At 34.0% G+C, this 144179-nt stretch overlaps 8 protein-coding genes across 15 annotated transcripts in view; 4 read left to right on the top strand and 4 right to left on the bottom strand.

The window, feature by feature from the left end:
- Positions 1-13026: 13026 nt before the first annotated feature.
- LOC110463523 (cell growth regulator with RING finger domain protein 1-like) lies at positions 13027-21216 on the bottom strand. The gene is made up of 6 exons (XM_021518166.1): positions 21074-21216; positions 19212-19351; positions 18718-18892; positions 17988-18138; positions 17057-17164; positions 13027-15630 (listed from the first exon to the last, which is right to left on the bottom strand). Exons 1-6 carry the CDS (start codon positions 21181-21183, stop codon positions 14875-14877), a joined length of 1440 nt encoding a protein of 479 aa, XP_021373841.1. The 5' UTR covers positions 21184-21216; the 3' UTR covers positions 13027-14874.
- A 7819-nt stretch (positions 21217-29035) lies between these two features.
- LOC110463508 (D-tyrosyl-tRNA(Tyr) deacylase 1-like) lies at positions 29036-34798 on the bottom strand. Its single transcript, XM_021518147.1, has 6 exons — positions 34680-34798; positions 33611-33701; positions 33121-33223; positions 32476-32608; positions 32007-32092; positions 29036-30682 (listed from the first exon to the last, which is right to left on the bottom strand). Exons 1-6 carry the CDS (start codon positions 34723-34725, stop codon positions 30497-30499), a joined length of 645 nt encoding a protein of 214 aa, XP_021373822.1. The 5' UTR covers positions 34726-34798; the 3' UTR covers positions 29036-30496.
- A 35-nt stretch (positions 34799-34833) lies between these two features.
- Positions 34834-64973, top strand: LOC110463526 (cilia- and flagella-associated protein 70-like). 4 transcript variants are annotated; one of them, XM_021518167.1, is made up of 31 exons: positions 34878-35017; positions 35965-36070; positions 36333-36519; positions 36914-37012; positions 37201-37283; positions 37632-37808; positions 38108-38235; positions 38901-39050; positions 39424-39508; positions 40025-40036; positions 43650-43719; positions 44148-44209; positions 44524-44661; positions 47117-47173; positions 50762-50803; positions 53526-53689; positions 54031-54091; positions 54415-54476; positions 54728-54790; positions 55404-55542; positions 56186-56371; positions 56832-57081; positions 57288-57443; positions 58404-58583; positions 60220-60252; positions 61776-61966; positions 62328-62480; positions 62783-62944; positions 63457-63546; positions 63962-64111; positions 64419-64973. In XM_021518167.1, exons 2-31 carry the CDS (start codon positions 35999-36001, stop codon positions 64497-64499), a joined length of 3483 nt encoding a protein of 1160 aa, XP_021373842.1. In that variant the 5' UTR covers positions 34878-35017; positions 35965-35998; the 3' UTR covers positions 64500-64973. The 4 variants fall into 4 exon arrangements, with proteins under 4 accessions (XP_021373844.1, XP_021373843.1, XP_021373845.1 ...); XM_021518169.1 differs by lacking the exons at positions 34878-35017; positions 50762-50803 and adding an exon at positions 34834-34871; XM_021518168.1 differs by lacking the exons at positions 34878-35017; positions 60220-60252 and adding an exon at positions 34834-34871.
- A 93-nt stretch (positions 64974-65066) lies between these two features.
- Positions 65067-75281, bottom strand: LOC110463527 (tyrosyl-DNA phosphodiesterase 1-like). Of its 2 annotated transcripts, XM_021518173.1 has the most exons (15): positions 75223-75281; positions 73555-74239; positions 72795-73001; positions 72198-72241; positions 71115-71170; positions 70828-70924; positions 70355-70389; positions 69761-69853; positions 68950-69117; positions 68041-68302; positions 67571-67686; positions 67085-67192; positions 66664-66766; positions 66130-66232; positions 65067-65602 (listed from the first exon to the last, which is right to left on the bottom strand). In XM_021518173.1, exons 1-15 carry the CDS (start codon positions 75271-75273, stop codon positions 65523-65525), a joined length of 2208 nt encoding a protein of 735 aa, XP_021373848.1. In that variant the 5' UTR covers positions 75274-75281; the 3' UTR covers positions 65067-65522. The 2 variants fall into 2 exon arrangements, with proteins under 2 accessions (XP_021373848.1, XP_021373847.1); XM_021518172.1 differs by lacking the exon at positions 75223-75281 and having other exon boundaries at positions 73555-74330.
- A 181-nt stretch (positions 75282-75462) lies between these two features.
- On the top strand, positions 75463-80099 carry LOC110463528 (B9 domain-containing protein 2-like). The gene is made up of 4 exons (XM_021518174.1): positions 75463-75604; positions 75928-76015; positions 76964-77089; positions 77686-80099. Exons 2-4 carry the CDS (start codon positions 75928-75930, stop codon positions 77997-77999), a joined length of 528 nt encoding a protein of 175 aa, XP_021373849.1. The 5' UTR covers positions 75463-75604; the 3' UTR covers positions 78000-80099.
- Positions 80100-83892: 3793 nt separating this feature from the next.
- On the bottom strand, positions 83893-94760 carry LOC110463517 (protein arginine methyltransferase NDUFAF7, mitochondrial-like). Of its 2 annotated transcripts, none has more exons than XM_021518158.1 (10): positions 94619-94760; positions 92005-92156; positions 91142-91222; positions 90024-90134; positions 89432-89707; positions 88427-88573; positions 86577-86729; positions 85635-85740; positions 84944-85011; positions 83893-84159 (listed from the first exon to the last, which is right to left on the bottom strand). In XM_021518158.1, exons 1-10 carry the CDS (start codon positions 94641-94643, stop codon positions 83965-83967), a joined length of 1314 nt encoding a protein of 437 aa, XP_021373833.1. In that variant the 5' UTR covers positions 94644-94760; the 3' UTR covers positions 83893-83964. The 2 variants fall into 2 exon arrangements, with proteins under 2 accessions (XP_021373833.1, XP_021373834.1); XM_021518159.1 differs by lacking the exon at positions 94619-94760 and adding an exon at positions 94394-94475.
- Positions 94761-94942: 182 nt separating this feature from the next.
- LOC110463502 (ERO1-like protein alpha) lies at positions 94943-121635 on the top strand. 3 transcript variants are annotated; one of them, XM_021518131.1, is made up of 16 exons: positions 94943-95122; positions 96602-96721; positions 101423-101506; positions 101915-101953; positions 104064-104137; positions 104396-104469; positions 105018-105138; positions 105845-105888; positions 109340-109354; positions 112330-112422; positions 113698-113864; positions 114767-114843; positions 115569-115638; positions 116160-116246; positions 116669-116808; positions 117555-121635. In XM_021518131.1, exons 1-16 carry the CDS (start codon positions 94997-94999, stop codon positions 117604-117606), a joined length of 1383 nt encoding a protein of 460 aa, XP_021373806.1. In that variant the 5' UTR covers positions 94943-94996; the 3' UTR covers positions 117607-121635. The 3 variants fall into 3 exon arrangements, with proteins under 3 accessions (XP_021373806.1, XP_021373807.1, XP_021373808.1); XM_021518132.1 differs by lacking the exon at positions 109340-109354 and adding an exon at positions 106629-106640; XM_021518133.1 differs by lacking the exon at positions 109340-109354.
- An 8722-nt stretch (positions 121636-130357) lies between these two features.
- LOC110463518 (tyrosine-protein kinase SRK2-like) overlaps positions 130358-144179 on the top strand; it is a 15629-nt gene continuing 1807 nt past the window's right edge. The window contains exons 1-14 of the mRNA XM_021518160.1: positions 130358-131057; positions 135760-135943; positions 136367-136576; positions 137135-137251; positions 137515-137574; positions 137834-137935; positions 138437-138533; positions 138988-139089; positions 139451-139554; positions 140498-140656; positions 141950-142114; positions 142613-142872; positions 143604-143769; positions 144016-144147. Of these exons, the coding sequence (XP_021373835.1) occupies positions 135784-135943; positions 136367-136576; positions 137135-137251; positions 137515-137574; positions 137834-137935; positions 138437-138533; positions 138988-139089; positions 139451-139554; positions 140498-140656; positions 141950-142114; positions 142613-142872; positions 143604-143769; positions 144016-144147 (1834 nt within the window). The 5' untranslated portion in view covers positions 130358-131057; positions 135760-135783. The remainder of the gene's footprint in view (positions 131058-135759; positions 135944-136366; positions 136577-137134; positions 137252-137514; positions 137575-137833; positions 137936-138436; positions 138534-138987; positions 139090-139450; positions 139555-140497; positions 140657-141949; positions 142115-142612; positions 142873-143603; positions 143770-144015; positions 144148-144179) is intronic.

The following is a 144179-nucleotide window of genomic DNA, read 5'->3' as shown; positions in this document are numbered from 1 at the left end:
GAAGCCAACCTGTTTCAGTATACAGTTTAATTCTACTTGTGAGTCTAGTGCCGCCAGTGACTATGCGTGCTGCTTCTAATTGAAGATTTTCTAATAATTCAGATTGAGCTTTAGTAAGGCAGTCCCATAAGATATCGCCATAGTCTAATATAGGTCGAATAAGAGTGTAGTACATAGTTTGGAGACTATACCTGTCCAAAGAGAATTTAAATTTACGTAAGATATTTATTTTAGGTGAAATCTTAGATATCAAATAACTGATGTGTTCATTCCAATGACCATTTCCAGAGAGAAAAATACCTAAATGCTTGTGTGTAGCAACTTCAGAGATGTTAGTATTGTTCATATTTAAGGGAGGATGAAACGGTTTAATGGGTTTTCTACTAATGAGCAGGGTTTCTGTTTTGGATGGGTTAAAATTTACTAACCATCTTTGCGACCAGTTATGAAACTTATTAAGGTCACTATTAAGAATATCTGCGCTGACTCTAGGAATATCAACGGTAACGTCGGTTAAACTAACTATTTAAAACTAGAACAAAGTAATTGATGCAAGTGTTTCAGGCAGCATATAATTTGGACCAATCGATGCCCAGGCAAATGATTTTGTTGTTGTCGATTATTTTTTTAATGTCGGATTTCATTGTTGAACTGCCACGATCAAGGGGAATGCTGTTTACAATGCAAACTTTCAAAATTGTGCCGATTTTTTTAATTTAATTTTATTCTAGTTTTTTGCTATAGCTTCGGGTTTCATTTTTATCCAATTGTTTTTATTTAAGATAAATTCTCTTAATACAATACTATTGATCGATTCAAATGCAATACATTAATTACCAGGTCATTCAAAGCATTTACTAAAGACACAAATCGAAATGGGAATATTGAATCATAATGAATCTTTGTACAGTAATATGGTGGACATCGGCAGTGTGTATGAGATTATATCATCCTGTAAAAGACGTCCAAAAGGATGAACAACATATGCGGGATTTTGTTTGGAGATATCGACATTACAAAATTAAAAACATTGCAAAGGTCAAGAAATGTGTACTACGTAACGTAATCAGATAATATTCGCAAAAAAAGTATTGAATCATAAAGATTTCCATAAAATATATGAAACTTACAAGCAGCCACATGTTTAACACACTTACCGGGACACTCTTTACTTACTGATTGTCCGATAAAGCTCTTAGCCGACGAAGAATTACGTCATTGCATTCACTAAATATAGCAAGTGTAGCTCGGCCAATGGTCAACTAATGGGCCTTTCATATGTGACTGATTTTTTTATGGGAAAATTCCCGTATTTGTCTGAGGAGCCATTTTGGCAATTAACAGTTTACGTTGCTTTCGTTCACTGTCGCTCCAGTGCGACCAACTTTCAAGACATTTTTTTTTTTTTGCCATGAACACAGCATAATTGTAGGTTAAAGTTTCTTTTATAACGATCATGTGATGTATTGAGAAGCCTTTTAGCGAGGTTTAAATTCAGTTCCCCAGCCCAAATCGGGTTTTTTTTAATCTAGACTAAAGTTTCGTCCGTGATGCTCTCTTTAGATATGTTTGAAAAATATTTTCATATATTCTTCTTATATTAAGTTCATAATCAATGATGCATAAGCGTTTTGCCGTTTGCTGGGACCAAGAAAATTTTCAAAATAAATTAGTGTACAATCTTAGAAGCGTGATATTGATTTGTAAAAGAGTTCCATCGAAATCAGTCAAATGAAAATAAAATAAAAATAAACCATTCTCAAGTTAAAGATATCACGGTGGTACATCTTGGACATGCACAATATTATTTTCTACATTAATTAGCTCGAGCGCTCGCAGTTCGGTAAGACTGCATTAAAATAGGTACCCAGTTAACTTATTTTTATATCGATGGTATATTCGGTTTAAAGATTAAAACATCGATACGAGACGTATATTTAACTGGTTTTAAAATTCTCTCCACGGATTAATTTATCAGTTTGCAATGATATAAGTATCATTTCATTACTGTTACTTTTTTTTTTTTATTCAAAACATTATTTTATTTATCGTAACATTTATTAAACACATTCACACTGTAGCTATAATTGAAATTATATGGATAGATGTGAATATCTAAAGGCACAAAAAGAACATATACATATTTCATACAATAAGGTGAAAAAAGGAAACATAGTTGCTTTTATTTTATTTATTTGTCTTTTACAATTACTTGGATCTAGATGTGATTTATTTCACTTAAAAATAAAAGTTTAAAAAAAACACCAGAAAAGTAAAATTTTCAGAATTGCAATTGCCTTCCTTTAGAACTAAAAGAAATTATGAAATTCAATTGAAATAATGAGGTCAAAATTTGTCCCATCATTTCTGTTATTTATATTTGTGGAGTATAATCAGCATATCAGCATTGTTACAGGTGCATTCAATCAGATCGAAATTTAAGTGAAGGTAAAGTTGAACTAGAAACACCCGAATGTATCCCCGAAAATCCACAGAAATTCGGAAAGTCTGTACTGATGTCCCGCCTTCAGTCTCGAGACGTATTTATTCGTAGACATGATCGTTTTCCAAACTAACCTGTACATTGAATATGTAACACAATTCACAACCAGTCTTAGCGTCATTATAGTGAAAGAAAATATATATGTATATATATAAACAAACCATCCTTTAAATGTTTTCACCCAATTAAAAAAACTAATGAATTAGTATAGAAAAACCAATAAAACAACAACTGCATAGATCCGTTCTCGAACAGCACGTGCTGTAGACTTAGATAGCCGATAATCTAATTACGTGGTATTACATGTTCTAAATTTACCATACGCTTTGGCTAGTTCCGGAGGGAGTTCTAGTAAGTACTTTTCTAAACAAAGTTCGTACTTAAAGATTCTATAGTTAATTCATTTCGGGGAAGTATACATTTCATTTCAGACCAAAGAATCGAAATGGATTGTTACCTAACTAGGTAAACGAACAGTGACCAGGTAATACCAGGGACATTATATATACGTCCCTGGTAATACACAGCCCAATAGACAACTTAATTACTGCACGGTATCTTGGGACCCCATGATCTCGAAAAACGTGTCGCCCGATAAACAAGGGAGGAGAGTTTAGTCTCACCTAGCATACATTTCTAAAATACCTAGTCTCACCTTGCATACATTTCAATTTTCACACCTGATCACAATTTGGTTATAGTCTGTTTCAAAATGATGTAGATGGTATTGTAATACATATTAAAACTAAGAACTTATTACTACTTTAATCAGAGAAATATTACATTTTCTTTGTAAAGAATTATAATGACACGTGGTAGTAGATGAAATGTGAATATTAAAAAAAAATGGATACATTTATTTAACCTGAATATAATAACGATGTTACAGAAATGATAACAGTTACAGTACTAGCCGCCTACATGTTATTACAATCTTAAATTATTGTTGATTGAGTAAAGCCTCATTAACTAATCTTAATATCAAAGATTATTTAAAATTCTGTAATGCATTGTCTATAAATTTCAACTGATACAATAACAGTTGACTGAATGTTGTTTTTATATTTCCTTTATTTTATAGTTATGTCTGCAAAATTTCAATCTCAAGCTGATTTTGTGTGGACATACACTGTAGATAGGAAAAATAATTATAATTTTCACTTATCATAATATCACAAATGTCAATATTGTCAACATTTATTCAAAGCCAGGGCTATTGGCCCTTATATATGGTACATGATGTACAAAAAACGATGTATAGAGAATGTATAGAGATGATGTACATAATACACAATATAATCAACTAAGAGGTTCTGATAGTTTTAAAGATAAACTTCTTTAATATACATAGCTGTGTACTATTTTTGACACTTAACAACTGAATAGTCGGAAAACCGCACTCTTCGATTTTGAAATTTACTACAAATTAACAGAAGCAAAATTCATCTTTTATGTCTGTGGAGGTAGTCCCCGTACATTCCTTACAATGTCTTTGTTCTGAAGGAACATTTCTTTTTCTTCCAGTATCAATGAATGCAAAGAAGTATTTAATCTACTGAGACATACATGTATTCTTTACTTTACAGGAATATACTTCGTAAGATAAAATTGAAGAAAACAATTCGTACCATATACCGCCATAAAGTTTTGGTTAGTAGCACCGTAGGCCTGTGGTATAGACGGAATACTAATATTTTAATGAAACTTCTTTGAATATGTGTTTACTATTACACTGCATAAATAATGGAGTAATGTGTACAATATGATGTACAGCTAACGTGAAATGACCCTTCGTTGTCAATTTAAATGATTATTATATTAATGAAATACTAGTAACTCGGGCTGAACATATATATTTTTGAAACATTCATTGAAAACATGCTTACATGACCAATTTATTTAACAATGGTATAAGGATGTTACAACCTTGACCAGAGAAATAATAATAAAGCGTGCCGCTACTTCTTCGATACCGGAAGAAATGCGGCAAATGTCGCCACAAGTGGCGATCTTGGTTGGAGTTCCTGTGACGTGGAACAGAAAGTGGAGGTCTGTAGGCTCTGGTTAAGGATTAATGGAACCGCTCACGATATACTAGTCTATAAAATACATTAGTAGTCAAAAGGAAAACGGAGAAGTTGGGAATGTCGTGTAAACAAATTTAAGTTAAAAGTTGAAACCGGTCGGTATTCTCGTCCAGTTACACCTGTACAGGTCGACTTTAGCCGCTGCTTTATATCATTATGTATTGCTGGCGCCTATGTTTTAACTTTATATAATTATGTACAGTGCTAGTGATTTTACTTATTTTAAGGTGTGATAATGACTTTTAGTGTCTCATAAGCCAGATTTGGCTGGATGTCGATAACTGATCGATTTAAATTTTGAATACATGTAGCTTTTACTTTTTGTAAAATCTGCTGTAGTGTCAATCAGGGACAGTATATACGTCCCTGTTTCAATGTATATCGATATGTGACACTTAAATAAAACAAAATGTATTGTATTGTAATAATATGTAAAGTTAGGACATTTCATCTGATATTCCCTATTATTATGATGAAGACTATAATAGATGAGGTGGAAACAATTTTATAAATAAATAAAATTGTACACCAAAAATCAATCCTATGTATACGTACATATTCACATGACACTTTATAGTACAGACTATAGTTTACCTGTAATTAAATCCTATTGTTCTCAAACTGACACCAAATCTCACCTAGCATACATCCAACACCTTACCTGTATATAGGAAAATACCAAATGTATGCTACATGAGACGACACCGGGAGGAGCCGAGGGAGTTATCATTGCCGAAGCGCATCAGAAGACTCGCTCAACTCTCTGAGTTTGAGACGTTAAGGGGCCGGGGTAGAAGACCAGTACATAATAACAGGGACAGTATACGTCCCTGATAATAATAATGATAATATAATATATAATAATAATAACAAAATATTTTATTTAAGTGGAACACATATTTAACATAATACATCACTTACATAATAAAAATACACATATGCAAAATATGCCCAGCCATACTGACTTACGAGACACTACTTAAAATTTGTATATATTAAAACATAGAATCCATTAAAGATTCTCGATAAAAAGAACCATATATTATACTGTAGATAACATAAAAATTGAATGTATCTATGCTTCGGATCCGATGGTGGGAGAAGAGCGAGAGCGGTTGGGCCAATCCCTTCCGACAAGTCGCCCCTCCCCCACCATCGGGACCTCGATGATTGGCAATTACTAGCACATCAAATAATATAAAATACATAAATTAGATTTACTAAAATCATTAAAATGGAATTATAGTAAATGGTGAAAGTATCGTAATGTTGCCTACCAGAAGCAATAATATGAACCATATATTACGAGGTATATAGTCATAAAAAAATCTAAAAATGCATGTCAAGTTTTAAATACTACCATGTCTCCTTTTCATAAAAAGGAAAACTGATTCATTCATAAGAAAAATAAATTGTTCGTTATGGTCCATAGAAATAAATGATTGATCTAAATTACTTGCTCTTTCAAATAGAGGGACTCGAAGGTCGAAATATAGGTTACATTCACATAAAAGGTGGATTTCATTCTCAATTTTATTATCGCAGGAATTTCACAGCCTGTCATTTAATGGAGTGACTGGACGTGTATATCTACCCGTCTCCAAAGAAGCGGACTCAGCTGCCACTTCTTAACTTGGCTAATACACTGCGGTGTGGTCTCGGCATTAAAGTGGTGATGTAATGTTCCGGTTGTAAATCTTTTTTGAATAAACGGTATGTTCGTAATTTATTGCCGTTAATATTATCTTTATCACACCAAAGACTGGAGAACCACGTCTCTTCATCATTGATGAAAATTTTCTGTTTGATTTTTGACATAACGGATTTAGTTGAATTTAGAGCGTCATTAATAATATTGGCGATACCAAACTTACTTGCTAATTTTTTTAGCTTTTACATCCCATGATTTACCTTTCCTGGCGGACCATGAATATCCACCAATTTTAACTTACAACACAACCTAAAAACTTCAATTCGTTATTTGGATACACAAGACATCCAACCCATATCGATTTTTTTACCAAGATTGGAAGAATTTCTTCCAACACCTAGAAATAACTTCGTCGCTCTATTTTGTACATTATTTAAAATACGGTGTTCGGATTGCCCCCAAATGGTACTACAGTAAAATAATACTGGCTCCACCAGATTCATATAATTTATTAAAAACGGGAAACGACATACCACCCAGAGAAATGAACTTAGCTGTCAAGGCCCCCAATATATTTTTTTGCTCATTTTAGTTACATAATAACTTGAAGACAAATAACAAAACAACAAACATTTAAACAAACTTCAGAATTTTGAACATATTTCATAAACTTACACAGAAGACAGTCCCATTCTTCTCAATTCCTGTTTAATTAATAAGCAAGAGTCAAATAAGTTGAATATTGTCAGTAGATAAAATATATATTAAAGTATTTGTGTTTAGCATAGAATCGTATTGAATAAATTTGTTTAAGTAGTCGTATCTCAGTTGTGCATTATAGCTAAACCTGAAGACGACATGCTCCTCATCTTCTAGAACAAGACATTTTCACATACTCCTTGCTCTCTGGGGGTTTTCCTTAATCTTCATTTTGCTTAGTTTAAACAGTATTTTATTTAATATATGGCAGTGACAAAATAATACAAAAAGTCAACAAATAGGATTCGAAAACAAGCACATAAGTACTTATATCAATTTGTCTCCTTATTAATAAACCTGGCAGTAGGACGGCACTGTTACATATATTTTGATAGTATAACAGACAAAGAGAAGAAGAAGAAAACAGGGAGGTGAGGGTGGAAGGGGTGCATCAGGAAATGAAAGGAAGTGGTTATGAAGAGAATAACGAGAAGAACTGCATTACATGATTGAATCTGGTTGGAATGTGATTCATGAAAAGGTAGCCCTAATGAGCTCTATATAAGGATGCATTAAATACATTGGAAATCTCTCAATTGCCTTACGTTGATTCCAATCAAAAAGGATACTGATATCTTGTAAAATGCAAGTCTAATTATCATACTGACGTGTCACAAGTGTTGTCGAACAACATAGGTTTCAAAGTTAATGTACATTGTTTAAACAAACGCAATAATTACATAAATTGTTGGACACAGTCAAAAGGATTTAAGTTATATTGATCTGGCATATCAGGATTTCCATTTCCATTTCCATTTCCTTTTGCTTGACCAAGGTTATGCTCACACAATTTGAATTTTGTATATAATATTTTATTAGTAATTAATAGTTATTTTTCTATTCTAGAGAATATTTTTCTGTGCTTTATATAAGAATAATTGATCTCTATTCGTCATAGATTGTAGTTTCATTAAAAATACAAGTTTTAATTCCCCGTTTCAAATCTTTTATTGTAGATGGGGTTCGGAACATTCATTAAGTTATGCAACCCATTTGTCTTCATCACATCTTTAATGTAAAGCTATAACATGATTGTACACTCGTCTAATGTTGTATTGAGTGTAAATGCTTCTGTAACCGGTGGGTTAATACTGTTATTTAGTAAATTTCTGCTTTATTCCGTCTTTGCGTATTGCAGAGTTATCTTCTCTTGGGAGCAGGTATTGATTGTTACGTCATTGGTCTGTGTTAGAAAATTACGTCTTCTTCTCAAAAAATGATGACGTTACTCTAACAAACAAGTGACGTAACAATCAATACCTGCTCCCAAGAGAAGATAACTCTGCAATACGCAAAGACGGAATAGATATGTGTATTCTCTGATGTAATTCACTTCTAACCATGCTATCATACACATATATCTAGTGGCTGTCATATCATAATGGCCACTGATAGTATCTCGAATAGGTGTGACAGTGAAAATACTTCGTGTGGAAGATTATTAGTGAAGATTATTATCTATACACTATATTTACAAACATTTTCTGTAAGTGTAACTTATGCTTCCAAATTGATGTCGAGAATATCTCAAGTGTAAGAAAATTAACGATTACATGAAAAATAATATTTTAAACTTTAAATAGCAACATTTTCACTTCAACATGTTTTGGTTTTGGAAATTAGGTGTAGACGCCATCCTACAAACACCTCTTCCGAATAAACCTGTACATTGAGGCTATATGATCATGATTTATAACAAGAGGCCCATGGGCCTTAACGGTCACCTGAGTCCTATAGTATTTATTTTTGTTGTTGAAATATGTACCAATTTGATTAAAAAATAGTTAAGTATAATGTTAACTTAACTTTGTCAGGACCATGAGCTGATCATTCCTAGACCGATTTTCAATGAGATCGGCCTATTAGAACTTGTTTTTAAGTCTGAAATAGGTATTTACATAAAAGCGGCCATGGCAGCCAAATTGTATTTCTGATTGACCCGAAAAATAACAAAACATTGTCAGGACCATGAGGCGATCATTCCTACAAAGTTTCAGTTCAATCAGCCAAGTAGAACTTTTCTTTAAGTTTAAAATAGTTTTTCAAAATGCCCGCCACGGCGGCCATATTGGATTGCCGATTGACCTGAAAAAGAACACTTTGTCAGGACCATGATTCGATCATTCCTATCAAAGTTTCAGTTCAATCGGCCTAGCAGAACTTGACTTTAAGTTTGAAATAGTTTTTCAAAATGCCGGCCACGGCGGCCATATTGGATTTCCGATTGACCTGAAAAATAACAACACATTGTCAGGACCATGAGTCGATCATTCCTACCAACTTTCAGTTTAATCTGCCCAGCAGAACTTGACTTTAAGTTTGAAATAGTTTTTCAAAATGGCGGCCGTGGCGGCCATATTGGATTTCTGATTGACCTGAAAAATAACAACAGTTTGTCAGGACCATGAGTAGATCATTTCTACCAACTTTCAGTTCAATCGGCACAGCAGAACTTGACTTTAAGTTTGAAATGTAAAATGTTAACGGACGACGACGGACGAAAACGGATAGCAATAGGTCACTTGAGCTAAAGCTCATGTGACCTTAAAATGGTGTACATATTTGTTGCCGCAAGACATAATGGTACGAACCGAAAACAAACGTCATTTGACATCAAACCTTCGTGTTTAATGTGACGGATTTTTTAAACCCAACCCCACCCTGCCATTAAGTTGTGGAAATTTAATAATATATGTAAAAGATATCGAATGTTCAGCCAATGTTTGATGCTGTGTGGCCTAAAATCGTTTAGAATCAACCCATCATGAGTAAACATGCTATCAGTGTCCATTTCTATGTCACTACCGTAGAAATGTCACTCCCATTGATTCATTTATGAAATGACACAGAATAGGTGTCAATTTCAATTTTCCAAAAATTGTTACGGGCATGGGACAGTCTAGCAGAGATACATATTGGACAGACCCTGAAACAAATAATCTGTTGAAAAACGCATGTTTACTTCACAAAAGAATAAGTATATAACAGCATTAGACTTTACACGGTATTTCGGCAAGCCTTCATATGGCAGATACATATCATAAACTGGGCTTAAGTCGAACAAATTCCTCATAATTGTAAACGGAGAGTTTAATTCAGATTATGACAACATAATTACAACGTTGAAATAAAGCAACGGTATCAAATTTATCTTTCAAAAGTTTAAAAAACCAAAAAAACTGAAAACTTCTGGCAAAATGTTCCCATCAAACGAAATGTAATAGAAGCTTTAGACTAATCTCAACAGCCTAATTTGTATTACTAATTATAAATAAACTGTATACGTTTAAAGTACATTACTCTAACTCTCTTACGTCCTCCTCAGTTTATTTCAAGTTTTCGAATTTCGGTTTAACAATACTTTTTACAATGGTCGTCGGTTTCTTCCTTCAAGCAGACGAACTTGCAAACAATTGCGCAGGCGTGTTTCAGTTTTGTGGGCGGCCTTTAAGCACGTGGGTCGTGCTTTGATTGGTTGTCAATGTGAATATGAAATTTTGATTGGCAGAACCTGCATTAACGTATCTGATTATACTTTATTTAATTGAACGACCGGTTTTGAAAAGTAAATTATACGAGGTAAGAATAATTTTTATTAGAACGTAAAGTGTCTGTGGAACATACACGCATGACACAGAAATATATTTTTAAAGAATTGTTAGAAAGACATTTATCTTGTTTTTACTTATTTCTAGCAAGGCCTGTTCAATGTAAAGTAAGGTAGAAAAGTTGTTACAAACTTTTACCTGTTGAAAATCCCGACATTTGTTGATCGTGATGGACAGAGAACTATAAATATAACTCTGCTGAAATTAGCTGCCAATCGTACTGTCATACACATATTAAGTGTCGTTTAATGATAACAAATCGTGGAAGAGGACTGGGGAAATATACTTCATTTGGGAAATTACTGGCGGATTTTTTTATTTTTTTTTTTATATATATTTACAAAACCAAGAAGTGTTTCTAAATGCTTCCTTCGTCACGTTGATAAAGTACCCAAAGTTATGGATCCTTACACAACTATATGTAACAGTACTTTAAATTCAAACTGTAGCTTTCTACTGCATCATTGATACATCAATTTTGTTTGGGAGTATAGATTTAAACACATAACTCTTCTTTCGAATAACTGTTACCATATTTGATCATTATTTAGAGAAATTGACAGAATAGCCACGTCTCAGTATTGTGTTGGTCTCGCGCGCCATAAAGGGTCTAGACCGAACAATTCAGTCAATAAAAAAACATATGATATGAAACTAATGATGACATTATAACATCAAAACGGATTGTAACACAAACTGAAGAATAATTTGTGACAGTACTAATAATAGTTAATGCACTAGCCAATATATGTCTACTGCATTGTTACACTTACCTTCGTTCTCCTCCATTTGTTTTAGTTTTGAATTTCAGTTTAACAAAACTGTTTTTTCTTCTTCTTCTTCTTCTTATATTGCGGGACAGAGGAGGCCGGGTATCAATATTAGTACTCGTGTGTATAATGATCAAAGTAGGTATGACGGAGTTTAATTAATGCTTTTTGGACTTATTTTGATACATGAATTGAGCAAAGCAGTTTTAGTTGCGTTTCACACACTTTCTCCCTCATTGGAAATGTGGAATGAGGGAGATCTCCTTCATTGGAGGTTACAGAGGCTGACACCTTTTGGTAGAGAGAAACAGAAATTTAGAATATCTTTTTCAGTTTTAGTCTGAAACCACAATACAAGTGATGATCTTATTAACCGTATGAGCGAAGCAAAGTTTTTGGGTGTAATTCTCAACGCTGAGCAGAGCGGATTTTTCTGAGGTTCCTAATTTTTTTTCCCCATTCAATATAATAATGCTTAGAAACCTGAATCATCGCACAGGGACCTGAAAATTTGTTACAGCTATATTTGGACCTAAAAATGACACCTCTAATATTCATGTATTCGAGAACTCGTATATATGATCATTGGGGGTGTCATTTTTACCAAAAGTCGATCAAAACCACTTACACATGTAAAATTACTCTGAACACCTTAGTTTAGGTCCAAATATAGCTGCAACAAATTCTCAGGTCCCTGTGGTTAATCGTTATAAACAAGAACTTTCCTTGGTGATATAAGAATTTACATTTGTGATTTTATAAAGGTTATAAGATTTCCACAAGGATAATTTTGATCCAGTTACACAATCTGTTTACGTAAAGGTGCCTTTAGGTGTATGCTAGTCCACTACTTCCGCATCTTAGTTTTTATTTACAGTATACAAATCTGGCGTTTACACGCGTTTCGTTATTAAGGTGTTTTTTTTGTAATGGTAATAATTCATTTCATTTAAATATTACCGAAGCAAGTACCTGATATTTATGTTTCATTTATTTTATTCTTGCAGTCTCCATATCAAACAATTTTGTTTGAAGCGAAAACAAAAGGCCTTTGAGGCCTGGTCAATCTCTTATTTTTAGTTACATGTCTTTTCACAAACTTCCTATCACAATTCAGCAAGTTATTTTCCAACATATCATGACTTAAGGTGTTTTAATTCTTCAGAAGAAGTTGGTTGAGCGATTTAAAAAAACTTGAACCTCGTAACCTTTAATACAGGTGAAGGAAATTTCCATTCGCAAACTTTGACACCTCATACATGCAAGATAATCCTTTATATGTTCTGCAGAACAGAAGTCCTTTGTACATTTTGATAAATTAGAGTTATTGGAGCATTAAAATAAAAAAAATTGCTGACACTTTTGAACTTGAACGCAAGTCAGGTTTTGAATTTCATATACTTGGTCACCACGAATATAGGTTAAAGTCATTTATGTTCATAAATATTGTAGCATGTCATGTCAGTAAGCTACTAAAGGACCCCAATCCCCTCTCAGGGTCCATCATGGATTGCCCCAAATAAGCAAGTTAATAGACATACCATGCAAGGTCTAAAATGGAGCTTTTGATATATTTTATTTGGTTGATTTTATTTTTACATTCATAAACATTTAACAAAGATTGCTTTAAATAAAATAAATACACCTTACAACACATATACAAATATTTAACATTTCATTAGGTAATCTACACAACAGGAAATTTATAAACACTTTCCACAACAAGCACCTGAAACAGAAATATCACAAACAAAGATACATGTACTTTTCTGTACTGGTAATATAACACCAATAAATTAAAAACAAATTATTTAAAACAGCAGAACAAAAAATAATATTGCTATAATTTTGTTCTGAATCTCTCTTTATCAAACAAATCTACATAATTTGTTTATATGATAATCTCAGAATCCTTGTGATGAAAAATTGGTCAAAGCTGACAGTATTACCCAGGTATGTTAATTTGATTTAAAAAAAAATAATGAATGTCCAGATTCCTAAATCTTAAACACTCTGACTAATATATTTAGTACATTATATGATTTTTGCAAAATGCTTAAAATTGTCATTTAATTATAGTACATTTAAAATTCAACTGTTATAAACGGTTTGCTTTTCTTGTCATTAAATGTGCATCTGGAATTCTGATATATGTAATTATAGTTAATATTAATTTATGAACTAGTCATTTAGCTGACCAGGTTTTAAGCAACGAACCTCAGTTTCACAAATATTTACGTAATTATTATTTTGATTTTTTTCCCAGAAGTGACAGTATCAGAGATAATGCAAAACTAAGTAAAGGAAATTTTCCTTCAGTAATATTGTCTCGTGAATAATCATCAAGAAAATGCTTGTGGAACAGGGGCCCGGGTCCATAGATTTAGGCATGTTTCCTCAGCTTATTGTATTTTATGATACAGACATTTCGTAAGAGATCGTAGGAACAGTTTTAATACTGAAATAATTTAAATGACTTATACCTGTACCAATGAAGTGTGTGTTTACATGTACTGAAAATGAAGTTGAATCTGTATTTATTGTCTCTCAGTCTCAATCGCCACCTCACTTACTAATGCATCATCCAACCTCTTTATAGTGCCAATATGTTGCTGGATGAAACGGTGACAGTGACCACAGTGTAACAGGGATTCAATGTATAATGCTTCACAAGTAACTAAGTTGTTTACAGACAGGCAAGGATGTTTGTTTTTTTAAACATTGAAATTGCTTATATATATTTTATAAAAGTCTGAATACGAAACTTCAAATTATAATCAATACAATTGATTTAGTCACCACTGCCGATTCCTTGGCAAGGGGGTAACCGTAAGACAGATATCTGGTTTGCTGTCATCCCTACAGCAACTTGGTGAAATCTGTCTGATCTGACGACCTGTGAAATCCAAAAAATTGGTCAGATTGGACAGGTTGTCAGAACACAAAGATTTTATTTGTTCGTTTTTAAAAGTACTGGGATAACAGCTGTATACCAGATATCACAGTGTATTAGGATACTCATGTGTCCGATTGTTCAGGTTTCACAGAACAAATACCAGGTAAGCAGGATGAACCAGTTATAGCTGTGTCTGATGTCCGATAGGATAGTCATGAAGAGAGGTATTTAAGCCAAGCACACTGTAATCCTGTAATCTTGCTATCACAACCACCAGGATCAGTGACAATGGTTATATCTACAAGGAGCATTGACAAACTGGTTAAGCAAAGTTAAAACTGGTTTTGCTTTCAATTTCTAGGCAGTACTGTCTTCTCACAACATAATCTTCAGGTTAGAACAGGGTTGTGATGGAGTCTTAAATATAGCTCTTCCATGTTCAGGCAAGAAAACAACTCTATGCTCACCAAACTGACTAGCCTAATGGCTCTAGATACAAGTAAATTGGAAGGACTTTCTTCTCAACTCACTTTAAATAAGCACTTTGACTTTTTACTGAACATTAACTTAACATTGAAGGATTTTAATCATATACCAGGATCATGAAAACCCTAAGAATGTGTTGAGTCTACTATTAAGTCTTTCCCACATACTGCCGTGGGCGGTAGAGATGAGGGAATCAGGGGGAGTGTCCTCCCCTGTCACCGCATTCTCCTCCTCACTATTTCGTCGGACACGGAAATATGACTCTATGTAGCCCCTGCACATGGGACATCTATCTAGCTGGGTAAAACATGAACTACACACACAGGTGTGACGACACGGGAGCAATGCTAAAGCTACAAGTTCTGCCTGGCACACGATACATTCTTCTTGTTGATCATCTTGTAAGTTGAAATCACGATCACTTTCTTGAACCAAAGGAGTGTCCAGACACACTGAGCTATCTGCTTCTCCCCAGTTTTCCTGACTACCTTGCAGCTCCTCTACAGATTCTGTGGAAAACAACGGATCCGTGCAAGAACTTGCCTCCCTGTTACATTCTACACACAAACATTTACGTATGTTTGTTGTTTTTCCACAATTTGAACATATACCGGTACTTGGATCTGGAAAGTTTACATCCTTGGAAGGTCCAAGGGAATGAACACAAGCTTCACTTTCACCACTTTCATCAGATAATACTTGGCTTTGTTGTACAGAGTCTTGATCCTGTGATTCACCTCTTTGTTCATTTTCACGGGAATAATGAGGATCTGGTGATGAAGATGGTGTAGATGTGTTGTTGGCTTGAGTCACAGGTTGTGACGATGTTCGACTTGTCTCAGACTCTGGTGAGGTGGATATGTACAGGGGCTACAAAAACAACAGTACATGTAGTTCAGTAATTGGCAGATTGTAAGAATACATGTATAATCCGATTGTATCATAACATAGCAAAGCAATGGCAATAAAGCCACATTTTCAACCAATGTTTTACATCAAGTCCATCAAGCAAAAGTGAGGAAATGCCAATTCTTAAACCAATCATAATCATTTTTACAGGTTTCAGCCTGTACATGTAACCTTTTGACTGATATAATGGGAAATTGGCAATAAAAAGGATAACAGCAAAAGAGGAATTTTATGTTAAATGGCATGAATTGAAAATAGCAGGAAAACTAGTTTTAGAGAAACACTATATTAACCAAATTATTATGATACATGTATTAAGCAATGTGACATTAAATTTCATAATTCATTGTATGAACCTGATGAGAATTGTTTTACCAGTAATGTAAACACTCCTTGGTTGGAGGTTTTCAGGTACAGGATGTGAGAATCTTACCTGTAATGTAAACACCCATTGGTTGGAGGTTTTCAGGTACAGGATGTGAGAATCTTAACTGTAATGTAAACACCCCTTGGTTGGAGGTTTTCAGGTACTGGTTCAGGATGTGTGAATCTTACCTGTAATGTAAACGCCCCTTGGTTGGAGGTTTTCATGTACTGGTTCAGGGTGTGTGAATCTTACCTGTAATGTAAACACCCCTGGGTTGGAGGTTTTCATGTACTGGTTCAGGATGTGAGAATCTTACCTGTAATGTAAACACCCCTTGGTTGGAGGTTTCCATGTACTGGTTCAGGATGTGTGAATCTTACCTGCAATGTAAACACCCCTTGGTTGGAGGTTTTCATGTACTGGTTCAGGATGTGAGAATCTTACCTGTAATGTAAACACCCCTTGGTTGGAGGTTTCCATGTACTGGTTCAGGATGTGTGAATCTTACCTGCAATGTAAACACCCCTTGGTTGGAGGTTTTCATTTACTGGTTCAGGATGTGTGAATCTTACCTGTAATGGAAACACCCCTTGGTTGGAGGTTTTCATGTACTGGTTCAGGGTGTGTGAATCTTACCTGTAATGTAAACACCCCTTCGTTGGAGGTTTTCATGTACTGGTTCAGGATGTGCGAATCTTACCTGTAATGTAAACACCCCTTGGTTGGGGGTTTTCATGTACTGGTTCAGGATGTGTGAATCTTACCTGTAATGGAAACACCCCTTGGTTGGAGGTTTTCATGTACTGGTTCAGGGTGTGTGAATCTTACCTGTAATGTAAACACCCCTTGGTTGGGGGTTTTCATGTACTGGTTCAGGATGTGTGAATATTACCTGCAATGTAAACACCCCTTGGTTGGAGGTTTTCAGGTACTGGTTCAGGATGTGTTAATCTTACCTGTAATGTAAACACCCCTTGGTTGGGGGTTTTCATGTACTGGTTCAGGATGTGTGAATCTTTCCTGTAATGTAAACACCCCTTGGTTGGAGGTTTTCATGTACTGGTTCAGGATGTGAGAATCCTGCTGACAAGTGTTGTCCTTCAGGTGGATCACGCTGAACACAGCCACCTAACACAGCATGGAAAAAGGTAAAATAGAAAAGTAAGCAGAACTTGACAATAAACTTCAATCTGCATCATTGTACAACCAGACGATGATGTACAGAACAAGGATGCAACTCCAACAGCTGCAGGTAAATATACATTGTCTATACACAGTGATATACAGAGATTAGTCCTTTTATCCTCTAGTTCCAGGCAAAGATATTTCAGCAAGAACTATCAAATTACTTGACCCAACAGGACTTTTGGATTTGAAAAGATTATGTTAAATATTTTGATATCATTTGACCGATTATTCATAAAAGAAGAGTATTCCATCCCAAATATAGAAATATTTCATGTTAGTTATAACGTGTCTATAGGACTTCATCATGTTTGTATTGCCATAGGAGATTTTTGTGTCTCCTACATTAAATTAAATTATCTATTTCATGCTTAAAATTTTACCATCAAGAAGGACAAGCTATCAATAAATCACTAAATCTGGCACACTGGAGTTACTTCCCCTTGTCCTTGAAGTATGAGTCTGAGGGTGAATTTCTTTGAAATGACTTTTGTTTGTTGAGGTTTTAGCGTTGTTTTACAACACATTATTCCAAAAGGAACATTCAACATGAAAATGCATATATCTGGAATACATGTTAAAATACCGTTCATTCATTAATCTGACTCTAAATACCTGCCGTGTTATGTACACACAATACCAAATGCAGGTACAAACATTTCAAATGAGACGCAGGAAAAAAAGAATAGCAATATGGTGGTAGATTCTGGAAGAAAATTCACTGTGCATTGACAATTTGGCATTCCATTTTTTTATTTTCACTTACAATTGTTGGATCTGTGGAATTTTCCTCCTCTTGAGATCCTGGTAGATAAGTGATGACCATGGCTGGGTATTTCTTCCTTGGAGGCTCCCCTAGGGCAACTATTTCCCCAGGGCACTGTAGGTGTTCATGTCGTGAGTCACAGGGATTCAATCTTAAATACAGGAAAAAAATATTTAAATGGATTCATTAGAGCTTCAAGGCAGTAATTATAATCTACATATAGTATTGATACAATTCATAACTGTATAATTGTGGGAGAAGACAATTTAGTATCCAAGTTGAAATAACTGACCAGACATTTATCTAACCTCAGTACATGTACATGAATTACTTATTCTGCTGATTTTTTTTCTTTTCATATCAATAAATCACTTCAAAGTGGAAAATAAAAAGTGATTATCAGGAAAATATAAATATTATTCACTAAATGTACTAGTAGGCTCAGCAATTTGATAACCATAACCTTAACAGACTAAAGAAGGTTAGGTAACCATAACAACAGAGCTAAATTAGAGCTTGCATGGAAGTACCTCAGCTTCAAAATCAGCAAGTTGCATAATCTTTGTGGTTAATGTTATAGTATTTCAAAGGAATCCCCTAAACCTTGGAGCGGTCAAACTACACTACGCAGATGGACTTTCAAAATTTGATTACTTTGCAGAGAAACACTTGGAGGAATTTATAAATCTTGGACTTATATATGTTATGGTACTAAAAGAAAATGCCTTACTCTTTTTTTTCATTACGGAACAATGTATATCCTTCCAGCCAGGACTTGGTGTGTAGATTATGCAAGATGTGTTGCCATGGCGCCTGCATGGCCTTGTGGAACTCCTCTAGATCTATCCCCCAATACACTTGTAAAATACACTTCTTCAGTAGAGACAGCTGGATGTGCAGTCCATCTGAGTAGTAAAAAGTTTTCAAATCAATTCAGGATGCAGACTAATAGTTCAAATCTCAATTATTTAAGCTTCACAGTGATATTGAATTTGAAACTTGATAAGTATAGTGAAACAGGCTAATGAACATATCTCAAACTATGTTTCTTTAAAAGTTATTGCAATATTATAATATTCAGTAAATCAAAGAAAGGTAACCAATAATTAAAGATGAAATAAACTAATCATTCTATTGAAATTGCATTCAACTTGGTATCAACGAAAAGGAAGTGGGGAGTGGATGAGTCTGGGAAATCCTGCAGAAACATTCGGCAAATCTCACCTTTGAGACTGCTTAATTCATTTGGCCTCATTTTTACAGAAAAAGGATTAACCATGTCTGTAACACATCGTTCCACGGCGAGATTGACTTGCTGCACAGATGTTGAATTGAGATTCATGAATATATTTTCATTGTTCAACCTGGGAAAATACATGAAAAAAAACATTATCAAATTTCAAGCACATTATTCACTAAGTGATATTCTTTTTTGTCTTCAAAATAATTCTTGATTCCATTAATTTCTCATTTTTCTTTATCACCATATTCAGCTTCAGCTTCGACCCTTATGTGTAGTAAGACAGCGTAATTCAAATGGTGAAATCGGTCTATTTTCTTTTGAATATTGCCTTTTGAATACATATATCTTAAGAACTGTAACATTGGCTTGATTTATATTAAAAACCATAGATTCAAGATATCAAATTGATCGGACTATACAAAATCATTTATAAGCCTGAACTTATACACCATGTATATAAAGCCTTGGTGTTACTGTTCGCTCAATACACTGTCGTGATATTTCGGTTAAACCCGTCTCCGACCCATCGATGTAAAATGATCTTTTTTTTGCAGGATTCTTATAACAATTTGTATACAAGAAATAAAAAGTTAATCTATCCATTCTTGCTGAAAAATATATTCCACATTTTAGCAAATCCAAAAATTTGATAACATGAAATTTTACCATATTTTTACAAATACGTCTAATCCATCATGACGACATATACTCTCACTGTTTTTAAAAAGTTGAAAACTACTAGATAAAACCTGTCCTATCCAACCAACATCTAGTGACGTCCCAAAGGCTAGACAGGTTTCCTCAAGTATGTAATCATACATCATGACATGTTAGTGTAATATTTTTTTCTCACAGTTTAATAATACTGTTCATAACTTATCCTGGATTTCTTGTGACAAACTACATTTAGATGCCAGCATGCGCAGCTGCCTACTACAATCAAACAAATTCAAATGTTATCTTATGTTAAAATTTATTACCAACACATTCGGCATAAAGATGTTATCTTTCCTGCTAAAACCAGGGACAGACTTATGGGGTCAATCAGGGTTGGATTGTACCATTTATCATTACACATTTTTAATATGATTTAGCATGATACATTATGGACGCAGGCTACAAGCCTCTATATCCATATCAGTACATACGACAAAATTTACATTATAATTAATATACTTCAAATGTCAATTGAACAAAATCTAAAAATAAAAAATAGAAGTTATATTTTCACGTTTACAGAACTCATCTAAACCAATTTCGAACTGTATAACATTAGATGAATCAATGACATCCTGTGGAAGACTGTTCCATATATATGTCAACCACACGGATAGTAAAGATTTTTTTCCATATATCAAGGTGACAGTATTTTTTTTAAAGTATGCAAGAATGCCAAATTTATATTTTGTGTTATTTAATCAATAAGTATTGAATCTATTGTATTTCGTATGTACATGTATCTTTATCAAATGAGTAAGACCAATAATAATCGCGTTGATGAAATTATAACCCCTATACTATTAATACACACACTCCAAATCATTTAGTAAATGGGCATTTTTCATCTAGACCAGAGACGTAATCTGTCTACTACAGTCTAGACTATTATCTGATTATATAAAAAAAAAATGCTACATCATAATATTACTTCTTGGTACTTTTTTTCTTGAGTGTCAAGCATACTAACCGAGATCGGTTACAATGTATCAACGCAAAAAAAAATTGCTTGAACTTGAACTTGTAACGAGTCACGAGATGTCAGAAGTTTGCCATCAGAAATCGAAACAACGTGCCTGTTTTAATAATACACATTGCATCTTGAACGAATTTCTATTGCTCTTACCTTAAAATGAACACGACCATAACAATGAAACAGACAATTATTGTCAGGACTGAGTAGAAACTTGAACAATCTGCAAACCAGAAGAGCATTACCGACAATTCGTCTGCCATGTTGGTATTATTTCTCACCTCTTTGTTTGAAGAGTTCCACGCACCTGTTAAGCATAAAGTGTATTTATTGGTCGATTCCGAGTTAAATAAATGCTGATCTTTATTATGTTCATGGGCATATTACATTTGATTTCCATTTATTCATCCTCCAATATATATATGGATACTACCTGTCTATAAACATGTACTTAAAGCTCTAATTTCGATAAAATCTCGTCATTTTAAAGGGATGTATCAAGACTTTCCATGATTGGTCAATAGTATCGACCTTTTACCTACCGTATACGTGTTCTATTTTTTGATTGGCTGGATTATTAATCACTCAAATCGTGATTGGTTGTTTATTGGAGTAGACAGTCATGCAATGTAGGCCCATCGAATAACAAAGGACCGTCGCGAACGAGGAGAAGGTGAATATAGGCGAATGGTTCTAAATTATAAATAGGGAAACATGGCTCCGAAGATCAACTCATATATCGTCCAGAAACTGAACGATATGAGAGTAAATGGAGTGATGTGTGATCTTGAACTGGTAGCTGAAGATGGAACGTGTGTGTTGGTCCATAGTGCCGTGTGGGTTGCAGCATTCGAAGACCCTTCGTGCTTGAGAGAAATGGGTAAAGAGTACACATTATCATCAAATCAATTGGATATTTTTGGTGTTGGCGGAAGTGTATTGACAACTGTTGTAGAATTCATATACGGAAATAAAGTGGAACTCAGTGACGAATTAAAAGGAGCACTTGAAAAATTTGGGATGAAGAATTGGTTGACATATTTAAACTTACCTGTTTCTAAAAAGTATCAAAACGAAACAAAATATGGAGTAGACAAATATGAAACAAAGGACAACCTTAAATATCACACCAATTCAAATATTACCACATGTGGTACACAAGATGGTGCTACATCTGCTATTTCAGTTACTGTCAAAGTTGAAAAGGACACTGACATTTTGGAAGAACAAGAACTAAGAGACAGAACGTTTAATTCAAGTGCAATTGATGAACCAGTACAAACATTTTCAGAATGTGAAAACAAGGAAATAGGATTTGACCTCACCAGAGTCAAAAGTGAACCGTTATCGCCAAGTGCCAAGCAATGCTCCTCTGGATCTTTAAATTTCACCTTTTCATCAGATGTTGATTCAGAACAACATGAAATGGAAAGAACTGGTGAACAAACCAGTACCAGAAAAACAGTTTTGAAGAAAGTTGAGACTTCCAATGATACCCCATCACCTGAAAACCGAATTTCGTATGCTAGTGTATCAACATTTGATACTAGTGGTATTACCTCCCAAGAACTTAACAAAGAAAGTCCTGAAACATATTCTCAAGCAGGTCCTGTTGTTTTGAATGTGATCAGTCTGGCAGATTCTCAAAACTACAAAAACATTACTCAATGGAAAAAGGGGAAAGGTGTGAGTTCTTCAAGAAAAACCAGTAAAGCACCAACATCTTCTCCAAGACGACTGCAAACATTGCTTCCCAAACAAACTGAGGTATTAGATAGCCAGTCGTGTGAAAAACTTCCATCTGCTGAAACAAAAGACAAGTCATGTTATGCTGATGAAACCTCAACAACAAAAAGTAATCCAAGTGAGGAAAACATGGTTTTGACCAATAAAGCCAATTTTAAAATTGGAAGCAAGCTATCAAAACCGCTGAAGACAACAAATGGTCGTCCACTTGGCCCAGAGCCTGTTAAACTGTTTTTAAATAATTCGAACTTAAAATCGTTACAAGTAGGAACTCCTTGGAACATCGTTGGTAACTCCAATACAGCAAATACCTCAAATCATTCTTCTTCTACCATGTTCTTTCCCTCAGGAACATCTAATATGGTCACAACAACAACAACCCCAGTATGTTCATCTATAGGAACTCCAATTGCTGTAACTTCTATGAATCCAGGTCAAAATACTGTTTCCAACAATTCACAGGTAGTCCGCAGTTCATACAATTCAATCACTGTACCTCTTGGGTCTTTTCCAAATATGCAAGGTCTTGGAGTAAATCAAAATCCAAATGTGATTGGGAATGCTGGATCAGGATTTGTAAAGCCGATAGCTATTGGATCTCCAGTAGTTGGACCATTGCAACTCACAAACTCTCTGACCACTGGACCAATCATTGGCAATTTTGGATGCCAAGTTTTACAGAACACTGCCCAAGTTTCTGTTTCACAGACAACGCCGACTGGAGTAAATACAGCCAGTACTGCTTCAATAAACAATGCAACATTACAAAATTCTGGGGGAATCCAACTTGTAAATAACCAGCTAGGACAACTTGTTTTTGTAAATTCCAATGGTACAAATAACCAGCGGCTCCGTGGACCTACTGGACCACAATTCAGATTCGTTGAACCGCCTCATTCTAGGTCGGTGTTGTCAACAAATGTTTTACAAAATTCAAAACCAGTTGGAATCACACCTACTAGATTTAGCAGTGTGCAAAATGTTATTGGATCTCCTCTTGTTAACACTGGTATCATCTCGGGAACAACGGTTATGCTTAAAGGAGCTGCAGTTGTGTCTCCACAAACTACTTGCACAACAAGTCCTGGACACACAGTGCCTTCTTCAACGACAACAGCTTTGTCAGCATCAAACAAGTTCCAATTCTCTGACAGAAAACTGTTGAGCACTGGTTCAAACAGTGAGGAAAAGTCAATTTCCATTGGCAAACCTCCGGAAATGCAGGGTACTTCATCCGTCACTGAATCTGAAGTTGCCCAGGACAATGCTTGGAAAAACATAAAACACGACAAAGAAAAAGAATTTGAAACTTCTGATGTTGATCCAACAGATAGTGATAAGTCTTTTGTGATTGACCTGGAGAATGAAGATGATGACGACACGAACCCGCTTGAAATTCCCATTGCAAAGAATACTATAAGAAACATAAGAATGAAGAAATTTCCTGATACTTTAAAGAAGACAACACTACAGTTCCAGGATATTAATCCAGTAACTAAATCTGCAATGTACGCACCAATAGCAGTGACAAAGAAAAACCTTGGTACAAAGAAGCACAATGTGTCAGGAAGAAAGAAAATTGTGATGAGAAGAAGAAGAGAACCATGTTTAAAGGTAAATGAACAAGTGAGAAATTCACCTGGAGAAGGTGCAGTTAATACCTCACAACATCCCGATATCTCACAACATCCCGATACCTCACAACATCCCGATATCTCGGAACATCCTGTGTCAGTTAGGAGAAGGGGACGTCCTCCCAAAATTCGATGTGGCGTGTTGTATTCACCGGCACCAGTACCCCAGATAACATCAAATACTGCTGGTACACCAAAGACGAGAAGAAACAAAAGAAAATCTGAGCCAACTACGGACTTGAGCAGTGATCTACTTACCAAATTCCGACCAATTGCACCAAAGTCCAATGTTCTAGCAACATTTCAAATGACTCCGCTTCAATAGAAACTTGTTTTACAACCTATTTATTAGCAAACAGAAGTTTGGTTTTCTTAAATGTTGGAAAGTTCATTCATCTCTGCTGCTTTTAATATCTAGTAGATTATCCAAAATCACATTTTGACAATGATGATTCTGCAATTTTATACATATATGTTCATAATTTATTCATAACTACCATGGCCAAAGATAGGATTTTAAAAGCTATCCAAATTTCATCTAAGGTTGTTTATCTAATCTCCCATTGATTAAACAATCAAAATTTTACATATATTAGCCATAAACCTTCATTATATTCTTTTGGCTATGAAGTGCCAAAACTAATTGAAAAAAAGACTATTTTATAAAACTGCATATTTTTTAATTGTTCCTGTCTACCCTGTGGATAGTCCGAATTATTCTGCAATTAAATCGACTTTTGACGACAGACCGATATGAAAAAAGTTGATAAAACGTCAGAATAATTCGGACTACCCTGTGGACAGTAGGTGCTGTGTTATATATATGCTACATGTTTACTATGTTGTTTACTATATTGTTTACTTGTTGTTGTTTGCACCAGATGTTGCAGTATAATATCCATTATCATGTAGATTGCTTTCATATATGTATGCAATATTTTGTATCATCTTTAGTGTCAAGAAATTGGAGCATAGACAAGCCAAGCCCTTGCCATGTCATAATTAAGTATCAGTCGAAACCCCAAACTCTAGTAGCAACATAGGGTAGGATTTTTTTTTTTCAAATTGAAAATTGTTTTATTGGTTTATGTAAGAACAATATGCCACATGATCAGTTTAACAAGTGCAAAATACAGGGGGACACTTTTCATTCATATTATTTCAACTCGGTTATTGTAGATGTATCTCTATTGTGGAAAATAATTTTTCAGTACTTTTCATGTCCACTCGAAGGCATTCTATTTCAAAAGCACCAGCAAACTTTCAAAAAATAAATTATCAAGGTCGCATTGAGGTCAACACAATTTCCGTGTTTTTTTTACTTCACAAATGGAAAAAAAATACTTGTACTACAGTGAAACCTGTCTAATCCAACCCATGAGTACTCAAATATGCTGGTCAGTTAAATCTGAGTATTCCGACATCCTCTACAATCTAACATAAGTATGCATGCAATACAATTTCTTGGCCTACTAAAACCTGTGTATTCTGGCATATTGTTTAGTATGACTTTTATGATGTGTCCCTCAGAGAGTCGAAGATAACATTCTTCTAGATTTTTGAGATTATAATAAAATGATTTCTGCTGTTGGTTTGGTATCCCACATACAGATGTATTTATTGAAACATTTCAAGATGAAACATCACAATAAGGTATGTTTAGGATATAGTAATCGTACAGTACAATGTAATTCATTTTGAAAATGTACAAAGTATGTACTGTATCAATATTGTTGAACATGTATAATTTTGATATAATGTCTCGATACAGACATTTAATATTAATATAGCATCAAGGCTACATTCGCGTATACTGGTTGAAACGGTGCCCTTCTCTCACACATCCACTGAATAACAGAACGTATCTTAAAAACTGTATGTGGCTTGACATTTATTTAGAAAGAAATAAAATAGCAAAAATGGCAATAGTCAGCATTTTAGTTTCGGTCATGTGAGGTACGTCTGAACCCCTCAATCTACGCGTGCCAAATTTTCCTGAGGTCAGCCTCTGTCTAGATCTGTACCTGTCGTTTTTTTAACCGGTTCAACTGTTTCAACCAGATACGCGAATGTACCCTAAGTAACATAAAATATCTTATGTATTTATTTATTTACTGTATCGTTTTTTAAAGTTGTTTGAAGCTCTGCTTTGAGGCAATCTAGTGCCATAACTACGTGCCATATCTACTGTTTCTTCCCCTCAAAATCAATAGAGGGGTTATACTGAAATCAGGTTCTGAACAACTGTCTGTAGAATGAATTTTGTTTGTAAGTTGATCTTAAACATGTACAATAAATTACTCTGAACACCTTAGTTTAGGTCCAAATATAGCTAACACATTCGCAGGTCCCTGTGACCTTAAATTGTTAACATGTATCAATATCCTCTTTCGGTGGATATTTTCATGGGAGTTAATGCCCCTTAGCTTGCACAAAATTACAAGTCAAAACTTGTCCAGAAAATTCCTAGAGTTTTCTTCTATGAATTTCGTGAAACCACATTGTTTAAGTCACCACGCTTTGTGCAGATTTCTATTTGTTTTTTATCTGGTTATATGAGCAGTATTTGTGTCCCTTTTAACAAAATTGTTAGCCATTTTTTCCTGGACAACCATTTTTCCTGGACAATACACCCAAATTTTGATATCTGGTTCCTCTGTAACTGTTTTTGTATGAATATAGGGGAAAACTTTACAAATTCTTACTAGTGATACAACTAATGCTGCGACTCATTGTCGATTTTTTCCTACCATTGTTATAAAACTTCACAACTGTGTATTTATCACTATTACATTTATTTCTGTTGAATTTTTCCAGGAATCAATTAGAAAAATCCAAAAACTTTGGAAGTTTTGGTACTAAACATGCATTGTGCTATTTATTTTATTGTTCAATGTTTCCTTGAACCTTTTTTATTTACATGGTTCTTATGTGTGATTAAAATATTTATCACTAATAGTTGGTGATTTGAAAGCGTTCACAAAGATTGTAAAATGGAATAAAAACTGTAGTTTTGAATACTGTGGATTCTGCATTATTATTTCAAACTTTTAAACTTCACTATAGAATGGTTTTTAAAATGCAATATGTCCTTTCAACTCTAAAACCAACAGCTGAAGTACAAATTGCAGTGCTATCGATTATTTTTTTATCTCCTTCCCACACAACTCGAATAATCTAAGTGAAGTATAAAATGGTCAGGTGTGGCTACAGTGTGTGTGCTGTGATCACATTCAAATGATATTAAACTATGAAAAAGGATACTATCAGAAACACAGGTCTAACACAAAACAATGCTATATAGTACTACTCTAGCACACCCACACACACAAACATGTGGAGGTATTTGGCCAGGTGCCATAGAACTAGTAGTTATCACCTGGTAAGACAGCTCGAGATATCCTCAATTGTAATGGCTTTTAAAACCTTAAATGCATTAAGTCCTTTAAACACTAAAACCAACAGCTGAAGAAAGAACTGCAGAACTAATAATCTAAGTGAAGTGGTCAGGTGCGGGTGATGCAGTGTGTGTGCTGTGACATTCAAATGAGGTAATACTATGAAAAAGGATGCCTATCACAACGATGCTTCTACTCCAGCATCTCACAGGCACAAACCTGTGGAGGTATCGGGCTAGGTGGCATAGGACTGGTATTTATCACCCTACAAGTCAGCTCCTGAGGAATCCTTAACTGTATTCAGTATCTTTGTATTGTATAACTTAGAGTGGCATTAACCAGTTAGATATGGTACTATATCAAAGTTGTATACCGGTAATAATATAGAATGTACTAGGTAATAATACACCCCCCCCCCCCCCCCCCCCCCCACACACACACACACACACATGAAGTTAGGGAGGTAAACTGGTGTCCGTCCATGGACGCAATGTAGTACTGTATACTCCTCCTTAACTACTGGATGGATTTAAATGAAATTTGCTGATAACGGCTTGGAGATGTGCACTAAGTGATTTTATTCAATTCCTTCCGAATTTGGTATGGTAATACTAGAAGCAATAATGTTTAACATATATAACAGGTTTTTTGTCAGGTTTCAACATTTCGCGTTACCAGAGTTATGGCCCTTGACTACTGTTATTGGTACATTACGTTAATGAAATGGCTAATTATCTCGAAAACGTTAGGTATTTTGTATACTCATATAGGGTATCCTGGCAAATTATGCAGGCTATATTGTGACAAACGTTTAAGGTCATGAGGTTAAAGGTCACAGATGCATTATGTTACTGAAATGGCTAATTATTGCAGAAATGGTAGGTATTTTGTATACACATACGTTTGAGTATATGTAGCATTGATGCCAGCTACATTGTGACAAAATTTTGAGGTCATTGGGTCAAAGGTCACAGTAGCGGTGTTTGTCTTTTCTATCGGTCTGTCGTTACGACATCTGAGGTTAGACCCTTGATCTTTCTAATATTTTTTTCCCCTTGTTTATTAGCAGCCGGAATGCAGAGAGTATTAGGTAGTCCATAGGCGACAGTTCTAGTTCGCTTTGTTTTGTGGGGCCGTGGTGGCCAAGTGGTTAAGGCATCTGACATTCTGCTACCACTAGCCCTCCACCTCTGAGTCGCGGGTTTGAGGCCTAAGTGGGGCAGTCACAAGGTATTTGGCCGTAGGTAGGTTGTTTTTTCTCTGGGAACTACAGCTTTCCTCCACCAACAAAACCTGGCACGTCCGTAAATGACCATAGCTGTTAATAGGATGTATAACACAAACAAACAAACAAATCTTCGTTTTGTCAAAAAAATTTAATACTTGCCTAATTGGAATAGCCAAACTTGGGTAATGAAATTCATAATTTTACTAAAGCATCTGAGGACATTTCCATCCATAAAAAAGGTGTTTGATTCTAGCATATTTGGTGCTGAAGAAAACATTTTTCAATGTTATATTTTATTTTACATCTTATGACCACACCCCTAAGGTTTGGGAGGGAGGGGGAACCACACTATTCAGTTTTGAAGTTTTTTGCAATTTTACTGAAATCAATTCAGCTGTTTTTGAGAACTTGGAAATGTGCATGTAAATGGATGGATGAGGTACAATGAGAGACAAAAGACGACTGCAGTAAGTCACACGAGATTTCAACACAGATTACCTAAAAAATAAAATTAGTACATGTAGTATAGTTGAAAAGAATACAAAACAACCCATTGTTTGTTTTAAGATAATTTCATCTGTATTGGAGAAAACATTTTGTCATTGGAATATGACTCATTCTTTATAAATGGTCATATCAAACACGATGAAATACTTTGCGCCAGATCCACAACAATATGTCTAAAATCATGTGTCCAACCTTTGATTTGGAAGAGTTCAAATGTATCTTCAGGGGTGAATGAGTTAAAATGGATTATGATGAAAACAGCAAATAATATGCCAAAGGACCAAAAAAAAACATGTTTTAAAGTCTTCAGTTCAACACTGTCATTGGTTACCGCAAAAAAAGCAGACATATCTTTGTAATGTATAACAAGAGTACTGCCGGGGTGAAACAATATACACCTGTCTGATATCATGCACAGATTTGGTTAAATTGTATGAATATTGTCAGTCTCATTAGAATCCATTTATCTGTCAAACTGCCAACCAATTAGAGCACATTTTACCAAATAATTATGCACACACATTCTCAACTTTGAACTTAGCCTTAGGTCATTTTGAATATCAAAAAACAAATCTTTAGAGAAATTTTACATGAATTCTCCCTGTTTGTGGTACTAGAAGTTTGTCCAATAATTAAGATGTTTGCTAGGGTGAAGCACTAGGCACAGATCCGACATAGTAATTGATAAATAAAATTTAAATTTAAAGTACAATGTTCTCTGTACATGGGAACCTTGTCAATATGGGTACAGGTATTTGGTCGAGAAATCCACTTTCAATCAGCATACAATTTCCAAAACTGTTACACTGCTGTTGTAGTCATCTGGAAAAGGCTCATAGAAATGTTTCCAGCAAGATAAACATGTCTTTAGTCACACGCAAACATCCCATGTCTAACATTTGGTGTATCATGACTATCATCATGATATGACTGTTCGTTCTTGGCCCTCCAGACTTCATACACTACATGTAGGTGATTACATGTATAGGGGCAATGTTCTATCACACACAGCATCTCCAGACAAACAAGATTCCACTTTGCAGTGTCTATATAACTCCTAGGGTCAGCTCTGGTCCTGCTGGGACTCTGTTCCACCCTGAGGTTCACTAGACATGGCTTCTGCTCCTTCACATGACACCTCTGGCCCTGATACAGGTACGCTACTTTGTTGTTGTACAGGTGTGCTTTTGGAAGCATTGGACGACTGGTTTTTCGGATTATTCCACTTCTTTTGCTTCTTTCCTTCTTCCTGTTAAAATTAAAATATAGACTTATAATTCACTAAAGACATGTTACTAATCTTATATGTTAATGTTATAAACCAGTTATAATGTATGAACTATTTTCAGGCAAAATAACAAATTCAGCAGGGCTCATATACATATGCTCCTCGTTCCCCAATACTATGCACACAAGGATTTTGTTTTAAAACTGTGTGACCCTTTGACTTGACAGATGACCACCAAACCCTAATCAGGTCTAGAACTTAATGCTATAATGTGGTGTAGAGAACTAATTTAGATATATCTTGTTTATTGATTTTTATTTCAGAAGTTGTTAAGTGTGACCTTTGTCCCTTTAACTCTGCCTGTTGACTGCCCAAATCTAATCAGTTTACCCTGGCGTTACCATGCTATGGTGCAATATAAACTTAATCAGGAGGTGCACCTACTTGGGATGAACAGGATTTTTCACCCCCTTTGATGTGAGATGGAAGATGTTCCCCAAAGGGTTGAGCCCCCCCCCCCCCCCCCCCCCCCCCCCCCCCCCCCCCCCCCCNGAGGGAGAGGGAGTGATTCTTTTTCTCAGACTTTGTTAGACTTGGCATATATGTGACTTTGACATTTGGTTAATTGAATGCATTGTTGATGTGACATTGCACACTTGTTATGATAGGGAAATCCTTTTGTCTCAACCCTAGGGCGATACAAGTATATTTCATACTAGAAAAATATATATTACACACTTCCACAAGGGTCGACACTAACACTAGTCCGTTAGTCCTGGACTAGTAGATTTCAGCAAGGACTAGTGAATCATCTAACCTAACTGGTCCTTTCGACTTGTGTAAAACATGATTCTTAAATAAGAATATTCCGTTTTAAAAAACTGCTTAAAATAGATAAATTGCATGATAATTGTCAAAACATTTCCAAAACCTTTACCATATTTTTATGGCAGTTGTTATTTTAAGTCCCCTACTTTTGATGTTTTGTGCTGTAGATCGTGATGTTTCCTTATCAGGAAATCTTGGACTAGTTACATTGACAAAGGACAAGTAAATAATATATTCAACTAGTCCAGTGGACTACCAAGCAAAAACAGTTAGTGTCTAACCCTGTTAGAAAAGTGTTGTCACACCTGATAATGGTAAGTATTATCTCAGATGGGTGTTCCCCATGGAACACATGTATCTTGTAGAGTGGAAGAAAATAAATAGTTTGTAACTTAAATCACCAGACAGATGTCTGAAACTTTCTGAAATACCCTAACAACACAATCAATTCCTTTAAGAGTAGATTTTTTTTTGTGTAAAATGTTGGACAGGTATCGCGAACTGTTGCTTGACTTACCTGGAGAGAGATAGGAGTTTCTAAGGGTATCGTTACTGGTCCATCATTCTGTATATGTACCTGCATATAGGCTCCAAATACTCCATCTACAATAAAGCAGACACTGTCATCAAGTAATAAACATCAATTATATCTAGCAGCAATGATCAATTTCTGCTGAACCTTTCTCAAGATCCTATCATTATTAATAATTCTAATATTCAAATTAATGTTGAGACTTTCTGACACAGTGTGCCATATGACAACTGACATAAAGAACAATTGAATAAAAGTAAAACAAAACTTATCCAAAAGAAACCAGGAATTAAATGGAAGACAAGGAATTGAAAGTACATATTGTAAATGTATACATATGTAAATGCTGAAAAAAAACTTATTGAAACTTAATGCTGTGGGTTATACAACTAAAATGATAATGAACATTTATTAATTTTGTTTAAACAAATTTCGACTTCCCAACAAAAACAACCTTTGATTTTTGATGGATCGTATGTTTCTCCCATTTGTTTGACAAATTCAGCGTAAAACTCCTGAGACTGTTCTGGAGCCATCGCAGCATGGAAGTCTGGCCTGTTTCCCTTCAATATCGTACATAGGGTGAACTGCAAAGAAATGACCATGGGTTATAATCATAAATAAAAATCAAGAGGGCCAGAGGGCCTGTAGCAATGGTATACTACATTTGGCTATTGGATGTTGATTTCAATAATTTCAAAGTTATGGCCCAGAAATTAAGTCCCAAGGGCTAGGTGGGATGCCAGACACAAGAGTTAATACTAATATCATGAATGTGTTCGTCTTTTAATGCCCAGCAATGTTTCTATGGTTATGGAGATGAGGATCTCAACTGTTTTAAAGTTATGACTCAGAAATCAATTCCCTAGAGGTGGGGCCAGACCCCAGGGTCAATTCTTTTATCATGATTGTGTTTGTCTCTTGATGCCCTGCAATTGTATACATGGCTATAGGTTTGGAATTTCGAGCAGGTGAGCTAAAAACCTAAAACTTCTCATTTATAATAGAATAATAATTCAAAACTGCAGAAACTGGCCAATGTTAAAAAGATACATTATCAACACAAATCAACAATTTTAAGCACCGAAGTATCACTTACCTGACTCACACATAGAACCTCAAAGTTTTTCTCCATAACATTTTTAGCCCATCTCTTTCCTTGATCATCATCAAATAATCTTAGATTGAGAATTTTTCTCACCCTGAAACACAAACACCTTTTAAAATGATTTTTCACTTACAGAGAACCATGTCACTAAAATCTGAAATTTTTGAAACTATTCAGGTCTATTTTATATTTCAAAATATCTGTAACATCTTTCATTATATCACTTTATATATTATGCGTCTTTTCTTTATTACTTTCATGATCAAAATTATTGAATAATTTTTTGTAATAAGTTCACAATTGATATTTTAAATATGAAATTTACATTTTTGCAATATATTTGCACTATCAGGTATTAAGACATATTCAAATGCATTTATACAACAAACAGCCGTGTATGCTTTTCAGATTTGTGAAGTTTAATTATCCTTTCCTCCTTTTTTCATTTGTTTATAATTTTGTTCACAATTAACATATTTACATGTATTCCATCTCCTTTGGCGAGTCTTTATGGGTGATTCCAATCAGCACACATAGTCCCTTCCCAATAGAACTTACAGTTTCTCCATCAACTGAAATGTAAAAATTGATAGCTATTGAATAAAATAAAACACTGCAATAGAAAAAAGTCTTCATTGCTTGATTTTCAGTAGCAGAATACAACCCATCTGCTTCATGTACATTAGGAGACACGGTAGTCTAGTGGTAGGACGCCGGGCTTGTGACCGAAGGGTTGCAAGTTCGAGTCAGACCTCAGAACTTCAGAGAGATGCTCTAACAAAATGAGCTTACTGGTCAAGTTGATCAATCCAGTCAAGTTTCACCACATTCCTCTCTCATTCAACAAAGTCTATAAGTACCCCAAAGACACACACGACCGTAGATACCATCTCTGCAGTGAGTGAGTGAATTGGCTCTCAATTAGGCTCTCAAATAAATATACCCGGTATATTTATTTGAGAGCCAAATGTAACAACTAACAAGAAAGGTAAAATGCCATACACAGACAAGGGTTTGAGCCCCAGACCTCCAAACTCTTAACAGATGCTCAAACCAACTGTGCTACAGCAATTGACTAAGTCACGTTCCACTACATACTCCCTAAGGATAATGACTGCTCCTGATAAAGGATTTTTAAAATTTAACTAGCACATTTAAACAGAGAGGTGTCATGTCAGGTGCTACCCGCATGATACAAAAAGTTTAATTTATTCCAGTTCACAACCACAAACATTTAATTTTATTTGTCACTGTTTCAAGACAAGAAATGACTCAAAAAAGACAGCAAAACACAATCATCATTATTTCATTTTAGAAATCCCATTCTGATATCTGACACTCACAGTAATGACATTAAGTATTTTTTAAATGTTGCTTTTTGTTATCCTGCCAAAAAATTACATTTGGTAAATGTAAAATGTAATTTTAAGGACATATAACCTGCTGACCTGTAGAACCAATGAAGTGAAAGTAGACGGTGTTGACAGTCTTAAAGACCTGTCAGAACAAAGTTTGTATTTTATACTTGAAACATTTGAACAATAACATACCTGTAACTTTAGCTTGCGTAACTCTTTGAATTAATGCTTTCATCATTGAAAAGGTTTAATCGACTTTATTTTTTGTAAACCTTTCACATCGGATCGACCTACATGTGTCACTACTCGCGTGTGTCACTACAAACCGGAAACGGAAGTCTCGCTTATCTGTCACTGTCACCAAGGGAACGGCGGGAAGCACAGGTACTGTCTACTGCAAATAGTTATCATTTGTTGTGGTTTATATATGGTTTATGGCTGCCGTGATGTGTATAATTTAACAATTGTTGTATAGAGGAAAGAACTAGCATCGATAAATACAATCAGCACTCGATTATACTGGTTTTATCGTGAGTATTGTAATAAGTTGCATTCGAGACTTGTTGACAGCCATCCCCCCCATCTCCTGGGAACAGGGTAATTATTTGTGAACGAGTTCGATATCGTAAAATGCAAATGATTACCACATTTTGTGAAATTTTTATTGATTCTCTCATGAAGTTATTACTTCGAAATAATGATAATCAGTGATAATGGTATGAAATGAATGTAGACTCTAACATGCCATTTGATCATCAATAATTATAATTAGTTTATGAACTTGTATCACATTCCTTAATTAATAATAATAATATTTATTCGGTAAAAGCATGATACAGGTACAAATATCACATATTATAATCACAGATTTCAATTGCATAATAATCACAGATTTATCACAGTATTAGTACTTTGACTCCTTGCCTTTTGGTAGAAAATTGTATGTTAATCCTGCTGACTGTCCTGCTGTCAGTGCTGACTGTCGCAAAGGTTGTATGTTGTGTTTACCTCTCAGTCCCATCATATCACAGAATGATGTCTGTAACCATCCATTATCACAAGTGCAGTATTGTACTGTTGATTTTAATTGATTAGGGTATAGAAGTTACCAGAGTACAGTTTATAGCTGGTGATCAAATAGCCTTTTTCTTATCATAATACATTCCTACCATATAAAAGAGAAAAAAATGATCAAAGTGTTAACCTAGTGTTAAATTGTAAATGAAATCACTATAAAGGGACTTCTGTTTTTTTTTTTTTTTCGTTTGCAGCAGCAGAGGTCATATCGTGACAAATTAAAAGGAGATCAGCTGTTGATCTGGTGGTCTTTTAAAGAACAGAATTGTTCAATGGGAATCAATATGCATTACTTCATTCTTTTAAAATCAATAGAGTGATCAAATCAGTTTCATTCAGTATCTAATTGAAATATATATACATGTAATGTATTCATGGGGAAAAAATATTTTCTTTGCAGGAATTTATTATTTTGAAAGTGAAAAACTAACAAAATGGACCAAGACAGTGTACAAACCCGGCCTCCAGAGCCGATTACTATCACTGTCCTGAGGGCCAGGAACATGGTAAGTAGAAAATAGTCTATATCCCTTTTGTATTTTTTAGTCAGTTAAAAAATCCATAAGCTTAGGTTTCTTTTGATACTCCAGCCTACTTTTATTTGCCTATTGTACCGTTTTTATTCAATGAAGCTATTACTTGTGCCATTATTCCTCTAAAATCAGTTTTGAATTCTTTAATCAGTCATGGAATCAAGTCTTGTTATTTACACTGCAGCACTTGTTTATAACTAGAAATTAGCAATGAAATCATCATTTTGCCTTATAGAAAGGAACAAAGGCTGACAGTGTACAAGTGATGGTAAAGGTAGAGTTTGGAGAGAAGACCCTTGGAGATTCTCCCAAAGTGGAGTGTTCTCCCGATGTCCCTGCCGAACTCAACTTCAGCACCACCATTAACTGTACCTACGATGATCCACTGGCCCTGGATGAAATTGCACACAAACCAGTTGTCTGTAAGTACAACCATCCTTTTTTCTGAAAATCTTAATTAAGTATAAAATTGAATAAACATGGTTTTTGAATATTAATATTAGTAATACAGAATAATTTCAGGACAAAATTTAATGCAGAGTACATTTTTTTCACAACACAATCTGTTGCTAGTGATTATTTAAGGTATAAAATCAAATTAACATGGTTATTATAGATCATTATTAGTTCCTTTTATTGTTAATTCAATCATAAATCTCAAAAACAGTATGACATATCGGTACATTGTATGTTGGTAAAGGATTCTTTGCAGATTTAAACATCTAATTTTTGGTGCAGATCTTCAGATTTTAAAATTTTTGGAATGAGGGTTCACCTTTTCAGTACAAACCATTAATCAAATAAATATCATTACAGTGACAGTTATTGAAGGATTGCCTAAAGAAAAGAAACAGAAGGAAGAAAAGACAGCTTTGTTGGGACAGTGTACTGTTGATCTACTGCCACTTGTCAAAGGTTTGTAAAAAAAATAAAAATAAAAAATCTCCTAGTTTTGAACTATTATTCTATGTTTCATTCTTAATTCTCAAATGAAAACACCTCAAATATATCTTTACTTCTTTTTTATAACTCTTAAAAGAAAGAATAAAACTGTAATAATTAGATGTATGTCATTAATTTATCATGACTTGATTTCGGAACAGGTGAAACAAAACACAAGTATACATTGGTGGTCAACCCCCTTCCGGGCTCACCTCTGGAAGGAATCCCTCCTGAACATGCCAAGGTCAGTCTCAGCCAGAATTACTGTTTATTGGATAGTACCATACAAATATCAAAAAGCTGATGAAAACTTCACAAAAAATTAATCAATTCTTTTGTTTTGTGTATTTAAGTTTCCTTAAGGATATTTGAATCACGCAAAATTGAGAAATAATTACCATGTATGTAGGTTTTCACTTTATGTTATGTCAAATTTACTGAATATTGTTACGCATTGTATCTATGTAGGGCAAAAAACATGGCATGTGGTAGGTAACGTTAAGGTGATATATGAGGGGAAAAAACTTTAATGATCATAATACGAATTGCTGTTCAACGCTTTGATAAAAAAAAATCTGTTTTTCTATTTTAGCCTGAGCTGGATGTTGTTGTCTCCGTCAACGAGCCACTGATGGACTCTCCCCAGGCAAGCACAGGGAACTTGATGACCATAACCATGGAGTCTCTGTTGTCCCCTCCTGAGTCCTGGACACTGGCTGGATCCCAGTACTGCTACGCTGCGGCACTGCCCATCCCAGTCACTGCTGAGGTCAGTTTGAAAGAAATTTATGTTCTTTAAAAAAAAAAATTGATCCAGTTGTGATTTTAATAAGAATGAATCTTGAAGAAATCCATGGATTTCAATTAATTACAGGTACTGTATACATGTATATTGATGTTGAATTGTATTTAAAATCTTCTTATCTTTAAATTATTATTGAATTATCTATATTATGAAAATTTAAAATAGCACTAAATGGATAAGTGTTCATTGATTGGTTATATAATCTAGAAGTGATAAAAAAAATATCATATCTGTGGTTCATATTTTTATGATATTTGTTGCAGAAAGAGGCACCAATAATCTTCGCCGGTGGAGCACTGAAGCCAGGTGCTGACAAGGAAATTCCAAACAAACAGAAGAAGTGGGCCATGCCAGGATCAGCCCAAGCCAATGCTGTTTATATTCCTGAATGGTAGGTAGAATGTCTGAAACTAATAACAAATTGCTATATTCAATAAGTTCAACAAATAAACTTTATTTTTTCTCAGACATGGTTATGCATTATGTTCAAAATTGATAGGATTTGAAAAGAAATGAAAAGTTCACACAGCTGAAAAAATCATTACCACTAACTATTACATGTGTATTACAGAACTGGGGTACAATGAAATAAGATAGGAAAATGTTCATACATACATCTGAGAGAAAGTAGTGAATAGTTTATAATTCTGCTGCTACATATCTACTAATAATTTGAATAGAGAACTAGTAGAATAATTTTCATTCAGCCACTTAATTTACAAATATCAAATTCTCTTATTAATCATCTGGGAAAAAAATGGTGAAGATGTCATTGAAATTAGCTTCTCACTCTTATTTTTCTTTTAAGTGAACTTACTTATAATAGTTAAATAATTCCGGAAAATAAGTTGCTTTCCTGCTTGTTTTTGGTTTGATTAATTTAAATGTCTACTGTTGAATGGTGTCAAGGCCTTTGGCATCACATAACATGAATTTTCATTCTATTTTCCTAAATCGTATGACATCTGTGTTCATTTAGCAAAGTTCTAATTGTTTTTGTCACTATTGCTTAAGGATTTTTATATTTGATAATATCAATCTATTGGTGTGTTACAGCTACATCGCCAGTGACAGTATTGAAGACGAGGACGGTGAACTCCGGGCCAAAGAGGACAGAGATCACAGGATGATTTCTGAGTCCGAGAAGCTCCGAGTTCCTTGGAACACAGAGAGGAGATGCTACATGGAAAACTCGGCTGTCAAGAGGTAAGCTTTGTTATGTTAAGCAAATGTTAAACATTTGGATAATTGTTTTCAACCTGAAGAGGTTTGTTTCAATTTATGAACTTACAACTCTACATATTCATCTTCTTTGGATACCCACGGCTGATTTCGTTTCGGTACTCACTCATCATGGTGAGTGAGTACCGAAGCGAAATCAGCCGTTGGTATCCGACAATGCATATTCATACCTGGTTCTTAAAAATATATAGAACACTGAAATTGACATAAACAAATGAGCAGTACGTAAATGGCTATACAAGGCTTAAGAATAGACATTTAATAAAAAAAAAATAATAATAAAAAAAATCATTACTTGTTGATATTTGATAACTATAAAAAAAAATGTTTCTTACAGTTTCCAAGACAAGATTGCCAAATGTCGTTACTGGCCAGTTGAGATAATGAGACTTCCACCTCCTGCAGCAAACAAGGGCAAAAAGGTAGGCAAGCAAAAGTAGTTACACTCCGATATACATTAATGCAGGATCATTTTTGTAAAACACCCAAAGAACTATATATTCCACTAGTTCAGGGAAGGCTGAATTAGAATAAGATTTTTGAAAGCTAGTATTTTTCTTTTTCAGTGGTAAAATTCTTTTTGATTGATAAAAAAAAGATCATTTTTTTTCAAAAAAACGTGACTACCAGGTATATAAATTCTACTCTGAGCAGATATTCGGTAGAAGACATCAAAGTATCTGTATTTGCTCTAAGCCATCACCTCATTAGTTTTGATACGTTTATTCTGATATATCTATTTAAAACATTAAACATCTTATGGTTAATGATTTCTTTATTGGGGAAAGAATAAGCAGGGATAGGGGGAATAATTGCTCATATGGGGAGATCATCAGTTTGAAATTAATTTGAAATTAATTATAATATGTCATATTTCAATATGAATTCTCTGTGAGAGCAATTTCAAACAGTTCTAAAGTTTGACATCAATTTCACAGCATGCTGCTAGTGTAAGTATATATATAGAATTGAAACAGTAGATACAGGATTGACTTTGTTAGATCTGGTCCTTCCTCATACCAATAACAGAGACCATTAATGGCACATGGATCCTTAATGCTGAATTAAGAAAAAAAAACTTGCTGCACTGTAGATAATCCTGACTGCACGACCTCGTTTTGTCAAAGCTTTGCTGGGAGGAAATCTGATTAAATCAAAATATGATTGTTTATATTCAGAGAAATTGATATGATAACAGAAAATTAATATTAATTTTTTCAGCCTGTTTGAGCACTAAGTTAGATAAAATCTTACTGCATAACTCATTTTAGAAGTTTAATAAGATGAGTTGTGTAGACTTCATTCACTCTAGGTAAATTGATTAAATGATAACAAAAGTAATTACCATGATTTGTCCAACTATTTGCATCACATAGTTAGAAATTTTAGATGCACAGCCTGTAATATGAAGTATATTAATGTGTGATATATGTGTCTCTATGTAAATTAATATTGCTAAGAATTGGACAGAAAAATTAAAATTTTAATCCTTAGAATGCATGAACATATCCTACTTACCAGGTACTTATGCCTTGCAGAAAAAAATATACTGTAATGCCAATATAAAACTTCTTGTAATAACTTCATAATCAATAGATTAAAACCAGTCTCTGTGTTTTAAACCAAGTGCTACTGCATTTTGTTGTCCAGTGTCCCAGTGATGTGTCAGCTAGGACAGGTTTGATTGTAATGAGCTGTCCACTGTCATACTCAGGTGTCGTTATAAACAGGTTTGACTATTAAGCTGTCTACTGTCACAGCAAAGTGTTAGATAAGGCAGGTTTTACCAAATTGAGCTGTCTACTGTCACAGTGAGATGTCGTTTAAGAGAGGTTTTGCTATATTGAGCTATGAATTGTTTAAAAAGCCACTTTGTATGTGATTTAATATACAAGCTTTTAACAGACCCCAAGTTTAGCAGCACATCCCGACAATTTAGAAGTAGATGTTTTCTTCACAGTCTAACTTAAACTTTTCAGAAAGTGAAGCAATTCATTAGACATGGTCTATATAACTATGAAGTATATTTTTATATCTTATAATGTATATATAGAAAGCATGCATGATGGTAAGCTTGTAACATTGTATGTTTAACTTTAATGTATACTATATATATATATATATTTAAATATCAACCCAGACCCTGGAACAACTCAATATGCCTCATCATATGTGCCTAGTTTTATGTCTATGAGCTATTTGAAATTCAACATTTGAATTGAAATTGGATCTGTACATTGTGTATTTTTTCCATTCTTTAGTGGAATTTCGTTGGTCTAAAAGAAATTATTTCGTAAAAAACCCAAAAGTAAAATAAATTCTTTTCAATTGCTTCCATATTATTTGGGAATCAATTTTTGAGCATTGATTATTATTTGAAAAAGTGTCCTTGGACAGTCTTAAAAGGGATTAACAAGATTCCACTTGACCCATTCACCCCTAAAGTCACATTTGAACCTTACAAAATTAGAGACTGGGCAATTCCAGTCTAAATATGTAGGGGTGAATGAGTTCATTGATGTTTTAAAATGACTGGTCGGTTCCATTTTGATGTTCCCCTCTAATGTGACAATGATTTGTACCTGTGTGTCCTTTGTTTTGTTAACTGGCTCAACCACAGCGCCAGGGAAATCCTGGTGCCACAGGGAAGTCTAAGGTTGGTAGGCAGTCACACATGCAGCTTGTGTACATGTGTAGCTGGTGTGCACACTTTAGATATATGTGCTGTATGTGTGTCAGAACTGTTATGACGTATGTCTGCAATTAGTTATTTTTTGTATCTCATTTTTAAAGTATTGTTAAAATTGTGGCACTATGGGGTTGGGGTGGGGGTAGGTGGGTGGGGGTAGGTGGNACTCTTTTTTTTTTTTTTAATTAATGTTAGTTTTTCAAATATTCCAAAATTCATTGTCTGAAATCTACATACATGGATATTGACTTTTTTTTTATACATTATTATAAAAAAAATACATAACAGTAATTTAAAGTTTTGTTTGATAAAATAGAATTTCCCAAAAAGTAAAGTTTTATTTTATTTTCATATTTAATGGACCTACATTTTCATTCACAAATACATTTTAGATATTGATATCCAGATATTTGATCATGCTGAAGAAATGAAAGTTAGAATATATACAGACTGCACATGTATATATCTGAAGTTATTAAACATAGGTTGAACAAATCAGATTTTAGTTATTTGCAAAGTTAACTATTTTTACAGAATTTTTGGATGTAATGAATATACTTTTATCCTTAAAAAATATTAACTCAAACTATGGCAGATTTAAGAGTAGATTTGTTTCAAAATATTTATTTGCTCTTTGGCTTTATTGATGCTATCTAAAGAAAACTTGTGGCGGATATTTACCTGTTAAAAAGTAACTCATTTTCAAGTGTAAACCCCAATAATTACACTTAGGTATAAGCAGTTTTAAACCAATGTGAGGCACAATTTCGCCAGTAGAATGCATTGTGACTGAATCCTGGCCTGATTTGAATCTACATTTATGTTGGTATATTTATTTTATACTCTTTTATATTTTATTTACAACCTGTGTGTGTTTTCTATCAAGCATGGTACTGTTCATGATTTTATTCATTTGCTTTAGTTCTAAATGTTCACCCAATTTTTTTTCCCATTTCAACAAACTCACTTTAGCATGTTTGCTTTAGAAACATCACAAGATTCAGAACTGCACAGAATGAAAAAAGAGTGACACTATTTTCAACTGTCCTTTTATTTTAAACTTTTAGTGTTTTTTTTCAATTTTTGATTTTATTTTTAATGACTTCTTCCAATTTTCTCTTAAAACTGTGGAATTTCTTCATTTTTTTAAAAAGAAAACAATTATTAAATTTGAATTAATACTTTTAAGCAATTACATTCTCCAATATATTTTTAGTTCATAATTTCCCAATCAGTTTATTTTAAATTATATTGTAATCCCTGTTTGTAATATGTTCCTCGTTATTCCATAATCTTTCTGATATAAACAAACATGACATGTACAAGTATACTGTCTTCTTCATATATTTCCCATGTTTCTTTATTTGCTGTAATATTTTGACATTTTATTTTATATGCATTTTTAAAAACTGAACAATTTGATTCAAATAAGAGCTTTCACTCCTGTTCAATATGTTAAGTATTGCAATCAAAAAGATCTCAAAATCGGATGCAAAATTTATTGAATAGCTTTCTCGATTTCAAGCACTCTTCAGACCATGACTATACCGGTAGTTTATATTTTTTTTCTTAAAAAGTTCCATTTTTTTTCTTGAAAATAAATTATACAATGTTTTTGTAAACATCAAAGTATATTTCATTGATAGGCTAGAAATCATGTTACCATCTGTCATAAGGTGTATTAAAAATGTTGATATACTTTTGATATTTTAGGAGTGATAGCTATAATTTGAATTAGATTGGTAACTGACCTCAAACCTTATGGAAATCAATTTCATTTACTAACAAAATATATTTTCTTACGCTACAAATTCGTCCATATTTTCCCGTTATTTTTTTAAATGATACTAAATATGTTTTTTGTGTGTGTACAGGATGAGGAAGGTTCCATCAGTTACCACGGTGTTGCCTACGTTAACCTCGCCCCTCTGCTGTACCCGGGAGGTGAGTCAATCTGTGATAAAGTATTAGATCTTATTTCGCCCATTACAAAAATAATCTAGTTTAATTTAATTTATATAATAATACATAACTGAAGTACATTTCAGGTTTTTATTGTTTAAAAAACAACAATAAGCAATATTTTTGCATAAATTAATTAAAATATTAAAAGCATTTAAAAAAGATATTAGGATCAAGTGAATATAATGTGTTTTCTAAAAATCTTCTGGCAGAAAGAAAAAATCCCTCGTTCTCTTTTCTCAGGTTTGGTAAAAATGTCAGTATTTTCTTTTTTAAAAGAATTGTTTAACAATTGTAACAGATCTATTTTGAGAAGGGAGAACAAAATGTTGAGAGAATCCATCATGCCTTCAAAGTTAAAATCACATTGAAATAACTATACAATATGTAATTCTGCTTGCCTCTTACAGTGAAGAGAATCCGTGGTGCTTACAGGGTCCACGCCTATACTGACCATGCTTTACATGAGAAGGTATACAATTTCTCAATACATTAAACAATTTGTAATGGTTCTTCTGTGTCATTTTATATTGCCTTATATTTTTTGTTGTTAAAAGTTTAACCAGAAGGGAAAAACTCTGCATTGATATCAACAAATGTACAATTGTTGATACAATGTATAATTAATTCTTTCAGAAACTATGAAAATAAAGTTCTAATTCGGAAAATTTTATTTTTCAGTTCAAATAAAAATGAGAAAATGTAGATTATTTCTATCATTATAACAATAAAATATTTGGCAACAATTTTAAGATTTTTTTAAAATTTGATCCTAAATATTTTCAGACGAAGAGGAAGACAGGTTACGGTGAGGAGGCTGGTAGAATAGCCTTCAACATCCTAAACCGTAACAGTGCCTCACCCTTCCCCAAGAAGGCAGGGAAGGAGAAGGATGAGAAGAAGGAGAAAGAAGTGAAGAAAGGGGTATGTACCTGTAGTTTTACCTGTGATTTTGTTTATTTTAATGTGATATGTTATATAACAACCTCATGCATCTATTAACAGGTGGTCATATTTCTTCTACTTAGGACACTGTCAGAAATTTCAGGATTTGAATTTGTATCAAATAGGTGTTTTTTGTGTAATTTCAACAATAAGCTAAATTTTGAGAAATTGGTTACTACCATCCTCAAAATTAAGGAAAAAATATTGATTGTGTATTTGAATGTATTTTATAACAAAATAATGAAAATGTTTTAACAGTTCATTATAGAATGCACGCTTTCACGAATTAGGTAAATGTCCGCTACACATCCACTGCACATGGACGTCAACACGGCTTGACAGAATTACTCTGTAAGCGGCTTATCATTGCGTTATAGATAGCTTGATAGAAAAATAGAAATAAACATTGGGCATACTGCGATACATAAATATATATATATAACATTTCTACAATAAAATGTTCGTTTTTGCGATCCTGCCTCTTTCTGACCTTCCCCCGCTCAATTTATTCAGTTAGGTAATTTCTTTCTCAAAATAAAAATAAGTTTGAACTCTTACACGTTCATTAAATTTAAAAAAATCGAAGCAGCAAAGTTGATCTTTCTATGGCCGGGCAGAAAATCTACAGACAAATATGACGAAACTATGTGCGTGGTGTTTCAGCGTTCCAGTAGTGTAGCCCATCATGAGGTTGGTACTGGTAGGCGTGATTTAGGCGTGATGGTCATGTGACCATCATGTGACAACAGTAGCAGTTGTCTATAAGGCATTTCCATGTGTTCAATGGATGGCCTGATAGATAATCTATAGAAAAAATATTAATTACTTTTCTTGTCTTCATTTTGTTTGGATTTTATTTTTTGTGAAATTGTTAGTATTTTATTAAGTTTTCTGTTATTATTTTAATTTGTTTTTTGCTTTTTATAACTTTAAATACTGAAAATCCCTTTCATATTCTAAGATTCAAATTGTTTTAATATCTGTGTAAACATCACTTCAGTTCTTATACTGGTACTTGTGTCTGTTTTTTGACATGGTTGTTATTTTCGATGGATAAGTGTATTCTTCCAGTCTTTATTTATTTATTTTTTTATTTACTTATTACATGTCATTTAAAGATTTTGAAAAGATAACCTTCTGTTCATTTTCCTATCAGGCATACACACACATACAGCCTTCCATGTTTCTTTTTTTTTTTTTTAAATTTGTCTTCATCTCTGATACATTTCCTTTGATTTTTTGATAGAATTCTGCCCTAGACATTCTGACTGTTTTTGGTTTTGTTTATCTCATAAAGCATAATTTAAATAGAGGTTGATTGTGTTTGGTGTCATGTAGATTTCAGTATTGTTTTGGACTTTATTTTTAAAAGCATGCATGTCTTGTGGGATTTGAGTGACAATCCCATGTGATTTCTTTTTGTTTTTTGTGGGTAGACATTTTATACATCAGTTAAAATTGACAAATCATGTTTTGCAAATATTGTATTTATTCTAATGATTACCAAGGTACCTTTGTAATATTTCTTTAAATTTATTCAAGTGCAGATAATTCATCTACATTTGTACATTGACGAAATGAATGTTATATTCATATATGACTTCAGTTGATAAAAAAATTGAAGAGATTTGTTTGTTTACTTTGAACAAGTTCAATGATTTGATTTATAATTTTAATCTTTTTGCTTACCCTACCCCTTCCTCAGAGCACTTTTCACCTTCCCAATAGTTATGAGAGCAATTCAATTTCATTTCTTAAGTCAAGCCGTAGACAGAGGATATTTATTAGAAAAAATACAGTATTAAATCTGCTAAAAATTCAACCGTTCTTTTGCAGGATTACTTATGATGTGAATGTTGATATTAAAACTGTTACACAAAGCGATATCGGATCCAGGAGGATTTTTAGGGGATTCCAGAATATCTAATCAATTTTTTAACAACAAAATCTGGCTAAAATAGTTATTAAAGAAGTCAAGAAAATACTTGATTTGCACTGAATATCAAAAATAATTGACATAAAATAATTGTTACTTTTTTTATTTATTTAAAGTAAAATATGTTATACAGACAAAATGTCCCTTTGCTAACAATTTATACTACCTTACACATCATACCTATGATGTTTGTGTAAGCAAATCTCCTGGAATTTTGAATTAGCATAATCAAATTATTCAAAATCAAAAGCTTGCATTCTTGTGTACCTCACAAATATTTTTGCATGAAATATTATTATTTATTAAAGAAATGTTATACATGTATGCTTTTAATTAGTATGGAGCTCTTTTAGAAAGTTGGTACATGTCCCCTCAAAGGTGGCATACATCCTTAAATCAAATTCTTTGAAACCCAGCTTCAAATTACTCACACCCTGGATCCGATATTGCAAATTACAAACATAACTTCGGCACTAGTCAGTATGTGTAATTTTCCAGCGCTCCATGAGCATTGCATCACAGCACCACGGAGGTCATACACTGAACCCCCCAGAGGTCTGTCTACCTAACCTTTAACCCCCACAATAGTTTGAAATGGTGTTCACATTTTCTCTCTGTAATAGACTGCTTTGTTAACGCTCGGTATAAGGCGTTTGTGTGATTCGTTTGAGTGGTTGTATTACGTACTACAAATGTTACTATATATACATGTATATATATAATGGTACTTTTATACCTACAACCTTAAGCTTTGTTCTTCTCTGCTTTCTAAAGAAAAAATGTATGTGATACAAAGTGAATGCAGACATACTGTAGATTGTTTAAATTTTGTGAGTACTTTATTTTTTTTAGTTCAATGTAAGATTTGATAAATATTTTAATTTGCAATTTATTTCAAACTAATTTGGCATAACTTCATTCTATGGTCGTCTGCGATTGAAGAAATTATGGAATCCACAAATTTTAAAGATTATTTATTACTAACTTTCTGAACGAATTTAGTGAATAATATGCTTACTACTAAATTACTCACAAAAAGTAAGTTAAGTACAGTACAGCTGATAATTTTATGCTTACTACTAAATTACTCACAAAATGTAAGTTAAATACAGTACTTGTACAACTGATTATTTTAGACCAATGTTTTCACTATCATACAAAAAACTGGAAAAATGATAACATTTGAATTATTCTCTATGTTTCCATATTATCACAGCACAATGCATTATAAGTATTTCACCTTGATTACAGAACATGTCGTAGTCTCTAGATTGCTTTGTTTTTTATTGACGAGAAACTAAAATATATTTTTGGTGATTTTGCACGAAGGGTGTGATAGTATCACTTGTTCGTATTTCTTTTGTTTCTTTTTGTTTGCAAAAATTATTAATCAAATTAATTTGCTATTATTAACATTGTCTAGGGCAGTAAATTATTCAAAGAAATAATATTAACATTATAAAATGGATCACAAAGAAATGAATGATGGGGTTTTAATGAAGGGCTTGAAAAAATAATATTGTAAATGTGATTTTTTTTTTGTGAAAATGTGTAAAATATTTGCTAGTTTCATCATTTAATCATATCATGATATCAGCAAAATTAAATTTATGTTTTCGGACATTGGCTGTCACACCAGTGGTATTGACTCAATTGTTTCCCTGTTTGGGCTTCACTTTCACACAATCATCCCTCGGACATAAATATGGTGAAAACAGAATGGACTGTATGGTAAAACTTCCACTAATTAATGAAGAGCTGGCTTGTAAATATTGGTATATGCTGAAAATTTGCATTCACGATATAAAAAAATAATATTTATGATTTCTGTTTCTGTTGAGAGTGACATTTTTCGGTTTTAAGTTTCAAATATGGTGCATTGCAATAGTGTCTGGTGTTGGTTTCTCTAATAGTCTTAGAACCAAGGGAGATAATTCAGCTTTTTGTTTGACAGGAGCTTACAGTTTGCTAGGCCCTTGCTTAGTTCAGAATGGGTTATGGATGCATGGTCGTGATGCCTATTAAATATCAGAGTAAAAAGAATAATAATAATAAAAAATGCTTTTCAATAGAAATAAAAAAGTATCTTTCTGTTGTTGCCATAGAAAAACACTATTAAAAGTAAAGTGCATGGTTATAATGTTGCATTAAGTATATAGTAGTAGTCAAAAACATATTATTACAAAAACTGATATAACAGAATTTATTAATCCAATATTAATTCAATAATAAAAATCTTCAATGTTTATTTTCCATCTTAAGAAATATAATGTACTTTTTATTGCTTTTTAAAACTTTTGAAGGAACTGTTGTCCGATTAATTTATTTGACCATGTTTAGAATAAGCCGTTGCACTAATAATAACAGAGGCAACTAAATCTGTAGTCTATGAGCAATTGATTGTGTAATAAAAAATTGTTAGAATATATATTGTACCAAATGATACGAAAATTGAATTTTGTGCAAGTTGACAAATTGATGGCGTTCATATGGCATATGGTATAATAAAGCACTGTTTCTAGGTTTGTGAGAAATGACAACATATTGATCCCTTGAATTTGATTTGAAATTGTGTCCCGATTTTCCAACAGGATTCCCCCCATACCCTCACGGTTCCAGTGCCCAAGGTAACAGAGTATTATAGCGACAATTTAGGTTTAACAACCAGCATTAAGTCACCAGAATGTTTATGTATCTCCTGAAGAACTATACAAGTGGACAGGGGGACCAGATGAACACTTTCTTTTTGATGTCAAAATAAAAAGCAGTTTGGAGATTCATGACATTTTTAGGTTATTACGAACGAGATTAAAACTACTAATAGTTTTGGAAAGATTTTGTGATTTCGTTCCCATTTTTCATTAAGTTGAACAATAGACATTTATCATAATATACTGCTAATCATACAAGATGGATACGTGGGGAATATTCTGGTGACTATTATTAAGTTGTATGGTTGGTAGCAATTCTATTATTATGCCCAAACTATCTCAATAATAGTCTATATAATGCATGGAAACTTCACAGAATAGGATCATGGAAAATTGAACTCTCCTGTCAAAATTGTCTTTTTTGATCCATGTCACTTGCTAGACATCTTTAGATCTGTTACAAAGCACACAAGAATATTGAGGATTTTTTATATACATGTACAAGCACTTCTCTATCCCCAAACCTTCTGTGTCTGGTACAGCAGCTGTATCCAGTTATTCTTCAAGACATAAGATACATCTTCCTTCTCTTTTATTTCTTAGTCATTTAGGACATTCCCAACTTGTTACATCATGTTAAAAAGATCAGGAAGTCTTTCTTGTTTTTAACTTTTTACTTCTATTATGTATTGTTAAAAAAATCGCAGTTAAGGATTGGAAACTCCTTGAAACAGCCTCCAATATCTTTGAATTTCATCAATCACTGCTTGAATTGAAATTTGAGGAAGATATTCACCTGTAAAATGGATTCTGATTTTGTTTTAGAAATAACCCTGCTCTGTTGTGAGATAGGTTTTTTCATGTATGGTACAACACATGGTCATTTTTAATAAGGTTTTACTGTAGTTCTCTATTAGATATTAAAACAAAGTTATTGGAGTTAATACAACAATATTGTTGATAAGAAGAGGTAAGTTTTGAATTTTAAAGTCTACCAGCTTGGAAAGCATTTTTACAAACAATTGATTACTTTTAGAAGTCTGAGACACCATACTTCAATTTGTATTCTCATTTCCCAATGTTTCCACATCTGTCTATGTCTCACGATTACAGGGTATCTCACTACAGGTTTAGACAACCTAAAAATTATTGAAAACAGCTTGATCGTTTGATAAAATATATCAGTTATGATTGTAATATTTTTCTCTGGCAAGTATATCACAATAAGCGGGTTCCTTTGTACCAAAATTTCGATATGTATATTTCCTTATTGTTCAAAGCTACCAAATAAAAATAAAAAATATATATATAAGGTATAAAAAAAAAATTGAATTTAGGAAATGAATCTGGATGTTAAATTTTAAAACTCATTCCCAATGTATACAAATGTATGCTATTTTCGTGATTTTCATAGTGTCCGACATAGGGTGTATCTATTACATTGTGGATCGATAATACATTGTTATATACATTAGGTTTGTCTTGCCCACAGGACCACAGTATAGGTGCTAAGTCAGAGATGGGATCTCACATGGTAAATAGATGTTCGGGCCCATGTTTTACAAATGTTTCCGAACTCAAGGAAACTCCTTCAGATTTCCCATAGGAAAGCATTTCTGAAGTTAGGGAAAATTTCCTAAGATCTTTCTGTAACTTAAATAATGCTTTTATATGGAAAAACTGAAGTCAGTGGTTTTCCTGAAGTTAAGGAAATTTTGTGAAACTGAGACCAGTTTGATTTCCTGTAAAGAATAGTCGGTTTGTCACCTCTCGTAGCCTAAAGAGGTCCTGTTCCCACGTTGATCTGCCGTGACTACACAGTATAGACTTCTAAAACTGTAGTTTTCGTAACTGGCTGCACCCAACACCCGCTTTAGGTTTGCACTTTAGTTGTAGATACATAGATAGATCCATGAAATACAGGTAAAAAAAATATCATATTTTGCATATGTATAGATATGTGAAACAGTTAATATTAGACTCTGTACATGAATTTTAGATTCTGTTCAAATGTGTTCGTTTTCAGGGATCTACATTGAAGTTTTAATTCAATTTTTAATTGATTTTTTTTCAAAATTTCATTAATATGAAAAAAAAAAATCTATGAAGAAAAAGCAATACAGATATTTCTTATAAACAAATATTTGGCTTATTTTGATATGCAAATCATTTACAACAAAAAAAAATTAAAAAAATGTTAGCAAAGTTTTAGTTTTTTGTGTTTTGTGTGATAGATAAGTAGAAAATAAATTGTAGATTTTTATTTGTGTGGATTCATTAGAATTTTCTCTTTTATTTGTTTCTCCTGAAAAGTTTGTTGCCTTAAAACTTCGGATGTTGATTAGTATTGTTGAACAATTTTAATAGAAATTTCATACACCTATAGGCATGCAAAAAAATAAAAATAAGAATAAAAAATAAAATATATAAATTACATATATCATTAATACTAACTATACCTCAAAATCACATGAATTTGCAATATTTGTGTTAAAAATAACTTAAATTACAAAAATGTGATATTTAAACACAAAAAAATGAAGAAGGTATTATCAAACTTATGCTGATTATATCTCGCAACACATGAACTTGACCAGTAGATATTGGTCTTTGGGGAATATATTTGAAAAATGACTGTTTTAACAGCCATACTTTTGTGTGCACTAATAAGACTCTGGACGGGTCAGATGTCCAGCCGGTAGATGTATGTGGCTTTTTGTACTGAAGTGGTAGACTGTGTGGTGTTATAGGTGGTCGGGGCTGTTACTGAAGACTGAACCTTGTGTGACTGTGGGGTCCAGTAGTTGTGGTTTGTGGGAGACGTTTTATAGAAAGAAAGAAAACTTGTCTATAAAGGCCACTTGTGAAATACTAAAATAAATGCTGGGTAAGGTTTTTTTATGGAGTAATTTTATTTTTTACCTTAATATTTCAAAATACATAATTTTTTCATATTTTTTGAAAATATAACAGATGATTTCAGTTATGAATATGCTAGACCGACATTGAACAACACGTCTGTTAATTTAAAAAAGAATAAATTTAAAACTACTCTATGTAATTATGGTGTTCTCATATAATTTTAAATGCATTTACATTTTTCTAACTCAAAAGTTTTAAGGAAATGATTTAATATTTCACAGAAAATCAAGATAGTGCTTTATATGAGAATATGGTACTGGTACCAGTGGCAATGAAAATAACATAAAATTATTTAGATTTCATTTGCTTCACAGATAATTCTCCCTTGTACTTTGAGATGTTAACAGTTTGTTTTCATTATTATTTCGGAGACTAAATTTCTTCTAAAAAACAGATATTATGTACATTTCGAATACAAAGACCAAAAACTACACGTTTTATGGGATATTCCTTTATAGACAAGTTTTTTAAAGGTTCACTTGCAGAGAATGCAGAAATTCTGCAGTGTTTTTATTTAAGAAATATTCGTACTGATGTTATCAACTATTTTAGCTATGATTTGAATATATGTATATAATTCACTTTTTGTGTTGAGAAATATCTGCTTCACAAATTATATCCAATCCCAAGCTTGTTTGAACAAGTATACAAAATAACATCATCATATTATGCACATATAAAAATCATAATTAAAATACAATGTTTATATTCGTCCTAGCAAAAGAAAATTTTGTATTGATAAATACTAGTAAATCGTTAATTGGTATGTCATAATTTGGTTCATAAATCACATTTCGTGTAATAAGTTCGTCCAAGGAGATAAGAATTTATGTTTGTCTGAGAAGAAAATTCCACACATCAACAGTAATACTATATTAATATAAGCTAAGTCATGATTACCTACTAAAAACCACACAAAAATAAATATAGTTGCACTTCAAGTATCAATGTTGTAAATTTTTGTACAGTGATAATTGTTTGCTTTTAATGATAAATGTGCTAGGTGTTGTTTATCAGGCTTTTAATGGTTGATCAAAGCTTTGTTAGCTAACAAATGCTAAATCGCAAAAAAAAAAATACTGTCCGAGAAAATTGTCATTAATTTTGTAATTCAAAACCAAAATTAATTTTGTTTGTAATCAAAATTAGACAGAAAAAACAAACAACATCAAAATATTCATAGTTTTGTAAACTGTCACATAAATGTCGTGTAATTTTTTTTTTTTTTTATTTAGCTTTAAACTAACAATGCTTTGAACAATTGATCCCTGGCTGCTCCAATACTGATTAGTATGTTTTGACCATCACTATACAGTGTTATCCGTTTGTTCCAGGCGTCTCAGACCATTAAGTCGGACACTGGATCCGAGGTGGACGGTCAAGCACCGGTCAATGTGGAGGGTCAGCAGTATGTGGACTCCAAGTCCTATGTCATGCTCGAGATCTCGCTGACCAGTCCTCTGATCCCAAAACGCCCTCCAGAGGAGCTCGCTAGAAGGTAAATAAAAACAACGAGGGATATTGTTATGCTTATGTACCTAAGTTTTTAAAGAATAGGAGTATTTCTTAGACAGATATTCCTGTAATAATTTCCCCAAAAAAGCTCAAAGCAACTTGTCTCACCTCTGAAATATTTATGACCAAATTGTAGATGAGAATTAAAGTATGTTCAGAAAAACAAGTTCTTTGCAAAATGAGTTAAGTTATGGCATTAACGACGTGTTTCACTAAAAAGGAACAAAATTTGTCATTTTGAGGTACTGATTGTTCATGTTTAAAGTTCCTCCGGTTGAATCTGTAGTATCCATACAGATGTTAATAACTGTCCTGGTTTTCCAGAGTGGCCGAGTACATTCCACCCAGACCACTGTTTCCTAAGCGCACTGACGGAGCACAGAGGGTAAGACCAGTATTCCTTACAATTTTGTTGAATTATGTTAAAAAAAAATATTCCAATTTCAAAAATCCTGTCTTCTTCTAAAAAAATTAGAGCTGATATTTTTTTTCTCAATAAAATTTCAATTATCAAAAAGTTGGCAATAAAAAATTTCTAAGACAACATCATCGTCAGTATAAATTATCTTAGTGCATCAATTAAGTGCCATAGACTACAAGATGCCTTAAAAATGAAAGAGTTTTATCCCAAGGACAGAAAATTGAAGTTAAACCCATATGGCTATAAATGAGTAAGTTTTTACATAATATGTAATTTGTATTTTGCAGTCTGTGGAAGACTTCCATAACCAAGTTGCTAGTGTAGCTAACCTGATATTGGATGAATTCAGGTAAGAATTGAGCCAAAAGAGCCAAAATAATAATATTTTCTATAAATTCTCCAAATGTCAGAGGAGATCTATTTTTTAATATTCATGCATTTTAAGTTTTTGTTTTTGGTTATTTCTTTCTTACATAGTTGAGATATTTTCATACTATTTCCATGTATTTATTGCTTATGCTGAATGTCATTTGAGTTTTATATGCCGGGAATGTTTGAAACATTTCGGGACTATACTAACAACAGCATTTCTTTATACAGGGATCAGTTTGGAGATGAACTGAAGCCAGAGGAACCCGAGTCTACTGAGAGTATGGAGACCAGGTACATATCACTTATCATTCTGCTAAATATGTAGTACATGTACCTGTTAAATATCTAGTACCTGTTAAATATGTAGTACCTGTTAAATATGTAGTACCTGTGTTAAATATGTAGTACCTGTTAAATATGTAGTACCTGTTAAATATGTAGTGTAGTACCTGTTAAATACGTAGTACCTGTTAAATATGTATTACCTGTTAAATATGTAGTACCTGTTAAATATGTAGTGTAGTACCTGTTAAATATGTAGTGTAGTACCTGTTAAATACGTAGTACCTGTTAAATATGTATTACCTGTTAAATACGTAGTACCTGTTAAATATGTAGTACCTATTAAATATGTAGTACCTATTAAATATCTGTTAAATATGTAATACCTGTTAAATATGAAGGTTTTTGATGTTATTATGAAGCCAATGTTCTGGTAGAGGTGATTTGTTTGCCTTCCTTTGCAATCTTGAAGTCTTAAAAATATATATTTTTCTAAACCACTGTTCAAATAGGCATGATGATTAAAGGGGAAAACTTCTTTCAAACATGTCATCTGAAATAATTACCAACACGAAATCAAGATTTGTAAGTTTTGTCATGGTCACTGCCTTGTATCCAACAGGAGACAAAAATTGATCTATGAGCTGAACTCATCCGGGAAGTACTTTGCCTTCAAGGAACAGTTGAAGCATGCCGTGGTGAAGATTGTCAGGGAAAAGTACCTGAAGACAACCACCTTTGACAACAGACAGGAGCTCCAGGTAAAGTTCTCCCTGTTTTATACTTACAGTACACATACAATCAGACCTTAGACCAAACCTCATCCTTAAGATGATGTCAGTAGTGTATTTTAGATATCTGTGAAAGTAGTTCGTTGTAACAAACTTGGCTCATTTGATTTCCATCAATATTGTTGAAATTAGGAAAAAGGCCTTATCGCTAACTGTCCTTTTACATCTGAAATCAACAAAATTCTGAACTTAAGTTACAATGAAGAACTTAAATTAGATCATATCTGCTGATTTGAAGACAAGAAACATACAAATTTTGAAAATTAAAAAGATATTACCAGTTTTAGTTTTGATAACAACTAATTAAGTTTTATGCTTAAATTGTATTAAATATTTGGAAGCATAATTTAAAAAACATATTGTTTTTTATGATAATTAGGTAAACTATTTGAATTACCAATGTTACAAATTTTGGTTAAAAAAACAAAATTAGAAACTCAAGGATTAATGTTGAATAATATTATATTTATTTCATATACAACTTTTACAAATCTTTGATTCAAATAAAAAATTATATTCTAAACTCAGGCACTTTTAAGATTATTTTTAACACAAAGATAATATTTATTGAATTTTATTTCTGATTTGTGTGTCTCTCTTTCTTCACTTGTAGACCTTCCTTAGTGAGCTGTATGTGTACCTGATCGACCAGATGCATGTTGCCCTGGGCAGAAGTTTGGCCCTCGAGGACCAACCACCAGTGCCCTCTCCACTCACGGACTCAGCCCAGCTCAAGCACTTCGCCCGCGAGGCAGAGGTCAATGAGAACTTCGAGCTGGCTACCAAGTACTACCAGGAGGTGAGTTGTCATAGCAACAGAGTCAGACATTGGTAGCCATCTTTTGGTCGACATGGCAACAAGGTTAAAAGTCTATAGACATAGCAACAGGATGAGGTCTTTGGTATCCATAGCAACATGTTGGTGTTTTTTTTGTAGGCATGGCAATAAGGTTTAAAGTTGATGTATAGGAACAGGGTAATGTCATAAGTAACCATAGCAACAAGGAAAGAATTTTATTAGACATAAAAACAGGGTAAGAGTAATAACCATGACAATAGGTAGATAGAAAATTTCAATGAGTCTCTGACTTTTTTTGCTTATCAAGCAATCATGTTTAGTTTGAGATTGGACCTTTTATATGATGTATCCAATATTTTATATTATACAATACATTTAGTATCCTCCTGTGGTCCAGAAATCAGAAGTTGGTAAAAACTGATTAATTTTCTGTCTAAAAGTAGTTTTTTTCTTCTTTCAGAGAATCGCTCGCAACAAGAATGATCCTACCAACTGGTTTGAGTATGGTACGTTCTGTCTGTACATCAATGACATCACAAAGGCTGAGGAATGCTTCAAGGAATGCATCGCCATCGACCAGAAACACCTGCAGGGACTGCTTCTGTATGGCGTAGTGTGTACCCTCCTGGAGAAACATGAGGCTGCCGAGACGTTCTTTGAAGCGGCTACATGTGTCGATCCGCGCAGTATCTTGGCCTGGACAATGTTAGGTAGGGCATTTTTGGAAAACAGGAAAAAACCCTTAAATAACTAGAATACCTTAAGAATTCTTACGAATTGATTATATCACACCCACTTCTCAATACTTTTAAGCAATGATCAAAATATATAATTTTTCTCCGAGTTCTTGAGAAACACAGGTGTTTAAAACTATAATCAAAATAGAAACAAAATTCATGTAAATTTTCTTTTGAAGGTTTGTTTTACGACACTGTCAACAACGAGATCGGAGCAGAAATGGCCTACATCGAAGCCAATAAGCTAAACCAGGCGGCTGCATGGTCATCTGTCCGTCAACAGAGAGATGATGAGATGGTGAAGGACAAGAAGGACATGGATGTGACTGGGGAAGGTATGTCCGGTCACAGGTTTTTGCTGTGTAGAATTGATAAATTACATTGGAACCTGCCTAATCTGAGCCCTCCTTCAGTGTTCGGACATTCTGTCAAATCCAACATGCATTTGTTATCCAATTTCTTATATAAACTTCCAAGGCCTCTTTCATTTATGTGTTGAAATAGTCCTAGTGGCACAGAAATATTCTGTGAATAAAGTTAAAGAAAGTACTTAGATGTGAACAGACCTAAAACAAACGGAGCTCAAAATTCAGTTTCTATAAAAAAAATCATATATGGGTGTCAGATTAGACAGATTTCATTGTAATTACCCAAGAAGATGTAAATCTGTCATCATTAAAATATTAATATTTCATATGATAGATGAATGACTAGGTTACCTCCCTTTGCATATAATTCAATTACATGTGAAGTGCTCTACAGGTTGTGGGGATTCCTTTATAGTTAGATATTGTGAATTCACTCTTAGTCTTTATGTTTCAGTTACTGTAATGAATGCTCACTAAATATCTGTATATTCACTGCTTTAAAAGTTGTAATTTTTGTGTAGTATTTCACATTTTTTTTATTTCATCACAAAAACAAGAAGTAATGGAATGGGAAACAAGGTGTTATTACAGTTAGTGTATCTATGACAAAAGAAGGAAGCAAGGACATATATTTCTGTGTTTTACAGTAACAGAAGAAAAGAAATCCTGACTTTCAAAAATTTGGAATATTCCACCATGCAATAGACGCAAAAATTATATATATTGGTGATATTGACCAAATTTGCTCTCTAAGTCTCTTGGTGGTTTATTCCTATGTCCGACATTACCTAAAATATATCAAATACTGAATGGCTTAGCTGAAAAGTTTTTTCAGAGCCCAAACAATTTTGACATGCTTAGATTCAATTGTGTATCGGGTTATAGAATGAACAAATCCTTTGGCATCGATTACTGGCCATTTTTCAGAGCTGGAGGGCCCACATCCCGGGGACCAAGGGGGTCTTGCACCTCCCCCAGCAGCAGCAGCAGCAGCGTCCGAGACCAAACAGCCGTCTCCGCCCTCGAGTGACAAGCCTCCGACCTCTGCCAGGTCAGGAGGCGGGCGGTCAATGTCTGACCGGAGACAATCTGCCACGCGGAGATCAGGTACGGTCATATCATTACGGTCAGTCCGTAGGAAAATTACTTACTCAGATCCACATACTCCTATATATATTAGTAGTAGAACTTATGGGCAAAGAAGAAATAACGATAGTGCAGACAAAGAAATATGTCAAATTTTCTGGATGATCTGCCCCTTTATCAAGACAGGAACATGAAAATTTACATATCACAACATAATACCGAGAAAAACATTCACCATGAGACGATAATACAATACAAAGTACATAAACAAACAGAAGTTACTTATATATAAAATATGCTGTTGTAATTGCATATCCCGTCAGTAAGCTTGTAAACTTGGAGATTATATCAAATATTATATAAATTTTACGATACAGTTCATCAAATTTGAATATATCTAAAATCCATTGTAAAAAATTTACTAAAATTTGAGTTATTTTCAATAATGGATAATCATTAAGTTTTGATAGTTACATAAATTGCCTTGACTTAAATTCAAAATGCTCCTCGAAATATCCTTTTAATTACCAGGGCTCAGGGGTATTATAAACAGAGCAAAGGCAGGACAACACTCACAGGACCTACTTTTTGATAATATGAACAATATTTTTGTTGCATGTCCGGATGCAATTTCAAGCAACATAACTGTATCATTTGTCATAATTTAATGACAAACCTTGAATGAATATTTCTGAACATATTTTTGATAGATACTCAATTCAGGAAAGCAGCTACTTATTTTGATAGGGGCGTCAAATCTAAATAAAAAATCAGTCTATATAATTATAGACCTGAGGCCTAATACCAAATCACAAAGCCTTTTATGATCCCATGTCGAGTAAATTTAACACCTTTTCTGGTTATAACTCCCAGTCAAACCCAAGAGTAAGTATAGAGAAATTGCACTATTTTTATTTATGATCAAGCAATTTCCTCACAGCAGAATGAAAACGGCAACCTTTCGCTTCTTCTGGATGTCAACTGCATGCTTTACTGGCACGCTGACCAACAGGCGTATCAAATAGTTTGATATTGTATATATTTGCACTTTGTTGTTTTTTTTCAGTTTTTTTTTAAAATTTGAACTCACAGGAATCAAGTAAATTCTGCTGAAGTTTGCTACATATTCTCCAGATTGTTGGAGAAAAGTTTTCTTCAACGTGGATAGGAAAAAAATAAAAAAAACAAGAGACACTTTTGAGGTATATGAGGGGTGCTGTAACTTACCATGGTATATAGCTACCTGAATTATAATAATCTTGTTGCATGAAAACAAAAGTAAAGCAATAATTGCACTACGTATAAGAGTTTACATTCTTGAAATTAATACAGAATTGAAAATATTTAAATTACACTGTAAAAACAATTTCACTGATGCTGATTTTCATTGAAATTGGTTTATTACAAGTAACGAGTTGTTTCATGTTTCAGAGATGTTATATTTTAATTACAATAAAAGAATGTTTGAGCTTGGTTTTTGAGAGACACAATATGATAAAAACTCTTTTTTAAGTTAAAAAAAATAATATAAGAAGACGAATTCTGTAAACATAATTTCTGATAGATGTTTAGTTATATGAAGTTTGAATATGTGTCATTAATTAGATTAAGTAGAAAAATGTTGTGTGTGACAACGTTTGACGTATGTTATCTGTAGAACCCCACCTGCACCCCGACACTTCCGGCACAGGTATAGTACACACGTGTGTGAGGCAGAGCTGCATGTACTGCCAACTACAGTGTTTGAAGTTTTGTGTGAGGCTGTCCGACTCTCATTCCGCCCTCCCCGTCTGTCTATAATCAAACACCTCCGCCATCAAAATACATTGCATGTCCATATATCGCCCCACTGTCTGTTACATTGATCCTCACTGTACATATGAAAGGATTTTGATGACATGTTTCATAAATAATATGTCAAAATTTTCCAATAATAAAACAAATGTATTTATGTTATTCCTTGTTCATCTATCCCAATGCTATTTCACACATTACTGTTAGGGTTGTTGAACCAAGTGTCACATCTAAAATAATTTTATTGAATTTTTGAAACAGCCAAAATTCAGTTACAAAACATTCCAGGTTTATTTGAACATATCGCTATGTGCTGATACATATATGTGCTGGAAATTCTTAAAATTAAAGAATTGTATTTCAACAGATTAAACATAATGCTATACATATGTTTAAGTTTTATTTCATAACCAATAAAACAAGATTTAAATTCAAAAAGAAAACATACAGGTAGAAAAAATAAACTGATAAATTTATCCTGCTTGACTTTAGACGATACTCGATGCTTCATTAAATTTATTGCGAGTACAACATTAAATATAGTAAAATATATTTCTGTATCCTTTGGAGAGACAACATTATCATACATCAGTTTCATTTGGGTATTGATCCAGGAATCCATATTAATGCTATTTTAATACATGTACCATACATATTGCATAAATACTTGGCTGACACTATGTTTCTATAATCACCTACTTATATATATAACCTGCTGTGGATTGGGCGTTTACTTACACCAGGTGAATCTGTTGTCATTGAACTTAACAATTTGTGAGGAAAGAAAACAATTGAGAAATCCCTATGGTAACCAACCAAGTCCCAACTGACTGAAGGGAAGTTTTGCTGTTGTTGTTGAAATAACCTTGTGTATTTATAGAAAATACAATATTAGTTATTTTCAAACAAGAGTTTGTGTTTGTGAAAATATAGATTGGTATGCCAGTTATTAGTAAATCTTAATAAGAACGGCATATTAGAGATTAAGCTGCTTTGTATATATTTTTAAACGGAGTACCTATATTTTGCAGAGAAATTTACCTGCACAGGTATTTGAAACTAATTTGCATATGTATGATACTCAAGTCAAGGGGCAGTTATAACATGTATATCTTCATCAGTCTTGTTAATTAACACGGTTTATATACATGTAACTATAATAATGCAAATGTATTCAGTATATCAAAAAGTAACTTAAAAGAAATTTTAAAAAATATCTTTATTTTCAAAGAGTTTTCTTTTTATTTGATTTTATAGAATCTAAAATACAGACAATTTTGATGAATTAAAACCTAATGAAGAAAAAGTACCGCTACAAGAAAACTCAAAAATAAAGATATTTTTCAAATCTACATTTCTTTTTAATTTAATTAAATAAACCTAGCTAAACATATTGTATGTCTATTTTACCTCTATTAGGAAGCAAGCTGAAGAGTGACAGCAGCATGTCCCGTCCTGGGAGTCAGCTGAAGCTCGGTAGTCAGAGGGGTACACCCCAGCCTGCTGACGACACACAGGAGGAACCACCTCCAAGGGAGCCCACTCCCATTCCAAAATCCAGCGTGTACATGCAGGCCATTGATTGGCTGCTTGAGGTCAAGGCTGTGCCTGTAAGTCACATGACATTGAGCTTTTGCATTAGCGTAACAAATAGATAGAAACATGGGGAAAATAACAAAACGGTTTATCTTGACCGCAGATTTATGTACAAAAGTGTAAATGTTGTGGTTAATTTAAATGACTGGCAAATGAATTTCATTCCTTTTTTTCTTAAGATAAAAATATACCATATGCATCATGGATATATGTTCAATGGTATGCTGTTTTAAAATTAGACAGGTTAAGAAATTAAGATAAAAATTTCAAGATTTTTTGCACAAATTGTTAAATGTTTGCCATTATATGACAATATAGGATGTCACTTTTAAACACGTAGCAAGAATGTTCACAGTATATTCTCATCCCTTACAGTTCACAGAGAGGGCGTTGGCCCACGAGCTGTTGACACCCACAGGTGGCCCAACCTCCAACTACCATATCTGTTATGCCCGCCTCAAACTGCAGAAGAAAGAGTTCAGCGATGCAGAAGAAAGTCTCACCGAGGCCCTTCAGTTTGATCATCAGGTCTGTGGGAGGGTCAAGGAATAACTAATTAAGTCCAACTTTACTTACTTTTGTAATCTGAAGTTCTTTAAATATGTTCTAATTTGAACCAAATGCATTAACTACCAGGTAAAGCACCTTTTTTCTTTCCACACATAAAGCTTTAGGTTAAAGTTTTTAAATCTTAGTTTTTCAATGAGACTGACTTTTTTGTATGTTCAATATTGCTATAGAATTTATTATAACAATACAGTAGTAATATGAAGAATTTTGTAAAGTTTGATAGAAAATGTAGGTTATTATAAAATACGTTTCTGTAACAGAATCCTGACGCCTGGGCATTGTTAGGTCACGTGAAATACATGACAGGAGATACTAGCAATGCTCGCGACTGCTATGAGCGCACCATATCCTTCGTGTCGGATGCTTCAGAGATGCACTCCATCTACCTGCGTCTGGCCTCCATATACTTACAGGACCGTAAGGTAAATATTTCTTTATTTTATATCTCACCAGATCTGGTCATACAAACTGCTTTGTCATCAACTGCTCAAGTCCGACGAGTTTTCATTTTATTCCTTTGTGTGGAAACTATCTCAATCTAATCTTAATGATAAATAACCAAAATTATTCACTGTAAACTACTGTCAGTGTAGGTAAATCAAGTATTTCCAAGCCCAACTGGAGCGTACTCTGGATTCAAGACTTCCTCAAGTTTATTGTACATTGTACTTCCCTGTATGCTTGGTGTCCATTTATGCAGTAGGGTAGACTGTAACATCAGCGGAAAGGGTCTTGTTCAAGGACAGATACATGTACTATTTGATCTACACTTAAGGAATCAAATTTCAAGCCTTCCAATCAGAAGCAAAACATATTACTGTGAAGATTAACTGTCCAGATCCTTTGTCTACATAGTTAGGATATTATCAAGTTCAAGGTGCTACTGCTTTATGTATTGATAATTTGACTCAACAAATATTAACTTGTATTTCAGTTTGAAGACGCCAAAAATACATTCCTGATGGCATGTAAGCGTTCCCCGTCCTGTGTATCCTGGTTAGGTGTTGGTATCGCCTGCTACAGGGTAAGTCACCTACAGAAAACACAAATTACTGGCCTTTCTGTGAATGTGTTTACTCCTAGATTCTTGGCTAAAAATGACTGCAATACTTCGGACAGGAAAAGGGAGAACTGGGTCCAAGATCATGAAAGATTGTAGACTGAAGTCAAAATTTGATTCAATGTTGTCTGATTTATTAGAAAAAATAGTTTTTATCAGCATTTGAATTTTGTTTACTTACATGTAATATTTTGATACCATTTCCTGATCCTGAACCAGTACTAGTACAACTTACAATTATTTAGGCAGAGAATGTAAAAAAGTAACCTTATTTTTCTCAACTTTTTAATACTTTGATGATCAGTACATTTCTACTTAGTTTAATTGATTCCTTGTTTAAACCTGTACATAATATGTCATTTGAACTCTGACCTTGCAGCTGGATGAATTATCAGAGGCTGAGGATGCTCTGTCCGAGGCGAACATCCTAAACAACACAGACCCAGAGGTGTGGGCGTACCTTTCCTTGGTTTGTCTTAAGACTGGACGCCAGCTCGAGGCTGAACAGGCCTACAAATATGCCCTCAAGGTAATTAGCAAAGTCAGGTTAAAGCTAACTGTACAAAAGTTGTCATCATGCATCGACATCGTGTGTCCACCAGCCTGCTACATTGCAGAAGAGATTCATAAGGCATACAAAGTCTTTTTTGAATAAATTGTGTATTGTTTAACTTAAAGGTTTATCACTAGAGCTTAAAAGCTAATATATATTACAGATTATGAAGTTATGATCCGACTTTAACAAAACTCGGTTTTCCATGATTCTTGAAATACTGATATTATGAATATCATCATTGTATTTATTTAGCCTCTAATGATCTGTGTTTTACCTCTAGGTAAATCTGCGAGATGAGGAACTACTGGCAGAGATACAGGAGGTACAACAGGCAGTGGGATTCGGGAACCCAGAATTTTAAAATCAATAGACTCTTTAATTGTATTTATAGGAACTGCCAATTCTTTATAATTTATTTACCGTGATTGTGCAAAAAAGAAGTCAACAACAACAACAACACATGGAGGACTGAAGAGGATTCTATATGGTGACGGTGATAACCTAAAACGTTAACTTTCAGGAAGGAAATTGGAAAGTGGAACTGTTAAATCATGTCGAACAGTTGGGATTAGAAAAACATTCTTTCTGGTGTTTTTGAGAGTTATCATCTGATTGATGTATACTCTGTACAATAATTTGAAACGCTCAAAAATATAAATAAAACAAAAATTTGATGAATAATTTAATAAAGTGAATTGATTTTGTACATGCTTAAAATAAATTAATAGCTCACTGTATATCTGATATGTTCAACTGTAAAACATATAAAGAAGATACTTTGTAACTCTCTGTACCTGCTATAGCCTATTAATTAAAACAAATCTTCTATCAAAGAGATATCTTTGTTGAGTTTTTCATCTGACTTTCCAAAACTGGAAACTTAACACTATTTCATATGTCTGGAAAATTAACATCACAAGCACAATCAAAGCACAACACACATCTCCGATTTGTCCTGGACTCTATTGAACTTAAGGCACCATAAATTGCATTGGTATCAGGCAGTTGCTTGTTGGCAATTCCCCATACCCAGGTTACAAGACATGGATCATCATGAATTGGGAAAGCACCACTGTACTAGTGTCTGACAGTTCCTTGAAGGTTTGTCTCAGATTCAGGTTGTCTGGGACATGGCTTATCATGAACCTGGCAGGCAGCACATATTTCCATCGGTAACTGGTGCCTATAGTTCCTTGTTGGCATATCCCAGATCCAGGTTGTTCGAGACATGGTTCATCATGAACCTGGACCTGTTGGACACCAGATATTCTTATTGACATTCAATAGACTTTGTAATACTGATCCAGACGTTTCCATTGGTATCTGGTACGTGAAGTTCCTTGCGGGAAGTATCCCTGATCCAGGTCGTCAAGGACATGGTTCCTCACGAACCTGGCGGACACCACATATTTCCGTTGGTATCTGGCAACTCCTTGTGGGCAATATCCCAGATCCAAGGTTTGTCTAATAAGGAAAAGTGGAAAATTATATGAAAGAATCCAATAACTTTATTCACAAATACAATATATAAAATCATGAATAAATCAGGCTAACAGAATATTGATCATGTAAACCCATCTCTCGAGAAATACAGACAATTATAATGGAGAAATGTTACTAGACATTGTTTCTTTCTAAATGGATATACAGTGTATTAGTGAGGGCCGAAAACACACTTTGCACAATATTCTGGTTGGTTCCAACTTCTAACACCGAAAGGAAAGTTCATATCTTCAAAAATGACAAAATTTTGTATAAAAAAAAGTCATATTCTGTGTCTATGTAAATGATGCAATATCCTTGTGACCCATTTTACTGGAATTATTTAAGAATATATAGACAAATAGAAACAAACATTGAATAGTCATATTTCTTCAAAACAAGTTGTAAGGATTTAAATCCTTATTCCATCCATTTTAACGAAAATCATTTTCTTTGATCACATCATATTTTATCAATCCCGACAGATATAACAGTAATGAGTTCCTTACCTCCTTTACTGTACCGTGTTACTGGTAGATCGTAGGGAAGTGGAAATACACCACCACCAATACTGTCCACGTCACTCGTAGTCCTAAAAGCCCCCTTCACTTCCTATAGTTACAAAAACAGTAATTTTTTCAGAGAATATAAAGTTCAGAAATCCATTTCAATCATATTTTTACAATCGAATTCAAAAACTGTATGGAATTTTAATTTTTAAAACAGTGATAACACTTATACATTGCACATTGATATCAAAAGTACAACCAGTTTATTTTATGTATGACTAAAATAGATATCATATTGTATACTGTACACACATTTAGGTAGAGAAATGTGATATTTGCATAGAGGTGTTTTTTCAAACTAGCATGTAGAAAATTTCTTGGCAATGTATAGCAGATATGAACACAATCTGCTTATACGGTTACACCAAACTCATAAACCTAGACATTTCATCAACAATATGATTTCATTTATTACATGTAAATGAAAATGGCTACTGTTAAACAGCTGCATGCATAAGAATGTAATCAACTTACAAAGAACTTTGGAAAGAAAAGGACTCCCAGCTCGTACGACCGTATCATCAGCTGGCTTCCCTTCTTCTCCATCGCTCCCCATGCTGCCTTTGACAAATTGGCACTGTGTAACAAACATTTGATACAAAACCAGTTGTCTCAAGACAAACAAGAGTAGTGACTTAGGTTTCAGTATCAGCGAATCAATTTCTACGTTGGAATATTTAGTTATGTATGATGTATTGCACTTACTCATGAGATGACTTTTAAATGAACATTCTACAATGTCGACAAATATCGATATAGAGTAAACTTTTAACAGTGAGGTTGGAATGTTAAATGATGTCAATATGTGGCAAAAGGTTACAATATCACACACGCTTCAGTGGTAATTCTATCATGAAACAATCACTATAAAACAACAAAACTTTCTCCGCATTACCTAGTTACAAGGAACCAGGCCAGCTCCTTGCCTGAGGGAGAAGGTCGTCCGTAAGTCTTAATGTGTGGCATGGCTCTACTTCTTCCCCGGCCTTCAGACCGCCACTGGCTGTGTATACAAGTTGAATGATAAACAGAAATGTTTATACAAGAAACATGTTCGGAGCATCTACATTATTTTTTAATTTTCCTCTTGGGAAATATATCAGTCAGTTCACATTGTAATTCAAAATTCACGCTTTAATAATAACAGTTGAAATTTCCTATTTAAATCAATAAAACATGTGTTCCGTTAGAATTTGAATAATAGAATATTAAGCAACTTGAGAACATTCAAGACATGTAGCAAGTTCAAAAATAATGCAACCAATTCAAGCATTCAATTAATGTGAATTTACATGAAAATAAATATCACAAACATTACAAGTAATTTTTCTATCGTAAAATTATCAAACCCAACAGCCAAGCAAAATCTACGTAGACTTACTGGAGGAATGTATGAAGATACGGCTGTTTACGAGCCACATGGATACTGTAGGGAATGGAACCTCCAGCCGGATATCCCTCCAAACTTGTCCGAACATCATCTTTTGTTGGAAATATCTAAAGAGAAGCAAAAATTGATACTTTGTATAGTTTTAATTTCACCTTTCAAAGAAAATATCAGTGGTATAAATTGAATTAATTTTGTTAATTGATAAAGCATAAAATTCTTGCCACCTCAAATACAGAAATTTTAATTTGAGACTGTTGTGAGAAAAAGTCATTTTATCTTTTTCCCAAAAGAATACTTTTGTAATTATGTAATTAAGATGAAAACACAACGAACTTTAGGATATTTTGAAGAAAACAGTGTGACTTTAAATGTTCAGCTCTGTATGGTTAGTATCAAAATGTAGACCAAAAAAAGATCTGATACTTTTTTAACAAACTCTTTTTCGAAAACACATATATTACCAGCTGTAGTGGAATTGTCATGAGTGGTACACAACTGGTTCCCTTGACCGTGGCCAGCGACTGCAGCCACTCCGTACACAGCCACGACTCCTTGGCCGGTCCCAACGTCCCTACACTGGAGTACTGACCAAGGACTGGCCAGGTCCTGACAAGCTCCTTCTCGGGACCATGGTCGTGGAGCAGACGGCGTAACCTCATGTGGCCAAAGTGGCTCTTCTTGTCCCCAGCATGTCTGCCTGGGCAGGAACCAACTATAAACACTCTGAAGGGAAAATATATTTGGAATATATCTGATTGTAAATCATTTATAAATTTCATAATAAATGAAAATATTAATCCTGAAACATTTAAACAAATGTCTATTATAATAATTGTTTTCTGTTTGGAAATTGAAATCCTTGCAATTAAGTACAGTCAATTCCAGTTAATGCCATTTATCAGCAAAAACAATGTTTTTAACCAGATTAACTGAAAACCTGATTATATTTAGGAAGTTCTAGATTAAAATGTGATCTTTGCTGCAAGACTCATTATTCAGGATTTCTTTACCAAGTACATTGCACTTATATGATATCACATTATTTCACCATTCAATCATAAAAGTATACAATTAATACAAATATATTTGCAGAGCAAGTTATAATTTAAATTCTGCTACACATACAAAAGTAACGTTCAGTAGAAAATCTTCATACAGACTCAAGGTTGTCTCCCCTTGACTGCAAAATGAATTTCTGAGGATTGTCAAAAGATTACGAGAGCTGTTGCACAGCAGAATAGCTCACAATTATAAGAACATTTGAAAGAATATTTAAGCCCAAAACAGAAAAGTGGTTTACTACATGGAACTTCATTACAACATTCCTGTATCTTATTTTCAGAAACAAGATGTTTTCATTCGTCACTGACCTAGCAGACGACATATCGTGGTGGAAGATGTGATCCTTCCAGTCCTTCAGCTGATAGGCCTGGTACGCACCGACGTACTCCAGCAGGTCACGTTTGAACCCTGTCGGAGATTCCCCCAGAGTACTGCTGGGTTTGGAGAGCTTGGGAAACAGCGGACTAATCCACATCCTTCATAGGACACACACAATAATACAAAAAGATATATTTACTGAGGCTGTCACAGGGTCAAACTGTACATACAGTGAAACCTGTGTTATCTGACACCTTGTTTTATACTGGTACTGCCCATTAATGGTCAGATTAATGAGGATGGCAGAATGCAAATGTCTCATTTTGTAGTTTCTCATGAGTACAACATTTAGACAGGATATTGGAATACTAAGGGGTCAGATTAGACAGGTTCATTGTAGTTATTATCAATGGAGACAGGACATACATGTAAGTCAGGCAGGACTTCATTTGATTCTAAAGGAGTTTGGTTTATAAACTGATAATACATAATTCTAATACCAATTGAAAAAAAAATCTTTCATGTGAACATTTTTTCTCTTAAACTGAAATAATTGTGGAGAAAAAACTTTTAACCATGTTTTATGTTCAAAGAATATTTGAAATATGGAATGAGCAGATTTTATTGACAAAGATGTTTTGATGTCAGAAAGGATTGAACAGCTTTACAAAATTGAATTAAAGAGCACTTTGTACAGGTACCATAAAAGAGAACATTTTTAAAAGCACTTTTCAGAAATGGAATACTTAATCATAATATTACATCTTTACAAAACATTTTCTAAAAGTGGTATGGACGTACCCTTGTGTTTTTTGGAACCAGTCATGCTCCATCATATTTGAGGTGTGTACTACGACTCGCATCCCGTTGTCATACAACAGGAACATCATCTTTCTACCAGGAAAAATAAATACAAAACATCAGGCTAAGGTTTGAAAGTTTGATTACATTCAGTAGCAATGATTACAAAGGTTTTCTTCTTTTTTTTTTAAGTAGATTTTCATTACAACAGATTTGTTGTTATTAACAAGTCAGAAGTATAAATGCTATAATCATACTCTTAAGTTCGGCCTTGTAGAGTAAATTAAATAGCTCAAAACATTTTCCCCATACACATGTACAACCAAACTATGAATGAAGTGAAAACTGGTTGTTTTATGCCCAAGGTATTTAAATTAAACTATTTTTCATACTTAGAGGACAACATACATGTATTTCAGCAAATAGCCAAAGCAAAACTTTCCATTTGAAAAACCCATACCATATTTTTGCTTTTACAATTACTGAATCAGTTACAATTTACTATCATTATTAAAGATGTGCATGTACGACCTTCTAAAATCTCAAAGACTTGAAGCAGGAAAATGTTACACTAGAAATAAAGTTAATACCCACGTGTGATGTGTTCCATAGGGCATATCCAGACGAGCCTAAAACAGACGAACATTAATTAATAAGCATTACATGATATGTGCTTTTAAACATATTCTAACCATTTTCATTCTACCTGAGAAAGGCCAATGCCAATTAAAAACTTTGCTGTTGATAAAACATGAAGAAAGAAAGAGAAACTCCAAACAAGAAAAAACAAGTTTAATCATGTACATATATTTCGAAGGAAATATGCTTCAAAGGAAATCAAAAAGAAAATCTTGAAAAACAAAATATTTTGTAAAAAAAATTACATGTATATCTATCAAATTTTGTATTCAAAACAGAGCTTGTTTTTTAACAAATACATATCTGTGTACTGTATTCATATTTTAACATACAGATGTACAAATATATTAATGTTTTTAAATATTTTAACATACAGATGTACAAATATATTAATGTTTTAACTACTATGTAGGTCCCAACATACGAACCTGACAGAAGCGTATGTTGGAGTAGGCGGCTCCATCAGCCTCCAGACTGGCCTTGTTGGCGCCTTTGAACCCGTGGACAAGCAGCAGAGGCTTAGATCTGTTAATGTTATCATCGCCACTCAACGGTTAACTGATGTTGTAGTGAACACATTATTTGCAGAAAATTATCAAAGTATTTGAACCAATGTTCAAAGTAGCTACTAGCACCAACATATATTTTCATGTTCTAAGAATCATTCTGTAATAACAATAAGTAAATAGTCTGATATGAACAACGTTCTACCTACCTGAACTGTTGTGGATACTGTTTCATCAGCCAGGGAACCTCAAACATGTAGTTGAACTGAAATGAAGTAATTAATATCGTATCACCCTAATTTCATTCATAAAAAAATAAAGTATACCATAATTGCATCAAATTATATTTCAATTTTTTTATTTGTAATTGCTTCTTTATTTAGATATTAATTTTGTAAGATCATGACACAGAAAAGAATTTCTAATTGATAATTGATTAATCAAAATGGAACAACAAGAGACTTATATGTGTGACGATGTAGGTATGTCAAAGCTTTAAAACTTTATTGATAAGCCTGACATTGGAACTTCTCCATCTCCAACTAACAATCATTAACAAATATTTTCTCTAATATCTTTTCATTTATAAAGCACAAGTCAAAATATTGAGTGAATGTAATGATTCTCGTGTCAAAAGTGAAATCATCAGGTTATTGTCTCACTGTGATGTTAGATTGACTATATTATGCAGCTTATGAAAGCCATGTAAGGTAGAAATTTCTTACACCTCCATGCGACAGCTTTAATATGCGAGATAGCTTTTTATCTCATTTCTCTTTGCGTAAGATAGAGCTGTCCAGGGTAAGAAAGGGGTGTAGGAAATTTCTATCTTACACCCCATTTCACGTGACGTGACGTGACAATGGGAACTTTCCGATGCTGCAATGTGGAGTGATGAAATTAAAACCTTTTATTATATATTTACTGTACGTGTTAGAGAGATGTGATTATTTTTTCTGCGTAAACATTGTTTGCAAGTATGGGGTATGCAAAATCTGGCTGGCTAATTTGCTTTCGTCTAAAAAGCTCGGGGGGAAAAATTGATATTTTCAAAAAGGTGGCCAGTCCAAACGCATTTTCATGGATTCTGAGCTTATTCTGGTAATTGTAATGAGAGAAAAATACTCTTTCATGCACAAGGGTGTAGGTTAGGGAAATTCCACCAGAGGGATTTTCAAATTTAGTAAAACCTGAGGCTTTGAAAAACCCTCGGGTGGAATTTCCCTATCCTACACCCCTGGGCATGAAAGAGTCTTATAATCTTACATTGGTAGGAAAGGAAACATCTTTACCTGACACGAGGCAGTCAGATTTCCCATTTCTGGAGACAGTATATCTGATGACAAAAATTTTAGAGTTAAGGTTTAGGCAGTCATTCTCTTACATCAGGGTCTGTTTATGTAGACAAATCTAATGGACTATTTTTAAATGTAATATTTCAGGGATAATTGAAAGTCTTCCCTATGGCTTGATCACCGGAAAGCATAAACAGACAACTCTGGTACAAACAGTCCAATCATTTGAAACACCACAAACAAAAGTGGCCCTATATTCATACACATGTACTTCTTTTAAGGGATCACAGAATTTTTGGAAATACTGAAATTCAACAAGACAGGACCAATTTTTTTAACAAAAAGTATAAAAAAAACTTATAAAAAATGAAAGATAGATTGATCACTGAAAATGTGCTATGAAAATGAGTTACTTTGCACATTTTTTTTTTATTCATAATCATACATATTTAAATTTGCCAGCTAAATTAATTTTCAAAAGCCCCTCTAACTTGCAAGATTAACAAGGGAAATGTGCTTTTGAAAATATATTTATAACAGATAAATCATCTATGGTATATGCAATACCCTACTGATTTTAGAAATGTCTTATACCTTTAACATCCATAGTACAAAACCTGTTGTACTTGTTTTCGATGCCATGCACTTTTGTAAGGAAGAAGCTAAGTGGTTGTCCAGCCTTATACACACCAGATGGTGTTACTGGACCTCTCGCTGCCAAAGATCCTCCAGCCTTGACCTTTTTGGCTGGAGGAGGAGTAGCTGAACTTGTAGAGGGTTTCTGTTTATCACGACTGTCGACTGAAATATAGAAATATGTATTAAACACCGTGTATATCATTATTAAACGATGGTGTTCATATATATATTGAACATTTAAATCTTCAAAGTTACTAGATAACTAGTTTAGATTATAAATTTTACAGAAATTAAAACTGAATATATTGAATTTTATAAAAACTTCTCTCTACATCAACTTTTCCCTTGCTTGAATAGGCAATCTGTAAGAATGCAATATACAACTGCTGCATAAAAACAGACTCAAAGTAATTGTTGATAGTAATTATCATATTTCAACTTAACTTCCATCAACATATGAACCTTCAGATCTAGCCTGGAGCCATCACCTTTTTATGGTTTAAATTACAAACTGGATAAACAGAGTACTATAACAGAATATCAATGTTATCTTGATAAGAATGATTAAGAAAAAAAAATATCAGTCGGACTTTAATACCATTAAATTCCTCTATAACATTATATTTAATACTTCAAAAAATATTCTAAACATTATATTTATTTACTTATGTTGGCAAAATTTCAAAATATCAAATACTATTTATAGCAGCCATACCTGGATGATGGAATTCCTCTCTGTGAGATGGATTTTTCCTGTAACATTTTGAACCATACTGACATATAGGTTTTTCTCTTTTGCTTGTAGATTGTTCTTCATCTAGAAGTAATGTACGCTTTCTTTTCAAACTTGACGGTGTAGAGGAGTCCTTTTCTTGATCCCTAGAATTTGCTTTTTTATGCGCAGAACTGTCTCTGTGTTGGAAACTATTGTTCTTCTCTGAAGATTTTTGCTGACTAGATGGAGTTTTCTCAACAGTTCTTTGATTATTTCCATCATGTACAGTTGTTTTAACAGATTCTTCTTCTTCCGAGTCAGAGACTTCATGTGTTTTACTACGCCGCCTCTGTAGTTGTTTTTCATTGTAATCATTTTTTCGACTAGATGACGGTGAATGTATTAATGCCTTTTTTGTATTTCTACTATTATTTGACATATTGTTAAACGGACTTTCCCTATCAAATAGGTCAGGAGAAAGTGTTACATCAGAATCAGAGTCTGAAAAGGAATGTGATTTTTTGGGTGTGGTTTTCTCTTTTATGTTAAAAGTCAAACGTTCCTGTTCTAGTTCTGGGTCTAGAGTAACATCAGAGTCACTGTCAGAAACAAAGTGTGAGGATGTGGTCCTGGTGGAAGTGCTCTTAAGATCAGCCTGTAATGATGAAGCAGATTCTGCATCAAACTGAAACAAAATCAATGTTTTCTTTAATTTTATCATCAGATAAATAAAATAACATTGAAAAGGATAATTCCCTACGTTCATCAAATATGCATAAAAGATAGATGACAAACAGAATATATAAAAGTTGACTAATAGAAAAAGAGAGAAACAAACCAACAACTATATATATAGAGATATTTAGCCAGAGTTTCCTCTGGCCCTTACACCAGACATAGACAATAAGAGCGTTTTGGATCAATAAATAATCCATTTATCGATATATGCTATGTATGCGTTGTGTCATAGTCGATTTTTGTTGTCAGCACCTCAAAACTCTACAACACCGTTTGGTGTCGGAGAATTCCACGTTTTCGTATAGCAGTGCACTCTGGTCCCATACCATACATGTACATCTATCTGTCAAAATGTCCAAGTCTGGTGTCGGGGTCAGAGGAAACTCGGGCTGCTATAGATATATCCAGTCTCATTAACACATGAAAATGACTAGAGTACTGCTTCTACAACATATTGAACTGCATGTATTAGTACTTTTGACTCCAAACACATTATTGATACGATACATATGTAACCTTTTAGGCTGCTATTACAAATAATCACGTGACACTTCTATAAATTGTAACTATGTAGGCCTATATCAAAAAATAACGGTTTCATTTTGGACAGAATACATCTTTCTCCCTCAGGCATCCATATTAAATGACAGCTCGGCTGCATTGGGGTGAACAGCTGGCGAATCATGATACATATAATTGAAGTGCCTATAAGTACATATATGTAACCGACACAACAGCTGCTGGTGTTCACGGTGTTGACAGATCATTTGAGATGGCGAGATGATACTGCTGGGTCAGCACATTGTGAATTTCGCGATTTAGGATAGGTGGACGAAGTTATGGGCGCTGTAGCAATTCAAATGTTAAATATATTTTGAATAAATATGGAAAGTCTTTTCTAAATGGCTTATTGATCATAAATTTATTTACTTGAGCTTGAAGTTGTCTTGCAAAATCTTCATCACTGAAATTTGCCGCCATATTGCCAAGTACTGCTTCCGGTTTAGTTTCGAAAATAAATAAATATCAGATATGTTAAATAATAAGAACAAATGATTAAATAGTGTTAAACAAATATCTAGTTTTATGCTTTTTATTGTTTTACAAAAGAACTGTGCAATAGTGCTAAATGAAAGTAAGTTCGAAAACACTGCCAGCTCTGATTCTGAATGTCAATGTCAACAAAGATGGAAGACATTCTTAGCCAGTAGAAACTTGTCGAGTGCATTTTGTCTGCAAACCGCGAGTTTATCATCAAATTATTGTCATCTTGTGAATTAAGACAAAGAAGTACTACACAAAGTTATAAAATGTAAGAAATCCAGTACACATGATTTGTGGTTAACGAAATATATACCATGTTATTGTGACAGTTGAGTCTAGCCATGTTGAGACTTGTGCTATTTAGGCGGCTATGTTTGAAATTATATAGCGTATAGTTGAAAAGTTGAATATTTTATTTCATCACCAAGAACTTCGATGTATAATGTGATTTATCATTAACAAAAAGAACAAACATATTTATGCATATGTGTTTGAAGACTACCATTTCATGAAAAAAAAATATATTCAAGAGATGACAGTTATTTTCATAACATGTTCACGTGATTGATAATATGAAATTGTTTATTCCAGATGGCAGAAGTACATGTCATAGGACAATTAGTAGGTGCTTCAGGATTCCCTGAACACAGTCTTTTCTGTAAATGGGGTATCCACATTGGTAAGTTGGCATATATAGCTGTTAATATACTGTAGCCAAAGGCATAATAATTCATATAGAGGTATAACAAAACCAAAATCAATGCAGTGGAAATAGACAGCATTCGAACCTATATAGTGTATTGACAGGTAAGGCTAGTGCTGGTGGTATATCATTAAGATGCAGATAGAATATCGTCCCCATAGTTGGTAAAAAATGTAAGGAGTTTTGAGGGTTAAATCAGTTCCATGTTGAAATGATAACCACATCCAATGCAGAGAAAGGAATTTCATAGAGGCCTGACTGTATTAGGCAATCATCATTAGTTTTGAAATATTTGAATGTGATAAATTCACTTTCATTAGATACTTCAAAAACATAGATCTATTCTTACAAAACATTGCAAGCAAGGTCAGAGTTGTTTAATTGTGAATAAGGAACAGAATGCCTAAACAAAAAAATGGAAAATTGAGGCATGCACATGTGGTTGAGCTCACTTTATCATGACTGGGTCACTTGGCAATGAACCAGGTTTTAAAACTGATCAGGTTAATTTCGTTTTCCATTTCTGTTACACTACATATTGTGTGTATATATGCATGTAAGACAATTTATACTGAACCCTATGAAACCTAAGAAATAAGTTCACTATATATAGGGGCAATTTGTTGCAGTTTTTGTCAGATAATTTCTTAGCAAGGGATACCTGTGATAAGGTAAAAAGGAATCCAAACCAAGAATGCATGCCTTACTGTTAATTTTTAATGTAAATGTCTTTCTCATCAGACCACAACAACCCTTGATATACCCAGCAATGTGTCATTTCAATTGCTACCTTGCTTACCTGTAACATATCTCCAATCTCCTTTCATTTTTTTCTTATTTTTACCTTGTCAAATAGTGGCATAATTAACTTTTAATTTCATAAATCTTCAAGTGACCTTTTTACCATTATTCCTACTTGACTAGGTGGTGCGTGGAAGGTCTTGTCAGGCTTACGTGAAGGTCAAACACAGGTGGACAATCCCCAGAACCAAGAGGCAGCTTACTGGTCACATCCCATCGATCTTCACTTAGCCACTAAAGGACTCCAAGGTGATGACAAAATAAATTGTTACCCCTCATGTTTCACCTGCTGGAATTTTCTTTCAACATGCATTCTAATAAAATGTAGTAGATGTACTGTAGTAGTTTTATGTGAACGTTATTACAGTTAAGCTTAATTACTTTATCTTGACTTCAAAAATCTAGTATTTTCTTGGGAAATTTGTGAAAACATCAATTACATTTTCATTGGTGAGTCATGTTTCGTCGTAAACTTACATTTAAAAGTGATGTGTGCAGTTATTTTATAAAATTCCCACCAATGCACTATAACAAAAAATAAATACTATCCGTTTTTGGGCCCTGCTGTTGAGTATTTGATAATAGCTCAGTATCATGGGCTATTGAAATATGCACACTTTATTCTGGTTTATGCAAAATGAAAATGGTAACAATTGAAAACAAATTGTCCAACTAGCAACTGTAAAATGAGAGTGAAATAGCTTGCTGTAGCAATTAGTAGTTCAATAGGATGTGTTTCTCAATACAGTTATTAAGCCAATTCTTTTAACATCTATTTCAATAATATATTTGTTTCAAAATTTTGAATTGAATATTCATTACCACTGTATTTTGTATCCTTGCAGGTTGGCCAAAGATACATTTTCAGGTGTGGCATCAAGATTCTTTTGGAAGAAATGAATTATATGGTTATGGTTTTTGTCATCTCCCAACCTCCCCTGGAATTCACGACATTGATTGTCCGACATGGCGGCCGGCTGGAGAGTTCCGAGAACAAGTGTCACAGCATTTCCTTGGAGGTGGTCCCCAGCTCAAAAACCCAGACTTAATATACAGTGGTGCAGATAGATACAGACTTCATACAGTGGCCATGGGCAAAGTTCACTTACAGCTCGGTGTGGTTCTAAGGAACTTTGATAGATATGGAATAGAATGCTGAAGTCCATCCAGGCTTTTTTATAAAATATTTTTACATACCGGTACACTGCAAACTGACTATTTTTCACTATTAATCAGACCCGTCTATAGCAACTGCTCAGGGGACAAGAAAAAAGTGGTCACAATAGACAGGTGGTCTCAAAGGCAGGTTTAGCTATACTTTTGAACAGGATCTGAACAGATGAAAAGGAAAATACAGATATTAATGTTTTCATATATTATATTTGAATAATGAAAAATCTCAAATATTGGAAAATATTAATATGCTGTCAATTTTTTTTATGAATTTATGATATCAGAAATAGTAATCTTTCTTTTGTAATCTTTGGTTAATTGTAATTTATTGGGATGTATTGTGTTAACTTTCATGATAACAATGACTTTGACACATAAAAGTTTGATCGAAATGAACACGATTTAGTAGAGTACAGGTTACCGTACATGTACACATGTATACAGGTTTCATCCTTCCCAGCCCATGGGTTACATTGCACTTGTAGTATGAAGTCAACAGATTTGGTAGAGAGTGAAAATAATTTTCCTTGTTATATCAGTTATGGGATAAACTCTGATATCCATCTAGCATAAATTGTTTATGATTTATTACCCATGTTGTGATTTTTTTTTTTTAAATATAATGTAATCGTTGAAGCTCTAAATTACACTTCAGAATAAAATCACTCAATGGGACATAAATTGTTATTAATCATAACATGCTGGATATCTTTATTATTATTATTTGTAAAATACAGTGACCATAAAATGCCAGTCTCATAACATGCATCAACGTTTCAAAGATCTACACAATATTGATATGAAATCTCATTTGTGCTATGCATTTTATAGCAGTACACGTACCATATTTGCCGTAATTAGGGCCCAGGGCATTTAAAAAAAAGAAGAGCTTAAATTGGGGCACTGATTAGAAGAAACAAAATTGGGGGGGGGGGGGGGGTTATGATAATGATAGAACAAGCTGTGCTACTTCAACCTTTGCTTCAGTATAACAGAAGGACAGTTTGTACATTCCAGTGTGGCTGGTGGTTTGGATATCAAATGTTTCATCTGCTTCATGGGAAGTTGAGTCACCAGACATAAATCTCTATTTTTAAATTATAAGTACTGTAAATCATTTAAATCAATAACTGTGCCTGGTAAGGGCTTGGATGGGGTATATAGAATTTCAATTCCTCTCATTAAAAGGGGAGGGGTGGTAATTACGACAAATACGGTAAGTTCATTAATAAATCATTCGTGTCACTAAAGGCGTTTTGTACTGGTAGTAATTGTACTAGTAGTGAATGTAACTTTTATATATTTTTTTCTATATTCAATTGGTAGTATTTATGTTTATCAAGTTGTTTATATAGAATCTCTTTAACCTGGTTTAATTGATACATGGTTAATAATTATGCTATTTCTTGTGAATTTCTATTAAATTAATTTTCTTTAAATCAGTTAATTAATGATTTTTTTTTAAATCAGTATAAAGCGATGTTTGAATCTAGAAATTATTAGATTTTTATACTTTTTATTTACCACAATCATATTCTCTGAAGATATTTTGCTTTTTATCAAAGTATATACCAAAGTGCAGTTGTTCAAAATGTGAATAGCTTATTCACTGTTTAATGTACATTTATTTTTGGTGTATCTTTAAAACACAACGGAATATTAAAGTAAATTACAAGCAAAATTACAAGATTTTACCTAGTATTCTGACAAAATTAGAGATTGAAAAATGTCATTAAACAGTGATTAAATTAATGAACAACTGGGCTCGGCAGTAAGAACGGATAGGGGCCATGTGGGTATTCAACAGAAGAAAGGCATGTCAGAATTTTGCAATTTTAGGAAATGTACGAGTCCATAAAATTTCAATTTTGCTGAAATTTGCCCACTAGCTTCTTAACCAGTAGTTTACTGTTCCTTCATCAAATAATTGTACATGATAGGACATATTTTCATTTATTGTACAGATACATGATATAATTTCTTCAGTTGTATTTGTTTACTATTTGTCATATCACATGTTGCAGAATGAATTATGATGATGATACTACATGTCAAAATTGTCAATAAATACATTTAAAATATGTAATGGTACTTTTTTTTCCCTAATTCAACAAGAGCAAAATTGTAATGAGACAGTATTCTGTTTCTTCCCTTTGCCAGCTTTCAAAAACATGTAGGAGTTTTAATTTTAAAAAGTGATCGTGGTTGGACAGTGCAGTGCACGTGGATAGCACATCTGCTATTCTCCAATCGGTCGTGAAAAGGTATGGGGTCACCTGACTGACCACATGGGATTTCTCGGGGTACTGTTGTTCGATAACATTTGGGCAAACAAGAGTGAATAATATAAGTTGATATAACATGTTCCATGATTGTAAAATCTGATCAGTAAGTTTTGTAAGTATTAAGATTTGAATACTCATTCCATCATATGATCAAACTCTGAATTCCCTCTTGATCATGAAGTGTAGATTTCCTCCGTTTGAGTATCTAGGTCATGCCATGTCGTGTTGGAATGAGAATCGGTGAAGCAAAATGTTGACGGCAATAAAACTGAGTGTGTCAACTATCATTAATCAAGTTCTCTCTAAGTTAACAAGAGGCCCAAGGGCCTTAGCGGTCACCTGAGTTATATCATAGGGTCTTGTAGCTTTATTTTATTGTTTAGATGTGATGTGGAAATCAGCATGTAAACTAAGTGAAATACAATACTTGTCATGTCATCAATGGATAAGAATTTTAAAATATTGGTAAATGTTCCCTTTGGGGCCCCGCCCTAGCCCCTGGGGATGGGGCAGGAATCCCAATTTTACAAAGTAATCCTCTCATTCACCTAAGATGATTCTGACTAAGTTTGAGTAATTTTCTGCTGAAAATGGATAAAATATATACCGAAAAGTGTTATTTCCCTATATAAACTATAGTAAACTTTACCCCCTCCCCAAGGGAGAACGGATAGCTCAGGGGTCCTGAAATTTACAATTTAAGTAAAGCCCCTGATGATCTTTCTTTCCACGTAGAGAAAATCACTGTAGTACCTCTGAGTCTGCAGAAGAAGATTTTTGAAATATTGGTTAATTTTCCCTTTGGGGCCCCGCCCTGGCCCCAGGGGTTGGGGTAGGAATCTCAATTTTACAATTTGAAACCATCTTCCTCCAAGGATGATTATCACCAAGTCAAAATAATTTCCACCAGAAAGTTGTCAAAATATACCCAAAAGTGTTATTTCCCTATATAAACTATAGTAAACTTTACCCCCTCCCCAAGGGAGAACGGATAGCTCGGGGGTCCTGAAATTTACAATTTAAGTAAAGCCCCTGATGATCTTTCTTTCCACGTAGAGAAAATCACTGTAGTACCTCTGAGTCTGGAGAAGAAGATTTTTGAAATATTGATTAATTTTCCCTTTGGGGCCCCGCCCTGGCCCCAGGGGTCGGGGTAGGAATCTCAATTTTACAATTTGAAACCATCTACCTCCAAGGATAATTCTCACCAAGTAAAAATAATTTCCTACAGAAAGTTGTCAAAATATACCCAAAAGTGTTATTTCCCTATATAAACTATAGTAAACTTTACCCCCTCCCCAAGGGAGAACGGATAGCTCGGGGGTCCTGAAATTTACAATTTAAGTAAAGCCCCTGATGATCTTTCTTTCCACGTAGAGAAAATCACTGTAGTACCTCTGAGTCTGGAGAAGAAGATTTTTGAAATATTGATTAATTTTCCCTTTGGGGCCCCGCCCTGGCCCCAGGGGTCGGGGTAGGAATCTCAATTTTACAATTTGAAACCATCTACCTCCAAGGATAATTCTCACCAAGTAAAAATAATTTCCTACAGAAAGTTGTCAAAATATACCCAAAAGTGTTATTTCCCTATATAAACTATAGTAAACTTTACCCCCTCCCCAAGGGAGAACGGATAGCTCGGGGGTCCTGAAATTTACAATTTAAGTAAAGCCCCTGATGATCTTTCTTTCCACGTAGAGAAAATCACTGTAGTACCTCTGAGTCTGGAGAAGAAGATTTTTGAAATATTGATTAATTTTCCCTTTGGGGCCCCGCCCTGGCCCCAGGGGTCGGGGTAGGAATCTCAATTTTACAATTTGAAACCATCTACCTCCAAGGATAATTCTCACCAAGTAAAAATAATTTCCTACAGAAAGTTGTCAAAATATACCCAAAAGTGTTATTTCCCTATATAAACTATAGTAAACTTTACCCCCTCCCCAAGGGAGAACGGATAGCTCGGGGGTCCTGAAATTTACAATTTAAGTAAAGCCCCTGATGATCTTTCTTTCCACGTAGAGAAAATCACTGTAGTACCTCTGAGTCTGGAGAAGAAGATTTTTGAAATATTGATTAATTTTCCCTTTGGGGCCCCGCCCTGGCCCCAGGGGTCGGGGTAGGAATCTCAATTTTACAATTTGAAACCATCTACCTCCAAGGATAATTCTCACCAAGTAAAAATAATTTCCTACAGAAAGTTGTCAAAATATACCCAAAAGTGTTATTTCCCTATATAAACTATAGTAAACTTTACCCCCTCCCCAAGGGAGAACGGATAGCTCGGGGGTCCTGAAATTTACAATTTAAGTAAAGCCCCTGATGATCTTTCTTTCCACGTAGAGAAAATCACTGTAGTACCTCTGAGTCTGGAGAAGAAGATTTTTGAAATATTGATTAATTTTCCCTTTGGGGCCCCGCCCTGGCCCCAGGGGTCGGGGTAGGAATCTCAATTTTACAATTTGAAACCATCTACCTCCAAGGATAATTCTCACCAAGTAAAAATAATTTCCTACAGAAAGTTGTCAAAATATACCCAAAAGTGTTATTTCCCTATATAAACTATAGTAAACTTTACCCCCTCCCCAAGGGAGAACGGATAGCTCGGGGGTCCTGAAATTTACAATTTAAGTAAAGCCCCTGATGATCTTTCTTTCCACGTAGAGAAAATCACTGTAGTACCTCTGAGTCTGGAGAAGAAGATTTTTGAAATATTGATTAATTTTCCCTTTGGGGCCCCGCCCTGGCCCCAGGGGTCGGGGTAGGAATCTCAATTTTACAATTTGAAACCATCTACCTCCAAGGATAATTCTCACCAAGTAAAAATAATTTCCTACAGAAAGTTGTCAAAATATACCCAAAAGTGTTATTTCCCTATATAAACTATAGTAAACTTTACCCCCTCCCCAAGGGAGAACGGATAGCTCGGGGGTCCTGAAATTTACAATTTAAGTAAAGCCCCTGATGATCTTTCTTTCCACGTAGAGAAAATCACTGTAGTACCTCTGAGTCTGGAGAAGAAGATTTTTGAAATATTGGTTAATTTTCCCTTTGGGGCCCCGCCCTGGCCCCAGGGGTTGGGGTAGGAATCCCAATTTTACAATTTTGAAGCCTCATCTACCAAGGATGATTCTGACCAAGTTTGAAAAAAATCCATCCACTGGTTCTTGAGAAGAAGTTGAAAATGTAAAAGTTTACGCACGACGCACGACGGACGACGACGGACGAAAAGCGATTAGAATAGGTCACTTGAGCAAAGCTCAGGTGACCTAAAAATGTATGTCCCAGACAAGATTTCTTAAAATAATTGTATTTATTTGACCTTTTATCTGAAGGTCAAGATCACAGTACATGTAACTTAACAATAGTGAACTGCACATCTTCTGTGGGCAGTGCAGGTGTACTGCAAGTTTCATCAAGATACCTTTAATGATTTAAAGTTACAGCCCAGAAGCACCAGAACTAAAACAATATGCCTCTCTATACATTTGAAGGGGAGACAATAATTCAGACTTATTTGGAGTTATAATAATGGGATTGCTGTCGGATGCCTCCAGTCGTAAAATTGGTTATAAATGATAAAACACTTGCACATTATTAAATTTCCAGTCAAGTGCATGAACTTTATTTCATGATAAGTAAAACTTTGCATCACAATTTAATTTACATCTATTCACTGTTGTTCACTTCATGTTCCGATGGGTTTATAAAGCCCGATGGTACATAGTCTTTATCATCATCGTCACCGCTTAACAATGCCAGGAATTGGAATCGGCTTCCCATCTTGTCAGGGTGTGTTAACATTTCGTATTCACTAAGTAAAATCTTTGATCTCTTTTCATCTTTACAATTATTCATCAACATCTGAAACACATCAACAGATAGAAGGAATTAAGAGATAATGAAAATTGTATAAAAAATGTCTATATATATGTTTTCATGTTTTAATAAAACAAAAAACATTTAGTGCGTAAATAAGTTTGAGCAGTCTATAATGAATCTTTTAGGGTGTCTGTACTGTATGTGTAAATCTATCCCTACCTGTAATCAAGCTTACCGGTAGTATAAGAACTAGACCGATCTGCATATCTACCCCTACCTGTAATTAAGCTAACCGGTAGTATAGGAACTAGATTAATATATAGGTATATCTACCTCTACCTGTAATCAAGCTAACCGGTAGTATAGGAACTAGATTAATATATATATTTACCTCTACCTGTAATTAAGCTAACCGGTAGTATAGGAACTAGATTAATATATAGGTATTTCTACCTCTACCTGTAATCAAGCTAACCCGTAGTATAGGAACTAGATTAATATATAGGTATTTCTACCTCTACCTGTAATCAAGCTAACCCGTAGTATAGGAACTAGATTAATATATATATTTACCTCTACCTGTAATTAAGCTAACCGGTAGTATAGGAACTAGATTAATATATATATCTACCTCTACCTGTAATCAAGCTTACTGGCAGTATAGGAACTAGATCTATATCTATATCTACCCCTACCTGTTATCAAGCTTACCTGTAGTTTATTAATTAGGCCGATCTGTATATCTACCTCTACCTGTAATCAACTTAACGGTACTATGGGAACTAGATTAATATATATATCTACCTCTTCCTGTAATCAAGCTTACCTGTAGCCTGGCAAGAATCCCCATGTTGTGAAGGAAATCTTTCTGGGTTACTGGACCAAATACTTTAACTGCAGAAAATGAAAATGATAAAAAAATAATTTCTGTTAAATACTTTAAATTTTATCTTAAGATTTCATAATTAAGGCAATCAGTATTACAATGTAAGAACATATCTTCTATTGATACTCCAAACTGTGAGATATGGTAGAAAGTGGTAAAATTCACACACTTCGAGTCTGATACATATATATTTTGAAACATAAATGGATCTCTTTAACATCTAAATGTTTACACACCTATAAGGAATCAGACTGATCCAGAAAATATAAGAGATAAAGTTGTACAAAATGGACATCCTCGTATTTCATATTTACATTAATGACAGGACCTTATCCAATTTTTACTTTTTCTGTGATGTCTGCCTTCCCCTGACCAAATATTACAGGCCTTTTTGTTTTGTCATATCATTTCAAAATGGCTCAAACTAGTTACCGTTATGTGCTGTTATCACTTAAAATAAACACCAACAAGAGTACCGCAAGTCGACAATATACACTCATCCCATGCCAAACTGACATACTGGGAGAGAGGGGCATAAAAACCATGGTCCCAAGAAATTGCAATTAATAAGACTTAACACAGAAATAGCTTCCATTTCACTAACCAGGTTTGTGTACAGGAAAAAATATACCTTTGGATTCTGCCATGGACCGAAGGTAGGAAAAGTCAACATCAGCAGTCAAATCTGCCGTCCCGGGATCTTTAAGTGCATCATGTTGTTTATGATTCTTAAATGCCTGTGATAACCAAAAATAAAATATCTGACATCAGTCTGTAGTGCGTTTAAGGATATCTATATTACATATATTGATACTTGTACAGTTTTGCAGATACTAGTTTCCTTAGCATGTTTGAATGGTCCGCACATATTTAAAGATCATTCAACTGACCTTGCATCATTAAACAAAAAATTGATTTCATTTTCTAATACCTGCCAGTTAAGTCGTACACCTTCACTTCAAAGTGTTGATGTAACAACAAAACCTGTCTAATCTGATCTCTAGGTATTCCGTCTCCTGTCACATACCAGAGATCTGTTATCCAAAAATTGTTGGATGCCGAGGGTGTCAGATAACACAAGTTTCAGTGGTATTTAACTCCCTTAATTCATTAACACATTTTCTTGATTGCATTATCACACTCTACCCTCAGTCAAGTTTCAGCGATGTCCAACAATTTCCGGACAGTATTCTAAAATCATGAGATTGTGAGTAACAAAGATAGATTCCCTGAAATGTATGAATGTATGAAACGAAGGACCCCCCACCCCCCCCNNCACCCACCCTCCCTATCATGTGATTCTGTAAACAATACCTGTAATATTATGTTTGTCCCGCCAAATTTAAACCCTGACCTCTTGATATTAAAATTTGGTAAATTCATTCCTCCGCTAATTATACATGTGAATTTTTCCCTGGTTTCCCTCTTCGAGAAGTGCAGAAGTGGTAGCCAAAATCTCCTGGCTAAAGTAATTGTCACATTTCTTCAAGTCTCATTAGTTATTTCAAAATTTTAATGAGACACTTATCAATAGGATTTCTTATCTAAATTCCAGTAGCCTTATTTCACTTACCCTGAATGTATCTGTCTTGTCACCATTATGGCCATAGTCGATGATAAGTGAAAATCCTCCTTCCTCGGCTATTCTTTTGGCCAACTCCGAGATGACGACTCCGCCCACTGGTGACACCTCCAGGTGGTTACGTGGGTCCTCTGGCTGTATATGCTAAAGGAATGGAATTAAGTTGATGACATTAAGCTATTGTTTTAATTTAATAATGATGCTATAGATGTTTCAGTGTTTTTTTCGTTGATATAGGATGGGACCTGTCTGTTGCATTTTGTGAAGATATAATAATTTGAGGTTCTTATATACTGTTTCATCACAACCTAGTTCATAGGTCGTCTCCAAGGGGTTCACAAATTATGATCTGTGGTTATAGGACCTTTGCAACCAGCAGCCAATATCTTCGCTCACGAGCCTGGTCACAAGCCAGGTGTCTCACCACTAGACTACCGTGCCTCCAATATACCAATTGGGAGGGAAATTTTGAAGTGAAAGTTTGAGTAGGAGGGACAGTCACTCTATAATATACCAGTAAAAATATTATATCTATGTGACATGGATGTCTCAATAGAGAACTCAAATGTATCATATTATTTGAACAGCACAATGCAAACCTTGACATTTTCACACAATTTCTTTTGTCTAACCTGCTAATGGGACCACCTGTGTTGAAAGACCACCTGTGTTAAAAGACCACTTGAAATGCTCAAATTCTTTTTTTTTTCTGTTCTGAACTGAACCTGTATTAAGACACCACCCGTGTTGAAAAACCACTGTATATGCTCCAATTCTAGTAAAAAAAAAAATATCAAATTTATCTTTACAGCACATGCTTGCAAAGTACCCAGAGACAGTAATACCAGGTAGCTCACTCCTTGGAGATTCGTCTCTTACAGTAAAAAGAAGAACCTGGGGCCTATGCGAAACAACCAGTTTGTCCGTTTTTAAATGTAACAATTTCGGGTATAAATCCGTGTGGACCTGTAAATGTTTATGCAGGTCTTGCAAGGCTTTGTCAAGGCTCGCCTGAAAGCAGCATCAGACTAATCAACTATATCATATGTGGAAAAGGAGAGAAATGTTCTTATAATAAAGTTCTCTAAATATAAAGCTAATCCTAAAGAGAAAATTTTCCTGACTTTTAGTGGACATTTTATATATATAGATGATTTATTATTGTGTTGTTATGTTTGTAACTACTGTTGGTTGACAATGACTGATTGTATTTATAGTCAAACCTGCTCCTGCTATCACCTCATTCAACAGATTGTGTTAACCCCTGTAGACCATAATGGACTTAACAAGATCAATGCATAGTAGAGTCTATTAAAGTTACGTAGGGATGAACAGGTTTGAGATCACTTTCAGTGTTGTCCATTGTAGTGGGACATTTCAATCTTCTCATGCTGTTTATGATTTTACTTTGATTTATTAATTGTAATTTTCAATGTTTTCATAACGATTCAACCTTTATTATGATCGAAACAGCGAGAAATTTGACTCATGAAAGTTTGATTTATGAAGGGAATATCAGTGGAAAAAATCTGGACTTTGTTTAAGTTCGACAAAAACTGAGAAGTTTCAATCTTCTAATTTTGATTTATGGAAGCTTGGCTGTATTTTTGGTATGGAAATTATCTCTTTGGAAATATTGCTTCAATACATTTATCATAATACTTCAGTATATTTGCCTGTTAAGATATTTTTGCATTGATAAAATGAATCTTAAAATCGAAAAAATTATGCCACTGGATGAAAATGACCTATTTACAAGTTACTTTAATAAATCCAAAATCTTGGAAACAAAAATTAATAAAAGATCAAAATGATCAAATGTACAGTTCATATTTTCCTACCTTTAGAAAAGCTCTCGCAGGGAAGGTTGGACCACCAGCGATGACATATCTGAAGTCCGAGTCCGACTGACTAGTGGCTACCTCATCCTCATTTGATTTACTAGTGTTTAGGTCAACCAAAACCTCACGCCATCCTTCCTGCGTTTTCTGAGAAGAAAAATTGTCATGAAATGAAGAGGTTTGTAGATCTTATATTTTTCCCCTTTTGTTTCATGAGTACAAAGAACTGCAGTATACCAATATTCTACCATACTCATGAAATATATAATGGTATTCAATGGTAAACCATTAACAAGAACCTGTATTGCTCACCTGGATATTTGAGGAATCATGGGAAAATATTCTGAATGAAAGTTATTTTGAAAATGTTTCCATATATTGAGTCTCCTTGCCTTAAGAATGTTCCAGGCTAAATGAAATGTTATACTACTCTATTCCAGCATGCTACTGGTCGAATAAAATCACCCAGGGCCTCCAGGTAATTCAGAAGAAGTTGTTTAAAGTTTTTTTCCATATTTGATCCTTTGACCAGTCACTTTGAAAGTAGGCAAGGTCATTTATATGAGGAAACTTACTAGGATTCTGTCCTAGGTAACTACTGACCAAATATCATTGCCCTAGGTCCACCAGTTTCTTTAGAAGAACCTGATCAAAGAAAAAGTTGACAGACGGCAGACAACACAACATATATCCTCGATGTATGCTATCAGATTATGTGACCCCTGAAAGTATGATTTCAATGAAATGTGATGACCTTGCATTGACAAGGCGGCCTGACACATGCTTTGATCGCACTATAGTGACAACAGGCTTCACAAATATTACATGTACGTAGGAATTAAGAGATGTATGATAGTCTGATGACTAGGGTATGAGATTGGTTTAAACGTAACAGCTGATTCTTTTAATCAAACATATTAAAGAGATTCGGTATGTCACACAGATGAAAACACTACCACTACGAACCTTGTATGCTTTAATAAGAATTAAATATAAAATACTTACATGAAATTTGAAGATAGGTAGTGCATCAAAGAACTCGTGTGCTATATAGCAGGAGAACCCCTCGGGGACTTCTCGTAAATCCTTGTACCACTTGACCTCTGGTCCGTGTCTGGACTTCACGGTTTTGTAAGGAGGTTCAGCACTACCGACGTCAGCCTCCACCTCTGTCCCAGGATTGCCCGTCAGCTTTTCCTCCTGTTGCTGGGACAACTTGGGACTTATTTCTACCATGTGTAAACTGACTTTATCTCCGAAGGTAGGGAACTGAGCAAAAGTCTTAAAGACAAAGTTTGACAGATACTTTAAAAAAAAAAATGTTTTCAAATAATTAAACTAATTTAATTCTTTAATAACAAAAAAGTAGTAAAAATGTATTTATCCCATCAAATGTCTAAAATTTTATCCAAATAAAACTTTATTTTTTTCTTAAATTGTGATGCTATATTTGTGCCCAATTTGAATGAAGTCAAACCTTTCCGTTGGGCCCAAATTTTGTGGTTTCCTGACAAAATACCATTTCGTGCACATGCCAACATGAAAACTTCTGAAAAAAACCTTCCACTGGTTTCAATTGTAAAAAGAGTGTTACTACCCTGAGCATGTCGTCAGCAAGTGTGCCCCGCCCTGGCCCCAGCTCCACCAGCTGGAAGGTTGGAGGCATGCCCGCCTTCACCCACTCATTGATACACCATATTCCTAACAGCTGAAACAAAATCTTCCTCAAATATCACATACATATATGTATGTAATACATTTAATATTTGAGTACCATGTCTTAGACATGGTAAGTTTTCACCAATGCCATAAAAAAATTCTACAATGTACTGAATTCAAAGAAGCATTATATCAGAATATTTTTTTCCCTAAAATTGTAAAGAGTATAAGCAACAGATGAAGAAATCTTTTTTTTTTTTTCAGTGAACCTTTCAACTGTCTGTTCTGCATTGTCAACAAACCAACATCTGGATGACAAAAACCAGCATACTTCTAGTGGTGAGTTTTTGAAGTGAATAGTGATGGGCAATTGGTGTAAGTCACAATCGATAATCGGTTTGTAATGGGATGTAGTAAACCGATCGATGATCGATTGCATAATTGGTTGATAATTGCATGGGACTGAACACCCCAATAAAGTAAGAGAATAGAGTTGTTCACTAAACATGTACATCAGGTTTTGTTCTTTTATAATTAATGGTTATCAAGCAACTTCTTTGCATTTTATCAATCATATAGTATAATTAGATCATAAGAATATATTATTTAAAGAATACATGGAAGACATTTGAATAATTTGATTTCAATAATGAACCGATTATATCAATTATGGAATTTGTAATCGATAATCGGAATCTAAAGGGTAAACCGATCGATTTTTCGATTATATAATCGATCATCAGCCCAATCACTAGTAGTGAATATATTGCAATATACACAACATGTATTACGATCAGAATTTTGAATATATTGGTATTATCTACATTTTTTTTATTATAGATCACAGGAAATTGAAAAAAAAAAATTGAGAAAAAATAACTTAATCAAAAATATCTTTCTGCCAATGCAGACATTGTCAACTTTTTAACTTCCTTTGAGTTCCAAAGTGAATAGAAGTACATTTTGTATCATCAAAAGCCAGATATGTGTCAATCTTTAATAAATAAACCTAAATATTTTCCACTCACTGATTTAAATGTTAACAGAAGTACAAACCTCCCCAAACATCTGACTAACTTCTGGTGAAGTGATGAAGTCACCGTCTCGTCCAATTACATTCTTATGCATGTAGTACCCCTGTCAAGTAAACGGATGAGATTTTTTATCAATTTTGAAAAAAAAAAAAAAAAAAAGACTGTCTAATATCTGACCATATACTCTTTGTGGAAATAATGAAGAGATATTGATTCGGTCATAAAAAATATATATGTTTCAGGTTTCAAAACCCATTCAAATGTGCTGCTTTCCTGTCAACTGAAAAAAGTGTTTTAATTAAATCTAGATAACATTTTCATGCATGCTAACAACAAACAGGGATTATCCCAAAAACATATATTTACAGGGTAATCACCTTTGTAGTAGAGTAATTTTGGTTATGATATAGGACTATCTACACATTCTATCAATTTTACCTAAATTTTGACTGTAAAATGAAAAAGAAATCACCTTAAGACATTCTCAAAAGTTTATAAAGTAATGCAACCTGAAGTTTCCAATGGTACATCCATATGCATATATATATTATAAAGAAACATGAATTGAAAACTAGCTAAGATATGGATTTACTAGGGCAGTAGTGGAAATGCTTCTTTACAATGTGTGCCCTTGAATCCACAATGGGATTAACCCTTTCACCACTGTAGACCATCATGGACTCACCCAGATGAGTGTATGGTCGAGTCTACATCAAGTTACCTTGGGGTGAAAGGGTGAACTCAATCATCCCTGAAATTTCATAATGAATTATACCAACCTTTGAATTGGAAGAGTTCAAATGTGTCTTCAGGGGTAAATGAGTTAATAGTACATTGTACATTCAATCTTATTAAAATATCACAGGGCTTATAACAAGTACCTACAGAAATAGGGTTTGTAAGGACCTCCTTCATGTATTCTGCTACAGACATCGGCCCATTGGCTGCGATACGAGCTGTCAGATACTTCTTCAGGTCCGGAGGCTGGGATTGTGTAGCTGAACAAAAACATCTTCTGTGTGAATATCTTTGGGCCACTGCAAAATATGAAAGTTTACATCTTCATCAGATTGGAAAAGAGGTTTTTCTTTTAATTACATTGTCTTTATTTTCAGTATGAGAATATAATACTTATACTTGTTCTAAAATTTAAATAAAATTCTTAGCTGTCCATACCATATGCCTAATTGGATACTAATGTAACAGGAGAGCAAAAATACACGCAGGCACACCATGGTCCGTATTCATGAAACCGTTCTCATGCCAAAGCATGCATTCTGTGCTCAAACCAACTTTCTTTTACTTCTACTTCTAAATGGTACTGATCAACTTCAACAATTTGAAGATAAAATGTCAGACGAGGAGTGAAACATGGAAAGAGAGTGTTTTTAAAAGATACAAGATGGTCTAATTTGCGTTTGAAAGGCGACGGTAGAGGGCTGATTTGAATAATTCCGTTCTGGGGCTCGAAATAATGTCAGGGGGGAGTTTATTCCACTCGGGTGTAGTTCGAGGGAAGAATGATGCCTTTCTGGTCTGGGTTTTTGAGTGGGGAATTCGATACGAAAACTGGTGGTTTGTTCGGGATTTTCTAACTGTAGGGATTAATCTGTCTGATTTTACGATAGCGACTTTCTGGTTTACAATGTTATGAAGCATGGTCAGACGAGCATCTCTACGTCTATCTGCTAGAGGGCGCAGCTTTAGGTGGTCCACCATTTCTGACACACTGGAGGTACGATGGTTGTACCTGTGCTTATTGAGCACATAGCGCGCTGCCCTTCGCTGGACCATTTCCGACTTGTCAATATTTGTTTGGGTGTGAGGGTCCCATACTGTACAGGCATACTCAAGTGATGGTTGAACTAATGATTTGTATGCCTGTACTTTGGCTGATGTTGAGCAAATTTTAAGATTTCGTCTTAAAAAGCCTAGCGTAGAATTTGCTTTTGGGCAGATAGTATTTATATGTGAATCCCATTTAAGGTCAGATGATAGTGTTACACCCAGATACTTGGCCTGACTAAGATGTTCCATTATGTGTCCATGTAAAGTATAATTATGGACTATTGGAGTTTTGTTTTTAGTCACCGACAACACATTGCATTTGTTTGGTTGGAAGATCTTTTTCCATGTATTTTCCCAGAGCGCTAGTTTGTCAAGATCATTTTGAAGTGTTTCAGCATCACTGTTTGACTTGATAACTAGATATGCAATAGTGTCGTCTGCAAATAAACGGATTGTAGCATTTAGACCCACAGGGATATCGTTTATAAAGTAAAGAAATAAACTGGGTCCCAAAACTGACCCCTGGGGTACCCCGGAATGGACATCGACAAAATCAGACTTCTCCCCTTCAACTACTACTGTCTGAGTTCTACCGGTCAGGAAACTCTCGATCCAGTTTGCAACTCGCTTAAATAACGTAAAATGGTCAAAAGGTCAAATGCAAACATTGAAAACAGAATTTGGCTTTTAGTCTCCTCAAATTTATTCCAAATCATTGACAAAATAATATTTGTTTATCAATTTATTACTGGAACAAGAAATAAGACTCCATGCTAGAGCATGAGAACGGTTTCATGAATACTGGCTCGGGATTCAAACCTGCACCATCAGAACTCTATATGCAGACACTCTTAACCCTTTCACCCCTATGTAACTTTAATAAACTCTACCACACATTGATCTAGATTATGGTCTACAGTGGTGAAAGGGTTAACCAATTGAGCTAACTGGTTGCAAACGTTCCACCCCTTTTTGCCCCGCCCCTAAGACACCAAGGTTTCAGCCCCTCCATTTGTACATTTAATTTTTAATTTAAATCCACACCAACTGAGAATTTAATGCTTCCAAACAAATATGGTTGATTTGACCTCCTCTTGGTTACAGAGAAATTTCTTAAAGCAATATGGTCAAATTACCCTTATTTGGACACGCCCACCACCCCCTCCCCCTTCCCGGGTGGGGGGTCAGCCCCTCCATTTGTGCAATTAAGAATCCTCACCAATTAGAGACGCTTTCAAGTCAAATTTAGTAAAATTCCAATCAGTGGTTTAGAAGATATAGAAGTCATTTGAAGAAATCGTTGACGGACAACAGGTCATGAAAGACAGACCACGGACGGCTGACAAAGTATAGGACCAGGTAAGCCAATAAAATTATAGCTGCTTCCTTCCAACTCGGCTTTGGGAAATTTCTCATTACTTGACATTAGCTCAATTGGTAGACCTAGTTAGCCAGCCAATTAAGTCTAATCTATGTTTGTACTTACTTCACAAATAAGAGTGTCAATGCACATCATCATATATTAGGATGACGACACCATATGATAGTTATTGCATGACGTTACTTGTATATTATCTACCAGCGACAAAACCTGACTCACTCTCTCAAGTCTTTGAAAGCTAACGACATATAACACTTCCCCCTCCCTCTGAAATAATATAAAAACAATCGCTGGATTTCTTTGCAACTAACAGAGTTTCATCGCGTTTACCTCTGAGTAATCGATACAACCGCATGTTTGTTTTGGTTCATGTGCTTGAGGTCACGTTTCACAAACGAGGAAACCCCTCTACGACGGAATCCCCGCCTCGTTTCGAATATTGTTGCGCCACGTATACTTTAAACTACAATTTTCATATTAATGCGCGTTTTATTTTTAATATCTAATTATATGAAAAATTGGTACAAAGATTTGCAATCTATAATTGATATTGTTTTACAGTCATGCTGACTGTTTTGTCTCCTATATTTTAGTTCAAGAGATGATAACTGATGACCTACTTTTAGTGTAAGAATTTCCTGTAGGTGTTGTTAGGCTCTCTCAAAACATTGATAAACCGGTCTCCCTGCGCAAATATGTGACAAGAACATGAATTGTCAACGCAGGAAACAGATTTGCAAATTTTTGCAATGTGTTGTGTTTATATTAACAATTGTTTTAACAACCGAAGCAAAGTCTGAGAAGCAAAATGATTCAAATGCTTGTTTCTGCAAGGTAAGAACACACCCACCTTTCCAGCATGTTCATGTTGTCAAATGTCCAAAATACGCTCGATTCTGTTGATCTATCATTAATCTTTCACAATTGTTAATGCGTGATAATAAATAAATGACATATTCTTGATGATGTATTATTTCAGTTCTCAATAAATTCCTGTCACTGTTATTATCTTTCTTATCATGCTATACTGTCATATATTTCGATCTGTATATATACGTAATAATATGCGTCATTATGGGTAATTACTCATTTGGGATTCAATCACTTGTCAAATGCAATCACCTGTGAAATTTCGTCGTATGGTATGTAATTCATTTCTGTTTAGATAGAAAAAGGATGTATATACTTGAATAAGTGTGGTATATGTTAAAAGTGGTTTTTTTTTATCATGTATTGTTTTTCTTCTTCTGCAGTTATAGTTATATATTCTTATACATGTAGATAAGATTTTATAATAAGAAATATAAGAATGAAATTTCCACAGTAAGAATAAATCTTGAGGTACATATGCATGTAGTGACTAATTGTGAAACAGTTCTGCACTATGCTACTTATGGTATACCACAATTAGTAACCTTTATGCTACTGTTTGTTAATGAGGACTGAAACACTAAGCAGTGAATTGCAAATAATTTGTTTTCGCTTTGTTCAGGGTTTCATGTCATCACAACAGCTATAGTCACATGAAAACATGTACAAGTAGCTAGGTAGAGAAGAAAAGATTAGGAAGAGGTCCTAAGTAACACAAAAAGGGCAACAGATTGATTTTGGTTTCTTCAATATTCCCCAAGTAGAAGCGACAGAAAAAAACAATTTCTTTCGTGACAACATGTGGTGGGGATTCATCTTCTTCTTCGCCTTCATTCGGTATCAAGTTTAACTCTGGTAGAGCGATATACTCGGATGTGCGCTGCGGACAAGGCTAAAAACCCTAAAGGGCATTATTTACAATAAAAGTTGAAAACATCACTATTGCTTAGTTGCATGCGTTGGTGAGCTGGCTCCAGGTGTAGGCGTCCAGCTTCACCTTGAAGGACTCTAATGATGGTGACAAGGCAAATTCTGATGGTAGTCTATTCCTGTCTCCTGTTGTCCTAGGATAGAAGGAGTAACGATATGCATCTATCTTGGTTTGCGGTAGATGGAACGTGTGGCTCCCTCTGGTCCTTTGATCACTTGTGGTCAAATACAGGTCCGCTGGAACAGCCACCAGTGGCTATATGTACAGTAGGCCCTTTTCCAGCATCTACAGGGGATTTTAAAATCAAGCATATCTATAAAATCTTAAAATTGTCAAAAGAATTACCTATATGCATTTATAGTGCTAAGGCACAAAGATGTGGATCAAAATAGAAATTTAGCTTATTTCATAGTAACAGATTTGTGTTAAAGAATATTGACTTTCAAATCCCATTTGAAGCTCTGAATTCTAACTGTCAGTTGGTAATAACAGTAATATCTCTGTTTATTTAGCTGAATGGCGAAGTAGACGACTGTACTTGTAAGGTTGAAAACCTTGACACCCTCAACAATGAGAAGATATACCCTGTTCTCGAAAGCTTACTACAGAAAGACTACTTCAGATTCTTCAAAGTAAGTGAATTTATATACATGTAAAAGAAATCAGGAGTTTCCCAACAGATGTTTGTGATTTTTTCCCATCCAATCATCACAAAGTCTAAATCAGAAACAAATGCCTGGATGATGTGGCATTGGATAAAATGAAATTGCTACATTTGTTATAGGATATATTGTATACTTGTCCTAGAATCTTCTGCAAAAGATAGATAGAGTTCTATATTATATACTCTATTTGAATTTAAACGGGATTTTACAACCAAACTTTGGAAAATGGATTTGGAACTGAGCCTATTAGGTAAAGTTCTGACTTCACTCATTCAGTTGAATTGCATCAAAAAGCTATTGTGAATGATTTTATTAGACATACCAGTTAACTTCATTTCATAATATGTTATGAGCTGCCTGACAGATATGAAATCTGTGAAGGTAATATGATGATCTCTTTTAGGGTGATATGATTATCTTGTGAGGGTGTATGATAACCATTTGAGGGTGATATGATTATCTTGTAAGAGTGTATGATAACCTTTTGAGGGGGATATCGATATGATCATTTTGTCAGAGTGATATTATGATCTTGTTAGGTTGATATGATAATCTTGTGAGGGTGACATGATGATATCTGGAGAGTATTGTGGTGATATTGTCAGGGAGATGTAATGATTTTTTGACGGTGAAATGGTGATCTAGCGAGGTTGATATGATGATCTTTTCAGAGTGATATCTTGACCTTGTGAGTGTGATAAAATAATCTTGTGTAGATGATATGATGATCTCTTTAGGGTGATATAATAATTTTGTGAGGGTAGTGTGACATAATGTGTAACTTGTTCATCTCTTTAAGGTGATATGATGATCTCTTTAGGGTGATATGATGATCTCCTTAGGGTGATATGATGATCTCTTTAGGGTGATATGATGATATCCTTAGGGTGATATGATGATCTTATAAGGGTGATATGATGATCTCTTTAGGGTGATATAATAATCTTGTGAGGGTAATGTGATGATTACTTTAGAGTGATATGATGATCTCCTGAAAGTGATATGGTGATCTTGTGTGGGTGATAGGATGATTTTGTGATGGTGATATGATGTAATGTGTAATTTAATGGGTTGATCTCTTTAGGGTGAAAGGATGATTTTGTGAGGGTGATATGATGTAATGTGTAATTTAATGGGTTGATCTTTTTAGGGTGAAAGGATGATCTTGTGAGGGTGACCTGGTGATCTCCTTAGGGTATTGTGATGGTCTTTATATGATGATCTTGTGAAAAAGAGCAATTGGTTATCCTCTGGCTATGGTATAATATTGAGTTATACATTTATGAAGCTTGCAACCAATCAATGAAGTAAAATCACCCCCCACCCCCACCCCAAAAACTGTTAAGGAATACATGTACTTACAGATATCCCTATCTGACGATGTAATAACATACCATTACATTGTTCAAGCTGTTCTAAGCATTGATTAAAAACCTGAGCAAAAAAGCAAGATGTGAGGAATTTTGCATTTGATAAAAGTTAAAAAATAATATGGTGAAAATTCTACATTCCTTCAAAATATTATTGATGTTCATGAGGGAATGAGACATTATTTGAAATATGGATTTATTGGATTAAAACAAGGACCTTAGACTAGGGTCCATTGGATATTGTTTGATAATGACCCATAACATGACTAATTCCATGTTAGGTTTATCTCTGCCATAATCTGGTATTTATCTACAGATGGAGTTGATATAAATCCTTGATTTGAAAATAACATGAGATGGAAAAATCTTTCAAAAATTGGAGCTTTTTTTTTTGTATCAGCGCAAACGAAATGTTGTCAATTATTTTGCCTCACTGAGTTCCTGTAATTTCACTATCAGAAAGAAATGAAATGTTAGAAACCTTAGGTGTGGTACAAATGAAGGTTGGTAGCATGTTTCTTTTTATTTTATTTTGTACAATTTGGCCCAATATCAGAGCATTTCAAATGATCCTATATGAACTACGAAAATGGAACGGATGATGATAAATGAATTAGTCAGGGGCCCCAAGAGAGGTATTTATATACGTACATGTATCTGTCTCAGAAACATGAGTGGCTGGGTCATGCTTTTGTGAATTTGTTGCATTACAATACAATATTTATGATGATCGAAATATTTTTTCAAATTTCTTCTATGAATATAAGCGAGAATAACTAAACAATGTATTTAGCCATCATGCACACAATATCACAACTGATGCAGTCCATGGTTGAACATTGAACAGTTTCTTGAAGGAGGTTAAAGCTTTATGGGTGGTAATTAATAAGAATGGCAAACATTTGTCATCAAATCTGCTGTGACAGATAATGATAGGTGATGTATAATAAAGAAATAATTATAAACATGTTTACTGTCTGTGTACACGTGTGATGTGGTAATATTCAGGTATATATGAGTCCAGTGAATTACAGTGGCATCTCAATGATCCCAACAACTTCATTCCCAGCAAAAATAACAGGATATTTATACAGCTGAATTATCAGGAGATTTTGCACACACACAGTAATAACAAAGTGCTGTCTTGAATGCAAATATAAGGCTTTGTGAAGGTTGCACTGTATGGCTATATACATGAAAATACACATGATAATCGTCTATATTGTGTATGTAAATGTATATATTATGTGTTTGACAGGACCATATTGTAAACGAGACAAACCCTGTCTACATAAAAGAATTAATTATTGTTATTTTTATGTTGATAAAAGAAAAATTCACATGAACTAAACCAGATGTAACCAGATATGTGCATTTATATTAAAGCTTTGTTCTGAGGTATATTGATATAAACCTGTATATTTATACACACATTGCCCTTCAACAACAGAATTTAGAGTATTCAGCAGTTGTCCAGGAGATAATTAAAGCTTTAAAAGTGGGAGTTGAAATTTTGTAATTTTTAACATTTTTTCTCTGAAATATCAATATATTACAAGGTTGTTATAATGCCACTTAGACAAATTCAAACCCACACGAGAGTCAAACTCAGAATGTTACATGTTTGTTACAATATGATCAGCAGAGGATGTTTGTTACAATATCAGGAGAGGACGATAACACAAAACAGGATGTTTCTGTAGTGTTTCTATTTACAGAACACTGTGTTGTGTTTTAAGAGGTTATAAAAGATAGCCCAAGTACCATGACAGTACACATTGAATTGCAGATTAGATGGTTAGGAATCATCGCAATGTAGGAATAAATTATCGCGGAGGTGGTTTATATTGATTACAGTGTCTATTTCTTAAAGACCTTGAAGTGGACCGGAACAAAAAGGATATTCGATAGGTTTATTTTTCACGTCGAAATGATTTTTCCTAGATTTATTGATCTTTTGTACACACCCATGGGACCTTATTATAACTGACCTCAGAATTCACCGATCAGATTTATAGAAAGGATTTCTTTCTATTCTTGTAGATGATGCCAATTATAATGTTATATTGCCATAAGAGTGTACTTCATTTGGAATGTTAATCATTTACACTGTCTTTTGAGGAATGGGTTTTCATAACTTTATCATGAAAGTTATTTTGGATGGGTTTGAATTAATTCAGTTGTTTTTGCCAAATTGTATTTTTAGGTACCTTGGTATATTACAGAATACGAATAAAGCCAGTAAGACATTGGGGTGTAAATCAAAGTGCATCGTAAGTCAGCTCATGTCCTTTTTCCTGTGAAAGACATATTGGCTACCGATTCTACGCCCTCTCTACAACAAATCTGCTACCATGGGGTTTTCCTGTAGCAGTACAGTTGTATTATTGGCTGTCTTACGTATACGTCAGCTGGTGGCCGTTGTGACACTTTAATGTAATCTGACAATGAATAATTCACTGTTTTCAGTTCGCATTTGAATACAAATGAACAAATGGGAAACGACAAATCATAAGAATTGCAAAAGTAGCGCTGCCGGTGCAATTTCTATAGTTGGCATTTACAAAATTGTTTATTGACTAGCACTTCAGTTCTGACATGTATAATTTATGTAATACTTGAAATCCTGAGAGAAATTTCATCTATTAAAGGTTAAAAAATAAGATTATAGATGTCAACCTCTGAAACCACCAATGAGGGAGATCTCCCTCATTCTACAACATTTTCAATGAGGGAAAAAGCACACAAAACGCTACTGAAACTGCTTTGCTCAATTTATCTTTCCCATTTTATGTATCAAAATAACTCCAAAAAGCATTCATTTGATTCAGACTTGAATGAGGGAGTTTCAAGGGAGATTGGTAAATTTTGGTCAAAACGAGGGAGGTTTGACAGCTATGTGAGATCAGAATTCAGTTAGATTTAAATATTGTATACATTTATGTATTCATGTTAATAATTCAAATTTTAAGTGGGTTTTTTTTTCAAATAAATAGCACAGCTATCATCCAACAATTTGAATGTTCTCCAATACATTATGATGTCATCAAACCTAGAAATTCGTAAAAAAAAATATGCAACTTCCCAGTAATTTTGCCACACAGTGGTAAGCATTGCATTTTTCAGTTCAAAAATGGAAGTCACCAGGTACAATGTATTTACCATTTTGTATTACTGAATGTACTTGATACCATGAATACAGGTATATCTACTGTAAATACGGTACATGTAATAAGGATTGTAACCGGTATATGATTTTTTCAGCAGATTAGGTTTGAATGTTTTTCACTTTATTAAGGTAAATCTGAAGAAGCAATGTCCATTCTGGTCTGATGACAGCCGGTGTGCCATGAAGGACTGCAGCGTATCTACCTGTAAGGAGGTAAGAACTCGTTATCACACCTCTCCGGCTCTGTCAATTTGTGGGTCGTTTTGAGTACTTTGTGCAGAGCATACTGTATCTAATATAATTTCTCACCAAGTGTTGCCGATTTTTTTATGCGAGTACCTCTTGAAATTGCTAAATGCATAACACGGAACTGGAATTGAGTTTTGTGCCCTGCTATATGCAGTCTTATTGCGCTTTGTTCATAGTGTCACATATTGTCTAGGATATATGGGTCTCGTATGCTTGCCCTACTATGTATATTTTCAGAGCTATTTTTGAAACCGAAGTTCGTTCGGAGGTGGAGGCCTATGGATTGTTCACAATATTTTGCCTTTTCTTAAAGTAATTACAACATGTATGAACCTTAATTATACATCACAGTTTCAATTATTTTTACCCTAGGACCAAGTACCCGAAGGACTGAAGAACGGTGCTGCTAAAGTAAGTTTTCCATTTCATTTATAAATCAGTTGTATTATACTATTTAAAACTTGATATACATATATATACAATAACATTTACTGACAATTCTACACTAACAAGTGTAATATATTGATCCTCTTAACAGTCACCTTGTGACCATTGGTCAGACTGTTTAAATGATTGGTCACTTTTACTACCAGCATCCTAATTATTGGTCAGTCCACTCAGTGTTATGATTGGTCAATTTTTTACAGTTTTTCAGCATCTCAGAGTCATATTTTACACCAATTAACTTGTTACTCCACCAGCATCTTCTTCACATGACCATATCAGGCGATGCCTGGGATTATAGCAGCTGTTTTCAAGTATCAATTTGAAAAGGCTATTTAAGTGAGCAAACACTTGCCAGCTGTTTACGAGCATGAATTAAATCATACCTTTCCCATTCCTTATTAAGGGCATTAGGGTTTTGGCACCCACTTTGCAGTAAAACACTTTTCATGACCATTTTATATTATTATGTAATGTAGAAATATTCGAAGAATTTCCATTTGTCATAGCTCAGCCGATTCATTTTGCTCCCTTAATTCAAATTGCATGGTTCAGTCTGCAGTTACTTATATGCTGACCTTGGTTTATGCAAATTATGTTTACCAGTTTGGTGGGTCAAAATACAAAACTAAACAAAACTTTTAATTTATGATCCCATACCCGAATTCAATTTATAACCCCTTACACCTTAGAAGGTATTAATTACAATGTCATTTGCTACTGAGTCCAATATGCTTTTTAAGAACTATGAGAAATAACATGAATTCTACAAATAATACGGCATTAGAATAAAATACCAAATTAATATATATAGTACAAGACTATTAATCTGGTGAAGTCAAACTAACCACGTATTTCTGTCATTCCTTTTTAACTAGAATACATCTTTTAAATTTATAATAAAAAGTAATTCAAATTCACCCAATCTCTGTTACCATCATTTTACCTTGTAATCCTATCTAAAAAGGGCGGGAACAAAATGTCTGCAGATGTTGGCAACATTGTAACAAAACTCTCTGTAGAGTAAAACGTATACCTTATGTGTATGGTAGTCTATTTATTTGTACCTGTGTATTAGGTACATGTAGATAATGTGAAGGAACCAGATGATGTCTATTATAGATTACGGATTACAAAAGACTGGGATTTTACCGACAATAAAGAGGTCTTTGTAACATCTGTCTGTATACTAAGCGTGAATATTAAGTGTGGCTGATATAGCCATAGAACGGATTACAGCGTAAACTTATGCTAAACAGCATGGCAGTGCTACAGTGTGTATACGGGTATTAATCAGTTTTACAATGGTGAATCTGAAAAAAGCATTATGATGTGAATGTAAAGGAAAGTTCTTAAATAAAATATCGGATGGTATGCTTCATTATATTTATGTTGCTTTCAAATCCCTCCAAATTTTTGTGGATTGACAAATGTTTGCCTGGGCACCTGAAACCTCATGCTCAACCTCATGCTCAAGCATGGAGTTAAGTTTCTGCTCACGCCTAATTTCTTGTTCCGGTTATAAATTGACAAAAAAATCTTATTTTGTCAATGATTTGGAAACAAATTGAAGAGAGTTATGACAGAATACTGTTTTCAATGTTTATATTTGCCTTTTTGATCGTTTTACATGATTTAAGAGAGTTGCAAGAAAGTTGGTTTGAGCACAGAATCTGTGCTTGAGTATGAGAACGGTGTCACGAATATGCACCCTGTTGTAGTGGAAATACATTTTGTGTAAATTAGGAGCAAAATTTGGTGTGAGCATAATTATGTCTTTATGAACATAAATGAGTGTTCTAGGCAGTTGGAATATTTGAAAATATCTACATTTTAAAATTAAAAGAATTACTGTCTCTGTAAATTCTTCTGTATGGTTTAGGGTTTGGGGACAGAACCCGGACAAGGCTCAGTTATCATCCAAAATTCTGCACATAAGAATTGAATATCTGTAGCCCACACCAACAAATGATGGACTCATTATCTATTTTTGAAACAGCAGCTAATTATAAACTAGAGTTTTTATTTGTCCTGAAGTCTTGTATATAAGATAATTGAGTGTGTCCTCTGTCCACAGTATGCTGCAGATGCCCAGAACGAACACACTTGTGATGAGGAGCGAGAGTTAGGGGCCTTGAATTCCACCATCAGGTACAAATTAAAAAGCATTTCCATTGTAAGCACACCTTAATTGTTGTCTTTTTCAAAACCCGACTTGGCCATCATGTCCTCTGATTGGCTAAGACTTTTTCAACTCTTCAAACTTGAAAATAATAAATATAAAATTGAAAAAAGTTCATGTAGATACAGCTTATTCCTACCAAGAATTTATGTGATCTCATTGTAGGCTAGCTGAATTAAAATCATTGCTGTTTTCTTAAAAGTCATGGTCTTGTCAAATTATTTCAGCGCTGAGAGTAAAGCTGCGTTCCAGAACTGGACCAAGCACGACGATAAACTGCAGACATTTTGTGAACTTGATGGTACGTACAATTGAATTAAAAATGAACATCTAAATATAAAACATTCTATTGTCTACTTGAAATGTTGTTCAAGACATGTTTTTTCCTGTGTATTATTACTGAAGTATGTGCTCTCTGTAGACCGGTTACGTTGTAATGCTTGAATCTGTTGAAATACTGGAATACTAGCTCACTCCTTCCTCCTTTGATTGTTGACAGGTTTAACTGTACTCTGTGACCCCTATCCTCCATGGACATATTTTGATTATAAACAGGTTTACTGTACTCTTCGACCCTTATACTGTATAGACAGATTTTGATTGTTGACAGGTTTAACTGTATTCTGTGACCCCTATACTATATAGACAGGTTTTGATTGTTGACAGGTTTAACTGTATTCTGTGACCCCTATACTGTATAGACATATTTTGATTGTTGACAGGTTTAACTGTACTCTATGACTCCTATACTGTATAGACAGATTTTTATTGTTGACAGGTTTAACTGTTCTCTGTGACCCCTATACTGTATAGACAGGTTTTGATTGTACTGTTTGACCCCTGTTGTAGATGACAAATCTGCTGATATGGAGTACGTTGACCTCCTGTTGAACCCTGAGCGTTACACAGGATACAAGGGAGTGAGTCCCCACAGGATCTGGAGGAGCATCTATGAAGAAAACTGCTTCAAGTAAGTTCAGTCTATGATAATCATAAGTAATTTGATGTTTTCAGACCAGAAACCTTGTTTCAGAAAGAAAAAAACTCAGAATAAGAAATTTATTAGATGAATGAACCAACTTGAGGTTGAGTTCAAAAACAAAAATGTCTAAAAGATTTTTCACACTATCAATGTTGGCATTAAAGGGATATAGTCAGGGTCAAAAATAAATATCAATGTCTTGAAAGCACACACCAGTATAGTGAGTTCACTATCTCTGCCCTTCCTAGGTCATTACGGACACTAACACAAGTAAACATTGTAACAACTCACAGTAGGACTGATGGTTCGTTCACATTGAAGAGTTCCACACAGCAAGGCCATTATAATCAAAGAAATATGGTACAACTTAGATTAAATGATTCCCCTTTCAGCTTGTTGAAAAAGCAAGGGTTCATGTTGATAGCTACATGGAGATTTTAATTTAAAAAATGATGACTCAATTATTCAAAACATTGAATAACAATGCACAAGGATTATTTTGCGATTTTCTAAATTTGTACTCGAATGACACCTGAATTAAATTTGTACACGGAAGATACCTCAATTTTCAAAATTGTTTTCCTGTTATAGTCTTTTGCTGCTGTTTTGATTTCGATGTCGAAATACCACCAAATAACAGTCCCTATTATTGATGAAAAGCCATCTAAACTTGTTATCAATTACTTGTTTCCAGGCCCAATGGGAAATTCCGATACGGTTCACAACAGTCCTTGGCTGGTGAGTAAACGTCGCCGCTAGGAAAGTGTTTTTGTAGATGTGTACACGTTGTACAGTGTTAAAAGTTTAGTGTGCCTTTTTTATTTTCTCATATTTGTGTTAGCTGCTTAATCACTACACTATAATATTTTCTAATTCTCAAATCTAACAATATTTGCGCCACTAATAAGAATGTTAATTATGTCATTTTACAGACATTTTTGTCACAATTTGGTTTTGGTATCTTAAAACATCCTTGAGAAATTTTGATTAGTACATGTATTTGATCACAAAAAAAAAAGAAACAAAAAATCAGTTACATAAAATGGCTAATTTTGAAGACTGAATCATTATGTGACTATTTCTTCCTAAATCCATGGCTTGTTTCAAGCAATAAAATAAAATGTTATGATGATAACATTTTATCGCGGTAAAAATTCAATTGACCTGGTGTCATCTATTTGAAACACCATAAAACGACCATTGTTCAAATGAAGTGTCATGTCAACTTTTTGCTTTTAGATTTGTCCAATTAGATTTACATGTTAATTAAAAAAAAATCTAGGTTGAGTCCTTACAGACAAAATTTTATAATAATTTTATGTACTGAAACAGATATATTGCATGTAGATTCCGTAGTTCAGATTGCATCTTACAGTATTTTCAGTTTCAAGTTAATTGAGTGTATATTGTGACTAGATATGTTGGTATTAATTTGATGTATTGATTAAAAGACACTTTTGTTATTCCTGGAAATCCAGCCTATTTCAAAGGTAAACCAAGTAGACTATTGTGTCTACTGGAAGGTCAGGGGGAAAGGCTGTTAGGATAATTGGTTACTATAGTTACGGTTCTCTTTAGATGTGGTTTAACATTTCAATTTTCAATTTGCTTTCTGTCACTTTTTTGTTGCAAGAAATATATTTTGTGCACCTCTGATGTATCTACACTGTATATTCGCCTAATATTGATATCTTTATTTCAGTTACTTTACAACATTCCCCGTCTTAAATGACCCGTATTACAGGTGGAAAAAGTGCAGTGGTTCATTTTTTGCAAAAAAAATCTTAAACTTTCAGCCATTAAATTGATAATTTTGTAGGTCTATGATGTTTAAAGTGTAGTCAAACTGATTAGTATTTAAAAATTTGTATCATTTATGATTGGAAAATAATCACTGGAAAAAAATGCAGTTGATAAATAATGCAGACATTGGGTTCTGTTAGTCCTGTTTGATGCTCCTGGATGTTTACATGACGTTTCTATACTATACTATTTCTATACTTTAATAAATTCGTTTAAATTCCGTTCCATAAGCTAAAAACACATTATAGTTATACAATACCTGGTATGTACTTCAGATAAATGTCCGTATGAATTTCAAAGGGGGATAACTCTTCAAACTGCCGATTTCCATAGTTCAGGATTTTTTACTGATCAAAGTGACAAAGTGTGTTCAACTACTGGTTGATTGATACATATGTTTAGCCAACACCTCTTCCATTTCATGAATGGCTTGGGAGTTAATAAAAACAGGCATAATTATTGTAGAAATATCTAATGGAAAGTTATCATCAATATTGAGTAAATTGAACACTGCAGTTAGTCCACCTGTAGGGTAGTTAGTGTGTTCTGTAGCTCTGTGTTTTCTGACTGTGTTATATTTTACACCCTCCATAGCACTTATGATGAAAGGACAACCTGGTAAACTTTCTGTGGGAATAGAACCTGGATCCATAGCCATATCAAATACTTCGTTTAATTATTGATTTAAAAGTAGATAGAATGAAAGAAAGACAAATTTGAACCATTTAAAACGTTTTGTGTTATTAAATTCTCAAAATAAATATTAAAGGTCGGTGTAAGTGATTTTTCTAAAAGTCCTTTTTTACAGTAAGGTTTGAATTCATTCCATGAACTGTTTGGAATACAAATGAATGGTTTTGATTTCTGTAATTTCCATATTTTTTGATAATATTATTTCTCCAGATTTCCTTTAAACATTAAAAATATTTCATTTCAACTTAAGAAAATCCTGGAAGTATGAGCAAATATCCTGTCTCATGTGACAGATACGTTTGTGTCCCAAAGGATGTCAAATTAGACAGATTTTACTGTATTTATATTACTATAATTGATTTCTATACTGTACAAGTACTATTCATCAACGTTGCAGATTATTGGTATATCACCAGGGTATTTCAGACTGATTCAGATAGTTGTAAAAGTGATCATGGTTTTAAAGGATAAAGGATTTTAATATCACTTCTGCCTATATTATCAAAAGAATGGTTCAGATTTGTTATTCTACTCATTGTAGACTCTGTTAACTGCTTATTTTTAATATATCATTTGCTTTATATACATAATTTTGTAGTTGATTAGATTTGGGAGCTTCTTTAAGTGAGCCTATTTGGAAAGCCATATTAAAAATATTTGCTTCATATTTATTTTGAATACCAGAGGCTGTATTATCATATAACCCTGTCTTACAATTCTTTTGCTTTTCCATATTTTTTTTCTGTTTCCTTTTTAACTGGTGTCTGGTATTTCAAAGCCAAATAATATCAGTCTGTTTATCAACTTTTATCAATTTGTTTATTTATCAGATCAATTATGCTAATACAGCTTTTTTCCTAAGGCTATTTATGTGGTTCAAATTCTTTACTAGAATAAGTTCTTATGCAAATACAATGTACATATGTTTTACAAAACCAGTGGTATAAGTTTAAAATTGTAATAATGAAATAGAAAAGAACTAGACCAATTATGTAAATACCATTCTTCTTTCAAAAAAAAAAAAAAAAAAAAGGATAAATCGTTTCCCACGTTTTGTCATTACTGGTATCAAATAAAAAGGAAAAGAATAAACAACATATCTTATCTACCTGGTAGTTGTAACAGACAACAACAAGATATTTAAATGTCACTGTAGCCAATTATATGGACATAAAGGTTAGGAAGTCCTGTTTTAATGGAACCAGTGTCAGCTGCTGGTAATATATAAGGCCTTCTTTAATTGTCCATGGTAGCATATATTCCCTAACCGAGTCAGATCCTGCGTTCTCGTCATTGCTGTTTGACTTATTTGTAATGAATCTTGTCCAGAGAGAGATTAGCCAGAGCTACATGCAAATCTGAGACCAAACGCGGGGGACCTTTAGGTATAGTGTTTCAATTAGCTAGTCGGAGAGTGGACAACTCATCCCTTGATGTTTATTGGTGCTATCTTAATCATTATGGATGACAGTTTGGTTATATTTGGAATGTATTATTTACTAATCAATCATTATGATTAATGACTAACTGTCTGGACCTCAATGCTTCTATCATTTTGCATCTTACACAGTGCATATAAACATTTCTGATTTTGAAAACTGTTCTTGGTGGGTTTTGTTTGTTTGAAAAATGTTTTGTTTCAAAATTTAAATATACCGTAATGATTTTATGATTTTTTCCTCCGACACATCAGATAACACATTTGAAGGTAACATCAGAGGCAACTATCGTTACTATACACAAACCTTATTCCTGTCTGTTCTGATACTCTTTGTTTCAGCTTTTGTTCCACTTAGTGGTTGCCATGGAAACCTTTTCTTTGTAATTTTATTTTTCCAATGACACATATTGTTGGGGAACAAGTGGTGTCAAGTTTGATAGCTTAATGAAAGGTTCAGGTAAATTTTAATACATAATTTTCTACAAATATTTCTTAAAATTATGAGAAGTCTTATTTATATATTTTACCCCCATAGGGATGATTTCTATCCCAAAATATGATATACCAGGTAGAAGGATTTGTTTTCAGAACCAATTTTGGTAAAATCAGCACTGGTCTTCAAAGAGGTTTAAGACATTTGATGTGGTTTAACTCCAATGTGCTGGTACGTAGCCACGTATTTGACTCAGCATCTAGACCAGCTTGTCTGACCTCTAACCAAGGTCATATCATAAATGTATAAATGTTGTTTCTTTTGGGGCAGCCTTTGTAAGAGTATCAATCGTCCTGATCAAATTCAGTGTCATTATAAATTATTGTACGTAAATATAATGAAAAAATAAAGAGCAGTTGGAGAGATATGTTCTTTTACGAAAAGAAAAAGATAATAGAAGACAAAGTCCAAGTTTTTATTGGTGGTATAATGTGTCGTTACACTATCAAACTTGATTCAGCTGGTTTCCAATCTATTTCAGGCAATTTACACTTTGTGGGAAGCTTTCCAAATGAGGTTTTACACTAGGTGGGGCATGTGGTCCTTTTTCACCTGTATATCAGGATCACTGAGCAGAACCTGTGTTGAGAGATTGTTTGTATGCAATATCACCTATACCCATTCAACAACCCATTTTCTAATTGGTGTTTTCATCCCTCTTGTCATAAATATATTCAAACACCCATCCCAACATCTTATCTTGTAAAACATCTTATCTTGTAAAACATCTTATCTTGTAAAACTCAAATCGTTATAGAATTTACAAGCAGATTTTTCTAAAAAAAAAACTCAATTTGTTTTTATCAGTTCCAATGTTATAAAGTGATGTACAATGTATAAATATATTTGTTGATAAATCAAAACATTTCAAAACTAGATCTTATCATAATTGTGACTAAACCTTGAATCATTTGTTAAAACAAGTATTTTTCTCCAGTAACAGTCCATTGTACGATATTCTTTTTTATTAGATTTGTACCGCGTATTTTACAGATGTATAGGTGAACTTTATTGATGCCTTGTGCCATCTCCTCGGTCTTCCTCCTCCTCCACACGTCCCCCATCTGTCCCCAGCGGTGGTCTCTCAAGACAGGTTCTACTGCCTTCAGTACAGAAGGAGCTTGTCATACATATCCAGCCTCAGTAAAATTGCATTAACTAAAAACTGGGTCTTAATTACATGTACATGTATTATATAATAACAGGTGTTCTGGTATACAGGTTTTCTGTGAATAAACATTTAAGTGTTCATATATTATTGTTGTTTTGGATATAACCTTGGAATTACATTTTAGCTCATCTAGTCAGAGAAATCAATTAAACTTATGGCATGGTGCAGTATCCTTACCTGTTTTTGATTTGATTTTAAAACCAAAAAAAGGCTGGGGAGGGGGATCATGGGTCTCAGTCCCTTTAACTCATTCACCCCTACATATCTAAACTGGACTTGCCCAGTCTTTGATTTGATAAGGTTCTAGTGTGACTTTAGGGGTGATTGGGTTAAGGTCCCTTAAAATGGTCTATAGAAACCATTTCTTGAAGTATTCTTTGAAAGAAGAACTTTTATATTGTATAATTGTTTAAGAATGGATTGGATTTAAATCATTATCAATCAACTTATTTTGAATATTTGTTTTCTTGCTTAATAATAAAACGATTTTGCATATTACATGATTTGTTGTCTCCAATGTGGATAAAATTGTTCGTAAAACATGACATTGCCAAACTGACATATCAAAATATTCTAATGTCATTCCATGAAGGATAGCTATAAAGCGGAAAGGGGGGGGGGGGGCATTCCATGGGGTTTATAGCCTATAGAGTTAGGGGACACTGCTTTACATTTGATAAAATCCAACTTTATATGTTTGTAAAAATTAATGCTTGTTTTATTTTGCAATACTTTTCAAAATGTATTGTCATAATGAGTGACTGTTTTAATTTGTTCTTTGGTCATTGATGTTGTCACATGTTTTTGCCCTCTATTTCTTTGTATATATATGGTTATGACATAAGTTTGATATCAATTAAAAATGTAAATATTCTTATATTGATTATGAATCCCAACTAAATTCCAATGGATGCGTAACATCATCTAAGTGTTTCAACATTGGCTAAGCCTTATCTTTAATGAAATTAAAAGCTATATATGAGTTTCATGTGTGAAAGGTCACACAGTAAGTGAAAATTGATTCAGACATAAGTGTTTAATTCTTTCCTACAAGTACATTACTTCACTGTCAAATCTATAGAAAAATAGAGTTACATAAATGCTCTCCTTCCTAAACTACAACTTACCTTTGAATTTATTGTAGCATAAATTGTCTCAAAACTTTTTTTATCAGTTTAAGTAAAAATTGAATTATACATTTGACAAATTTAGACATTCTTATGACACCTTGCATTTCTTTATACAAGCTTCTAACATTTTTATTTTTGCCTAATATTTGCTAACATGTCATAATTTGTCTATTTGATTATATTATCTAATATATTCGGTTTTAATATTTGCAGTTTTGTAATGTGTGATATCATTTTAATATTTCGTTAACTTTTTTTGTACTTAACTCTTTACTTACATTAGTTTTTGCCATGTATTTTGAAAACAAAACGAGTGATAACACCACAAGTTAAACTCTCCTGGTATGTGTTTGTGAAAATTGTGTCTTAGGTCCCAATACATTATGATGTTGTTAGTTTTGAGTGTTGGAAACCCAGTATTCACGACTTGTGATTTAATCGTTCCCAGAGATGTGCCTTGAGAAGCGAGCATTCTACCGTCTGATCTCCGGCCTCCACACCAGTATCAATCTTCACCTGTCTGCCAAGTACCTCTTCCCAGGTAAGTCTTCTAAATCTATCGTAAAAATAGTTTTACACTCCTAGGTAAGTCTACTTAATCTATCATAAAAACTTTTACACTCCCAGGTAAGTCTTCTTAATCTATCATGAAAACTTTTACACTCCCAGGTAAGTCTTCTTAATCTATCGTAAAAACTTTTTCACTCCCAGGTAAGTCTACTTAATCTATCGTAAAAAAAATTACACTCCCAGGTAAGTCTACTTAATCTATCGTAAAAACTTTTACACTCCCAGGTAAGTCTTCTTAATCTATCATTAAAACTTTTACACTTCCTGGTAAGTCTTCTTAATCTATCATAAAAACTTTTACACTCCCAGGTAAGTCTTCTTAATCTATTGTAAAAACTTTTACACTCCCAGTTAAGTCTTCTTAATCTATCATAAAAACTTTTACACTCCCAGGTAAGTCTTCTTAATCTATCATAAAAACTTTTACACTCCCTGGTAAGAAAATCTCCATTGATACTTCATAATTAACAGTTGATGCCCGGAACATTTGAGAAATTAAGTTTCTATTTAGAAGCCACATGACCCTTACAAATCTCACCCCGACCAGCAAGGTCCTTGAAAATTAGAACTTGCCGTTTTATCATTGAAACCTGCTATGATTAACAGAACATTTAAGCCTGATAAGGTGGTCAGATATTTAACAGGTGGTCAGATATGGCAATCACCTTGTTAGATATGCTTCAGTATGTATATATCTGTCACTTCTTGAATATTAAGCATTGAGGACAATATAAAGAGCTTCTAAAATAATGTACAATGATAAGTTAATGATGTGATAATGACATTGTTTCGGTAAAACTTAGGATCAGCAAATAGAAACCAGTCCTTTATAAACATGTTGGATATTTCACCCCTGAGACTTCTTTATGAACTATTCCAACCATTGAATTGGAAGAGATCAAATGTGTCTTCAGGGGTGAATGAGTTATAAGTCATGTGTTAGTTAAATCAGGTGTTACTACACAAGACAATGAGTGTGATGTTACTTGTATACACATTTATCATGAGATTAAGTTGTGACTTCACTAAACTAAGTTCATTTTTCTTTTGAAATTGTTACTCTTTTGGGACTTCCTTTCCATTTTACACCAAAAACAATTAATCATCTATAAATAGCTTTTAAAGATTTCTTTCAAAAGTAAAAAATCTTCATGACCAAATTTGTTATACAGGTATTTGTATTTTTGTTTGTTTAAAAGTGTATGAAGAATAGTAAGTTTTGATAAGACAACTTTACAAATTTTAGCAACTCTCTACAATCCTGCTACTTGGGGACCAAACCTTAAGGAATTCACGGAAAGATTCGACCCTGACCCTACCAAAGGTCGTGGACCACAGTACCTTAAAAATCTCTATTTTACCTACCTAGTAGAACTGAGGGCAATCGCAAAGGCAGCACCATATTTAGAAAAGGTCTGTATGTCTGTCTGTTGTGTCCATCTGTCTTACTTTCTGTCTGTGTGTTAGTCTATCATATGATTATATTTCTGTCTGTCTATCCATCACCGAGAGTTCTGTCATGTACTGAAATCTTTAGGGCTGCTAGGATTTTGTCGTTTCTGAGTTAAATGTACTCGTATTGGTTCTAACATGGCTAGTTACAGTTCCAGCTCAACCTACAAGTAGAAAGACATGAATTGTGCGAAACTTAGAATTTATGATAATTTTGGACCAAGTCTATTTCCAGTTGTAATATTGACATTAAAAATGTGCAACATATATTTTCTCTTTGTTTCTACTGTTACTTTATGTATCATGATACATATCGTATCGTGACCACAGTATCATGATACGTATCGTATCGTGACCACAGTATCATGATATGTATCATATTGTCATATTGATGTATCTTTGCGGTTTAGAAATCTCTAATATATCATCTTTCAACTCCGGAGCGGGTCCATTTGTCCATTTCACGATCCAGTCATCCCTTTACACAACAATACTTAATTTATTCCATCCAGCGATCCAAATTCATCCTTAATCCCCAGCTTTAGAGCACACTTTCTGTAACATCAGCCAAGTGCTCACATAGTTTATTTCTAGTGAATGTCGTTTTGAATCTGTTGTTTTGTTTTGGATATTGTTAATGATCACTGAGGCATTTGACCGCCTGTTTGGGGTCAAATTAATTTGCCATTTAGAATATTATTCATGAAATTAAATCATTGATTTTTTTTTTATCTCTGCATCTTCGATTGTGACATTTTAGTTTTTCCCGGGCTGATTCAAAGTACTATGACGATGAATATCTTTATTTGAATATGATATTATTTATAAAAAAAAAAAAATACAATACATTTCCATGTTTATAGGAAGAATATTTTACCGGTGATGCAGAGGGTGACAGTGATGTGAAAAAAGGCATCAAAGATTTCATCAAGATTGTAAGGTAAGTTTTGGAAATGAAAACTGAAATCAAAGGCACCTGTCTGGTGCCCTATGGTGCAAAATGGTATTGGCCTCACAGTTTGCCCATGTGTATTCATTTTATTCCAATCTCCTTTTCCAAGTTTTAACAACAATTTAAAGACATGAGTTGTTGGCTGAAAAAAATCGAAGGTTACAGTGTAAAGGTCAAGGTCACTGGGTTTTATAACAGACAGTGACATTGTTGTCTTGGATACTTCACTTTTGCTCTCTGCATGCACCCCTAGAATATGTTATAGCAAAATTGCAGGCAGGCTGCTAGCTATTTGATTGGTCTATGGTAGAAAAAAAACTGACCAATTTTCTAGGCTGATACCTGTCCTTTGAATGTTACGGAGGGGCGACACCCAACTTCAAAGCCAGACAATTTTACTGTTTCGTGACCGACAGATTCTTTTGATTTACATCAAAGGATCAAACTAAGTCTTCTTGTCTCATCAACAAGATGGCACATATTGAGCGATATATTCCAGGAGTGCGGTGAGCGTAAATTAGCGTAACCACTTGAATGTGGAGGATGTGATATTGCCCCTATAATAATTCTTTGGTCTATTTTAGACTTGAATATCAGAGATAAAAGTCACAAGGTTGAATATATTGAAAAACATGTGCATCATGTGGTTTAGTACATGAACTTTGTTGCTATGAATGACTAAAACAGAAATAAGTATAACTGTTTCCTTACAGGTCATTTCCCGACCAATTTGATGAGAGTAAATTGTTCCAGGGAATACCAATGGAAGCTGGAAAGCTCAGGGTAAGGCCTTTCTCTTAACCCTTCACCACTGTAGACCATAATGGACTCATCCAGATCAATGCATGGAAGAGTCTACTAAAGTTACATAGGGAGGAAAGGGTTAATTCATGGATTGTTTCAACATTATTGTGTTTATGTTAAGTATAGCAAACTAATTTTCCATGTTGTGGAGTCAGGATATTTGCCATGTTTGCTGGGATGAAGGGCTATCAAATTAACTTACATTCAAGGTTATGGTCAAATGTAGACTACTTCATTCGTAAAAAAAAATCTTCTTATGAACCATGAGGCTTGGAGTATTGATATTTGGTCTATAAAGCTTGCTAGAGTGAAAGGTTATAAATTTCGGTCAAATAAATAACCTTGACCCGCTTCAAATGTACTAAACATCGTATAATTTACCTTTTGATATAATCATACCTATTGTTATAATGAGATGAACATGATTTTCTTGTTAACTTATATATTTTAATGAGAAGTTAGACAGTGGCAGTGAAATGAGATTTTGTTTTTGTTTACAGGAAGAGTTTAGAACCCATTTCCTCAATATTTCTCGAATCATGGACTGTGTTGGCTGTGACAAATGTAAATTGTGGGGCAAACTTCAGGTACAGTAATGGAGCAGGGACCACAAACAACACTACAGTTTTCCTGATTTCAAGAGCAGTTGGACAGATTCCAAGATTGACAGTTATAATTGTTCATGGCAGTATAATTCCCGATGTAATGTATTACCTATGTGATAATTATGAATTTTAGCAAGGTTTTGTCAAGCTAAAAAAGGCTTTGGTACAAGTTTCATAAATCTCATATGAAGTGAAAACAAATTCTAGATCCACCAAGAATTTATTCCAAATATCTGCAAAAAAAATCAAAATTTTCTAATCATCACCCAAAGTTCAAACATTGCCAACATAGTGTTCTGACTTCCCAGTAGGCATTGTTATAGAGTAATACATAAAGATATGGTCAGGTGTGTGTAGATCCATCGTAAAACACTATAGTCACGTGATAATTTTTTGTATTTTAGGTACAGGGAATGGGAACAGCACTGAAGATTCTATTTTCAGGAGATTCCATCGGACCGCTATCTACTGTAGACGCTCTACAAAAACAAGATTTCCAACTCAGAAGAACTGAGATTGTCTCCCTTTTCAATGCATTTGGCAGGTAATTCCCCCTACCCCAAAATTTAGAAGCCATGATAAGAAAAATCGACCACACATAACTGTATTTCCAGAATATTAACATTCTGTCTTAATCTTTATGAGCTCACCTGGTTAGAAATCCAGGCGGACCTGCAAATATTTATATATTTATCAACATCAGATTACTAGGTCCAACCTTATTTTATAAACAAACAACTCTGGTCCAACAGGTTCAACCATTTGGATCACGATAAATGAATACAGCCAGTGTGATTTGGGTTCGAAGTTATCTCCCTTGGGTGTCAAATATATATAAAAATAGAGTAAATATGTAGCTTGGTGGAATGGGGTTATTCTAACTGGGGATAGGGATAAAGCCTTAGAAAGCATGCAATGTGGATATGGAGATTTTACTGGTAAGACAAGCTGTAATAATCATGAAATAGGGATACTGAGTTTATTTTTTATGGGTCAGACATATAGAAATCATATTAAATTGAGACTTTGTCAATACCCTGTACTCCAAAGCTTTAAGGTCTATGTTACACAAGTGCTTGGTTAAATTTCTACTTTATAAATGAAAACTTTAATCAGGTATACATGAAGGGCTTATTTCCACATACGATTCAAAGCTGGCGAGTGTAAAATCTGTTTGAAAAAGGTTGGGCTTATTGATGACAATAGCCTTATCACTGGTTAAATATAGTTTAAATAAATACTCACTTGGACCTGCTTCACTGAAATGAATCTTTTATTTTTATTTTTCAGACTGTCCAGCAGTATTAAAGAAATACAATTATTCAAAGACATGCTGCGGTGACACTAGTCCATTAAGGCGATGAGCTATTCCTTTTGAAGAGATAGGTCTACTTAAGCGCAGTGACATCTCTCCCTATAAGCAATTCTGCAGTGATACATTTTCCTTAAGGCTGTTTGACATTAACACTTGTGACACTGTAATACTAGGGCTATAGTGAGTGACAATGCTCTTTTTGGTAACTGTAGGAATCTCATTGTGCAATTTCTGTCGTTTCTGGAATGCCTCATGAGGTTTTCAGTCAAGTCATAAGATGTGTGATCTGCATACTGCCTAGTCTGTTCTCATAGATAGCTTTAATTTGTTCTGAAAAAATATCACAGATTTTTTATTTCACATGTTCTTGTTAAACAATGGATATTAACATATTTTTTTCATTATATGACAGCAACAATATTAATGTTAACGTACATCTTTTGATAGCTGGCTAAATTATGACTACACCATTGAACTGGAGTTCTTGTATATGTTTTTCTATGGCATATTTGTAGGGCGTGCCAATTCATATGACATTGTGCTAATCTGTTTAAGTTTGATAAAGAGCTAAAATTTTAGTGCGCTAATGTAAGAACGTTTGGAAAATATTTTGATTTCCTGTTGCTGTGATAACCAAGGTTGTTTTGTTCAAGGATGTTAATGAATACTATTTGTTGAGTTCAGATGCTGATCGTCTGATGTCACCGCTACTAGTCATGACAGATGAATGTTGATAGAAATTCAGAAAGATTATCATGTCATTATCCATATTTGGTTGATATTACGTGAAATATGACATTTCTGTGTTGTCGGATATCAGAGAGCTTACAAAGGACAATTTTCCAAAGCTTTGGCAGTTTGACAAATGTTAAACTCAAATTTTCAAAAAAAAATGTATTTTTTATATCATACAAAAGTTTAAAAAAAAATCATCTTTTTAATTTTATTAAAATCCTTCATTAGCATCTTGAAAAGACATATCTTCAATATAGGATTTGCTTCTTTTACCTGTCATTTAGGAACGGACATTGGGCAAAAGCCTAAATCAAACATAAACTTGAAAATGGTAAAAATATAGCTCAATATTGATGTGTTGGTATCGATTTTAATTTTAATGATGAAAAGAATCAGGAAAATATAAGTATGCATTCTTTTATTTTTAGAGAAAAGTTTTGAAAATTTGATCAAATTGTCAAACTAACAAATTGTCAGGGTGCAGACCGTAACCATATTATAAATATTTTCTACAGAAGTTTTTCTATATCTTTTTCATTTGATTAGTATTTGTATTGTTTAGTATCTCAACATAATCTAAAGATATGTTATTAGTTAAAAGATATTTACCATATGTGTTGGAGATTTACTACAATAGTGAATTAGTATTGGTGCTTACCTGTTTTGGTATGAAACCTGTACTGTGTAAGATGAAATGCTATTATTTGATTTAGTATTTTCTCGATACCTGTGAGTTATGATTATTTCATCTTATTATCAATTTTTTTTTTTTTGATAATGTGAAGATTTTCCTGCATATAAAAAAATTTCCTGCATATAAAAAAAGGGAAAAAATATACAACCACAAAAAGTGACGATATAATAGTTCTTATTACTTGCGACATCAAAAAGGGATTTTGGTAAAAAAAAAGAATGTTTAAATCACCAAAGTAATATTATTTCAGCCCGGAGCTCCTCTTAGATGAACAATTTAGATAGATAAGTTGTTCCTTGGGATGGTCAAGCTTATGATATTCTTGAAAAATTGTTTGTGAAATTTAAGGTATGACTCGAGCTCATTGTATATACCATATTACAATAAAAAATCAAATATTGCCCGACTGAGAGAAACAACTATCAATACATAGTGAATTATTGTATTTTTTTCCTTGCAAAATCTTGATCGAAAAAAAGTTTGTTTTTAACTTTTTTTGAGAAAGAGAAAAAAATATGTTTTCAAGATTAATGAGGAAATGGCATCATTTGATCATTTGAAACTTTTCAAAATTTCTTTTTCCAAATTAGTTAATTAATTATTGTTGATAATATAAAGAAAATGTTCTAATTCTTGAATACTGCCAGTAGATTGCTGGCCAAATTATTAACCTGGTGGGGGCTTCATGCTTTGCATTGTTAGTTGTTTTATTCATTAAAAGCATTGTGAAGTATTATCGCCTGTTCTGAGGAACGACATTGTAACTTAATGTATTTGTATCTTTGGTGAGCGTAATGTTTAAGTTTATGACAGTTTTCTATTGAGATTCTTTCCCACCAAAACAGATATTCCCTATTAAACATACTACACTGTATAGATATATTTTTCAGTATTAGTGTTTGAAATATGACATTTTATGCTTCCTCCAGGAAAACTGATTCTTTTTGAGAGGTACTATTTAATCTTTCTGTGTCTCGAAGCCTGTAAAATTAAAAAGTTGAACATAGCCTCTATAGAGGATGTTAACTTCATATACACCATACAGATTCCATAATGTATAATTTATCAAATCGTAAAAATCTGGTGACACATGCACAGTCATGGAACTATTTAGGTAACATGGCCAAATTAATACATTATATTCCTGATATTTATGAAGATTTTAAATAGGCCACAAATGAAGTATGAACAGATATTATATTCTGTAATTCACTTTTTTCAAAATCATAAACTTTTATGAAATTGTAAATTTTATTACTATGATTGTATGACATTACCTCAGGTGACACTGATGTCCTCAAGGGAACATTTTGAACTGTCACCTTTATGAATTTAAAGTGTAGCATTTTATAATTACCTGGTTATAAGTTTATAAATGTATTGCTTTTATTTTTTTTCTCCACAATTTTGTACATTCCACATGTTACCCATTCAGGGTTAATGTTTGTTTTTGTTTGTAGAGACATACAAAAGTATTTAAATGTTATTATGCACATAAAAAAATTGTTCTGTTTTGTTCCGACACATTTTTTTCATAATTTTAACCAAACCTAGAACAATTTCAAATCAGTCTGTGTAAACCAGGCCTTTTACCTAGCTCGGGTCCATTTACTCATTCACCCTTACATATCTAAACTAGACTTGCACAGTCTTTGATTTGGTAAGGATCAAATGTGATTTTAGGGGTGAATGGGTTAAATGTGTAAATTGAAAATTTGTAAAATATATTTACCCATTGAAACAAAAATTATTCTGATTAAAACCTTTGGTTGTATTGTATTGTGAACTGGTGTAGTTAAAGCAGTATTTACTGTTATAAATGTCCCTGTATTTAGGAATTCATCGCAAGACTACTAAAATAATATTTTTAAAGAAACTGGATTGAAACAAAAGATACTATGAGATTGCAGCATTTCCAGACAGAAAGGAAAGGCAAGATACATGTATTAACAAATTAGGTATTTATAAAAAAAATGAATATGTTTATGTTATGTTTTTGTGATGCATTAGTGATTACTGTGTGTATAATGCGTATAATTAGTACAATTAAGTTATCATTCAATTATCTCTGTTACATGAACATGTGGTTCATCATGGGTATGGGTAGTTCTCTTCTTCCTAAATAAGTCACTGATAATCCCAGGGTTAAGCATTTAATTTGCAACTATATATCTCAAATAACATTTTAAAACCATTGTTATTTCACCAGCATACATGTCGTACTGTAAGTCTTTTATCTTAATTGGTCTTTTGGTATAAAATGCATTTTTATTGAAAGTATGAAAATACAGAGATGATTCAGTACTTTGTATCAGACATTTCGGTACAGAGATGATTCAATACTTTGTATCAGACATTTTGGTACAGAGATGTTTCAGTACTTTGTATCAGACATTTTGGTACAGAGATGATTCAATACTTTGTATCAGACATTTGGGTACAGAGACGATTCAGTACTTTGTATCAGACATTTCGGTACAGAGATGATTCAGTACTTTGTATCAGACATTTCGGTACAGAGACGATTCAATACTTTGTATCAGACATTTTGGTACAGAGATGATTCAGTACTTTATATCAGACATTTGGGTACAGAGATGTTTCAGTAATTTGTTTCAGACATTTTGGTACAGAGATGATTCAGTTCTTTATATAAGACATTTCGGTACAGAGATGATTCAGTACTTTTTATCAGACATTTCGGTACAGAGATGATTCAGTACTTTTTATCAGACATTTCGGTACGGAGACGATTCAGTACTTTGTATCAGACATTTCAGTACAGAGATGATTCAGTACTTTGTATCAGACATTTGGGTATAGAGATGTTTCAGTAATTTGTTTCAGACATTTTGGTGCAGAGATGATTCAGTACTTTATATCAGACATTTCTGTACAGAGATGATTCAGTACTTTGTTTCAGACATTTCAGTACAGAGATGATTCAGTACTTTGTATCAGAGATTTCGGTACAGAGATGATTCAGTACTTTGTATCAGACATTTTGGTACAGAGATGATTCAGTACTTTGTATCAGAGATTTCGGTACAGAGATGATTCAGTACTTTGTTTCAGACATTTTGCTACAGAGATGATTCAGTACTTTGTATCAGACATTTCGGTACAGAGATGATTCAGTACTTTGTATCAGACATTTGGGTACAGAGATGTTTCAGTAATTTGTTTCAGACATTTTGGTACAGAGATGATTCAGTACTTTATATCAGACATTTCGGTACAGAGATGATTCCGTACTTTGTATCAGACATTTCGGTACAGAGACGATTCAGTACTTTGTATCAGACATTTCAGTACAGAGATGATTCAGTACTTTGTATCAGTCATTTCGGTCCAGAGACGATTCAGTACTTTGTATCAGACATTTCAGTACAGAGATGATTCAGCACTTTGTATCAGACATTTGGGTACAGAGATGATTCAGTACTTTGTATCAGTCATTTCGGTCCAGAGACGATTCAGTACTTTGTATCAGACATTTCAGTACAGAGTTGATTCAGTACTTTGTATCAGACATTTTGGTACAGAGATGATTCAATACTTTGTATCAGACATTTTGGTACAGAGATGTTTCAGTAATTTGTTTCAGACATTTTGGTGCAGAGATGATTCAGTACTTTATATCAGACATTTGGGTACAGAGATGTTTCAGTAATTTGTATCAGACATTTCAGTACAGAGATGATTCAGCACTTTGTATCAGACATTTCGGTACAGAGACGATTCAGTACTTTGTATCAGACATTTCAGTACAGAGATGATTCAGCACTTTGTATCAGACATTTGGGTACAGAGATGATTCAGTACTTTGTATCAGGCATTTGGGTACAGAGATGTTTCAGTAATTTGTTTCAGACATTTTGGTACAGAGATGATTCAGTACTTTGTATCAGGCATTTGGGTACAGAGATGTTTCAGTAATTTGTTTCAGACATTTTGGTACAGAGATGATTCAGTACTTTGTATCAGTCATTTCGGTCCAGAGACGATTCAGTACTTTGTATCAGACATTTCAGTACAGAGATGATTCAGTACTTTGTATCAGACATTACGGTACAGAGACGATTCAGTACTTTGTATCAGACATTTCAGTACAGAGTTGATTCAGTACTTTGTATCAGACATTTTGGTACAGAGATGATTCAATACTTTGTATCAGACATTTTGGTACAGAGATGATTCAGTTCTTTATATAAGACATTTCGGTACAGAGATGATTCAGTACTTTGTATGAGACATTTGGGTACAGAGATGTTTCAGTACTTTGTTTCAGACATTTTGGTACAGAGATGATTCAGTTCTTGGTATCAGACATTTCGGTACAGAGATGATTTAGTACTTTGTATCAGACATTTCGGTACAGAGACGATTCAGTACTTTGTATCAGACATTTCAGTACAGAGATGATTCAGCACTTTGTATCAGACATTTCGGTACAGAGACGATTCAGTAACTGACTAAGATGTTTGGTACTTCTCAATGGGTTTTTTCGAAATTTTTAAAGATTTTTTGCACTTGTACAGACATTTTAACTTTGACTTCAATTGCTGCATGTTGCCGATTTCATATTTTAAGATTTTTCAGCTTTTTTCGTCTTTACGAAGAAGTACTGACACATCGTACTCTTCGGTACCTAATCTACCAGGTACCAAAATAACTAGGTCTCAAAACAACTCCCAACCTCCCTTTCCAACTTCTCCCAGGAAATTTGGGACCCCATGATTGGTCCCTGGATCCTCCACTACTCCTTTGAATGACATGGCTTGATTTTGAACCTGTGACCTCATTACCATGACAACATGATAATTGAGTGCTGTTTATTTATTTATTAAGAATCCATTGTCCCTTTAGGACATGAACTAATGTGTCATTGGTGATTATTCAATTGTAACATTATAAATTGATGTTGTACGTATACCCACGTTGAGGGCCGACGTTTTTTTTCCCCATCATGTACATAAAAGCTTATCATTATGCCATCTCATCAAGCTTCATCAAGCTGTCCGTTGTTTGAACATGTTCATTGCCTTAAGCTGGTGTTTTGTATGCCATTGTGGTACTATTAGATCTCCTTGGAAATAAGTCCTAGGATTCTTATGAGTTATTTCTGACTGATAATAGGTTGTATTACGTTTTAAGAACTTTTGGACATCCTTAACAACAAAAATGGAAGTTGTTCGTTATTTGATAATTTAATTCAACTTTATTTTATTTTTTTGCATAAGTATGTCAAATGTTTATAAAATGTTATTCTATATAGGTATGTAAGCTCTTATGTGAATGACTTTTTGCCTGAAAAAAATTATCTATCTTCCCCTTTGTGCTGTCTGTACCAAAGATTCTGTATAAAGAGATAGTTTTCAAAACAAAATTTAAAAACAAAAAATGAAAAAAATGAATGATAGATATTATACAGAAAGATAAAAACAAATCTAGAGTTTCTGAGACTAATACCTTAACAAATGAAAGACTCGGCAAGTCTAATTTAAATATGTAGGGGTGAATGAGTTAGATAGCAATGTAATCTAAATGAACAGTATTACCTACCACTTGTGTAGCATGTAGCCTGTCTCACACTAGGCATTAGGGATAACTGCAGTATTAATATTATCAACTAACAAGTAACAATGTTCTTTATTATTAATCGTATAAAAAAATTAAAACCCTTCTCTCCATACCTCTATGATGCACTACAGTGCAGGATTTGACCTCACCTCATCAGTGGTCATGTTGGGTTGACCTTTCATTCTAACCAATCAGTGTGTCTCCCTCAAAGTTCTTCGATTTGAAAAAATGTATGTATAAGCCAGTGGGTACTGAATGACAAGTTACCAGTACACGATCCCTAGCCAGATGTTATACTATATTCAACACTATAGTGTATATACCTTAGAGGAGCCGCGGTGGCCAAGTGGTTAAGGCGTCTGACATTCTGCTACCACTAGTATAGCCCTCCACAGCTGGGTCGCAGGTTCATAAGGATTCTCACAATACCTGTATATTACAGTATAACCTGTCCAAACTAAACCCTGTGTTAACAGGAAACTGTAAAAAATAGACCTTTCGATAACACTATAGCAATAACCTGCAATGTATAAACTGTAAACAAACTATCCCATCAGAATGGAAAGTTTAAACCTATCTAAATTTGGTTTGGATGACAATTCACTGTACATGTGATATATGGTAAGATGAGATGCTGCTGGTTCCACCACCAAAGATAAAATGTTGTACAATGTGCACATATTTTTGTTTTATATATTGTCCTGGTAATCTAATATGAAACCACATGATCTATTTTAGTAGCGATGATATGGTCAGATTTCTATTGTGTATTCTGTGGAGAGATTCCCTATTTTGTTTTGGATTGTGGAATCTTCAGAGATATTTCATTTATTGTTCGTGTCAAAGCTTCGATTGTTATTGTGAAAAATATTATAATTTTTGTTCATTGTTATGACTGTACATCACCGCGTACTCGTTACCCATCGTAATTAATGTGTTTAATTATGTTAAAAAAAAAAAAAAATGGATGTTAAAAGGTTGTCAAATCTATTTCATAAACTCAGCTGTTTCCAAGACTGTTTTAATGTGATGTTTAGGCCTTAAACTTTATTGCTCAGTACACTTTCCTACTCTGCTGTCTCTATGTTAAGGATATATGCTACCTTACCTGTAATGGTTTTAGAGTGATCTCCCCCTAATTAAGTTTGATTGGCAATAGCAACTGACTCTTTTTGGCATTATATATATGTGTGTGATGATTTAGAATTCCCTGAGAGTTATTTGTAATAACATTATTTAAGAAGTATTACATATCTGATATACATTATACACTATCATAGCACTACGCACCATCATACTGGTATTGGCCATATCATGGACAAGAATTGCAATAAGTTTGTTAAAAACAGTTCAGTTTTGTCAATTAATAAATAAATGATGATAATATATATGAAAAATATATCCAGGGGTAAGCTGCTTTAACAATTCTGTAAACATGTTTTTAAGAAAGACTTATTGTTTTTATGTTTCCTGTACTCGGACAATACTTTCTAGACCTCACATATTCCAGGTTTTATTCCAAACATGAATTATCCTTAGTTTAATTTGAATATCTTTTTAGCAAATCCTAAAAGGAGTTACTGAGTTTCCTAAATACAAATTTCATGTTTTTAACTTTAATAGATGGTTTAGCGCATTAAGTTCCTATTATTTCAAAATATCCTATATTTTTTATCTTAGTCATCAATTTCGACCTCATCCTTTGAAAGGGATAATAGTCACTCAGTTTGGAGTTAGCTTTCAAAGTTTAATACAACAGTGATACATTTTGTTCCTCAATACTGTAAGTCTTGTGTACATTGAACACAGGGGATGGCAGTTTCTTTAATATCTATTTCTACATACTATACCTACCTATGGGCTAATGAAACACTTTACAACCTTATTGTCAGCACAGATCTCTTTAGTTTATAGACATTTTGATGTGTGTGTGCATGTGTATGCCTGTGTGATTTTTAGTCTGGACATTTATCCGAAACTGAAATGTTAGGATTAACGAGGTTCTATTGTACATATGTACATTTTCAAAAATCGAAAAACACAAGCCTGTAAATCGTGAGACAAAATATGTTACTAAAGGAATACGGTAGAATTGTCTTTCATTTAGAATTCCATAATGAATTATTTTTATATTCCATTGATTCAAATCCTATTTTCTAAATAAATGTGCTTATACATGTATCACTTGTAGTGTTTTTTATTCTATAGAAAAATGTTTCCTGCTAGTACAAAATTCTTGTATTGAAGGGCTATAGTTTGCCTTGCCGCAGACACATACAGTGTACTGAAGGATAGCAAAGAAATACATGTCCCCTTAAACAACACAACACCTAGTTATGATACAATACATGTCCCCTTAAACAACACAACACCTAGTTATGATACAATACATGTCCCCTTAAACAACACAACACCTAGTTATGATACAATGCATGTCCCCTTAAACAACACAACACCTAGGTATGATACAATACATGTCTCCTTAAACAACACAACACCTAGTTATGATACAATACATATCCCCTTAAACAACACAACACCTAGTTATGATACAATACATGTCCCCTTAAACAACACAACACTTAGTTATAATACAATACATGTCCCCTTAAACAACACATGGTTGAGTAATGGTACATTTATATATAAAACATCAGAATCTGTTTATCTGTTAAAAAGTCAGCCTGGGATTGTTATTGTTATTTAATGGTATGATGTTTGACCTTGACCTTGACAATATTTACATTAGAATGAAATCGTCTGTTTGGTTTGCATTTAAGGACGGCCTCACCTGTGTGCAAGATGCATGCGTGTAGTGTATGCGTGTGTGCTTTGGGAGGCTTCGATATGTTCGTGTTTGTCTCCTTGTGATATAGCGCGGAACTGATGCCGATTTTATAGTGCTACCTCACTGAAACATACTGCCGAAGACACCCAGCAGGAGACCACACCCGGTCACATTACACTGACAATGGGCGAACCAGTCGTCCCACTCCTAAATTGCTGAGCGTTAAGCAGGAGTAGAAACTACCATTTTTACAGACTCTCTGGTATGTCTCGGCCAGGGGACAGCACCCTAAGCCTTCCTCACAGGGGCGAACGCTCAACTAAATGCTAAAAGTGAGGCATTGTCAAGGGAAACATTAGGAATAGGAAAGTTGTTTAGAAAGAAGAGAAAAGATAGGATCCCAAATGTAATCGCCTCTTACGATCATACAATGGGGGCAGCAGGTACAACCTGCAGGGACAGAATCGTCTAGTCATATTATGCATAAGTAAAGTTCCTTAAAAGCTTCTTATTTGAAAGTCTGCAAAAGTTATTCGGAAAAGGACTTTCAATAATCTGATCTTTGCTCCTTCTTGTAATCTTGACATACATAAATCAGAGTGATGAGTGACCCACACATTAAGTCATAATACTCAATTTAAGAGATCAAGAAAAAATATAATTCTTTTCAGATACTTTACTATTATTTGACAAATGACCGTTTTCTGTGACCTTGACATTTGGGGAACCATTCATCTTATCATTATCAAGTCGTAAGCATCTATCTGTGCAATTTCAAAATAAGAATATATTGAGGCGTTCATAGGTTTATCTTTTGACCTTTAGCCATGACCTTGGAAGTAACATCCTGATTGTTGTAGCCCAGTTGGTCAGTAACATTCATCGATGCCGTTTCATAAAAAAATTCAGAGTTTCAGACTTTATGTGTTTAACATAGTCATATTACATAAACATTCTGAGCTGTTCAGAAGTAATGGCCAGGACGGGAGATACAGTCACTTGACCTATGACTCCTTGCTGTGATTTTGACCTTGACCTTTCGAGGTTTGTGCTTGTAAGAAGTTGTAGCTCATCCACCTCTGAAGTATTTAATAGTTAAGACCAGAATGAAAATTTGGGACGGACGTATAAATGATGCCGAAACACTCCAAAAAGATCTGGACAAACTTTTGATGTCCGAAGTGGGAAGAAGACTGGTGCATGATGTTCCACCCAAATAAATGCACAGTGCTAACCATCTCTAACAAAAAGCAGATGATAAAACATTATAACACCCTCCATGGCCACATTCTGGAAGCAGTTACATCAGCAAAATATCTTGGACTCACAATATCAAGCAAGCTAAGCTGGGACCTCCACACAGATAACATCACCTCAAAAGCAAACAAAGCCCTTGGATTTCTGAGGAGGAACTTGAAAATATCTCCAATAAAAATCAAAGAGCTTGCCTACAAAGCACTTGTCAGACCATTGGTTGAGTACTCGAGCTCAGTATGGGACCCCTACACCCAAATAAACATCAACAAACTTGAATCGGTCCAAAGGAGAGCAGCCACAGAAACCGCTCAAGCGTTTCATCCATGATCGAACGCCTAGGCTGGATTTCACTCCAAACAAGAAGACGTCACTCAAGACTCCATATGATGTTTAAAATTGACAAACAACAAATAGCCATCAATAAGGAAAACCGAATCGAAACACCAATGAGGAGGTCCAGAAAACAACACGATCGGTCCTACCAAATTCAGGCATGTAAAATAGACCCAAGAAAATATTCATTCTTCCCTCGAACAATAAAAGACTGGAACGAACTTGACTCAAAAACTTTGAATTCGACAAACTTGGAAACCTTTAAGAAAACTCTCAACGAAATGGAACTTAAAAAGCTTAAACTTCTAACAGACCCTGAACTCACTAGGCTTAAGGCTGGTGGGTCGAATCAACCAGCTTTAAACGTCTGACACTACATCAGTGTTTTTACTTTTTAACTTTTACAATCTAAACCTTTTAATTGTGTGTTCACCTGCGCATTGTGTATCATAAACATTGCATAATCTTCGATAAGACGAAGGAGGCAATTATGTGGAAGAAGAAGAAGAGAAGAAGAAGAAGTAAATATTGCCATACGTACCAGACCTACCTACGGTTGTCTTTCTCTAAGCGGTTGACGTATCACACTACCGTATCTAAGGTAAAACATTTCAATGAGATGGAACTATAAAGTGGTCATTGAGTGGACACAACGTCTGTGTACCTCGTCCTTATAAGATCTTAGCAAACCAGGGTACCTACCGCACGTGAGCGCACGTGATACCGTTCTTTACTTTTATCAGTACAAGAAATACACGTCTACCATATCATGTGCGTTTGTATGTGTGTTTCTTTTAGTCCGTACATTCGGGAGACAAACCAAGTTGTCCGGTTTAATGAGGTTCCACTGTACATATGTACATACATTTATGTATACATGCATTTGACAACGCCGTTGTGTAGTACGTCACACAATAGGCCTGCCTAATTAGATTCTATCAAACATCAGGCACGTACCCCAATACCTAATATACCACTTGATACCATTGAATTTACAAGTATTATTTCAGCTTATCTTCGTTCTTAAAATAGAAACACACTAAAACGTCTTTTTTAAACCACATATTTCTTTTTTGACAGTAGAAAAAAACAAGATTTGTTGATTATAGTTTAAAAGAATAAATACATGATATTCTACGAAAGTTTCAAACATTTTGAACCTTTTGAAATATAAAGTTTTGAAAACGTTTGCTCATTACAGGTCTATGTGTGTAAGCTGTCCATTGTTATATGTTACCCGGTGTGGTGGAGACCGAGGACATACACGTACTCGCATAAAGACCCTTTTATCGGGCCATCTTTCTAATCAACTGAGCATGGCTACATACACTGTATGGTGGCTTATCAAAGCAAAGGGTCGCATTCAATTAAATACCATTTGATGTGTTTTAGTAGAGACCGTGTATATAACACAATATAAATATGTATGGTTGGTATGATATACTAGCCTACAGGGTTACGGTAAACTGTGGTGTGTTTATGTTACGATATCTGTGAAAAACGTTGAACATTGGGAAATATTAATATTGACAATCTGGGTACCATTCATCTCTAAATATTTATTGCTAAAATATTTGTGTTTTATAAAGATTCGAGGAGGAATCAGACTAGCAGTTTTTGCGTGGGAATATAGCCGGTGTTTGTTCTGTGAAAAATGTCCGGCTTTGGAACGTATTGGACTGAAGTATATTAACTTTCAAAATCAGAAAGTTTAAAAACTCAACGGAAAACTTAACTTTGACGTCGAAATTAAAATGTGTTTCGTATGTGGGAAAAATTCAAAATAGTTATTATGTAACTGAGAGGAGTATGGTACGGAGGCGTAGCATAACACTTTAATTCATACATATCTTGGTAACATGGCGACATTTGACCATGGGTTTTAATAACGATGTGAAGCGTTTCATTTCATTTCAAATTAATTTTATTATGAAGTTTTAAAGATGTGTTTTTGTGATGTACGGTACTGTTACTTAGGTCATCGGATTGTGAACTTTGATAGTTTAGGAAGGATGTGGAAGTTATGAAATATCAACTGATTCGATGAAACAATATCAAAAGGAATAACTGAATGAACAATGACAAGAGGTAAGATCGATAAGCGTACGGAGAGTCATAGCAATATGTTACTGATTGTAACGATTTTAAGTATAAGAGTAATAATCGATATTTTCTTACTAATATATTTCTGACACCTATCCACACACATATATATACATGTTAATGTGTATTGGATACGGTCGGATAAACTTTTTATTGATATGTATATATACGGTTCACCTAGTACATTATCACATATGTCTGATTTACCCTCTTGGTTCACAGAATGAAATAAAATTATATTAAATGATCACGGGAAAAATTTAATTTAAACGTTTGCCAATTTATATATGTACTGCACATAACGTTAATTTTGGATATAATTTATTTTCGCATAGTTTGCAATTAAAACCCCCCAACTCAATTCGTCAAAACAACCGGTTTCCCTTTTATATGACATTACTAATAGAGGGTTGTAATATTGTTCAGTTTGAGTTTTAAGGTTTTTCCTTGTTGTATTATTCAGGTAGATATCGCATAATAAGTGGGCTGTTGGAAATACTGATCCATAACAATCAGACCACAGCGTACTCACATACATCCTCAGCTGCTCATCCGAGAATGTTTGTTCTCCTAAAGGAGAGATATACTTTAAAAAAAATGAACACACTGATTGTAATTAACGCACTGCTTTACAAAATAACACATGTTTCCGCGAAAATGGATCGGAAAATAATTAAAGTAATTTGTGAAATTTATCAACTCTGAAAATAAACCACAAACATTAGTACCCTTCGCCTACTCAACTCATCGGATGATGGATGTCGTGTACACATGCAGAAGTATCCGTCGGTATCGAAAAGGGAAACAGATATTTATAATTATTTAGAACATCCATTTTCTCTAAAAGAAGCCCTCCAAAGATGTCGTAATTTGTCCGATAAGTTTGACGGGACAGGCGTAATGTTGAGCCCTGTATTCCAGACATTTCTTCTTTGATTTCTGCTTTGGGTGGATCATTGAGGATACTAACACTGACCTGCTGTAACCACTGTATACTACTTAGCTTTAGAAACTAAGTATTCTCATTAAGAACATATTTGCCTTTATGTTATATTTTGATTCGTATTTCAGCAAAATACTGAGCTTGAAAGGTATAGGGAAAGGTTGTTTGTGGGAATATTCAACGTTGGTAATTTAAGAATTTTAAAAATAAATTTTGCTGAAAAAATCTTTGTAAGTGGGCATTTCTAACCAACTTCATGTGTGTTACCCCTTTTACTACCTGTACGTTTTTACACAACAGTCAACGTCACTGACAACTTGTAAAAGATAACAGTTCTACACAAAATGAGCATTGCAGAGTAGTTCAAATAATATGGGGGGGGGGGGGGGGGGATACAACGGGTGGTGATATAGTAAACGTATATCGCAAATTCAAAAAAGCGATATAACGTACACGATTTAAAAAAGTTCCGCTGATAATAAAGTTATGCTATTAACATTGAAGAACCATGTGTATCCGTCAATAAGCCCATGGCTGGTAATGAGTCCACTCATGCGAAATATAGTTCGGTATGTTTAAAAACAAGCCCCGCCTTCTTTTGAGTCAGAGTTCATATGTTTGCCCCCTTCCCCTCGGGCTTATTGCTAAATAAATACAATCGATATTATATAGGATTTATGGTAAATATAGGTTTCATAATTGTTGCTCAACAAACAAGGTCCTAGTTCTTGCGGAAAGATAAAACTAGAACTACTGTAATGGGAACAACGTGACATGCGTAAACCCATACCAACAGAATATCCGAAAGAAATTACAAAAATTAGATTATCTTCTCATAACTTTAAAGTAGAAAAAGGGCGATATCAAAACATTGAGTGTAATCGTCGAGTGTGTAATTTATGTAATTCAGATGCTGTTGAAGACGAGTTTCATTTTGTTTTCTTTAATGCGCATGTTATTATCATTTGCGAGCAAACTTTTTGAAAACTTATTACATTAAAAAGCCAAGCATGTTTAAATTGATAGGACTGAGTGTGAAAAATACAAAAGAAATAACGAACTTAGGAAAATATATAAAATTTGCAAATTCGAGAAGAACCGAATTATTATAAATAGCTTAGTTGCACTCTCCAAAAATATGGTACTGTTTCTATTTGTAATTGCTGACGACACCTTAATTTATATTATAGTTGATACGCCCTTTTTGGCAGCTGAACAACTAAATAATGACTCAGAAAAAATCATTATTTGGGCTAAACTTTGGCTAGTGGATTTCAATCCACAAAAAAAACCTAAGAGTATTATTATATCAAGGAAAAGAGTCTCCCCCAATCAACCTTTCCTATATCTTAATAATGTTCCAATAGAAAATACGAAATGCCACAAACATTTAGGTGTTACACTGTTTGAAGATTGTAGTTGGTCTATGCATGTTGATGACATATCATCAACAAGGTGACGATTAAACTAAACCTTTTACGGAAAATACGTTTTACCCTTGATAGAAAAAGTTTAAAAATATTATATTTTACTTTTATAAGACCTGTTTTGGAATATGCTGACGTCGTCTGGGACAATCTAACTATTGAATATGAAAATCAGTTTGAGAAAATTAACCAGAAGGCAGCGAGATTAGTATGTGGTGCTACAAAACTTACAAACCTAAGTAAGAGGTATACAGAAACCGGATAGGCAACCTTAAGTGAAAGAAGGAAACAATTTTTTAAAATGTTTCATCGTCTCACTCCTGATTATCTTTCCAAGCTTGTACCTCCTAGCATGTCTGAAATGCATAAGTACAGCACAAGGCATGGTAACGATCTTACAGGTATCAGATGCACTACTGAGTTTTATCGTAAGTATTTCCTACCTATTCTCTTTGGAATAATATTCCTGAGGTGATTCGTTTTATTCCTTCGTCGCTCAACTTCAAAACCTATCTCGACCAAAACTCTAGGGGACGCCCCCTGAATATTTTTATGTAGGATCGAGACAATATCAAATATATCATACCAGACTAAGTGTTGATTTATTACTTTTTTGTCATGTATCAAAAATGTATGATCAAAATGTAACATTTTGATAGCTACTCAAAATTTTATCAAATCAACCAGAAGATTTACAAGCAATTAGAACTTAACTATAATAAGTTATCATGTAAACTGAACTACCCATCCAACCGGGTAAAACTCCATCAGTTACTTTCTTTATTCCTAATATCATGTTCTATCTTTTTCTCTTAACAGTTTCTTATGTACATATTTAGGCTATCACTGCAAAGTTATACACGTACTATCAGCTAAGCTTGTTATAAACGATGAGAAGGAATATGTACAAGCACAAAAAGTACATGTTTCCGAATCATCAGAATGAAATGTCTATGTAATTGTACATGTTTATTGACATGAATAAAATATGGTTTAAACTAAATAATGAATTTAGGGAAATATGTAAAATTTGCTCATTCGAGAAGAACTGAATCATTATAAATAGCTTTGTTGCACTCTCCAAACATATGATACTGTTTCTATTTGTAATTGTGTGTGTAATGTTGTGAAATGTTATTTTGTATTTTGCACTGCAAATATTGCACTTTTGTAACTTGTAATTTATGAGTCGAAAGACTTAAAGTAATAAAGAACTTGAACTTGATATGAACAAAATTGGCAGATGTGCAATATTGATTATAAATAGGCGTGTTGATGTCATAGATAATATAACCTTTTTAGTTCCGTAATACATGTCTAGACACCGAGACTGTAAACATAACCAACTATTAACATATATAGTACTGTAACTGAAGCAAAATAGATACAAAGACCAGGAAAAGAAACAAATCAATGTTTCGTTTGCACAAACAGTATTTCCCGATACCGTCTAAGTCGGGATTTTGTTGAAATACTAACCGAAAAAATGTCTATAAGGCAACTAAATTTAGTTTTAAATTGAAACCATAACTTTGCCGATGTTTTGTGCAAAATAAAAGTGTACATTTTATTCCCTTCTTGTTCCCGTTCACTGTTCGTAGTATGAAGATGTTGAGGGTGACATTGCTATCCCTTGTTCAACGCCTTGCTTGATACCCATCGTCGTACTACCCTAAATATGTGTGGTTTTTCAAAAACCTCAAGCTACGAATAGATATTAAAAAGACGCCATTGTGTAATGTTATTAAGAGATAATATAAGGTAGTACTTTTCTTCTTCTTATCCGACAATATGTTTTAATGTGAATTGCTGATAAAAACAGAGAACACTGAAATGTTATCACTGTATCGAACAATTGTGATGTTTGAAACTCCAAGCCATCAGATAATCAAATAGTTATCATTAAATAACATTTTTTTTCCATTCAGTAAATGATTAAGAAAAAATAAATCTATCTTCAACTGAGTTGAAGAAATCTTCAATTAAATGAAGATTTATTCATTTTAACGTAGGTTCTATTCAAATGATGAAATGTCGATTTCGCCTTATTCGAAGATAATTATTTACAATTCAATCGAAGAGAAATGTACAACTCATTCACATTAATGTTCAATACAATTTACTTATAATATGGTTAAACTGTTCTATACATATCTTCAATTGAAGATATTTGTAATTAATTGCACTAATGTTAAACAATTTTAGGAGAAGTGCGAATATTTCTATGTTAATTTTGTGTTTTATAGTGAAACAGTCGTACACAGTCCTGTGAAAATTGCAGGCATCATGTTGAAAAGACAATCTTATATTCTTGTAGGTTTGTAGTTTATACACAGTAAATATGGACAAGACAAAACCTGGAGGGGCTGGCAAAGTCAAGGTCAAAACCACGACCAGCAAGGTGGGGAAGCCCCAGAAACAGATTGTGTTTCCCGAGGAGGATTACAATGTACCCAGCAATAGGCAGTCCCCTGTTGGTTACATCGCCGAAATCCAAACAGGCAAGTCTTAGCGTTACGCTATCCACAGATCATACGTATCTGTTAATGTAGTGTTTACACGGTTATCTCCCATTACAGAGAAAAGGATGGATTGGAAGTAAGTGTTCATATAGATATTGCATTTCTTCATGAAGGATCAGGTATAAGATCGACTGAAGAAAAAGTGCAACCTCTTCAGCACTTCACATTATATTTACGTTTATTTTTTGAAAAAATAACGAACTTCCCTAATACGCCAAAGACAATTTTGCAATATACCTTTTTGTCACGGGACAAAATTTGGAAGTGTATTATGTAATGTAGAGAGAGAAAAAGGGGGACACAAACAACAAATTTGCAGTAGAATTGTTTACCTGTTTGGTATAGAAAAATGAACACTTTAAAAATCCAAAGTGATTTACCTTGAACAATAATTCGTTTTAGACACCAACACTCATAAGAAAAAAGTAATAGTGGCCAAAATCAGTCCACCATCTAAGGTACAGGCTACAAAGAAACCTAAGAAAGTAACAAAGCCTGCCGAAACACCACGCGAGGACGTCTACACGGAAGGGAACTTACTCGTCTTTGAAGATGCCCCAAACACTAACGACAAGAGACCCGCACCTTTAGAAACTTCCGGCGACAAACCAGGTAGTATTGTAATGGATAAATATTAAGATGGATTAGAGTACGGAAGGATTTGCTCATTTAAATATTTGAATGGAGAATGTAATACAACAACTGTGTTTTTCAATGACTATACATAAACTGATCAGTATAAACATGCACTAGTGGTGTATTTTTTAAGGCTATAGTAATCTAAAAAGGCTCCGGTGATATTCTTGTGATCAAAGAAATACGAATCTACACGCTTACCATTCTGACAAGCTGTACCTTCGTATTTTCTGTTGATTACTGATAAAATGATTTTCTATGTATGGATACTATCACGAAGAAAATTCAAAACTATTACGACAACTTAGAAATATAAATATGTAAATGTGCTTCAGTAATATTGTGTTCAAGTTCCGCGTAGCAAACACGTATGAATAAATTACGAAAGACTGTTTTGCTTGAAATATTTTAATGCTAAAACAAAAATCCTGAAGCGCAATTGCAAAACCCTGAAACACGTGAAATCAAGCAATGGATCTCATCGTGTTACTCAATCAATCAATCAATATTTAATAATCGTGTTATTGCTCAAAGTTACAGACCGCTCAACTAAAGTAGTCACCACAACCAAACGGAAGAAACCCGGCGAGGGACCACCGACACAAAAAGCGCCAGCCCCCAAGGGACCTGATATATCAACCGGCTCACCAGGTCTGGCCATATATACCACAGCTAACTTTAGAACTAGAGTTACTAGTGTAAACCTTTTTTTATTTTTTACTTTTTTTGGNTTTCACGATGATCTGCTTACCAAAACACATTATAAATTATGATATTCACACGTCTTATATTATATTGTATTTTATACAAGTTTTCAAAAGATGTGTGAGATGTAATACAAAGTATAGCTTTATTGTTTTATGTATTAATATCTGTCTGAAATAAATTGCCTATCTTTCTTTCCTTTCTTTCAGAAATAAAACTGCCAAAATTGAATAAGTCAAAACCACCAAAAAAGTCTAGACCAATTGCAGGTAAAATTCTCATAAGAAACAAACACCTGTTTTCATGTATTTTTTGCATTCAACAATGTTTCCAGCATTGAGTTTTGACCAGAACTTGCAAATCATAAAAATCTCAATAATTGAAAACTAACTGAGATTTCAAATTTTTCCAAACACCATACAGATAACTGCTTTTGTTGTTTTCAAACATGAAAAGGAATTCTCTCGTTTTTCGTGCTTAACGAAAATGAAAGACAAAACAGATATATGACATTTTTGTATTTCATAGCGAGTATGCCCAATTCGGTATCCAGTGTGAAGACTGCCGTGACGAATAGGACTGACGCAGTACCTATGAAATCACAACGAACAGAAAAGTACAATGGGCCAGGTAATATTACAAGTGGTGTCATTAGACGAGACTTTGATGTAATAAAACGAGACTTTGGTAATAGTTTAATGAACTGTTATATACTTACAAGGTTCTATTGTACATTCACTGTTACTGTTTTTTCTTTTCGTAATTTTTACCAATTTAATTTTTTGTCGGTTTTTATATGATATATATTCTACATGTATTCCCAAACCAAAAACCATCAAGGCCCGTATTCATGAAACCGTTCTCATGCTGAATATAAAATAATAAGAAAATCTGATATTGCCATTAATTTGGAAACAAATTGAAGAAACTTTAAGATAAAAACTGTTTTCAATGTTCACATTTCACTGTATGTTACAAGAAAGTTGGTTTGAGCACAAAATCCACGCTTAAGCATGGGCACGGTTTCATGAAAAGAATCCCCCCACTCAATTTTTTTAAAACATTGAGAACACCACATCAACCTCCTTCATACAAACACTTGAACATTATATATTTTGATTTTTGTGATAGTACGTGACAGCCACCTTCTGGTCCTACACGACTACGAGGCCCGAATGAAGGGGGACATGGCGATTAGGAGGGGCGAGGTCCTCCTACTTGTAGACGCGTACGTAATGTTCTGTTCCATTCATCATAACCGTTATTTTCACCATTTTTGTGGTAGGATGAGCCCGCGTATTAAATACGGCCTTAACCCCAGATAGTTAAAGGGCGAATAACTTTAACCAGTTGTTAGTAAAAACATTATTCTAAATATTGTCAATAAGAAGCAAGAACTCTCAAATAAAAAAAAATCCTCAAAACACACCAACCTTATTTGTTTGAACTAGCTTATAGCAGTGAAATTATAAAGGCTGTTCTTGATTTTGCTTGAAATTTCCCCTTAACCATTGGTAAACGCTAACCAAAATTTGAGTAACCAGGGCTTGATAGCCCGAGTTTCCTCTCGGACCAATACACAAAGGGTTCCAATCAGCCTGTCTCGAAAACATACTACTCCCTGACCAGTATCATTGACTTACCGGCGTATTAAATAATTAATTGTCAATTTTGCTTTGCAGTAACGAGGCGGACTGGTGGGTAGCCAAACAGAAACATGGGACCCGGCAGGGCTATATACCCTCTGCCTATGTGGCAAGGGAGGGCACCATGAACATTTACCCGTAAGTCTATGCAACGTAGAAGTAAGCATTCGGAAATCACCAGGTTTTCAGACACAGCCAAGCCATTATATAGAGATCACGTTCGTGAATTCCACAAAGTTATCGCTTATGGTAGATTGTCGATGAAAACGAGTGAGGTTAAATTGAAAATAGCTGCAATAAGATGCAAAAACTATCTCCTACTAATACGTGTGATCTCCCAAGCAACCAAAAGTAGATTATCAGAATGCTTTACTGCAAGAAAAAGTGCCTGTTGTAACAATTTTCTTAATCAATTGAGCGCTGTGTTAACTACATTAATAATGATTGCCCTATACTAACTTCTGTTCTCTATAGTTATTTGTGGCCATTTTATGTTAAGGTGGTACGGTGGCGAGATTTCTTTACGAGAGAGTGAACGACTGCTGATGCGTCCACGACTTGTAACAGGAACGTTTCTTATACGGAAACCGGAGAAGGGAGTTAGTAAGTATAAACCTCAGAAGGTAGTTAGTAAGTATAAATCTGAGAAGGGAGTTAGTAAGTATATACCTCAGAAGGGAGTTAGGTAGTAATCATAAATCTGAGAAGGGAGTTAGTAATCATAAATCTGAGAAGGGAGTTAGTAAGTATAAACCTCAGAAGGGAGTTAGTATTTTAAATCTGAGAAGGGAGTTAGTAATTATAAATCTGAGAAGGGAGTTAGTAATTATAAATCTTAGAAGGGAGTAATTAATTATGTATCTAGTTATTAAGTATTAACATAAGAAGGGAGTTAGAAAGTTTTGACGTGAGAAGGGAGTTCTGTAATTGTACATGTTTATTGATATGAATTGAATGTGGTTTAAACTAAAAACTAAACTAAACTAAGGGAGTTAGAAAGTATTAACATGATAAGGGAGTTAGAAAGTATGACCTGTAATTCATTATTAAATGTCAACAGTTCCAATATGCATACAAATTATTTATATTCATTTTGGTAGACACATTATGGTTGTAATTCTTAAGGTCGAATGAGTGTATTGATAAACGGAAATAGAAAGTACATCTCTAGTTGAAAATCCAATGTAGGGAGACAGTATCACAATGGTGACACAAACCTATTACCTTAATATCGTTTTAACGCAAAATGTTGCAAACCTTATTTCAAACGTAGCTAATTTTCTTTGATTGCTTTCAATTCGGGTTCCCATCTTTATTTTGTTACATCAACACATCACTTAAATATTATTATTTTTATTGTAAAAAGTGGCGCTCTTTTTCTCACAAAAGCAAATACTCCCTTTTAATATTTTGCTTTTCGTATGTTTATGTTCTATACAAACAAGTGTCTTTTATAAACGAATTTGATCTTTCATTGAATTCAGTCTACTCGCTGATAAGGTGTTTTATTATAAACACTTTAATGGTGTTATTTTTTATCCGCCAGAGGGCTACATGCTGTCGATGAGATACAACCAGGACAACAACAATGAGTCTGTTAAACACTATCGTGTGAAGGAGACAATCGAAAACGGATCGGTAGTCTTTTACCTCACCCTCCAGCGTTCCTTCGAGAGCCTCCCTCAACTGGTGCTGCATTACATGGGTATGTCGTCACTTTTGAATAAAATTGTCTTCTGTTTAGCGGGGGCAGGATATAATTTTCCTTTACGATATGACAGACGCACTTGAAGATCACCAGACGTCAATGTACTGAGCACCCCAATTTATGATTGAATTCATTCCACTGCATTGACAAGACTGTAATCTAGATATCCACTGCATTAGACACACGATAATAGGCACGTAACCCAGCCGCAAAAAACATCGGTATATCAAACATCATCGAATTTGAAATCACTTAATTTTATAACAGCCTAATATAAATTACACACAGGTGGCAACACATGTACATGTACATGATATTATAAATATGAATTAAAGAAGCCAATTCATTAAGTAGTCGATGTATCTGAAGCTTATGAACAATTATTAGAATTGCAATTATATTTTGAAATGAATGTAACTTGATTCGTTTCAATATCGCCATTTTTGGCTACAATATTTCCCCCGCTTCATGGAATTGGAACACAAGTTAAGAGCTGTGTCATGTATTGATATTTCAGCTGCTGCATCGGAAGAGGCTATTCCGTCTTTTCGTATTGCAGAGTTATCTGCTCTTGTGAGCAGGTTTTGATAGTCACGTCATTGGTTTGTGAGAGTAACGTCATCAATTTTTGAGAAACCGACGTAATTTTCTCACACAAACCAACGACGTAACAATCAATACCTGCTCACAAGAGAAGATAATTCTGCAATATGCAAAGACGGAATTACTTTATATCGAGGAAATTGCGCTGCAGTTTTTCCTATTTGAACACAACACACCATATATAGTATTTACATATAAATGGTGAAATTAACACGGGTTTAACATATGGATTTATTGGATGAAGGACGAATATTTAAGTTTGGTGTGCAGTATTCCATCAACACTCACAAATACTGTCGATATATGACTTTGCGTGGAATACAATTCTTTCATTACCACACCAGGAGAGTTAATGATTTATTTCGCCAAAATGTATCCATTTATATATAGAAAAGTGATGTTTGTTGGAAATTGCAACATTGCAATTTATAATGAAAACAACGAGAGTTACATGCATTCCTTTAATAATGTGTTTTACTTACTAGTATTATTAGTGAGATATTTTATTTTCCTGTCAATTTCAACCCGAAAGAAACATCTTTCTAAGGTAATCTCATGTGGTTTAATTTCACAAATATAGATATTCTGAAACATGTTTTTGGAAGAAAAATATCAAAGATCGGAAAATTAAGACATTTACTGCAACAATTTTCACGATTTAACTGTCTTTTGATTTTTTTATTGCAGACGACAAGGGTATCCTGTGTCACACCCTCACAGCGCCCTGTCCCATTCCACAGCCAATATTGTATGATATGTCACGTGAAACGCAAAAAGATTGGGAGCTTGACAGGAAAACAATAGATTTCATCGTGGAGGTCGGTCAAGGACACTTTGGGACCGTCTGGAAAGGTACAGTATTATTACCATGACGTCATAATATATCAATATAATTTTGCGTGTACTGTACAGACATTTATTGTTGGATGATAAAAGGGAAATGTTTATAAAGGTTTAATAACAGCACAGCCATTTATTGCGATATATTTACAGTTATTAACAACGTGTTTTGTTCATCATCCAATTTTTATGCATACACCAGTGTTTTATATAATTGGGGGAATGACGTTTCCGTCTTTTGCAAAGTAGTTTCCCAGTGTTGTCGTAGAGTATTCTTATTTAGATTAAGTATTTGGTATTGAAAGAAAGAAAAATATTTAACTCTTTTATGCATGTTATTCGGTTTATTGAGACACATTTACGGTTACTTTTCTTGGATGAATATTGAAATAATATTTCCGTTTAGTTTTCTTTCATGACTTATCACCTTAAAAATTAACAACTTAATGAAATTGAACTTGACGTCTATAGACGTACAAGATTAACAAATTTTTGTGTTGTTAATTGCAGGAACTTGGAACAAAAATACGTTTATTGCCGTGAAAACGCTACGACCGGGTTCCATGTCGCCTCAGTCATTTATGACGGAGGCGCACATTATGCGCCAGTTAACACATACCAATCTAGTGCGCCTATACGCCGTCTGTTCACAAGATGAGCCAATTTACATTATTACAGAATATGTGACGAAAGGCAGTCTCGCAAAATTTCTTAAAAGTAGGGAAGGAAGAAAACTTAAGCTACCAAATCTGATAGATATAGCAGCACAGGTAACGTACTTGAATTATTACTCCTAAAAACAATAAGCATGCTGAAACGTTTGAGACATAGATATGTGGTATCTTTTGTAATAAAGTGGGCCCTCTGAGACTCTGAAATTCAAAATTCTTATTTGCTTATAATTTTAAATCTGCTTATCCGAATAAAAGGATCTGTATAAAAGGTCAACGTAAGACCTTTTTGCTTGTTTTCATGTTTAGGGTTGATTGCACGTTAAAGACATTCTTGGTAAACGTTGTAGTGTGCTAATCCTAGACTGTCCTTCGACTTAAATGTTGTCATGCCCCATTTTAATATCTTAACTTATGTAACAGTGTGTTTATTCTAGACTGCCTTTTGACTTAAATGTTTTCATCCCCCATTTCAGTATCTTAACTTATGTAATAGTGTGTTTATTCTAGACTGCCTTTTGACTTAAATGTTTTCATCTCCCATTTTAGTATCTTAACTTATATATTTTTATCTAAAGACTATAAGGACAAAGCGCATATTTTTGCTCTATTCCAAAGTATTCATGCAAAGGCGATACAGGGGGAAATCTGCAAAATATTGTGTTAAGATATGCAATATATTAAAATTACATATTTGGATTATGTTACAACAAGGACTTAACTTCTACAAAATCAGTGAGAGCCCAAAATGGCTTTATTGATACAACATCTATAGCAATGAAAGTTATTGTTCATATTTATCGTTTTCTTTCAATTTCTATTACGATAAGGTCGCCAGTGGAATGGCTTATCTGGAAACAAAGCGGTTTATTCATAGAGACCTGGCGGCTCGAAACATCCTAATCGGTGATGGAAATATAGCTAAAGTAGCCGATTTTGGATTGGCTAAAATCATCGAGGGCTACGATTACCAAAATCCGAACACGAACATGCTGGGTAAGTTCTTCACTGATTTCACATGAGAAAGGGAAAATAGTCCAGGTGTATGCTCGTATTTAGGAACAGTCAGAATGCATTTGATTAATAACCAATGGGGCCTAAATAAATGAAGACGACGATAACACGAATGACTTTAAAGCCGATTCGAGGAAAACAAGGTTCCTTTCATGTCACTTTCAGATCTTTATTCTCACTAAATTACGAGCAGATATGATTTTTATTTGCAATAACTTTCCATTACAGGAAACATTTTCCCTATAAAATGGACGGCGCCCGAGGCGGCATTCTTTGGCCGGTTTACGATGAAATCTGATGTATGGTCATACGGGATCTTACTGATGGAGATAATCACCTATGGACAGATACCTTACGCCGGTATGTGGCTTTTTGGTTCGGTCCCCATGGTC

This window comes from Mizuhopecten yessoensis, unplaced genomic scaffold, assembly GCF_002113885.1.
Source record: "Mizuhopecten yessoensis strain PY_sf001 unplaced genomic scaffold, ASM211388v2 scaffold10913, whole genome shotgun sequence".
NCBI classification, from domain to species: domain Eukaryota; kingdom Metazoa; phylum Mollusca; class Bivalvia; order Pectinida; family Pectinidae; genus Mizuhopecten; species Mizuhopecten yessoensis.
This window is presented reverse-complemented; position numbering and strand designations above follow the sequence as displayed.

Excerpts from the sequence above, each read along its gene's own strand:
- LOC110463523 (XM_021518166.1), bottom strand. The coding sequence starts at position 21,183 with ATGGCAGACGAATTGTCGGTAATGCTCTTCTGGTTTGCAGATTGTTCA. Across the intron at positions 18,893-19,211 it reads TGAATTAAGCAGTCTCAAAG|ATGGACTGCACATCCAGCTG; the intron begins GTGAGATTTGCC and ends TTTACTACTCAG. Across the intron at positions 18,139-18,717 it reads TTCCGTAATGAAAAAAAAGA|ATTGAATCCCTGTGACTCAC; the intron begins GTAAGGCATTTT and ends CCTGTATTTAAG.
- LOC110463508 (XM_021518147.1), bottom strand. The coding sequence starts at position 34,725 with ATGATGAAAGCATTAATTCAAAGAGTTACGCAAGCTAAAGTTACAG. Across the intron at positions 33,224-33,610 it reads CCAAAGGAGATGGAATACAT|GGTGAGAAAAATTCTCAATC; the intron begins GTAAATATGTTA and ends TTTGTGTTTCAG. Across the intron at positions 32,609-33,120 it reads AGGTTCTATGTGTGAGTCAG|TTCACCCTATGTACGATATT; the intron begins GTAAGTGATACT and ends ATTTCTTTGCAG.
- LOC110463526 (XM_021518167.1), top strand. The coding sequence starts at position 35,999 with ATGGACCAAGACAGTGTACAAACCCGGCCTCCAGAGCCGATTACTATC. Across the intron at positions 47,174-50,761 it reads ATACACTGAACCCCCCAGAG|GACCACAGTATAGGTGCTAA; the intron begins GTCTGTCTACCT and ends TCTTGCCCACAG. Across the intron at positions 58,584-60,219 it reads ATCTGCCACGCGGAGATCAG|AACCCCACCTGCACCCCGAC; the intron begins GTACGGTCATAT and ends TGTTATCTGTAG.
- LOC110463527 (XM_021518172.1), bottom strand. The coding sequence starts at position 74,320 with ATGAACGTAGGGAATTATCCTTTTCAATGTTATTTTATTTATCTGATG. Across the intron at positions 70,390-70,827 it reads CCAACATACGCTTCTGTCAG|GCTCGTCTGGATATGCCCTA; the intron begins GTTCGTATGTTG and ends CGTCTGTTTTAG. Across the intron at positions 66,233-66,663 it reads TTTTCTTTCCAAAGTTCTTT|GAAGTGAAGGGGGCTTTTAG; the intron begins GTAAGTTGATTA and ends TTGTAACTATAG.
- LOC110463528 (XM_021518174.1), top strand. The coding sequence starts at position 75,928 with ATGGCAGAAGTACATGTCATAGGACAATTAGTAGGTGCTTCAGGATTC. Across the intron at positions 76,016-76,963 it reads TAAATGGGGTATCCACATTG|GTGGTGCGTGGAAGGTCTTG; the intron begins GTAAGTTGGCAT and ends CTACTTGACTAG. Across the intron at positions 77,090-77,685 it reads AGCCACTAAAGGACTCCAAG|GTTGGCCAAAGATACATTTT; the intron begins GTGATGACAAAA and ends GTATCCTTGCAG.
- LOC110463517 (XM_021518158.1), bottom strand. The coding sequence starts at position 94,643 with ATGCGGTTGTATCGATTACTCAGAG. Across the intron at positions 86,730-88,426 it reads CTGCGAGAGCTTTTCTAAAG|CATATACAGCCAGAGGACCC; the intron begins GTAGGAAAATAT and ends CCATTCCTTTAG. Across the intron at positions 85,012-85,634 it reads GTCCATGGCAGAATCCAAAG|TTAAAGTATTTGGTCCAGTA; the intron begins GTATATTTTTTC and ends CATTTTCTGCAG.
- LOC110463502 (XM_021518131.1), top strand. The coding sequence starts at position 94,997 with ATGAATTGTCAACGCAGGAAACAGATTTGCAAATTTTTGCAATGTGTT. Across the intron at positions 116,247-116,668 it reads AATTGTGGGGCAAACTTCAG|GTACAGGGAATGGGAACAGC; the intron begins GTACAGTAATGG and ends TTTGTATTTTAG. Across the intron at positions 116,809-117,554 it reads CTTTTCAATGCATTTGGCAG|ACTGTCCAGCAGTATTAAAG; the intron begins GTAATTCCCCCT and ends TTTATTTTTCAG.